The following is a 139,725-nucleotide window of genomic DNA, read 5'->3' as shown; positions in this document are numbered from 1 at the left end:
TAAGCTGTTTGATATTGACCTATAAATTCACTTTTTTATGTGGGCTTTAACTGAAGGCTGTTAAAGTTTCTTCCCTTTGCTTCTGAGTCGATTTAACTGTTGTTCTTTTGTCAGGTAATGGAACAATGTGTTGCCAGATTAGATGTGGCAATGTTCAATGCCATTCTTCGTGAATCAGCTTTTGAGATACCAACAGATCCAGTCTCTGATCCAATTGTCGATTCCAGGGTACTGCCTATACCAGCAGGACACTTGAGTTTCGGATCTGGAGCTCAGCTTAAAAATTCAGTAAGTATTTTAGCCACTTTATTTGGCAAGGACTTCTCACCCATGCATGAAATGATTCCAGATTGCATCATCATCAACGCCAACGTAAAGAGCATGCTTATACTTATGTCCAAGCATGATCTTCCCTTTTCTGTAATATCATAATTACTCAATTTCGGACAGCTGAATATGATTACAGCTTTTGAAATTGTTTATGCTTAAAACAATCTGATGATTTTTTTCCCTATGAGATTTGAGGAACATCATCAAATTGTGATGGATGTCTTTTTGGTACAATCTTTTGGCTTTGTTCTTTGTCATGGTGACACCGTATAGTTCTTGTGTCTTCTAAAATGCCATTGCATGGAATCAAAGGCTTTAGATGCCAATTCTGAACACAAGGTCCTGCAGGTTGGCAATTGGTCTAGATGGCTAAGTGACATGTTTGGCATGGATAATGACAACCCTGCTGAAGAGGATCAGCACAATAACAAGGAGGAATTTCAGCAGGGTGGTGATAGTGAACTTAAGTCCTTCCTTCTTCTTAATGAGCTGAGTGAACTTCTAATGCTCCCAAAAGACTTGATTTTAGATCGATCAATCAGAAAGGAGGTAAGAACTTTTGATATGGCACTTTCAGATTTGATGAATCCTGTCTGTGCATATCTTAACTTCCTAATTTTGCCAGGTGTGTCCGACGATTAGTCTAGCTCTGGTCAAACGGGTGCTCTGCAACTTTACTCCAGATGAGTTTTGTCCAGATTCTGTTCCAGGAGCTGTATTGGAGGCACTGAATGCCGAAGTATGTTTTACTTTCATTTTGAACTGCTCTAGTTACGTCTCTAGCATAAGCTGCACTTAATTGCTACCTGTAAGATCTCTTCGCATAAAAATATTCTATGAGAGGAGAACTATCCATTTGTTATGGTAGGTTTCCAATGACCAATCACATGCTTTTCCCTTTCCTCATTGTCCCTCTGAAATGTAAAAGGATGCCAGGCACATGGGACCAATTGCTGTATTATTTATGAAAAATGTTAAAGGTAGTAAAAAAATTACTCAGTGACGTGGCAAGTTTTAATTGAATTTTGAAACAGGTGAGACCAAACTATTAAGACGTTGGTTTGTATGAGAACCCAATACTAACTTTCCATATTACTTAGTAAACCAGTACCGGTAAATTTCTCTGTACCTAGCAATTAGCATTGCTAATAAATTATCACCACGTATATGCCGATTTATATATTCTGCATTGCAAGTCTGATTTATTTATAAAATTCCTGCATAAGAAGCCTAGGTCCAAGTTACTGACAATTCTTTAATTAGTTACCTTTATTTTGACAATTTTGCCAAACAGTTGAGTTTTTTTTGTAACAATGGCAAGATTCCTGCTGCTGACATTGTTCTTTATGGGTCTATACTTGTACAGAGTATTGTGGAGCGGCGAATTTCTGGAGAAACTGTGAGAAACTTTCCTTATACAGCTGCTCCTGTTACGTACTGCCCGCCTTCCTCTCTTGATGTGGCAGAGAAAGTTGCAGAGGCAGGAGTCCGTTTTCAGTTGTCAAGGAACGTGTCTGCAGTGCAGAGAAAAGGGTACACAAGCGACGAAGAACTTGAAGACCTGGAATCTCCTCTCGTGTCTATAATGGATAATATGTATTCATCTCCGACTACCGTTAGTAATGGAAATGGAAATGGGAAACTAGTGGAGCGTCCTGGTTACTCTTTGATGAACGCAAGATATGAACTCCTTCGAGAGGTCTGGTCCGAGTGACCTAGGGTTCATGTATATTCCGATTCCCTGTCAAATGTAAAGGTGCATAAGATAAAGTTTTATATCCATGAAAACGTAGAGAGTGGAGGAGATGAAAAGTGAAAGCTTTTCATGAGCTATCTGATACAACAGATTTCTTGTATATTTGCCGCAACTTGTGAGTTTTACACAGTTCAAGATTTCTTTCATTTTGTTTGTCTGTTTCCATTTGCTATCCAAGGTATCCTTGCTTCAAAAAGAAGTTGTACAGCTGAAATAAAGTCAACCGGCATAAATTGCATGAGATTGCTATTCGCTATTCTACAGTTTATTCTTGTGAAGAAATCTCTTCCTGAATGGTTATATTTTGAGTGAAACATGATATGAGACATCTAATTCTGCTTATTTCTATCGATCGTGACTTGTAATAATGTTCGATGCATATGGATGACAAGCCCTATAATCTCCGTTGAAAAAAACACAGCTGTGAAAATTGAGAAGGCTGCTTCGCAAGAGTCGGACTTGCTGTGATCGAGGAGAACTTTATATCTGTGCAAAATAGATTGATTCCAAGGATGAACTACTGAAGAAGTAACTGCGGCCTTTACAACAATTAGATCAAGTGTGATAGATACTGATCATTAATCAGATGATTAGTTCAAGCCTTGTAGAACTATCCCTCCATCTTGCAAACGCTTCATGTTACCACAATCGCGACGTCAACATTTGCTCCACAGCGAATTTCAGTTTCCTCCGCATCCTCACGAGATGGAAGACGTTTGTTCGCTCTACACTTGTTAATCATGTCAAGTATCCACGTGTTTGCATTCACGAAAATGAAGATGCCATTCTTCATCTGAGAGAAAGTTCTCAGGCGTTCTTTTCCAGACCATCAAAAATAAAAAAGAGAGACATGCAGAAAAAAGTCGAATTTACATGCAGTGACTTTGGCTTTAACGTTCACACTGACATTGGGTTCTCTGAGGCAGAGAACTCCAAACTCGGAGAGCTACCCTTAGAACCGTGTAACTGAAGATTTCTGATGACTTCAGTCATTGATGGTCGTTTCTCCGGTGCCACAGATGTGCAGCGCAGAGCGATCTCCAGTGCTCCCAGCATTTCCTTTTGGGAGGAGCTTGATATCTTGGGGTCAAGAACCTGTAGAGCCCCGTTTGTGAGGTTGATTTTCCGTCGAACCCACTTCACGATATCAACAGACTCGGCCAGCTCCTTTTGCTCTGCTTGTCGGCCAGTCACTAGCTCCAACAACACAACACCAAAGCTGTAAACGTCCATTTGCTCAGTAGCTTTCTTGCTGTATCCACATTCTGCATTCCAAGAACGAAATGAGTTGAGCGATTTGAGATCTTCTGGAACCATATAAATAGGCATATATGTTCTGTTAAATGAAGATATATGGATGCAACAACAAACGCGATGAGATTTTAATCATGAAGACCACGGAGATATCAATCAGTTCTGGAATCCAAAAAAGGCATGCCTAACTCAGGACTGCTACTTGTTTGGCTTGAGCTAATGAAGCATACAATTGTTTAAAAGAATGAGGTGAACATATAAACGGAAGTCTTGTTACCTGGTGCATTATAACAAGAGGAAGCTAATTCTGAAACGAGTGTTGTCTGAAATGCTGCTTCACCAACAACTCGGTCAAGAGCAAAATCAGTGAGCTTGGGGTTAAATTCAGCGTCCAGAAGAATATTACTCGACTTGACATTCCTGTGAAGTAAATGAGGAACGTAATCCTTGTGCAGGTATGCCAGTCCTTGCGCAACTCCAATGGCAATCCGGAATCTAAAGCTCCACTGAAGCTGAAAGTCTGACCTGAAAAGTAAGTCCCCCAAGCTACCACCAGGCACAAATTCATAGATTACAAATATCGACTCATCAGAGTGGAAGAAACCCAGAATTTTAGCAATGCTTTTGTGCCTAGTTTTAGCTAATATCTTGATCTCAGACTTCAGCGCTTTAGAAGAGTGGATTCCAAAATTAACCAACCTTTTCACTGCAATTAGTTCGCCACTAGGTAGACTTAGTACATACACTCTTCCGAAAGCTCCACCAGCTCCGGCAGCAGTTTTCTCATCCATTCCCATGATCAAATCCTGCTCGGTGACTCTCAGAGGATAAAAGAAAACCGAACGCCAAATGCCCGTTTGCTGTTTTTGCTTTGATGACTTGTGATACACGAAGAAACCAGCAGCTACAATTAACACCCCAACCCCCAAAGCCACAGAAATCAGGGCATATGTCAATGTCGTAATCCTCGTCTTGCGGCGGCTCGGTTGGTCATCCAAACATGGTGTCGATAATCCCGGCCCACAAAGCCCAGGATTTCCTTGGAGAAACGAAGCAGGAAGACCTGAAATTAGAGCATATGGAACCCTCCCAGAGAGCTGGTTGAAGGACACATTCAGGAGAGCAAGCTTCAAGTTTTGAAACTGTTGTGGAATTGGTCCAGTGAGATTGTTAGCCGAAAGGTCGAGGTAAGTTAATACCGATAGATCTGCGAGCGATGTGGGGATTTCCCCGGTCAGACTGTTGTCTGCCAATGCCAATGAAACGAGCCTCCTGCATTTCGTCAGCTCTGGGATTTTACCAGAAAGAGCGTTGTGCGAAAGATTTAAATGCTCATAACAGGCGAATCGCAAAAATTTGGAGGGATTTCGCCATGGAATTTATTTAAAGACCCGGAGAATCTGTATAAGCTCTTGACCAGACCAAGACCCTGAGGAATTTTACCAGTGAAGCTGTTGTTATCAATCTGAACTTGTTCCAACTGTGTAGCCTTTGACACCGAATCTGGTATATCTCCAGAAAACCTATTGTTTTCAGCCCTTACCACTTTAATCTTAGGCAGTGACCATAACCCACTAGGAAAATCACCAGAAAAATCATTGTTCTGAATTTGGAACTTCTCTAGATTGAAGCACTCGTGGATAGACTCAAGCACCGACCCATTAAGCAAATTTGTATGGAGACTGAGTTCTGTAAGACCTTTCGCGCCGCAGATACCATCAGGAAATGGCCCCGTAAGCCTATTCTGTGAGACATCAAAAGAAACCAAGTTCTTGAGTGAAGCCACAACTGTCTGAGAAATCCCACCAGTGAGATTATTCTGAGAAAGGTCCAAAACAGACAAACTCTGTAACCCCGCAAAGGAATCTGGTATCCCACCATAAAAGCCAGACCTTTGAAGCAAAAGTTGCTCCAGCCTCACGAGCTTCCCGAAATCGTCATGAATCTCACTCACCAAATACGCATTCTCAGACAAATCAAGATCAACAAGCTTCGTGAAGTTCCCAAGAACAGGAGGCACGTTACCTGAGAGCAAGTTGTTCCCCAAGTTGAGAACCTGAAGGTCCTTGAGAGCACCAATGGTTTCTGGGATTTTTCCCTCGATGTGGTTCCTGCTCAAATCAAGAACCTTCAAGTTACTGAACCCAGCAATCTGGTCAGGGATGGGGCCCCAGATGAGGTTGTTGCTGAGGTTCAGAGTGTCCAGGGAAGTGCACTGAGAGAGCTCCAGAGGAATGGCCTGGTTGAAGACGTTGTCAGCAAGGTTGAGGTAGGACAGATAGCGAAGCTCGCATACCGAAGCCGAGATTTCACCGGACAGGTTCATGGCTTGAAGGTTGAGCGCGGTGACGTGGAATGGCGGGTTAGCGGAGCAAGAAACGCCGGTCCAGTTACAGTAGTGAGCGGGGGAGGAAGAGGAAGAGGACTTGGAAGACCAGGTGGACAGAGAGTGGTTCGGGTCTTCGATGGAGGACTTGAAGGAGAGGAGAGTGTCGGCTTCCGAGGAGGCCGTGCAGAGCATGAAGACGTGCAGAGCCACGGAGAGGAAGAGCGGGAGTGTGCAGGCTGCGGCCATTGGAGGCAGCTCTGAGAGAGTCAAAAGTTTGGTGCTTGATTCTCTTACTTAGAAATATATGATCAGCTGAACCGACCCTTCTTAATTTCGCTTCCAAAGTGACGATCTTTGTCGTGTCCGATGAAGAAGAAGAAGAAGAAGAGGCAAGAAGAGGAGGAGAGAAGGGATGTGTGGGGAGGTGAGTGGGAGAGAGTGTGACTCGGAGGAGGACGAAATGATGCAGAAAGATCGCAGCTTGTGTCGCAAGCTGCGATCTTTTTCAAGAACGTCTGCATGTCAAAAGTTGCAATCGAGTACCTTCTCTCGAAGAAACGCAAAAAGAAAAGCAAGAAAGAGAAAAATTTACGAAAGAGAAAGTTGTGCATAAAGTCATACAGCCTTTTGACATATAAGTATTCCGTGGACTTAATAGCCATATTTATAAACTAAGTTTAATTTCAACCATGACGGGATTGAAGTGAGATTACCATCATCAATGATTAGTTCGGATTCAATTTAACAACTATATATTACAATAATTTGAAAAATTTCCGGGATTACTATTTCAGGAAGAAGAAGGCCAAGTGCTTATTGTTAGCCATTTTTATTTGTTGTATGAGCATTCATAGTTAAATTTACTTGCATCTCTATTCTTCTCCTATTCACGTGATGAGGTATCAAAGAAAATAGGCGTTTTCAAATTTCTATGAAAAGTAGGGAGAATCACTTTGACAGAGAGTAAGCTATGATTAGAGAAAAAAAGAGAGCAGAATTCGTGTCATTTTGTATGGATATGATTCGAGTATGGTACTATCTTCACCGCTTTTCAATTTTCTAAATTCAAATTCTTCTTTGTTAATTATTCTTTTGTTTCGGCAATTAGGTATTGGACTAATGAACTCGACATCAAATCACAAACCACCTCGGTACATCTTCCCAGGCTTTCATTCGAACATGTGCTGGCCTCGCCTAGAGAGAGAGAGAGAGAGAGAATCGATCCCCATCCAATGTAATTAGTTTTTGTACCATAGCCTACGACGAGCTTTTTTGATGGACACTTTTATTGATTGTGCCAGCCGTCTCCGATAGTGTGGTTGTTAGAAACAGGATGAAATTCGGTCGTATTTCCTCCTCCCTTTTTATTTTTTTCTCGCATTCAAATCATTGTCCTCCCCCACTCATCATGCATCGGGACAGTCCCCCTTTTGGTTTTTTCTTAGCACTAGCAATGGCATGCCCAAATCATGCTTTGTTCCTCCTTGCATGGCCGCTTTTATGAGGTCAATTCCGCTCTAGACAAGAAACGAATCCAAAGCCCAGATAGTCAATGCCACCTTACAGATTTTGGAAACCCCTCTTTTGTAGCAGGAGCGGGAGATTAGCCGCCGTCCACCGTGCTCGGGCAAGGTCGGGCCGCGGCCATGTAGGAGATTCGAACTCACATCGGCTATGTGGTCGAAGCCCCCCTGAGACAATGACCTGTGGGGATAGCATGAAAAAGATACTTTGCCGTTGATTTGGAATTGTGTTTGACATGAGCTACCGATGAGATGACGATCAATCTTATACTAAAACTTTTTGGAAAATTCCTGCATTTTGTTATTTTTTTTGTTAATATTATGAAAAAAAAAACCCTACAAATCAGTATATTCATGATAAATTTGTCCTTAATTTGTTTCTATTAAATTTTACAATCAAATTGCTAAATTGGATAACATATGATAATTAATAGGTATACTAATTTATGATTTTAACCCTCCATGTATTTCTTAATCCACAAAAACTTATGGATGGTAAATTTATCACAAATGCACGTCCGTTTTGGATTTTTGGTGATAAAAAAAATTAAATTATGATAAATTTATGATGAATATATCGATTTAGGATTTTTTATTATGAAGAAATTATTGCTGGATAAATTTATATATATTAATTTAAAATTTTACATAATATTAAACTCTCTCTGTTCTTGGATTTCTCAGTCTGAAGATTATAAAAAAAGCTGTCAATTCCATCCATAACCTAGGGTGCAGGCCGCGGCCATAAAAGTTAAAAACGCGAGTGAGCTAAGCTACATGTGCTGGGAAAGAGACAAGCCCGAGCCAAAGGGAAAATTGCAGAGATTAGCAGGAGGCAAGAGAAAGCAGGCGTTTCAGAAAGGGAATAAATTCTTTATCAAAACCCGATGAAAAATGGCGTAAATAAATATGTAAAAAAGTATAAAGAAATAGGATTGAGATTAGATATGGGAAGAGGAATCTAAAGACGTCCCGTGAGCGCCAGAGAGGACAAAAAAGGGAAAGAGGGAGGGAGGGATGGGGGGGGACTACTGCTGACTGCTGAGTTGAACTGTGGACACGTCGCACGTGCCAAAGTCAGCCCCTTTCCAAGGCATTCGCTGAGCTAGGACTTTCTGTATAAAATACGATATAGTGCGACTAAAGTACACAAATAAAAATTTATTATTTAGGAAAAACCTGCAAATTTAAAAAAAAATCAAAAATATTTTTATATTAAATAGAAAATTTAGTCAATGAAAAAAATTTCATTAAAATAATTTTAATCAAATATTCTTAAATGAAAAATTATTCAATTCTTTGTTAAATATAAAATTTAAACCAATATATTTAAGATAAATTTACGCAAAACTAATATAAATTTCCATGTAGATTTGTCATTCAATTAAGTTAATATCATGTATCATTAGAATCGGTAATTTAAAAAAAAAATTATCAAAGTTAACGGAAGGTAAATATGTCGTTAGTACACAAATTTGAGATTTTTTTGTGACCCAAAAGTTGGTTTAAGGTAGAGTGATTTTTATTGTGTTAACTCTTTATTTTTACAAGCATTATAAATGATTATTTTTGAAAAATATTTTCTAAATCTTAAATTTTATACGAAATAAATGCCCCTGAAAAATCATCTCTTTATGATTTGATTTTCATATATCTCGCGGCGTACGTTTACTTTCTCCGAATGGACGCGTTGGGAACCGATTTTACGAAAAATTGGTCTTGCCTTTTTCTTTTCCTCTGGAGGAATTGATTTCCATTTATTAGTGTCCAAAAGCACCGTTGGAAAAGGACACGGGCATTTATCATGAGGGGGAAATTTCGTGCTGAAATCGTGTAGGGAAATTGGCGTGAAGGATGGGTTAAACAGGGAATGCAATAATTGACTCGGCCGGACCTACAAAGATACGGAATTTTTTTTCGTTCGGACTTGGGTCGAGCGGATCCCGGCGAGTTGCGGCTGTTGATTTCGCGAATTCGGTAAACTACAATCGTCGATTAGGCGAGCCTCGCGTGTGTTTCAAAAATTAGGCAGGCGGTACGTTAATTTGTACAGTCCCGAAAGGCACTCGATGTGTTTATCTTCTTGAAAGTTGACTTTTCTTTCTAAAGAGTCGTGAAAAAGAAAAAGGCGCGACATTCCGGTGAAAAAGACCTATCAAATGGCACTCTCTCTCTCTCCCTCTCTCTCCCGATGCCAAAAGTGAACAACAAAAACTTTGCAACGCCGCTCCCATGTCGAAACTTCCTAAACCGATTTAAGAAATCTCACGAATTAATTAGCGAAGGCTTATAGATTTTCATGGGCATCCTAAAACATACGATTGCCGTTCTTGATGAGTGGAGTCAAAGCAAAGTTCTCTCGCCATTTGTCTCTCTCGGTCGCACGTCGGACGAAAGAAACGACATTTTGCGTCTCTGGGTCCGTGACTCGTGCGACTCGAGGAACGTCGAAAAGCATGTGTGGTCAACGCATTGACAATGTATAGGTAGGCTCCCAAAAGCCCTGCTCCCTGTACTGACCATCTCTTCCGTAAAAGTCATTCCACTTTTGGTTTTTGTATCTTGCGGAATGCGATTTCCCTCGCTCGTGAGTCAACTTCTTTTCGGGTAGCAGCGGCAACAGAGAGAATCCGAGGGGGGAACAAAAGGAGGAGTGGAATGGCACCCTAGGATTTCTCATTATCGAGATTAATATTATAAAAAATTCCAAACTATACTTACTCTCACCAACACTCTCTAAACTTACTCATTATGAAACAAATACAAAAATTTTATCATGAAAAATCCTAAATTCATATCAATGCGGCTTTAGATTGAATTGAGATGGATCGTATATATTACCCATGCATAAATTTGAGTTTTTTCACTACATAAAAAAGGTTGATATAGTGGCCAAGTTTAGAATTTTTGATGACGCAAAAAAAAAAGAAAAAAAGTATTGTAGTGAGTAAAATTTAGAGTTTTTAATATTATTTGCCCATTATATAATAACAAGGATTTTAAGAAATACGACGGAAATTCTTCATTTTCAACACACTGTCTCTCTTGGAACATTTACACAAATTCGATTTTTTTTTTTTAATCTATAATGGGTTTTTGCAGCTGACGATCAATTAAAAAGGCATCCATGTGACACTGGGAACAAGTCATGGGTATTTGTGCGAGTTTGTTTGGGGGGGAATTCCCCAAGTCCCGAAAGGTAATCACCATCGTGATTACAGTGCCCGCTTTTTGTCTGTGCTGGAACGAACCGGACATGGGCTGGTGCCGGGTGGTGGGGCATGGAGAATTAGGAGAGTTTTACCACCGTCGAAAATTATACATTTTGCAGCACTTATTGCATTGAAGAAAGCCATGAGAGAATTTCATTATTGCTTGCACACACTCTCATCAATTGCCCCCTACCTATTTTTGCTTTTTACGGTGGAGTGTGGGGACGCACACTACTACTACTCGTCCAAAGCTTTTGCCTCCCATGCTTTTAACTATAATTCTTTTTTTTTAATTATCTTGACTCACGTAAAATGGATTGAATCGTTACAGATGATTGGAGCAGGACCTTCTCTAACAAATACTTGGTTCATGGGTAGATTGGACCCATCTCTATTTGGCGAAGGTGGATAGTGAACATTGAGATGAGGAATTAGATAAGTTTCGAAAAATGCCATGTATCTAGGATGGTGGTAGGGGGCAAAAAATGGATCGGAGTACACATCAAGTAGGGGATATTTTTGGGTGATATGGTTCAACGCTCAAAAGAACAAGTTCTTTATTTGGCGTAGCCTCTGCCATTTTTTTTAGTCTTATACCGATTGAAAGAGACTCTATTGAATGCTTGCCGTCAAATGATTGCCATTTTGTGCGATTATTGGGAGTATTTCTCTTGGGAGCTTGACCCATTGCAATGGGCCCGATTGTTATGCTTCCTTTTTCATCATCCGGGCAGGTAAAAATCATTGATATTCATCAAGCGAGTGAACTAAAAAAAAAAAAAAAAAGAGAAGAAATTAAGGATCCGCAATGGAACGTCCAGAGTCAAGAGGTTCGTGTTATATTTTCAAATGACCTTACCGGCTCTTTTGACTATAGCATGTAAGGAAGGCATACTCGAGAGGTCAAATAAATTGCATCACTAAAGGGGAAGCAAAGATTGAATTAGGCAGTGCTTGAACACCGATGCCAAGAATGGAATCTTTGGGCGAATAGAGAGGTTCTTAGTTTAATAGATAACTTGCTAACTTTACCCACACATTACCGAGTAAATAAACATACATATATATATATATATATATATATATGTATTAAAACTCCTAAGCCTGTCACCCATTTAATAATAAGCCCAAAGATCTCTCTCTCTTCTCTCTCTGATATCTTGAAAAGGGTGACATGCTTTGGCGCACCTCTAAATATATGAAATTCGCAGCTACTAAGATCCAAAAGGATGGCTTTTGTCTTGGCCCGTCATCCATTAATACGGTCGAAAGAACAACAGTATTCCATTGCTATATTATGCAAGCATCGCATCGGGCCAGCAAGGTTGCAGCTTTTCATTCAACCACAAGAGGAATAGTAAATGGTCAAACCATTTCCACCCAAATAAAAATAAAAAATAGTCAAACCATTGGGTATCCTCCTTTTCTCCCCTTGTCTTACATCGATATGTCTACTCGGCGACTTTCTTCTCAGTAGATGCCAACTCGCCCTTTAAAAGCCAGTCTTCAAAGAAGAAAAAAAGAAAAAAAGGAAAAATAAATAAGAAAATAAGAAAGAAAATAGAAAAATAAAATAAAAATATTAAAAATTAAAAGATTTTGTTTAAATAATTTTTTTGTTTTGCCAAACCATTTCCACCAAAAAAAACAAAAATAAAATAAAATAGTCAAACCACGGGTAACCATCTACTCGGCGACTTTCTTCTCAGTAGATGCCAACTCGCCCTTTAAAAGCCAGTCTTCAAGATTTTGTTTGTTTTGCTAAAAAAACGAACCATCGAAAAATACATTTCTAAAAATAATCATTATATTACTCGAAATAACTCATCAATATAAAATGTTGTCACATACCTAAATATTTTTTATTTGTGCATTTGTGATACAATAAAAAAAAAAAAGTTTTCACATTATTAATTTTTCGCAAAATAAATTAAACTCAACATCCTTTTAATGCTTTTTGCTAATGAAGGGGCATCGTTATGGCACCAAAAAAGCTTGAAACTCCGCTGCGATCATAAACTGACTTCTTCATTTTCACGGGCTGAGCTATGTCTATGTCTAATTAGGTAAAAACCCAATCCAAGAAAATGACTTAATTGGAAACAGTTCGAATTAGGGAAAGTGCACTTGTTTCGTGGACAACTTTACATTGAAAGAAATGATCTTGTCCGAAATCCATTTTCAAGGAAATCGATCATTTTTTCTGTGTTTGGCTGTGAGCATGAAAATGAGAGGAAGTGGTTTTTGAACATTTGAATTTTATGTACGGAAGTAGGCAGAATTATGTAAAGGAAACAATAAGCTATAAATGCCTGCACAACTGGGTGAAGATTTCGTGGATAGTTGAAGAGCCAGTAGAGCGTTGGGTGGGATTTGGATGCAAGGAAACACGAGAGTGACTTGAGTTTGCTGTAATCATAATGCATCACTTGATTTGTAGTAAAAAAATTTACTGCACCATTCGTAAAATAGATCATGTCGTCCAAACTATGTAAACTTATTGAGCAATTTATTTCCTTATTACATTTATTTATATTCGATCACTTGTTTTTGCAACATGTACTATACTCAAAAACAAACAAGTTGGATCGTCCAAAAGTGATGTTGTGATATGCTTTTTACATGAGAAAATGTCCTCAAATCATGCTTCAAAACGTGAGCTAACAGCTAGCGTGACGATATTCACAGAAAAGTAATACCAGCATCAGACTAGAACCTGACCCTTCAATCCGACTCCTTAATTCTATATCTTACCGAGTTTTTCTGCCTTGACAATAGGGTTTCTTTTGGTTAGAGCAGCCCGGTTAGCGGTCCAATAATCAATGGAGCAGTCATGCTCATCAGCGTGGCGATGCGCCGCGCAGAAAAGGTTGCCGCACCTGCAGTTGAACCCGGTCAGACCCACGCGTTTGCGGCATGCAGTGCACCTATTAGGCCCTTCCTTCACATTCATTCTGAGATTTCTGAATAACAATGCAGCTGAATTCCCAGTTGAAGTCGATTCTGGTAAACTAGTGATTGATGAGGCTTCAACATCCACTGCACCACTGTGCACGTCCCTTGCACCAGCAACTGCATGCTCCTTCCCGCTCTCACCAGAGCTTGCTGCACCAATGCTGGTGGTGGAGGAAGAAGCTGCAAGCTCAGCTTGTTCTCGCTTCTGCAGCATGTCCTTGTGGCACTTGGAACACATGTTTCCCATGGCTGCACTTCCGAAGAAGCCGCAATTGATGCAAAGGATACAGCCTTTTGTACTCTGCCATCCCATCCCGTTGGGAAACTCCATAGCTTCCAACTCCTGCAAACGGGGGTAAATCATTTGTTGATGAAACATGAATTCCCACTTCTTTTATTGACATTAAACAGAACATTCCAAAATGAATTCTGATAAGGAATTAAAACGACGGAAAGCTCCCAGGCATTTTCAGGTTAGCTTTAATGTGAATTGGCAGGAGTCATCAGAAGAACCCAAATAAGTTTTAGGGACAGACCAGATCCTTCATCTCTCTCTCAGACCCAAAAACAAATACAAGAAGGGACAGAACGAACATGTGCTTCTGCCTTCTGGAACCAGCACAATACACTCTGGATATTAATTAAATCATCGATTGCCTTAACTAGATCATATGACAGTTTCCTTTATACTATCATGCCAAGGGCTGCATAGAGACGGTAAATTCTGTTTATTAATCATCAACAAAGCCCCCCTCCCTTTCACATAGACCAGGGCGAGAGACGAGTAGAAGCCCACAAGGAGCTGAGTGCTGAGAGCACAACAGCTTTGAGATGATAATTGCATTGTTTACAAGCAAGCATCACGCTATGCATTACTATCCCCTAGATGTAATATTCAGTGTAAAGCATGCAAGCCGATAAACAGAAAACCATGGATCCCGAGAAGTAAATTGACACAAAAGCAAACAAATATTTGATTAAAGCCCCATTTCTTTTTTAACATGCTTTGCTACGGCACGGGCAAACTCTTCTGATGGTTTCATGAGGCAATTTCGCCTTTTCAGTTTGCATCTTCCAAGCCGAGAAAGACTTAACTCCTCGATTAGCATCATTCCCCAAGACGCTTTTTCATTCTTAAGAAACATCAATGCCATCTCTAGAAATATCTTTCCCTTGTGGGAACAGCATCGGACTTGACTCCAAGCATATTATTTCATCCTAATTGTCGCAAACAGATGTATCTTAGGCAGATTACATGATCAAAACTTTCATCTTTTTGAGTCCTTCGTTTAGGGGAGAAACAGATATAACAACGAAAACGACAAGAATTCTATGTCAATCATCACCATTGATATGTACTGTTACGTAAATGGCCCTTAGCTCAAGATGAAGGCAAAGAAAACACGCCCAGGATCGAAAACACGACACCCCTGCACTTCAATACATGTAACAAGACGCAGTCTTTTCTATTCCTACCAACCCGGCAGAACACGATATAAACATAATTCATGCCAACGAATCCGAACCCAATGACATTTTGGGATTGCAATTGCAGCCTCTTCACATGGACATGGTACTGCCTTTCGTACCGTATACTGACATCCTGATTAACCACGAAATCACGCCAATCGCCATCAACCAAGTCACGCGCACACAAGATTGTTAGCAACGTAGGCAAGACCAGTCTGCGGGGGGGAAAATATAAATACTCAGAAAGAGAGAGAGACCAATTTCGTCGTCTTCGTTTCGGCCAATCTTGAGCGACAAATCCAACCAGATCACCTGCAACCAAGATGAAAACTACATTCGATGTGGAATTCGGGATTTAAAGCAAAGGCAATCCCAGTACAAGCCAGACAGCGAAAAGACACTAGAATTTTACAGCGAGCGAGAAGAATCCGCAGGCGAAGCAAAGAAGATGATCAAGCGACGATCGAACTATCGAGCGATGGCTTCTCTCTCTCCTTTTCTCTCTCTCTCTTTCAAACTCACTTGGCGGGTTTTGTGAAAACTGAACGACCTAAGCAAATCGTCAGTTATATCTCTCTCTTTTCTTCTTTTTTTTTATAGTCTTTTATCTTGTTTTCCCCACCTTAAATCCTTCAATTTTTCAGAATCGCAGAAACAAATTAAATCCTTTCAGCCGAGTGTACATTTTAGCTTTCGTTGTTTATTTTTTTTCTAAGAAAAAACCTGATTTTAAGATTAAATGGCATCTATCAACCCTCAGAGATATTTTCTTTTCAAATCTTGATCATGATATGATTTTATTTTCATGACATGTTATGTGAAAGTCAAAATGTCGATTGATTATCATCTTTAAGCTCCTCATAATATGGCCTCTTTCCTTTCTTGAATAATTCTTGCTTGAATTGGGAAAATATGCAGCAATGTTAATATGTTTTCAGAATCAATAATAAAAAAAAAAACCTAATGTATAATTTTTCTCGCGTGAACTTATTTTTTGAATGAAGCAATGCATAAATCACATGTATACAGTGCGAAGTAAGTGGACATCTGCGCAAAACTTAGTAAAATTTCAGCACTTATTTTTCAATTATGACGGAACTTCTTGAGCACGTAATTTTTTTTATTAAGGATTAGTCTCTTATGATTATGCTTAGAGATAATTACCTATAAATGCAAAATACTATAATATTTAGGGCAGAAGATAAGAGTGCATTTGGTTTAGCTTTTCTAAAAAACTTTTGGTCTTGAAAATCTCTTTGGAAAATGTTATTGACAACTCAACAAGCCTTTGGCCAATTACTGATATTGGAAAAGTTAAAAGTCTAAAACTAGTAGGAGGTTTTTAGTATTTCACCAAATACTGAAATTAGTTTTTTTTTTAATAACCATCCTCACTAATTCATTAGTTTTTTAGTTTTGCCTCTTCATGTAATTGTTCATCTTCTTTGTGTGATAGCGATCGATAGAGGACAAATTAGTGGTCGATGATTTCCTGTGTCATGCGTCGCTTAGGTCGCACGACCATCTTTGAAGATAGCTGGAGAGGTTGGGTGACCTCAACCGACCAAGCACTGGCAATGGTAACCAGTAAATGATTAAGTATTTTTTTAATAAAAAAGATATAAAAATTATAGTCAAAGCCCGTTATAAAAGGTTTTTTTGGCCAAACATTCCTTAAATCCAAAGTTTATTCTTGCATTCCCTAAAAGGATTTTGATCTTCAGCGTTTGTATTACAACCCAAGCATATTTGAAAAGCTCAACTAAATGCACTCGAAAGCCAAAGGATTTTGATCTTCAGCGTTTGTATTACAACCCAAGCATATTTGAAAAGCTCAACTAAATGCACTCGAAAGCCATTATCAATTCCCAAATCCCATTCACGCCATTCCGGCGGGAAAGAGGGTAGGGCGGGCGAAGGAAAACCCGCGAAATGGCGGGAACAATTCCGGCGCCGAAATATTAAAACCCGACGAAACCGGAGCCCTCCGGCCTCGCCCTCTCCCTTTCAAATCCCTCTTCCAAGTTCCCTTTCTTTCTTTCTTTCACGGCAAGCAACCGACCGACCGAGCGATCGTCCCTCCCATCTCGACCTCCGGTTCGGCTTCCCAGGCCACGCAGGCATGGGGCGGAAGAAGAAGGAACCTAGGGCTCCCCACGACGACGACGACGGCGACGAGACACGCGGCGGGGATCGCGCGGAGTCTTCCGCGGCCGAGACGAGCTTGTACGAGGTGAGCTTGGGAAAACTCTTGCGTCCCCCCTCCCTGTCTTTTGCCTAGGTCGTGGTTTTGGGATGGATTGATGGGGATATGATGTTTGGTACTCGTGATGCTCGATCGGATCGGATTGGATTGGCGTTTTCCATGGTCGAGTCCAATTTCGGAGCTCCGATTTCTCCTGTTCTCGAGTTCATTACTCTTGCTTGGCGGGGATGGATAATTAAGGGGCTGGTGCAATCTCTAGTAGGGATTTTGACCTAGGATTTTTGCTAATTAGGTTTAGGTTTCAGCGCTAATCACTGCTCACATGGTGAAAGCGGAGGTTTACTTTAGCTGGGAGTGCAGATGTGCATGATGAGTAATTGCTTTAAGCTGAATGACTCAACTGTGCAGTTCAAGAGAAGATGCAGTATTTGTTTTTTCATTTCAGTTGCTGAGAGGATGCTGTAAGCTTCATTCGAGAATTTCAATGTTGGAGAGCCGCTTAGAAAAGGAACTGATAACGAAACTGAGAGCTGCTTTGCCGGTTCATTTTCCTAGTTTTCTTTTTCATGTTCTTAGATGGTTAGTAGAAGTAACTTTTGAGCTTCTGGAACTTCTCTTGATTGGCATGCTGTCATTTCTGATGCTTCGTTTCCACGGAAGCTGATTACTCTGTCCACGAGGCAACCGTCAGGATCAGTTCTTTATCTTCAGTTTTCCTTAGGAAGTTTATGATCTGAAGCACTCATTAGCCTTAGTCTGGTACTTCCGGGCAAGTAAGCTTCCTCTTTCTAGGATCACGTTGGCTGCATAAGGATCAGAAAAAAGGATATGTTCATGTATCGGGAATAAGAGTGTAATGCATTTGCCATGTTTTGTAGCTGCATTTGCTTAAGGGTGAATGGGAGGTTATTCAATGAAGATGTTATGCATTGCAGATTCTTGGTGTTGAAAGGACAGCAACTCAGCAGGAAATTAAGAAGGCATACTATAAGTTGGCCCTGCGACTCCATCCTGATAAGAATCCTGGTGATGAGGTCAAGTTAATTACAATGCTCCTATGTCTTAGAGAATTGAAATAGTTTCTGTCGGACTAGCTCATGCAATCTCTAACTCCACTTTGTTGTAATTTGTCTTGTTCTTGTTTCATCAGGAAGCCAAAGAAAAATTTCAGCAATTACAAAAGGTGATCTCGATCCTAGGTGATGAAGAGAAACGGGCATTATATGATCAGACTGGCTGTGTTGATGATGCTGTGAGTTCCACCTGAATCTCTGCAGAAGCATAATCACAAAAAACAGGAGAGAATTAAGTCTCGATCTCTATCTGATAGATAAATAGCTGCTGCAAGCAAAGAGAGAAATTATGTTACTTAGTTGAATATATGTAAGATAGCATGGTCCATAGACTCTGTGCTTTGAAATGGCCTAGCTAAAATGTGACGAAAGATGATCAAATTGTGATATACTTTAAGCCCAAGTATAATAGTTTATATTATTGGGCAGTTAGAGTTTTCTTTCATTATTGCGAGTGTTTTTTCTCACATCTGTCTTCCTGGTACTTAGGACCTTGCAGGGGAAGTCGCTCAGAATCTGCACGGGTATTTTAGAGCTGTATTCAAGGTTGATCATGTTCTACCTGGAATGACATCTTTCTGATGTGAATGACATTCTCTTGCGTGAATATCTCGTTATCTGACATGGCTTCATCCAGGTGGTTACTGAAGCAGACATTGAAGAGTTTGAGGCAAACTATAGAGGTTCTGATTCTGAAAAGAATGATCTTATTGATCTATATGAGAAATGTAAGGGTAACATGAACAGGTGGGGTTGATATGTCCTTTTTCCTCTCTTTTTTCCTTTCTTATAGATGCCTATCTTACATAAAAGTATTTGAAATCTTTTGTATCTTTTCCTTCACAGGCTTTTCTGTTCGATGCTCTGCTCAGATCCCAAGCTTGATTCCCACCGCTTTAAGGATATCATCGATGATGCAATAGCAGCAGGTTGGTTTTTTGACAATTTGATCTCTTATTGACTGTTAGATTTACTCTTAAACCTCAGTCAGAATTTGAGACTTCAAGCAGGGCTGGGCTTCATCGTGTTTTATGGAGTTTAATAACAGTGAGTTCAATATGTAAAAAAAAATTTCTTTCACAATGATAAAATTTAGCACAGGTTGCTCATTTACTTTTATGGAGAGCATCCTTTTTTCTGTCTTTTTATGTTTCTAAATAATGCTGGTCTGAGGATACTGGTGTTTAGTAGCCTAGATCTTATGCGTGCTTGATAATGTAGCGTACACTATCCTGTTATAGTGCTTATTGCATGCTTTGTTTCTCTGTGTCCTACAGGAACGTTGAAGACAACCAAGGCATACGAGAAGTGGGCAAAGCAAATTTCCAAAACTAAACCACCTACGGATCCTCTTAGAAAGAAGGGGAAGTGAGTGACACAGCTGCACTGGGCTTTCTATTCTACATGGTTTTTGTTTCGATTTCTTGACTGTACTGTTAGTAGTATGTTCTTTTGAATTGGAATGCTAACCTTTCTTTCCCATTTCTTGATAGAGCGAAGAAGTCAGATGATCTTCTTGCAATTATATCTCAGCGCCGTAGCGAGCGAAAGGAGCATTTTGATTCCATGTTTTCATCTCTGGTGAATAAATATGGTGGTGGAATGCAGAGTTCGGAACCCAGTGAAGAAGAGTTTGAGGCTGCAAGAAAGAAAATTGAGAGCCGAAAGTCTGCCAAAAAGTCCAGGCAGAAATAACAGGAACATGTGATGTAGCTTTTGATTGGATTAACTGTGTATAGCTTTGGTTGCTTTGAGCACTCTCTTATGCTCCTAATTTCTGTAGCCAAAATTGGTGTGTTTGATTTCCCCTTTGTTTGGATGATATTTTGGGATGACAGATGCTCAATGCACTCTTGGTTTGTTTCCTTATCTTCTGGCAGCGCAAGAACTAGATTTTTCTACCAAATGGCTGATCATTCTCCAGGGGTTCATTTGAACATTAAAAAGACTGCCAATGAATGTTCAGCAGCTTCTAGATGAAGAAAAACTAGAGAAGCTCAAGTTTTGGATTATGAATATGGTTTTATTCATTCTGCTTTCTTGATTTCATCAATGCCACCTGTTTAATTTCGGTCTATCGCATAAGGTGATGGCATGAACGAATTGTAGTAAATATTATTTTAACATGAACTCAAGACATCGTTGATTATCCTTGAGAGATCAGTTTGAGTTGATTCCATATTTATGCTATCCTTGAATAGAGGGGGGATGTACATATGATCTTTTGAGCAGAAGACTTGCTCAATATACTTCATCTCGATTGTCATAAAACAGTGGAGCCAGATTTTAAGTATATAAGACTGACTTGTTCTCAAATCTCTTTGTTAGCTCGGCAAAACAAAACTTGTTAATGCTTCCCGCAAAACAAGTAGGCATCAAGCAATTTTAGGTTGCACTAAACTCTCAATTTTGAGACGAATAAGGTCAAAGCTTAGCGATTCAGTCAAAATTCTTGATTGCAACTTCAGAGAAATGTCTTTGTCTAATCAGATTAGAACCAATCAAGATTTTAGTATAATGCCATGGCCGCATCTTGGGGTTAGGAGCAATGTGTCCTACTTGACTTAGCTGGAAACAGCTAAAAGGAGAACTAGATTTTAACTGGGTGTCCAGCGCAAGGACGATCAGCAAGTTGGGAATTGGATATCCAATTTGTGCAGATTTTGTTTGCAGAGCCTAGGCCAGTTTACATGCTAAAATGCACAAGAGACGTTCTGCATGCTTACGATTTGCCAAATCTTAACTAGTAATACTTCAAATCACATATTTTACAACCAAAATGACAACATCCATCCGAGATTCCGAGTGGCACGTCGTTAGAGACACAAATTCCGTACCCAGCAACAAATAAATTGTGCTATCATGAGCTGTGTTGCAAATGCTGTTTACATGAGAAAATGTCCTCAATGCTAAAGCTTCAAGACATGAGCTAGCTGGCATGCTGCGCTCACAGGAAGTCAAACTAGCATCAGACTAGAGTCTGAGACCCTTCAATGTAGCTCCCGCATTCTAAGATATTATCAAATTCTTATTGCCTTGATGACGGATGAGGTTTCCTTTAGCAATAGCATCCTGGGCAGCGGTCCAGTGATCAGAGGGGCAGCCATGCATATCAGAATAGTGATGCTGATGCACCATCTCGAAGAGCAACCGGAGGTCATCCGTCTAATCTCATCTATTTAGTGCAAACTGCTCTGGATTAGGGCCACCTGCATAGGCCAAAGGTCTAGATTTAATCAGTTCATGAGATTTGCCTTTATTGCATGGTCTCTAAGGTAGCTGGATCTTCTCACCTGTGCTGAATTATAGGAAGTTGCTGCACCTGCAGTTGAACCCGATCAAATCCACCTGCTTTCATCATGCAGTGTACCCAGTAGGTCCAAAACTTTTGAATTACCAGTTGCATTGGATTTTGGTGAACTCCGATTGAGGAGACTTTGATACCCAGCGCAACCCTTGCACAGCCCTTACACCAGCAACTGTGTGCTTCCCACTCTTGCCGGAGCTTCCCGTGACAATGCTGCTACCAGGACAAGCTGCAAGCTTAGCTTGTTCTTGCCTCGGCAGCATGTCCATGTGGCACTTGGAAGTTGGGAAATATATTGGCTGTGGTGGCACTTCCAAAAAAGCCTCAGTTATTGATGGAAAGGATGGGACCTTTTGGAGTCTGGCATCTTCACTTGCCATAAAGATTCCTATAGAGTGAGAGAGAGATAGTAAACAGGGGCTTCTGCATTCTTAAACCTGGATAATTCACTCTGAACACAAAAAAATCATTGATCACTTAATTCCCCTTGACTAGATTATATGACAGTTTCTTTTATATGTACGATTTCGAGTGCTCCATCTCAAACATAGTGAATTCTTTCATTGGTCTAATGATTAACAAAGGCCCCACCCTTTCACACAGATCATTGATTGGAAGAAGACAAGAAGTAAAATGAGTTTTTAACTGCTCCCAAGCACGAGATCCAACATAATAAGTTAATAGCAAAGGCAAACAAATATTTCACGATGCCTTACTTCTTAATCATTCTTGCAAATATGATTTGTAACAGCACAGAAAATACTCTCCCAACACTTGTATAAGACAGTTGCCTTCTCAGTTTGAATTTTATGAGCTCAGAAAAAAAAAATCCTTGCTTATTGTCATTCCGTAGACTTTCTTTCATTCTAAAAACATCAATATAATTCTTAGGAGTATCTTTTTGTTGTGGGTGCAACTTCAGACAGTCTTGAGAATATTTTTCCTAATAGTTTGTTTAACCAGAAACAGCCCCTTTTTTTCCCTTTTCATATTCCGTGATTGAAACTGTCATTTTATTGAGTCCCAAATTTTAACTCTACCAGAAAAGGAACAACAGATACGGCAACAACTCACTGTACATTATCTGCATGGCCTGCCCATAAATGGCCCTAAACTCTAGAAAGCACATCTATTGTTGAAAACACGAGGTAAGCAACTTCAATTCGTGTTACCCTAAACTTTATGTAGCAAGAGCCACTCCAGTCTCTTCCTCCCTACAGGCCTCCTCGACACAGTATCACACAATTTATTCCAAAGAGTCCAATGCCCTACATCTTGGGATGGCAATTGCAACCCGTTTGCGTGGTGTCTCCTTTCCTCCCACTTGAAAGCAGACGTTCTATAGCCAACACCCCAAAAAGCAATTAATCATGCTACTCATCATCAAACAAGTCAGGCACACGACATCTTCGACAAAATAGGTCAGTCTAGTCAGTATTTAGGGAATATATTAAAAATTAGAGAGGGACAACTGGGATCTTGTGTTTAGAAACATATTCTAAGAGATTTGAAGACCCAAAATTCCTGCATGAATTATGATGACAGTGAATCACCTCCATTTTAGGAACAAAAGAGTACAGTAGAGGTCTACAACCATCATCCATGAAACCGCAGGTTCTTGCAATGCTAAGGCCATGGCTTGAAGCTCTCGGAATGCAGCTGTATTTTTGTATGCATCCACAAACGCTGTGTCATCAAACAATAAGCATTGAAGCCATAGGCATAATTATGGCTTCCATTCGGCATCATATATATTCCTCTAGTTCTTACGAAACCATCACCTGCTTCTACCTGGACAGGTAAACAAGCTTAGTGTATGAAAATGGGTAATAGAAAAGGCAATGGGAAATGCTGCATTTTCAAAACTCCTCTTGAAGACCTGCAGATACTAAATCCTGTCAAATTCTAAAGCAGAGCAGGCAGAAGAGTGGGGGTTATTTAAAAGGACCAAATAGACTTGAGCTTCATAATAATTTAAGATTTGAATGGAACTATCTTTACTTTATGAGATGAAAGTGAGATCTGTCTTTTTATGTCTACTGCCAGAAGCAGAAAGAAAATGTATGCCAATTTGAGATCATGTTCATTGAGCCAATAAGGGGACACGTGTAAAGTGCCTAGCTCGAGTAAAGGGATTAGTCGAGCTGTGATTTTAATTGGAACTGTGTGGTCCAAGAAATGTCATTTATTGTATATCATGCATTTTCCATGACCAAGACAGACATGCACGATGCACCTTCTTCTCATATCTAATTTGATTGGAATTCTTCTACTGGTATGTGGATGTGGGCTGATGGCCTGATTATTATAAAGGAAGATGCTACCACTTCGAGCCTGTTGTTGCAGAAGAATATCAATAAATGTGTTATGTAGCTTACCCTGTAGACCTTTTCGAAGAACATTCTGTTACTAATATATATGTATGACTTAAGCAACATCAGTCATTGCAAATCAAGCTCTAGGAACAAGGCAATTGTGAAGAATGCACCCTTCTCATACCTGTTGGTTGGGAGCATTTTTGGGCAACCTCAACTTTTTCCATTAATCCTTTTCTGCAGCCAACTCTGCTAATTAACGAGAATAATGAAGACAATGCTCCTTTTCAGTCCTCAACATCATACATGAGGGAAACCGCATCCTGAACACAAGTTTCTCCTGAGCAAAGTAAATTCAGAACATCGTATAGTTCTTCACTATGTAAATGAGACTGGTCACCTGCTACAAATGTGGACACACAGTCCTTAACCATAATCCAAGACCATCCAGGCTCTTTAGTCACTCCTTTTGACTTCATCATTTTCCTTATTCCAGCTGCGTCAGTCCATCGCTCATTGGCAGAATAGACACTAGCCAGGGCAATGTGAGTTCCCGCACAATTTGGGTCTAACTCGAGAATCTGCTCGGCAATTCGCCTTCCACGGTCCACATCACCATTGATTTTACATGCTCTCAACAAAGTTGACCAGACAACATCATTGCATTCATATGGCATGCTTTTGATCATGTGTTCTGCCTCATCCAACCTTCCAGCTCGGCAGAGAAGATCAATCATGCAGCCATAGTGTTCTCTTGAGGGACTAATTTGTTGTTCCTTGGTCATTGATTTAAAATAGTTAAAACCGAGATCGATTATTCCAGCATGACTACATGCAGTAAGAATGCCAATATATGTCACAGGATCTGGTCTCAACCCGACACTAGCCAGCTTCTCAAACAAATCAATTGCTTCATGGCTATAACCATGTTCTGCATATCCATTGATCATTGTTGTCCACACCACAATATCATAATTTGTTGCCGCATCAAAGATTTTAGATGCTTCTTTTATACTCCCACACTTGGCATACATATTAATTAAAGCACTTTGTATTGTAGGTGCCTGTTCTAAACCCAAAGACAGGACAATAGCATGAAGTTGCATCCCTTGCTTGAGAATAGCCATATTACCACACACAGTAAGAAAAACCGCAAGAGTTGACACAGTGGGCCTGAGTCCTTCCATCCTCATGCATGACAGAAGCTCAAAAGCTTCCTCGCCATAACCTTCTTGAGAATACCCGGTCATTATAGTATTCCATGAAACAATGTCTCTCTTGGTGATTTCATGAAAAATAGCTAGTGCTGAAGATAATTGGCCGAGTTGTGAATACATGCTGATTATGGAGTTTGCCACTGGCAAGGAATTTAAAAGACCTTTGCACAGAACTTGAGCATGTAATTGTTCGCCACATCTAGTTCTTGCAAGACTAGCACATGCAGAGATAACTGCTCCATATGTGTATTCATCAGGACTGGCATCAGATCTTTTCATCCTTAAAAATGTTACAAATGCAGATTCTTCCATACCCATCTGAATGTATGTTGTGATTATTGTCGTCCACGACACTACATCCTGTGTGGGCATCCTTTCAAGTAACTGCACGGCTGTGTCAAACTTCCAACACTTGTTATACATTGTGGCAAGTGAATTAGCCACAAATGAGCTCGCATCAAAGCCTTTCTTAATTATGTGCGTATGTATCTCCCTCCCACAGCTCAAAGCACCAAGATCAGCGCACGCCTTCAAAATAATAGCAAATGTGTGCCCGTTACATTGCACTTCTGACTTGCACATTTCTGCAAAGCAGGACACCGCCTCCCTATAGTGGCCACAGCTAACAAGCCCATTTATCAGGGCAGTCCAAGAAATAACATTCTTCAGTGGCATCTCATCAAATATTCTATAACCCAGCTCGATTCTGTCGGCTTTTGTGTACATGTCAAGAAGGGCACTGCCCACATATATCGAGTTTGCATTTCCCGTCTTGACGGCATATCCGTGCACCAACTCGCCAAGATTCGGGTTCATATTAAGCGCGCAAGCCTTGAGCAAAAGACTGAGCACGAAATGGTCCACGTGGAGTGCTGGCTGGACCCGCATATCGGAGAACAAAGCAAAAGCTTCCGTTATATCCGTGGCGCCCACATACCCAGATATCAGGGTGGTCCACGAAATCTCGTCTCTATAAGGCATACTGTCGAACAGCGAGCGGGCATCACCCAAAGAACCCGTTTTGACCAGCTCCCTCAACCGGGTGTTGTATTGAATCATAGTCACGCGACTCGAGGTCGCGGAAGAGAGCCTCCTGACGTGAGCCATGGCCCACGAAATCATCTTCGCGCTAAGGGACGAAGACTGGGTAGCGACGCAATCATGTTCGCTTCGAGCACCCTGTTGCGCTGCTCACCGATGGAGCTTAAGTTGGTGCGCGGTTGATTTTCCCGCCTGTGTTCCGATGGCATTTCCTCAACGCACCCTTGTTTCGTCCGCTTATATGGTGGGCAATTCCAAGCTACTGGATTGGCAGTTCATGGGTTAATGTTGGGATTTGACCATGTACAGAGTCTATAGGTGCGTGATGCCACCGTTTGCTGACGGTGGAGACGTGTGATCCACTCTTCTGCCAAGCATCCACTGCGTTACGTCTTTACGTCGAGAATGTCACGCCACGACTTCCTCGCACGATTAGCGCGCAAATGATAAAGCATTTTAGGAAAAATTTCTGACCATTGTTTTGTCTCTGAGCAGAACACAAAATTTTCACGGACCAAAAGTCCGTTTCCTTAAACTTCTTATGGCCTGCAGGCTAACATTTCTGTTCTTTTAAATTTCTGTTATTTTATTCCTCGGAACAAAAAAAGAACAGAAATTCATTTGATAACGCTAATTTGTTTTTCTATTCCCAGAATAGAAAAATAGTCCGAGAATAGATTTAGAACAGAAACAATAAATAAATAAATAAAGTAGATTCTTACCCACCCCTGCGGTGGACGAGATGGTTCGCGTCTCACCCCTTAATCGACAGGGAAGAGATTCGAAACTTCTCACCCCCATTGCGTGACTCACCTGCGGCCCGTGAGAGGTGGGTCCCTTTGAGTCGCCCCGGGTTTATGCCACCAGCTATCGGAGGCATGGCGGTTCACGAGTCACAAAAAAAAAAAAAAAAAAATAGCTTCTTATTCTTAGAAACAATTTCTAGAAATAAGTTAATTTTCTTTTTTATTTTTCTTTTGTTCCTCTCTCTTGCCGTGGCCACCTCCAATTGCTTGAGCCACCGCCGCCATCGCCACAAGCAAGACTTACTATATCTATGTAAATTATGTCCCCTATCTCTATGAAGGAATTATTTCATTATATTATTGTTCACTAATAATAGTGGAATCACTGGCATAGAGTCAAAAAGGGATTTTGACCCAACACCATTGATTAAAGGCTCTAATAAATCTGCTTATAACAAATTCTTCAAATTCTTATAGAATAACTTGGCCTAAGAGATTGGCATTGGCCTGTGGGTATGCTGCGGTAGAAGGCCTTTGTTGGCCTGTTGATCCACCTTGATTCACTTACGCTATTTCTTACTAGCAACCTACCTAATTTTATTGTAGAAATTTTCGGGATCAATGATTGGACCATGCAAACTAAAAACACATTTTCTTGGATAAAGAAAGAGATTATTTGATCTATTTCTGTATTGCTGATGATAAATATCATAGCTTGGACATCCATTTCAAATGCATATCTCATTTTTGCACAACAGGGTTATGAAAATCCACGAGAAGCGATCAAACGTATTGTATGTGCCAATTGGCATCTCAGGTCGATGGATCGTCTTCTCATGGATCGAACGTATTGTATGTGCCAATTGGCATCTCAGGTTGATGGATCGTCTCGATTGGAAGATCCCCTATATGGATAATACACATTCCAATTGACCGAGCCTAGGTCTGCTTTTTGCCGAGATTAACCTAAATTAAATGGAGTCTCTATCGGCCCTACTTAAAGAACCAAATATGAAACTTCATACAGATTTGATAAATACTGATAACTCTCGGATAGAGTATTAGAATGGAAAAATTCATTAGATAATGAACTATTGGTTCTAAGCCATCTCTGGCGATGAATCAACAATTCAAAAGTGCTTTTCTTGTGTATTCTTGATAAACCAGCGTTTATATATAAATGTAGGGGAATCTGTTTGGGAAGTAAGAAGCCCCTTTGACATCTCTTCATCTGCAAAGAATTCTCGATGTGAAACCACAGAGATAAATGGTTGATCTTTGAATAGGAAAAAGAGTGGATCTGCATGGTCCCAAATGAATTGGCTTATTCAAAAAAAGCCTTATTCTTTGGAAGATTTATCTCGTGTCTTGTACGCTCATCACAAAATATTTCAAAATCCCAATATACCCAATGCCAGATAGTTGCCAAGAAGCACAAGCTAGAAAACACAATACGACTTTGCGGAGACCTGTGTTTTTGGTAAATAGTCGCCCGGGCTTGGTCATCGCGACCTCCTTTTGAGGAGGCACCCCTTCTCCCGAAGTTACGGGGCTATTTTGTTGAGTTCCTTAGAGAGAGTTGTCTCGTGCCCTTAGGTATTCTTTACCTACCCGTCACTCGACCTTGGTCACTGTGACCCCCTTTGTGAGAGGAGGCACCCCTTCTCCCGAAGTTACGGGGCTATTTTGCTAAGTTCCTTGGAGAAAGTTGTCTCGCGCCCTTAGGTATTCTCTACCTACCCATTGCCGCCAGCCGCCGTCGCACGACCGCCGGCCGCCAACCATCGTGCAGCGGCAGCAGAGGGCGGCGATGGGGGGCAGTTGGCGGTCGGCGTTCCGTGAGTAAGAATAAAAAAAGAATAAATACAAAAAAAAAAAAATGTTTCATACCAAACACATTTCTATTTTTTTTTTCTATTTCAAGAGTAGAAATTTTGTGTAATTACCAAATACCTTATTTTACTCAGAAATTGTTCCCCAGAGTAAAAATAGAAAAGAATTATTTTGAAAAGAAACTGTTCCCTAACCAAGAAGTGTTACCATGCGCACCCTATATGTCCCCATCCAATATTCTTTTCCTTTCACCGGTTCACTCTTTTGTGAGATAAAACACCCTTGATCGATTGAATTGAGTGTGGACATATGCGGAAATCATACATTGATTGTTGGGGCCGGTGGTTGGTTGGGGTCAAGTGATAAAAAGAGTATTTAACGAAAAATAGAGAATTTCTACTTCTCATCTTTGTTTTAAACCTAAATCTGAGTTAAAAATTTATTCGAAATTAGAAAAATGAAATTGCATTACTAAAAAGATTTCTATTCTAAATTTGTTTCAGAAAATAGAATACTTTACAAAAAAAGATAAACATAATGGTTATCATGAGCATCTTTATGAACTGTGACGATGCTTATAAAAGTTGGCAGTGAATCGTCACATTTGACCATCTTATTCTTTACGAATGGTTCTTCTCGGTGGGCTCAAGAAAGAGGACGTGCAAAGCCAATAAGAGTCGAAAGGCTTGGTCCATCCGCTGATTCAACTCGCCGATGGCATCTTACACACTTTTATTCCAACTCACTTTTATACTTGTAAACACCGAGCGACCAACTGGCCTCATAGATTCCAGGTTCTCGGATAAATTCGGCCCGTTCAAGTTAGAGAACCAGGAATCGAACCAGTTGAGGTATTTGGGGTCAAACCGGTCCGGTAGCTCGCCCCTGCTGCAAATCCGATTAAACTACTGCATACTACAGGACATTAACATATTCCTTGCACGTACGCCGACACTAGTGTGCTCATCATGCTGCCGACATCTCGTCTTCTTTTGCCAATTAAAGAAGAGAAGATAAAAGAGTGGTCATCTCATTTGCTTTTGCTTTATGTGCTAATCAAGCATCACTGGCCCATCATCTCTACAGCACCTTCCCCCCCTACTTTCTTGAGTTTATAAATCCTCTCCTCCTCCCCTTTCTCATTTGGTAACATGATTGTCGAAATCTTTGCTCTAGATTTCGTGAATGGATGTGAAGGAAATTGGCACGTCTGTCTCCTAATTCACTTTTTTTTTTAAAAATTGGGTACGAAAAGACTTATGGTTCAAATCATTGCAACAATAAAGAGATGCGATGGGAATGTCGCCTCGAATGTTTTCGACAATAGAGAGAAAATAGGGTGCGATGCGGCCATGATGAGCAATGATTTGTAAAGAATGGGCCAAAGCCAAATCAAAAGGCAGTGATGCTATGCACAGCTTTTAACACATCTCCCGGCAAAAATATTTCATTTTCAAAATAAAATTCGAGACTACATTGATTCATCGTGAGAAATCAATTAAGTTGATAAAGCGATTGTGACTTCATATCTTGAAACATAAGATTTTCAATTCATTCTCAATTCCACCTCATCCGTACACAGAAGCCCTTTCATTAGGTGAGCAAGCAACTTGCTCAAGCTACTCGTCCCTTTTCGAAAAGAAAAAAGAAAAATCATTTTTGATTGTTTTGCAATGAGTCGCTTTGGAGCTGTCCTAACAAGGTCTTCTCCAGCACAAGTCGTCTCAAGATTCTTTTCGCAACCCCTACCTAATTGGTTGAGCCAAATTGTCACTGAAAAAAAGACAACAAAAAGGATTAATTTTCGGACACTCACCTGCTAAATTATCAAGCCTACCAACCAAAAAAACTCGATATGGCAGGTAGCAGCCATCAACCAACGACAAGAAGAAAAAATAAAAAAAAGAAGATAATGATTCTTCTTCACCAAATTTACGATCCCCAAAAAAACTATCTAATCATCATCGCACCCGAAGATGCCGTTTGAACGCAATAGTTTTTCTCCTTCCTTTTTAGGTGGGTCAGTGATCGAGCGACCACAAGAACATCACTTAATTTTAACTTTAATAATAATGGTGGGGTTGACTATAATAAATCGCTCGTACAAATAATTGTTTATAAATGTGCAAAGGAATCCCTCAATTAAAGATTAGAAATCGCCCACTTAAATACTGAAAAATCCAAACTTTAATTGGGGGTGCATGCTTATATTTCCAAATTATCCACGGGAGAAAAAAGAAAATTCACTCAAAGTTGGCGAATGATTTAACCAATATTTCTAAAAAAGTTAATCACTCAAGCATGTTGGATTATCATCAACAATTTGTGCCAGAACTCTTTCGAGAAAATAAAGATAAAAGTTAATTTATTTTCTGCGCGAGAAAGTATGAAAAGACTTCACTAAAATTATCAAGTTAAAATCCCATCATCATCCGCTCTGATCTTACTTAGAGGCCCAAAAACGAGGAGCAGAGAAACTTTCTGGAAACATCTTTCAACCGCAAAATTCTGGCGGAAGTGTGAATACAGGTAAGGCGCTCACCATGATGGCGACCTCGCACCTTCGTGCTCCCAAGACATTCCTTCCTTCCGCGTGCTCTGCTTGAAGAGAGAGAAAGAGAAGAGAGTAGAGAGAGAAAGACTGTCAGAGAGTCCGTCCATGTCCGTGAACCTGCAAATGCAAGCAAAGCTCTCTCTCTCTCTCTCTTCGCTATAAGAGAGCTCTCGCCTCCCGGCGCTCCCGATTGCTTTCGGTAAGCTCGGCTCGACCGGAGCCCCGATTCCTTCGCCGGAAGTAGCAGATCTGCGGCCGGAGCTCCGGGGAAACCCTCGTCGGGGGGCTGGGAATCGTTCCCCCATGGAGGCGGAGAACGGCGACGCCGGCGCCAGGATGGAGGCGTACGAGGTGATCGAGCAGATTGGGCGGGGAGCCTTCGGATCGGCCTTCCTCGTGCTCCATAAATTGGAGAAGAAGAAGTAAGTCGTCCCCTGCCCTCCTCTTTTGTTCGGTTCACCGTTCGAGAGTGTGTGGGGAAAATTTCGTCGGGAAAGAGCGTGGTGATTTGAAGAGGTCGGGTTTGCTGATTGTGTGTGCGATTTTCAGTTAGTGTCGTTTTGTCGGTGGTGATGGTATTGACAATTGGAAGAAATCCTCAGTCCCCTGTTTAGTGTGTGTGTGTGGTGGGATCTTGGCTTCAAACCCGAGCAAAAGGCTCTAACTTTGAGCTTCGGCCCGTCGATTTTTCGCTTTTTGTCTCTCTGCAGGTACGTGCTGAAGAAAATTCGCTTGGCAAAGCAGACGGAGAAGTTCAAACGCACGGCTCACCAGGAGGTCGCTTTCTTTTCCGATACATATTTATGGGTTTTTCAGTGTAGAAGTGGAGTCAGCCGCACTTGTTTCTGCATCACATTGTCTCGGACTGTTTTACTAATTAGTGTAGAGTGTTCTGATATGAAATTCATTACTTGTCCTCTGTTCGATGCTGTACTGTCTAAAATCCGTACATGCCTGGAACTCATTTCCTTATATAGACCCTATGTCTCGGTTCAAAGGACTTCTAAAGGCTTAAACTGAACATGACATGGGACGGAGCTTCTTTATTGCAATTTTCGTCTTACAAGATGTTTTAAGTACCCAAAGCTCTTTGTCCACATTGTTTTTTTGGCATTGAAGTCTTTATGCACATTCGAGCGAATTGGCTTTCTGATCTCCTCAACCGATGAAATTTCTTACTGTTTATGTTTCCAATGCTAATTTGTGAGAAATTTGATTCTTTGTCAACATGCAGATGGAGTTGATTGCAAAACTACACAATCCATACATTGTGGAGTACAAAGATGCATGGGTGGATAAGGTGAACATCACATTTATACATGTCACATTTCTATTTTAGAATCGAATCATGACATGTTGAATCTCACTATGTTTTGCTTGTAACCAGGGAAACTGTATATGCATCATCACTGGTTACTGTGAAGGAGGGGACATGTAAGTACATGTCAAAATCGCATTGATGACAAGTTAGAATGCTGGATGAATAGAGTTCTGTTAGTGTGACATCATCACGTTATAGATGGAGTGGAACATACTTAAGCAATTGTAATGATGCATGTCACTGCAAAATATACGTATAAGATGTGATGGAGACATATTGAGTAGGAGATGATCTAAAAGCTTCTTCTCGATTTATTGAACATATCAAATAACATTGATATCTCCTGCTATAGCTAATATTCATTTTTCAATGGGTAAGCATTAAATTTTTCAATATTTTCTTCTAAATGCTCGCCACAAGTAACTGATCTAGGGGAGATCCCTTTTTTCCTTGCAATTCAGGGCTGGGATTATAAAGAAGGCGAGGGGGATATTTTTTTCTGAGGAGGTAATTAGTTGGATCTTAAGTGGTTTCTTCTCGTGATAACCCATAGTCTGTACTCACTCCTTGCATTTGATCTTTTTATGTGCAGAAACTCTGCAAATGGTTAACCCAGTTGTTGCTAGCTGTGGACTACCTGCACTCAAACCGTGTACTACACAGAGATCTTAAAGTAAGGTTACGTATTTCTGATACTTTAAAATTAGAAACAGCTGTTTTTTTTGTGAACATGACCTAAGCCCTCTGATTTCAGTGTTCCAACATATTCCTTACTAAGGACAATGACATCCGGCTAGGTATGAAGACCTAAACTCCATCTTATGATTGATTGATCATCCCTGCTTCAAATATCATTTTTACTTAAAGCAGTGTAAGTCAATGTGCAGGTGATTTCGGACTTGCGAAGCTACTTGGCACAGAAGACCTCGCTTCATCGGTACGAAACTGTTTATATCTACTAGATCTTTAATCTCAATGATTAGTCCCGTGGGCAGTGCTTCTACAGATTATGTGTCTGTATATGTCTGGTTAAAGTTATCATTGCTTCAAAGTACTTTGTGAGTTGACTTCATGTGAACTTATCTTCGTCTCGGCAATATACAGGTTGTTGGCACTCCCAACTACATGTGTCCTGAGCTCCTGGCAGATATTCCTTACGGTTACAAGTCTGACATATGGTCTCTTGGTAAGCCAGCAACTTAAATACAGCATTGCTCATAAGAAGGATTATTTGAACTTCTTTTATTATAGATATTCATAATTTGACAACGGAGAGAAATTTGGTGCTTTTCCAGGTTGCTGTATGTTCGAAATAGCTGCTCACCATCCTGCATTTAGAGCCTCTGTGAGTTCAACTCAACTTCAAATACATTTCATGCATGCCCTGTTGCTATCATTATATCTGGACTAGTATCTCCGTGGCACTGCCCCTTAGAATGTGAACTTTTCTTAATAGGATATGGCTGGACTTATCAACAAAATAAACAGATCTTCCATTTCACCCCTTCCTATTGTGTATTCATCCTCACTGTAAGTAGCTTCTCCAAGACCACCACATTTCCAGCAATTCTCTGACAGTTTTTTGTTTTTTTTATGAGTAGCACTTACGGTACCTTTTGCAGGAAGCAAATAATCAAGAGCATGCTGAGAAAGAATCCAGAGCATAGACCAACGGTAATCCAACTTATCTATGCTTTTGTAGAATTAATGAAATTTTCTTAACCTACTCTAATGCCCCTGACCTTGAATTTTCAGGCTGCAGAGCTGCTAAGGCATCCACATTTGCAGTCATACCTTCTTCGGTGCAATAATACTGCCCCCGTCTTTCTTCCCATAAAGCCCATAAACAGCTCAAAGGATAAAAGTGGGAGAAGATTATCTTCTGGGAAGCCAAAGGCAGGGAAAGACCACACAGAGAAGGAGATAGGAGTAGAAGCCTTAAGCCACTCTGAGCATATGGAAGCTAATGGAAACATGGGACAAATTGCTGTGGTAACTCCTGGCAAAGCGACATCCACTGCTAGCACAGAAGATTATCTTGAAACCAAGATGGTTGATCCTACCAGCTATACGGTTGAAGTATCGACCTCTTTGGATGGTTCAAAAGATAGTTCTGCTGATTCTGAAGTGACTCTTTCGAATGGAGATGGAGGAACTGATTCTAAGCTTGTAAAGGAACATGCTTCAACTGAAGTCACCTCTGAGGACACATCGCCTTCTCTGGATGGAGGAGAAGAAGCTATGAAGTATGTTCAAGAATACAAGAAAGTCGATGTCAATGATGGTGTCATGCAGGCTCAGGAAATAGCACAGGCTCAAGAGATGGTTTGCAATCAGAAAGATGAGGAAGACTGTGAATCAAATGGTAAGGCAGAAAAGAGCAGCGAGGTGCAAATACCAAATGAAGTCCACGATAAAAATGATGCAGTTCATGAGAATGGTATTCTGTCATCAAGGATCCACAATACTAGTGACGGAAATGATAGAGATCCTGCATGCAGCTCTGACAAATTAGAAAACTCCACTGCCGTGGGAGTTGCTAATGTGGACTATTTACTATCTGGTAATAAGATGACCCTGTGTAATGGAGTAAAGGCAAAACAAGATGATGTCACCTGTTCCATGCATAGTGAGGCTGATGATGCCCTGGTTGTGAACAACACATCACTTGATACCTCTTCCTTGAGCACGCCTCCTGCTAATGGTGGGGACGAAACCAAGATCAACTGGGAAATTCCAACTCAACATAGAGCTGATGCTCTGGAATCTCTGCTTGAGCTATGTGCACAGCTACTTAAACAGGATAAGATTGATGAGCTTGCCGGCGTTCTGAGACCATTCGGAGGAGAAGCCGTGTCATCGAAAGAGACGGCTATTTGGTTGACGAAGAGCCTCATGTCTACACATAAATTTACTGGAGGGAACTTACCTCAGCAAGATGATTGTCAATAATCTCTCCGCTGAACTTTCTTGTACATGCATGTACTTTTTGAGGGTGCTCTTTCGCTAAAATCCATGAGGACTTTTAGCATTAATTTATCCATCATGTGTACATTCGAGTGTAAGTATGAGAAGCGTCTTTCTTGAAGTAGTGTTCTTCTGAATAACGGTGGAGCTGAAGAAGACGCATTCTTTGTTGATTTTACGGATTCAGTTGCCCTCTGTTTGCAAGAGGAAGTTGTCTTTTAAAATGATAGTCGAAGTCATAAGTTATGTGCAAGAATTATGATTGTCTGACTGATGAGCCCTTTCAAGAGTTAAGTAAAATTTCTTCATGTACTGCATTTTTTCGCAGGGCCGCTATCAACTGCTTGTACTATCTTCTTCTTGATGTTGTTGTATGGATTATCAGGGTTAGATCCCTCTCTAGATCGACAATGGCCAGGTGATAGCTTATATTCCCATGCCTCTTCCTGGTGAATCTCTATATTATAATGTCTTTATGCACAGTATTTCGGAGTGCCATGGCCAATGCGTCCTAATTCTCTCTTTTCTGCTGAGTAATACATTGACTATGCATCATTTGACCTTTAATAAAAAAAAATTTTAAGACCCTATCCTCAAAGATAAGTTCCTCTCTCATTTGTTCGTGATACAAGTGACGTGCATAAATGCTTGGATATACATGCGATTATGTTAGATCGCGCTAAATCCATGCGCAGTAACCGTGCGCAGTAACCGGTTACACTGAACGTAGAGAGGTCGACACCAGAATTGGTATCGTGCAACGACCAGCCACTCCACTTGAGAAGGCTTGATAAAATCCTTTATTAATGCGCAACACCCATGTATGAAATTAACAAATAAAGATAAGAGCACATGGATCAAAGAAGGGAGATATTCTGAAAGGTCTGCCCATTCAAGGACTTGAATAGGAATACTCTAACAGCCCTTGGTCTGGTCAGAAGACTCTTCCAGGACAATCCCTTCCCTCCTTTCCTCTCGTTCTTTCTCTCCTATCTTGCCATTTTGGCTCTAAAGCTCTCAATGCAAATAATAGGCAAAGAAAGACACGACGGAGGCGCCGACCAGAGAGCCGAAGACGGGCAAGGCTGCGGAGGCTCCGCTCGATGGGCCTGGGGCTGGAGCCGGGGAGTCATCAGAGGCCAGGACGGCGCTCATTGAGACGGCAGCAACGAGGACGGCACAGGAGATCTTCTTCATGTCCATTTTCTTGAGAATGCAAGATCCTTTTTTTTTCCTTTTCGGGAGACGAAGAACAGAAAGGTCTTATCTTCCTCTCCTTAGTCTTTTTGTCTTTTTTGGCTGTCCTGAGGATGGCGTGCAGAGGTTAAGTTGAATTTATAGGGGAGTGTTGGGGCCATTTTTAGGCTAAAAGCAGTTGAGAATTTGCAATGAAAATCGTGGTACGTGGTCGGTTTTGCATGGCATGAGGGGGAAGTTGGCGGAATTTGGTAATTGTCGATGGTGGTGAAGGAGCCGGCCATGCACAAATGTCTCTCCAACGTTAGAATGGCTCTTTCTTGGAGAGAAACAGCAGGTGAACTACGTACATAAATATAGATAATGTATTTAACAATATTTACTATGATCGATTTTTGTATTCCACAAATTGTAAAGTATAAATCTTGAAACAATGATGGGTTTGTTAAATTAGATCTAGTCAACCATTAAAATGAAATGGCATTTACATTATATTAGAGGGGACAAAAAGCATACAGGCATAAAGTTTGTTCCAAAAGGTGCAATCTTTCGAACAACTTCATCGTAAAAGGCATGGTACGACGAAGAGGTTCTAATCGTGAACCATTGGGATGATACAACATTGTGCATTAGAATTTGGAAGAGTTGCAGCTCCTCAAAACTAACAGGCTCGTTCACTTCGCTCGTCCAACCGGGGGAAGCTCCCTTCTAGATTAGGTTAGATTGGGTGGAAGTTGATTGCCATTGGAGGCCTTGGCCACCAGCCCTACAACTAGAGTTGTATACAGCTGCGTTCTTTATTTTAACGTGTTGATATCCGCACAGTCCAATCGTCCTATTGAGAACTATCGATACTCAATTTCATTTTAATATCTTGTGATCAGCGTAACAGTTTAGGGACTCACTAATGTGCTAATAGAAGAAAAGCCAAAACAAAATCGTGACAGATCCATATCGGCTGTCGAGCAAGAGTGTGCCCACGAAGCATGATTTTTCCCTCGCAATCAAGCAAAAATCACCAGCCGAGCCAAAAGCGAGCGTCCATCCGCAGCTGCAGAGGACGAGACATGACTGTGCACCCTCTTCCCCTGTCGGACAGCTGGGCCTTCGCTTTTCTCCATCTCTCGATCTTTTAGGTCGCTTCGGGAAGTGGCAAACCATCAAAAGTTTCTATTGTCCTGAAGCCACCTCGGTTGGAGCGGGGCCGTGGTCCCTGCAGTTCTCATTCTTGGCTCAAAAGGCATGAGCAATCAAGCAAAAGGGTCGCATTCGATTCCGATACGCTAACCGCTCGAACGCATGCAGTTCCGATGTCTTCCGGAACTGATCACACCGCTTCAGAGCCTATATAAGTGCACTTCTTACATCTGTTCCCAGAGAAACCCAACTTGCAGTCGCAGCATACCGATAAGATCGATGGCAGGCTCCGGGAACCGCCGCATGGGAAGCGAAATTGTGATGCTCGTGGTGGTGATGATGGCAGTGTGGTTGTGCGGAGCGGCTCGGGCGCAGGAGCTGGCGGCGGCTCCATTGCCTCAGCTGGATACGGGGGCGGCCGGGCTGCCTCATTCGCCACTTCAGGATGCTTTTGCCTGCCTCTTGCTCTCCGCTGCTCCTCTCATAGTTTTGCTGATCTGAGCTACATCCTACACTCTCTGTTTTCATGATACAGGCGATATGATGTGATATTTTTGTTATATGGTTGTGATCTATAGTTTCGGCGATGATTTGATACTGTAATAGAAAAGAAATCAGGTCGAGTAGTATCGTCCTGATATATATAAATTTCTTTTATACATTGTTCGTCTAATGTCTTACTTCGATATTATTCCGATTCATTAGATTTCCGCTTAAACTAGAGTTTTTAAACTCTCACATGCTATTTTTGGCAGCTTTAGAATTTGTTCTCCATTACAGCTACTGCTGGTGCTAACAAGAAAACTGGAAACCGGCCGATCAATTGGTTAAAAAAAAAACAAAAAAAAAAATGAAAAATTAAGAGCGAAGCAGGGGCCGTCTCGAGCCCACTGGGCTCAACTTCGGAGGCCCAATGGGCCTGCCGACAGTTCCCCAAAACAGACGAAATCCCTCCGCACACGTGTCGCAATCGCAGCAGCCGCCGCGTGCCGAAAGAAATCGAGAGCCCGCACGCAATCATCGCCCCCGACTGCCAGCCCAACGGCCATGTAAAATGGCTTTTTCGCGTGAATCTAGCTGTTATGTGAACGTTGGACGTTGGCGAGTTGTTTGTCCCCACCCTCGTCTGCTCCGGTGACGACCACGCGCCCCCTCTCCCGCCTATAAATAGCAATCTCCCTTCCTCTCCTTCTTCATCCCATCCCAAAGCCTCCATCACTCTCGCGACTCTTCTACACCTCTGCAACTCCCATCTCCCGGCGGTTCGAAAGCCCTCGCTCGCTCGCGATCCGCTCGCCTGTTCCTACTCGTTTCAGCAATGGCGGCAGCAGGATTGAGGAGCTTCGGGTCCTTCGCGGTCGCCTTCGTGGCGGCGGTCCTCCTCATGGCCGCGGCGGCCTCTGCTCAGGCGTCCGAGCCGGCGCCGGCGCCGGCACCGATGGAGTCCGGAGCTGCGTTCGCCCCGGCCTCGCTCGCGGTCATCGGATCTTCGGTGGCGCTGTCTCTTCTCGCTCTGCTCAAGTACTGAGGGGCTCGTTTTGGCGATTTTTTGGAGTGTCCGCGCTATGCCGGTGTGGGATATATGTAATACAGGGGGGAGCGATTGAGGAATGATTTTGTTTTGCGGGGGTTTTGATTGGATTGATTCTTTGTGATCATCGGTGATTTTATATGTATTCGATATATATATATTCATTCATATATTTCATATATACGACCCATCTGCAATTCTTTTACGAAAAGCGAAATCAAGATTCAACCCCAACGCGAAACTTATACTGCAATCGTACCCAGTTTTCATTCATTCCTAGGATCTTTTAATAAAATAAGTCAGATTGAAGAAGCAAATTTTGTGAACTCGACATATTACTGATTTGCCGGTGTGAATTCTTAAAATGGATGTCAAATCTCAACTTGCTCCATTCTTCAATCTTGTTTCAATCAGCCTAGGAAGAAATGCGTTTAAATCTATCGATTGAAGAAGCAAATTTATCGATTGAAGAAGCAAATTTTGCGAACTCTTACTAATTCTTAAAATGAATGTCGAATCTCAACATGCTTACTCATTCTTCAATCTTGTTTCAATCAGCTTAGGAAGATGCGTTTAAATCTATCATCGAAACCTTTTGCATAAAGTTGCAAGTAGTGAGAAAAATTTAAAATGAAATCATCTGTCAAGCAAGCATACATAATGTGTATCAACAGAAGTCAAATTTTTTTACGAGAGAGACCCATTTGATCAAGTCTGCGTGTTTTCACTGAGCTCCCAATGGTGAAATTTTGACATTTTTTTTTAGCCATATATTCAAAATTCAAATCTTTGAAGTAAGGGCATTAACGTTAAGTACAATTTTCATCAAGTGGGTTTCTTAGGCCCTGCATGGTAATGTTCCTGAAAAGTGTTATTTTTGTTTTTCGTTCTTTAACAAAAAAAAAAAAAAAACGCGTGTTTGATTGCGTTTTTTTTTTTTTTTTTTTTTTTAAGGAACAAAATGGAGCAAAAAAAAAACACAAAAAGTTCTTTATTGTTAGAAACAATTTTGAAGAAACGTTTCTTCTCTCTCTTATCTTTTCTTCTTCTTTTCTTCTTCTTTTTTTCTTCTTTTTTCTTTGGCCGTAGTCGGCCTCATGGCCATGACGATCGGCCGTCGAGGGCCGCCATCGAGGGCGGTGACCTCGTCGTCGGTCGGCGAGCCTCGCCATGGCTAGGCGAGCTCGAGCATCGTCGGCCGAGCCCGCCAACCAGGCTAGGCTCGGCCCGCCCAGGGGTCCACGAGCCTCGCCATGGCTCGGCCTCGTCGGCCGGTGGATCGCCGGAGGCCGTGATCGGCCAAAAAAAAAAAAATAAAAAGAAAGGAAAAATGAAAAATAAAATAAAAATGTTAAAAAAAAAAAAAAAGAATAAAATTTACCAAACGTGTTTCTATTCATTTTTTATTAGGAACAAACGTTACCAAACGCGTTCTTTTGTTCAAAATTGTTTAGAACATAAACTTTTTTTTTTTTTTTGCACAGGAGCACCCATCGCACTGCGCTCGCGGCGGAGAGTAAACCCCTGGAGCTCGGGGCCCCACCACTAGTCCCTTTTGCGGTTAAGACGCCCGTTTGTGCATGACACAGCTGCGTTCACGAAAAACTCTTCCTCTTGCGAAAAGGGTACCAAGCTCAAACGTTGGTGGTAGAAACATTTTTTTATTTCTCGTTTGGAACAAAAAGAACAGAAACGTTATCATTCGCACCCTTATTTTCATATACATGATGTGAGGTTTCTTGCCTCTCGGAGCTAAGGTTGCGGTGGTCCCCTCCATAGTGAGAATACAGATATAATTCTGCCTCCGCCGTACATTTTCCGTGTCGGCGGCGGGTCGTCATGTTGCGTCCATGTGCGGAGTTGCTTTCTTTGAAAGCAGCTGAGAATGAGGTGATGCACGCGGAGCGGACAAATACAAAAGGACACGATCACGGTTGGCATGGCAAGACGAGCCTGTCAAAAAGATGGGTCAACCAAAATCTTCAATCCAGCATCCCGCCCACGTTCTAAGTCGGTCACCTACGCGGCGCCGCCGTCTACCTACGTGCATCTACACCGCGTCCCTCCAAACTCTACGTGAGCTGTTTCCTCTAGAGAAGGCATTCAAAGGACACGTATAACATGTATATCCCCTGTAGGACTAAAAATTCATTATATGAATTTACGTTTTCCGAACAATGGACTCGCATGAATTTAGAAGAGTAAACGCTGTACGCTATACCGTTGAAAATACAGTATTTTGTAGAGTGCGGAAGTCTTTATACACACGCATCCAACTCAGTCCCAATAGTGGCTTGTGAAGAATCCTTTTTTTTTTTTTTTTTAATTTTTTTTACAATTCTGATCCGTATGGTCTTTGCTTGGCTCGGAATGAATTTTTGAATCTTAGTGTGCCTTTATTTGGTCCTAAATGTCGTAAAACCGAGACGTGGTCAGTTATCACTTATCTGATCACCCGTAGTTGGTCTAGTACCCCCACGAAAGTACGCATCGACTTGCCCTCTCCGTGCCGAACAGCCTAATCCAAGATGAATGTTCTGTTGAAAATGGTGGCGCGTATCAATTTTGAACTGCAAAAGCCAAGTAACTGCAGAACTCAGGCTCTCGTGATTGTATAAATTTTACGTTCTTCTCTCAACGTTTCCGTAATTTATTGGATGCAGCATATATACATTCGGCTGTGCAAAGTCCTCAGCAAACCCGTTTATACTATCATTTCATTTCTCTAGAATTGAAACTTGAGGATGAATTCATTTGCTTTTCTGGAGCAATTCAATTTCGTATATGCTGGGGCGGCTACACTCAGTCCAACCCTTCAAGATCTATAGACACTTGTTCATCATGAGCGATCTGTACAGACGGTCTACACTATGAGATCAAATGGATCCGACATTTCCATCCTTCAGGAAGCTGTACCTTTCGACTCCTGAATGTCCGACTCATGTTCGGCGCGACGGCGACCATGATGCAGGAATCAGCTTCCAATGTCGAGACAGAGCTCGTCTTTAAACAAGGACACTCCTTGGGCACATTAATCATGTCAGCCGTGCACTGGACATCAGGAGTTATCCCAACTTGGTCTATGTCGTGGAGAGAAGGAGATAGATACTTTGCTACTGTGACGAATAGAGCCGATCCATCATGGAGTTCCGTTACAGTCTGTTTAGATTAAGCAAATGGCAATGACAAAGGCATCAGTGATTAGCCACCCGAGCATTCTACAGTATAGGAAGGAAGCCTGTATCAGCATCAACCGATATAAACAAAATGAGATGGTTCAATGTGTCTTAGACTACAAGCAAATGGATATTCCAAGTACCTGAATTTTGCCCTTGCCAAAAGTTTTGTGCCCCACGAGAATAGCACGGCCATTATCATGTAAAGCTCCTGCCAATATCTCGCTTGCGCTTGCACTTCCCTCATCGACCTATTTCAGGTAATGTAAGAGTAGGTGAAATGATCTGAGTCAAAGTTTAAAGGTTCTGAGATTCTGAAGAACTCACAGAAGAGTGGTAGACTACTTCTTCAAATCCAGATAACACAATTGCATAGAAGCTTGTCAGAAAATTGGACAAGCATCACCGAATGAATGCATTTTAAATGAGTTAACAACTCTATTGACTAAATATTTCATTATCAGGCCCAAGGAATGAAGACAAATTTCCCAGAATCCATAATTGTGAAGTAAACTCGATTTGACAAATTGTCTAAACAAGCTCCATCTAGAGAGAATACAGCTTTGATGTAATAACGCTGCAGCTACTCAAACGGTGGACAAATTGAATTTAATGTGAGAAAAGATTTAATCCAGAGCACAAAACAACTTGATTGAGACCACATTGCTTAAGGCATGATAAACTGCTCAGGCATCTATCTCCAATCATTTTTTATTTCGTGGACTATGTTGCACCTACAGGGCAATTCTGCCGCTTCTATCAGCAAAGAGATAAAGCAGGAACAACTGCTCTTGGTCTACATTTCTAGTCCGTATTGATCTTTCTATTTGCAGTAATGCAACTAAGAAATTTCTTGCACATCAGCAAGATGGAAGATGTTGGAAGAACTTCCTGATTGGCTGCTCTAAAATGATTCATGAAGGATCAGATTCTTACAAGCACAACAAGCGGATCATGTGTTATTGCATGCCCATCAATCATGTTGATAGGTTGCAAATTCCCATCACAATCAATAGTGTTCACAAGGGTCTCATCCCCATCAAGCCACATCCGTGCGACATCAAGCCCAGCCTTTACCAGGCCTCCCTGAAAGGATGGTGCAAGGACATTCTGTCACTTATATAGATCGGAAACTAAAAGAAAATAGTGACTAGCAAATTTCCCCCCTACATCACTCTAATATTAACCCAGCTACTACCGGATTGTTCCGCAGATCCAATATGTATGAGCGAACATCCTGGCGTTCCATTTCCTGAATAGCATTTTCCACATCAGCGGCAGCATTCTGGGGATTTGACCAAAGAGCCGTTAGTATATATGCCAAAAATGGAAGCACATAATTCTTGACTTAAGGAGTTGACAAATTTCCACCAAACCCCACCTAAGAGGAAAAAAACAAGCATCTTTACCTGGGAGAAGGCTGACAATTTAACATAACCAGTCTTTGTGATACTACCATCAGGCATTCTATGAGAAATGATGGCACTGGATACAGGAGAAAGTTTGATGTACTCACGGGGTAGTTTGACCTTCAAGCAGTTGAGGTTCCCAGGTCACATCATCAGTGATTAGCTAAAAGACTAGAAGCTTCTAATGAGGCATGCATTTTCACGGAAAACATAGATAATGGCGTTTCAAACTCCATATGCACGGTATCATATGTATGGGGAGTTTAAAATTCTTTAAACAAAGCAATTCCAGCAATCAATTAGCACCATGCAACGTAAGAACAAAAAGTACCTCTCTAACAGTAGAAGCACTTCCCCCACCAGTACCCTGGAAAAATGAACATATTCAGCATTTTTTGACATTAGATAGAGACGGCCCTTAAAAATCTCAAGATACACAGAAGAACTTTCTTCTCGATACACAAAAATTCAGGTTATCTTAGATGCATGGGTCATTGATGACCAGATAATTGATAGTAGAAATATTCATATCTTATAAACTTGGAAAAGTTAGCTCAAGTCTGTGCAGTCTACTTTCGTTTCAACTTTGCTAAACATGGCCACATGGACTTCAGGTTCACTTATCAGTTGTTCAAATGATGAACAAACTCTGTATGCCTATGAATAGTTAAAGCCCTGGTTCAAATCTATGATGCCTACTCTCATTATAAGCTTAAGAAGGAGTCGAATTGCGGGCATGTATGGTTTAGTAGCACCCAAGTGAAAATAATCACAGAGTATCCTGCAATAATCAGTTAGCACAGGCATCTCTTGTTTTGCTGACATTCATGCATGCATGTCATCAACTACCAAAGTGAATGTCCATTTGCCAGAACAAAACCTAAATATGTGAAAATTTATATTGAAAGAAGCAAAAGGAAAGTAATTACACTGTGCACATTTACTATAACAGTGGTGCCGGCACGACCTCTGAGTTTCTGTGCTGCAACTTCACTGCTAACACCTTCAAGTATCTCCCCTGAATACAAATGAGAGAGATCTCAGAAAACTAGAAATATATTTTTTGACGTCATGGAGCTGGACATTTGCAAAAAGAATCTTTAAAGGGATAATAAACATCTAGGATATTCTCTTATGAGCAGAAACCAATTATTATCACACAATACAAGCACTGGTAAAAAGTTTAGAATGGAGAGTATCTGCACATAGCAAACGGATACCAACTAGGAAGGGCGGTGTGCAATGACAGCCGTTAGCAGACTGTCTGGAAAAAATAAACAAAGAAACAACATAAGGAAATCATGATGGCCCAACTAATTTTTCAAGGAACTAAGTTGAATGAAGAGGTCATATATTACTAGAACAAGGAGCGGATGGTCCAAAATGCAGGTGCCCACTAGCTAAAATAGAGGATCCAAGTCCTAAGGGAGACACATGGGAACACAATCATGCTGTCGTCAGCCTTGGTCATCAATCATAATGAAACAGCTCCGTTCAGTTCTTTCATCTCTGAAGGAGCATACAGCAGATTATTAGATCCTTGTCAGACAGAGAGCATAGAGTATACAATTTATGTCCTCAGCAAGAAATATCCCAGTCTAACCCGCCTAGTGCAGTATAATATGCTGGGGCTCTTATTGGACTGGTTTTTGATATTGAGTGTTCTCCAAGGGTGGAATTGTTAGCAACTTTCATGCCAAGTCAATAAAAAATGCCAAATTTGATATTATACTGAGCTTGAGTTAGCTGGCTTAGTCTCACCATTTTTACCCAGAAAGGATCACTTAACTAAAGCCTATGCCATTATATAAATTATGTCCAAGTTTGGAAGTGTGTGCAACTGCACTTTAAGATATGCAGAAGTCACAGTTGGGTTTGAGTAGAAATTTAACATATACAGTTTGGATTTAGATTCATTTACATACCGTCAATCTCAATCAACTCATCCCCTTCATGTATACCGGCACGAGCAGCAGGGCTACCGTCCACACAATACAACACTACCTGTAGTGGCAATTGGCAAAACGTATTTTTGCGACAGCAACGAGACGAGTACTTGTGGTCAAGATCCGGGAGATTTCACATCTCAGTTATCTTTTCATTCTCACTTTTTCCTGGTAGGTTATTTAAATACATGTAAAGAGTTGATAGATATCAAGATGTAAGTGATCCACATTGAATAAAAAATTATTAAAGACGTACATAGATTAGGAGAGAAACTTCACACTCTGCTATACTTCCAGAACTCTTTCATCTTTTAATGAAAAGGAAAAAATGCAATTTGATTTTATACAGCTGCTTCTGCAAAGCCCATCAGTCAGTTAATCTAGCTGTTAAAGTCTCTCTCAAAAAAAAAAAAAAAAAAGGAAAAAAAAAATCTAGCTGTTAAGTGAACGTTGGCGAGCTGTTTGTCCCCACCCTTGTCTGCTCCGGTGAGGACCACGCGCCCCTTCTCCCGCCTATAAATAGCGATCTCCCTTCCTCTCCTTTCTTCATCGCATTCCAAAGCCTCCATCTCTCCCGTGACTCTTCTACTCCTCTGCAACTCCCATCTCCCGGCGGTTCGAAAGCCCTCGCTCGCTCGCTCGCTCGCGATCCGCTCGTCTGTTCCTACTCGTTTCCGCAATGGCGGCAGCAGGATTGAGGAGCTTCGGGTCCTTCGCGGTCGCCTTCGTGGCGGCGGTCCTCCTCATGGCCGCGGCGGCCTCTGCTCAGGCGTCCGAGCCGGCGCCCGCGCCGGCGCCGATGGAGTCCGGAGCTGCGTTCGCGCCGGCCTCGCTCGCGGTCATCGGATCTTCGGTCGCGCTGTCTCTTCTCGCTCTGCTCAAGTACTGAGGGCTCGTTTCGGCGATTTTTTGGAGTGTGCGCGCCATGCCGTCGTGTGGATATATGTAATACAAGGGGGGAGCGATTGAGAGTGAATTGTTTCGGCGGGGGTTTTGATTAGATTGGATTGATTCTTTGTGACCATCGGTGATTCTTTATGGTATTTGCTATATATATTCATTCATATATTTGATATATATAGATATATTCATTCATATATTTCGTACGTCCCATCTGCAATTCTTCTACAAAAAGCAGAATCATATGCTACAATCATACCCAGTTTTCATTCCTCCCTTAGATTGTTTAACAAAATAAGTTGATCAAAGAAGCAAATTTTGCAAACTCAATGTGTTACTGATATCTGCCGGCGTCAACTTTTAAAATGGACAACGAATATCAACTTGCCCCACACCCTTCAATCCTATTTCAGTCGACTCAGGAAGAATGTGTTTAAATTTATCATTGAATTCGTTTGGCATGAAGTCGCAAGTACTATAGAGTGCATTTGTAGACAAAAATTAAAGATGAAATTATCCGTCAAACTTACATGTGCACCAATAAAAATCAAATTTTGTCTTGAGAAAGTCCTATTTAATTAGATCCGTGTGTTTTCACTAAATCCCCAACGGTGAAATTTCGACATGTGTTTTTAGCTATATATTTCAAGATTCAAAATTCAAATCTTTGAAGTAAGGACGCTAAGTGTAATTTTCATCAAATCGGTTTTTTATTTTCATATACATGATGTGAGGTATCCTGCCTCTCGGGGCCAAGGTTGCAGAGGTCCCCTCGATAATGAGAATACAGCTATAATTCTGCCTCCGCCGTACATTTTTCGGTGTCGGCGCCGGGTCGTCATGTTGCGACCATGTGCTTAGGGAGCAGCAGAGAATGAGGCGATCCACGCGGAGCGGACAAATACAAAGAACACAATCATGGTTGGCATGGCAAGACGAGCCTGTCAAAAAGATGGGTCAACCAAAATCTTCAATCCAGCATCCGCCCACGTTCTAAGTCGGTCACCCACGCGGCGCCGCCCTCTACCTACGTGCATCTACACCGCGTCCCTCCAAATTCTACGTGAGCTGTTCCCATTAGAGAAGGCATTCAAAGAACATGTATAACAAGTACGTCCCCTACAGGACTAAAAGTTCGATAGGAATTTACGTTTTCCGAACAATGGACTCGCATGAATTTAGAAGGGTAAATGTGTATGCTATACCTTTGAAAAATCCAACTTTTTACATATCTGATCCGTGTTGTCTTCGCTTGGAATGAAATTTTGAATCTTAATGCGCCTTTATTTGGTCCTAAATGTCGCAAAACCGAGACGTGGTCAGCAATCACTGATCTGATTACCCGTAGTTGGTCTAGTACCCCCACGGAAGTACACATCGACTGTCTGTGCCGAACAGTCTAATCCAAGATGAATGTTCTGTTGAAAATGGTGCCGCGTATCGATTTTGAACTGCAAAATCCAAGTAACTGCAGAACTCAGGCTCTCATGATTGTGTAATTTTTACGTTCTTCTCTTAACGTTTCCTTAACTTACTGGATGCAGCATATATATATATATATATATATATATATATATACAGCAAACCCGTTTATACTATCGTTTCCTTTCTCTAGAATCAAAACTTGAGGATGAATTCATTTGCTATTCTGGAGCAATTTAATTTTGTATATGCTGGGGCGGCTACACTCAGTCCAGCCCTTCAAGATCTATATAGACACTTGTTCATCATGAGCGATCTGTACAGACAGTCTACACTATGAGATCGAATGGATCCGACATTTCCATCCTTCAGGAAGCTGTACCTTTCGACTCCTGAATGTCCAACTCATGTTCGGCGACCATGATGCAGGAATCGGCTTCCAAGGTTGAGACGGAGCTTTTTTCTTTAAACAATGACTCCTTGGGCACATTAATCATGTCAGCCGTGCACTGGACATCAGGAGTTATACCAACTTGGTCTATGTCGTGGAGAGAAGGAGATAGATACTTTGCTACTGTGACGAATAGAGCCGATCCATCATGGAGTTCCATTACACTCTGTTTAGATTAAGCAAATGGCAATGACAAACAAAGGCATCAGTGATTAGCCACCCGAGCATTCTAAAGTATAGGAAGGAAGCACGTAACAGCATTAACTGAAATAAACAAAATGACATGGTTCAATGTGTCTTAGACTACAAGCAAATGGATATTCCAAGCACCTGAATTTTGCCCTTGCCAAAAGTTTTGTTCCCCACAAGAATAGCACGGCCATTATCATGCAAAGCTCCTGCCAATATCTCACTTGCGCTGGCACTTCCCTCATTGACCTATTTCAGGTAAAGTAAGAGTAGGTGAACATGATCTGAGTCAAAGTTTAAAGGTTCTGAGATTTTGAAGAACTCACAGAAGAATGGTAGACTACTTCTTCAAATCCAGTGAACATAATTGCATAGAAGCTTGTCAGAAAATCGGACAAGCATCACCAAATGAATGCATTTTAAATGAGTTAACAACTCTATTGACTAAATATTTCATTATCAGGCCCAAGGAATTAAGACAAATTTCCCAGAATCCATATTTGTGAAGTAAACTTGATTTGACAAATTGCCTAAACAAGCTCCATCTAGAGAGAATACAGAGTTGATGTAGTAACGCTGCAGCTACTCAAACGGTAGACAAATTGAATTTAATGTGAGAAAAGATTTAATCCAGAGCACAAAACAAGTTGATCAAGACCACAGTGCTTAAGGCATGGTAAACTGCTCAGGCATCTAGCTCCACTCATTTTTTAATTCATGGACTTGTCTTGCACCTACAGGGATATTCTACCACTTCTATCAGCAAGGAGATAAAGCAAGAACAACTGCTCTTGGTCTACATTTCTAGTCCATATTGATCTTTCTATTTGCAGTAATTCAACTAAGAAATTTCTTGCACATCAGCAAGATGGAAGGTGTTTAAAGAACTTCCTGATTGGCTGCTCTAAAATGATTCATGAAGGATCAGATTCTTACAAGCACAACAAGCGGATCATGTGTTATTGCATGCCCATCGATCATGTTGATAGGTTGCAAATTCCCATCACGATCAATAGTGTTCACAAGGGTCTCATCCCCATCAAGCCACATCTGTGCAACATCAAGCCCAGCCTTTACCAGGCCTCCCTGAAAGGATAGTGCAAGGACATCGTGTCACTTATATAGATCGGAAACTAAAAGAAAATAGTGACTAGCAAATTTCCCCCTACATCACTCTAATATTAACCCAGCTACTACCGGATTGTCCCGTAGATCCAATATGTATGAGCGAACATCCTGGCGTTCCATTTCCTGAATAGCACTTTCCACATCAGCGGCAGCATTCTGGGGATTTGGCCAAAGAGCCATTAGTACATATGCCAAAAATGGAAGCACATAACTCATGACTTAAGGAGTTGACAAATTTCCACCAAACCCCACCTAAGAGGAAAAAAACAAGCATCTTTACCTGGGAGAAGGCTGACAATTTAACATAACCAGTCTTTGTGATACTACCATCAGGCATTCTATGAGGAATAACGGCAGTGGATACAGGAGAAAGTTTGATGTACTCGCGGGGTAGTTTGACCTTCAAGCAGTTGAGGTTCCCAGGTCACATCATCAGTGATTAGCTAAAAGACTAGAAGCTTCTAATGAGGCATGCATTTTCACGGAAAACATAGATAATGGCATTTCAATCTCCATATGCATGGTATCATATGTATGGGGGAGTTTAAAATTCTTTAAACAAAGCAATTCCAGCAATCAATTAGCGCCATGCAACATAAGGACAAAAAGTACCTCTCTAACAGTAGAAGCACTTCCCCCATCAGTACCCTGGAAAAAATTAACATATTCAGCATTTTTTGACATTAGATAGAGACGGCCATTAAAAATCTCAAGATACACAGAAGAACTTTCTTCTTGATACACAAAAATTCAGGTCATCTTAGATGCATGGGTCATTGATGACCAGATAATTGATAGTGAAATATTCATATCTTATAAACTTGGAAAAGTTAGCTCAAGTCTGTGCAGTCTACTTTCATTTCAACTTTGCTAAACATGGCCACATGGACTTCAGGTTCACTTATAAGTTGTTCAAATGATGAACAAACTCTGTATGCCTTTGAATAGTTAAAGCCCTGGTTCAAATCTATGATGCCTACTCTCATTATAAGCTTAAGAAGGAGTCAAATACCACCCAAGTGAAAATAATCACAGAGTATCCTGCAATAATCAGTTAGCACAGGCATCTCTTGTTGTGCTGACATTCATGCATGTATGTCATCAACTACCAAAGTGAATGTCTATTTGCCAGAAAATTTATATTGAAAGAAGCAAAAGGATTGCAATTACACTGTGCACTTTTACTGTAACAGTGGTGCCCGCACGACCTCTGAGTTTCTGTGCTGCAACTTCACTGCCGACACCTTCAAGTATCTCCCCTGAATACATATGAGAGAGATCTCAGAAAACTAGAAATATACTTTTTTGATGTCGTGGAGCTAGACATTTGCAAAAAGAATCTTTAAAGGGATAATAAACATCTAGAATATTCACTTATGAGCAGAGACCAATTATTATCACACAATACAAGCACTGGTAATAAGTTTAGGATGAAGACTATCTGCACGTAGCAAAAAGATACCGACAAGGAAGTGCAGTGTGCAATGACAGCCATTAGCAGACTATGTCTGGAAAAAATAAACAAACAAACAACATAAGGAAATCGTGATGGCCCAACTAATTTTTCAAGGAACTAAGTTGAATTAAGAGGTCATATATTACTAGAAGAAGGAGAGGATGGTCCAAAATGTAGGTTCCCACTAAGTTAAAATAGAGGATACAAGTCTTAAAGGAGACGCATGGGAGCACAATCATGTTGTCGTCAGCCTTGGTCATCAATCATAATGAAACAACTCCATTCAGTTCTTTCATCTCTGAAGGAGCATATGGCAGAATATTAGATCCTTGTCAGACAGAGAGCCCAGAGTATACAATTTATGTCCTCAGCAAGAAATATCACAATCTAACCCGCCTAGTGTAGTATAATATGCTGGGGCCCTTACTGGACTGGTTTTTGATATTGAGTGTTCTCCAAGGGTGGAATTGTTAGAAACCTTCATTCCAAGTCAATAAAAAATGCCAAATTTGATACTATACTGAGCTTGAGTAAGCTGGCTTAGTCTCAACATTTTTACCCAGAAAGAATCACTTAAACTAAAGTCTATGCCTCACGACCAAAAGAAAAAAAACTAAAGTCTATGCCATTATATAAATTATGTCCAAGTTTGGAAGCATATGCAACTGCACCTTAAGATATGCAAAAATCATAGTTGAGTTTGAGTAGAAATTTAACATATAAAGTTTGGATTTGAGATTCATTTACATACCGTCAATCTCAATCAACTCATCCCCTTCATGTATACCAGCACGAGCAGCAGGGCTATCGTCCACACAATATAACACTACCTGTAGTGGCAAAACGTATTTTTGTAACAGCAACGAGAGGAGTACTTGTGATCAAGATCTGGGAGATTTCACATCTCAGTTATCTTTTCATTCTCACTTTGCTGATAGGTTATTTAAATACATGTGAAGAGTTGATAGATATCAAGATGTACGTGATCCGCATTGAATAAAAAATTATCAAAAACGCATATAGGTTAGGAGAGAAACTTCACACTCTGTTATACTTCCAGAACCCTTTCATCTTTTAATGACAAAATTTCAGCAAGATCCATTAAAGAAAAGGAAAAAAATGCCATTTGATTTATACATCTGCTTCTGCAAAGCCCATCAGTAAGTTTTGTATGCCCCCAGCCAGCAAATTCAGGTGGCAAAATATTGGTTCACTAGATGCAAGTGGAACTGATGCTACTCCTAATAAATATATTCATACATATGGAACTTCTAAGGTGGTCTGGAGGCATATTTGAAGAGGCAATAGGGGATTTTGACCAAAAAAGAAAGAAGGCAACGTTGGACACAGTTTTGTGAACCATACATAACGATATCAAATTAAGAAGGTAAGATCCTGCACAAGTGTGAGGTCACATTATCTTAAGATTCTATAGATCATGTTGGTAAATCTGACCATCAAGTTTGCAGTTACTGGGTGGAGGGAAATTACAAGGTCACTATAAACCCGATATACAATCAATGTGTAGACCTTAGCTCATCAAAGAAACATAAAAAACAAGGGATGATAGCTTTGCAAAGTTCTGTTGCACTCTGAAATGGTAGAGTCTGCTCAAATATAAATTGCCAATAGAACTTAATATTTGAAGTATGATAACAAGGAAAGTGCGGGAGTCGAACAAAAACAACTGCAATGCCACTAACCAAATGCCCTGTTTTTGGTTCAGCATTTATGAAGAGGCCAACTCCTTGCAAATTTCCATCACTTCCAATCCTGAAACTTTGATATTCCTGTAAGTATGCATTTGTTAGCAGGACAACCAATGAAAGAGACTATCCTTTTGTGAAATAAAAAAAGGGGCAATTGGAGCCAGGTATCTGATTTATCCATCAGAGCTAACCTACAACCCATGTTAAAGAAAAAGTTAGCTGTTTCAGCATATTTGAAGAGCATAGATAACTTGCAAAGACCTTTGGGCTAATAATCCGTGTGAAGGGATCTCCTAGAGTAGAAAGCATGGCACCGATCTTATTATATGCTGCATCAGCCGACCTCAGAGGGAACATTTCCACCATCGTTTGCTGCAGTTTCGAATCCCAATCTGCCAAAGGAAGTTTCCCATTAATTAAACCAATTTTCTACCAGACTCGACTTTGTACTTTAATCCATAATCAGAGTAAGAAGCATGCTGCCGCTAAGCAAGTGCCTTTTTTTTTTATAAAGAAACATCATCCGAGTACCTTGATGGTTGAATGTCGGATCAACGAACGTCTCCCTGATCAAACCCCAAGCCTCGACCAGCGTTCTCTGAACTGTATTTACCTAGCATGGAAACACTCTTCTATCTCACTCATACTGCCAAGACATATTTGCAGTATATAGTACAGAGTAAGCAACAATGGAGCAACAATGTTAACTCAGACAACCGCGGTCGCTAAACAGCAAGAGATTTTAGAGTACTTAACAAGAAAAGAAGCAAACTGTACATGCGAAGCGCAATTCTTATCAAAGCGTACATAGGCGATATGGTTTCTCGTTTTTAATTGGACCACTGTTTTTAACACGGAACAAACAGTAAGAACAACCGGATTAACGAGTAGCCACGCGAGCCGAACTCCTCACCTCTCGAACGTGAGAAGCCGGAAACGCGACGGTCAGGGACTCCGCGACGGCCGGGGAGCCGCCGCCGCACACGGAAGCGAAGGCGGCGGCGGCGGCGGCGAAACCGAAGAGGCCCTTCCCGATCGACGCGAGCGAAGGACGATCGTGGGGCGCGGGCTCCGCGGGCGGACGAGAAGCGGAGCAGGCCCTCCATCGCCGCCGCGTCGCGCGGCGCAACCCGAGCGAAGCGGAAGAAGAAGAAGAAGAAGAAGAGGACGGCAACGGCAACGGCAACGGCAACGGCAATGGCAATGGCGACGGCGATGGCGACGGGGAAGAAGAGAATCGGGTGAGGATGGCGTGAGACGGCGAGAGGTGATGCTGCGACCCGAGGTCGAACTTGTAGCAGAGCCGCTCCATTGTCAATGGAGAGAAGCGCTGGCGTTTGGCGACTCCGAAGAGTTATGGTTGCAGCTAGAGAGGGAATCTGGAAGAGAGAGAGAGAGAGAGAGAGGAAGAGGGGGGGTCCCACATGAATCTTGTGGGAGTTGTGGTGGTGAGGGATCTTGCGTGGACTGCACGTGTCTTCACCTCAGCTGGCTGGCGTCGCACGTTTCTTCAATGGACTTTCGGAGGGAAACGACCAAAGAACCGAATCGAGCCCGGACGCAACTCTTGCTCGATTCTGTGTGGCTCTAATCTTCGAAAAATTGGAGGACTGGACTGGAGGACTGGAGGACTGGAGGACTGAATAGAAATTAGGACGCAACTTTTGATGGAGACTCAAGTGTTAGATTCAATCTCGAACTCAACCTCAAGTTCCTAAATTAAAATGCATCATTTTTTTTTATTTACGGCTTGGTTGTATGCCATAGGTCAATGTGTGATTTAAATGGATAAAAAGTTTCAAAATTTATCTTAATTGATTTTTTTTTTATTTTCCTTTTAACTTAATTTAGATCTTATAACTTAGGCATTTTGACTTTTTTTTTTCTCTTTTTTAAATTCAAAGTTCTTGAATGTTTTAAACACACAAGCCCAAAATCACTAAATAATATTTATATTTGAGAGTTTTTTGAGTTCGCATTTCAAGCTCAACTCAAACTATTAGATGAAATGAGCATCGCCCCTAAACTCGAGACCATCAAATCGAGTTCTAATAATCTACCGGTTAAGCTCAAGTAATTTGTGAATGGCTTTAACTTAATTAGAAATATGAAACTCTAGAAGCAATTAAAAGTCAAAATTCCTACCAAAATTGAAGATAAGACAACAGCGGGTTTTTAATTAGAAATTAGAGCCATTTGAAGTTGTTTATTATTTTTGACCAAAAAAAGTTGTTTATTATTAGCTTGATTAGTTGGATAAGCAATTGGTTAATACACCACATCAACTCACAGTTCCAACATTGAAAGGTAATATATTCTTTCCCAATGAACTTTCAACAGTTGCATCTTCGAGCTACGAAAGTCTAGAAGTAATTAAAAGTCAAGATTGCTACAAAAGTTGAATATAAGACAACAGCGGGTTTTTAATTAGAAGTTACAGCCATTTGAAGTTGTTTATTATTAGCTTGATTAGTTAGATAAGCGATTGATTAATACACCACGTCAACTCACGATTCCAAAATTGAAAGGTAACATTGTCTTTCACAATGAACTTTCACCAATTGCATCTTCCAGCTTGCGAATTTCTAAGCTACCTACTAAAATAGAGCTTCGTTATATACTAGTCAAGAGTTCAAGATTCCCATTTCAAATTGTAACTCAGTTTCTTAAGAGGAACATGTTTATGAATTGATATGAAAACGCAAAAGAAATTCCTGAGACACTCGCAATCCGAATTAGGAGGGTTTGAAATGATCAAAAAGCCCATGAGATGCGTCATTGTGGCCGCGAATCGTTTAGATAAGCTCAGGCCAGGGGTACTGATACTCTATACGGGTCTTGCGCTGCGTTCTGGAGCTAACCAGGTTTTCCATAGGTAATTCGAATTCACATGAGCATGAGGATATTGACATTTTGGCAACATGGGTGTTAGAGGTTTATATTTTGATCACCCCATACTCTCTTTCCATTGATCAAGTCCATATCTTTCGCTTACCCACGACGAAATATGGGACTCCGGCGCATCTCGCCTATGTCATATAAAGAAAGTTAGGTTTAATTTCTTCCATCTATATGAAGATTAAAGAAAGAATAATGCTCGTACAAAAACTCAGTTGCGACTTGTAAGAATACCCACCCCATACTCCCTTAGCACATAAATCTGTAAATTGAAATTCTCCACTGTGAATTGGCCCAATGGGTTAGGTTTACTATACCCCAGAAGATTTGGCCCACTTTGATATTGTATGCAGCTCCATTTCTGAACTGGGCTCATAAATTGGGCCACATGAAAGGCCACCAAAGAAGTTAAATCAGCGTCTGTTGCGACTTGCTAGCAGGACGGCGAAACATGGGTTCTATGAATCTGTGACTGTACATACATACATACATACATACATACATACATACATATATACACACACACAAACACGCACACACACACTTGGAAGGATTGAATGTATCAATGAAGCAGTTCGTTTTGATTCCAAAAAATGCGATATGCATAAACATCTATTTTATCATTATCTCAGGTAGCCTTTATTAGAGCTCTTGAAACACTAACTAGTCTGACGTTGGTGGTTCGGGGTTCCATGATCTCATTGCAAGCTAATCGATTAGTAGACCCATCAAACAGATGGGTGGGTTTGGGTCAGTCCCAAATAGTCCAACCCAAATAAACCTACTAAACCCATTTTGACTTCTTTTCACACATTGCAAATCTAGTTCCTATTGATAAAACACTTCCATTTTTACACAATTTACGATGGTCGAACTAAGGTGAGAGTATGGAGTGAGTGATCATGAGATTGAGTGAAGGCGAGCAAAATTGAAGATAGAGTCGTAGAAATGAGTTAATTTAAATAAGTTGTAAACCCATTTATAATTCATCTATAATCCATTTAACGTGTATATTGTGTTTAAACCCATTTACTCAATATAACTAACCAATCTATAACCCATTTGACAGTTATGCGGGTAATAAATAGGTTTAAAACCCACTTTGATGAGCCTAGTGACTAGTCAAGACTCAAGACATTTAAAAAAAAAAAAAATTGAAATGATCTCAGGTGAGAGTTAGTACCTAGAGGCAACTCTTCTACCGGTTTGCCTAACATGCACGTTCAAGTAGTCTCTAAACACTTTCTCGAACGCCTAAATGGTATTGATACCTATCTTTTTCAACCTTGCAATCATGCACACGACATTGTTCATACGATCAAAATGACAGGTCATATTATCCCCAATCGTACATGTTCTCCCACATTCCATGTGCCAAATCTGTTCGAAGCAAACGATGATACAAAAAACAAGGAGAATTCGATTCAATAGGTCACAATAATGGAAAGAGAAGAAGAAGAAATTATTGCACGATTAAGAAAATTGCTCAATACCCCACTGACTGCCCTTAAAAGGCAAAACATCTATCATTTTCCGAACCCAGCATTTATGGAGAGAGTGTCGCCCCCATCGAAATTAAAGTTTTTCCCCCAAGACAACAATCGGAATTCCAGTTATGTTAGATTAAGATCAGATTATGTTAGATGGGTTTTATTTATTTATTTATTTATTTTGGGAGGAAAGAATGTGAGTTGCATCTGCTAAAGAAAACATGAACCCAACCGAACTTGTCAGGTCCAATGCGAGACACAAATTCATGAAAAGTGGTTTTTTATTGGGACCAAAGCTGTCTGCTAGATCATCTTTTCCCCTTCATATTGCACAAAGAAAAGGGGAGGCTTTGATTGGGCTCCCCAAAGTTAAAAATTTAAGGGGAAAAAGGCATTGGAAAGAGGGGAGTGAAGAGGCCTACCCTTAAAGCAGAAAGGCGGGAAAAAAAGAAAAGAAGGGTATTTAATATTTGCCGGGATTGGGAAAAAGCATAGAAAATTAAAAATAGCAAATTAGGTATTATGTACTAGGCGTACTTTAAATTTATGAGGAAATCACTTCTACCCTTTCAAATCATTCAAAATAGCCCATTTGCATCCATATATGGATAGGTTTTCATGGGTGCAATTGAGGGAGTGAGGGGCTAGATATGTGTTCTTGACCTAATCAATCAAAGGATGATTTCTATGTTAGCCAAACAGTTTGGTGGAGAAATGTAGGAATCACCATGCTGAGACCATAGGCTCATTCTTTACCATCATAAGCCTACAACTCCCACAAATTACTTAAAATTTTATGTCTTGATTTGTGTCGAACGTAGTAATATTATGCATTTTCCTACTTCATAAGCGTCATAACACCTTGCGGTTCTATGCCAATTTGTCCCTATGACTATTATGAGGAGCAAGGTTCCCTGTGGTCATTTTGACTGGAAACTTGATCTTAGAACTCAAATATGTATGAGATCTGATTATTTGGAAAAAAAAAATGTTAGGAGCAATGACAATGATCTGCCACATGCAATGCATCCTTATTTTTCCTCATAAAATTCTAGCAACGTTAGACATAGTTTGATGTCGAAGGGTGAGAGATGAATTAGCTGGTCATCAACCAATGTCTATAACATTATCAACTATTCAATTATCAATCAACCAAGTTTCTGATCAATCATGCATCTCTGTTCTCCACGTGGTTGGAACCTAGAGCTCAACTCAGATCTTTAAGACTTCCTCAATCATGAGCTAAAATCAGGCAGGGCTTAGCACTACAAATCATTACATCCATCCTGGATTTGCCAGCTAACAAATTGAACACACCGTCCATCTTGGACCTCCAAATGAAGCAAGTGGAGATCAATAATAGGGTTTGAGGGAGTCGGCAAAAAACACCGATGGAAGGACGAAAGTGACATATTCATAGGCAGATTTATGGGATTCATGTACCAGACTTTGCCCATGATCTCTCTCTCTCTCTCTCTCTCTCTCTCTCTCTCTCTCTCTCTCTCTCTCTCTCCCCCAATTAATTCACCTCTCCATGATGATCATGTGAAGGGTCCACTTCTCATGCTCACTCCAGGACAAGTCGAAGCGGAATTCCAACCATAAGGGCCAAAATTAGAAAGAAACTTAAATGGGTCTTGTGCACTGTGAAATTGGAAAAAGAATATTCAAAAACCCTAAAGAAAAGGGGAAAATTAGGATCGATGACCAGTCAAAGGGAAGATTAATTACTAAGCCATCGTAAAAGAGACTTATTAGGTGTAAAAGGCGAAGGTTGAAAAGTTAAAAAGTGAGTGGCTGATTCAGGAGCCTCAGGATCTTGTATTCACTTTGAGAACCTGATCTAACGGGATCAATGGGGGTGCATTTTTATGGGTCCTTTCAAGAAATATATTGAGAAAATTAGGTGAAATGCTTTAAATTATTTGGAAAGAGTCTAACATATATCATACATGTAAAAGAAGTCGGACAATATTTTACCTGCACAAACTTTTATGGTAAAATGACAGCTATCGCTACTCTTTATTATGATATCATCCACGCCTCTTTCAATTCTATCATTAATGTACCATATATCTTGGACTGATGCACCTATAAGTTTCACGTTTGGCGTGTCTATCTATTTTGGCGCTCCGTTTATTTCGCAAAAAATTAGTAATTTGAAAAATATTTTAATTACTGACAATAATTTGTGTTTAAATATTTAGATAAATGATGAAAATATGTTTTGTTAATTCATTTTCACAAATGATATATGCGATCATTTTTAAAAAAAAAATATTTCAAATCACTCATATGCCACAAAACAAATGGAGCCTAAAAATCAGTTTCAGTCCACGTTCATGAAGAGATGCTATTTTGATTACATCGAATTATCATAAACCTCATCTGGTTTCCATTTTGCCTAGTGATCGATTCCTTTCCATAACGAAATTATCTACCACAAGAAATCTAGGTTTCGATACATACTACCAAACCCTAAAGCAAACCCTTCACATTTTTGTCAAGAGCGGGCAAGAGGTCCAAGTAAATAATTGAGAGAGAGAGAGATGGACTCCATCTCCCAATTCAAATCCAAGAAAGCCAAGCAGTGCATGAGCACTGAGTTTTCTATAAGAGAGAAAAACGACAATCTCTGTGAGGAGCGCGAAATAGGAAGGTGAGGAAATTATTTCCCCAGGGTCCACACGAGAGTTGCCGGGGACTTGCAAATGTACTCTCTCTCTCTCTCTCTCTCTCAATGGAAAAAACTGACAAATCAACGATGTTGAAAACGAGTGAACCCAGTTAATCTTCCCTCGTCTCTTGGTTCGCCTCAACCTACCTGCACATCATGACTCGTATTGATTGTCAAAGGTCCTATGAATCTTAGGGTCCTGTCTAGAAATTTTCTGCAATTTTGTAACATGGGTCACTCACCTTTTCTCTTGCGACAGTTTGGGCCTCTGGCGTGTTTATTCCTTTTGTGTGGAGATGGCTCCAAAGTAAAGTGCTCTCATCCCCTCATTTCAAGGGATGGATAAAGCACTTTGAAGCATCTAAAAGGAGAAATTCAATAATTGATTTGTTTTTATCAGTATAAACAGTTATAGTAATGTACAATCAGTGCATGAGCAAAATCAACACTCTTGAAACCAGCAGATGATTCTCTTCCTCGGAAAGTATTAGTGAGTGTGCTAATTTTTTTAATTTTCAGTGCCCCAAAAAAAATTTGCAGGGAATTTGTTGTAGAGTTTAGATTTGGAGATGATTTTGGGTTTTTGAGTAGGCCTTGAGAAAATATTACTGTCAGTATGTAAATAAGTACAGTGATATACAAGACTTTACTATTGTGGGTTGCAAGATAACAGGACTCCTATAATTAGTTCGACAAGGACCAATAATTACCATATGTACAGTGCAGTAATAATTCGCTCATAGATCTAACCGAGCTGTAAAGATGATGACTACACTATGTATGCTTCTTTCTTTTTCGATCCGCATGATGTACAAAATGCACAAGGAGATAAGAAGAATATTGCATAACAAATTTGTTGAAGACCAATGACTTTGAAGTATCAAGATCGAGTGTTCTAAAAAATTACTAGAGAGGTGCAGATGATTTTTGTTAGGATTTCGAAGAATTTTCTCTACATATTTAGTCGTTATATTAGATTTATCGAGACCATCGTGGTTGTTGACCATTGAAAATTAATTGGCGCTGCTACTATGTGTGTCTGCAAATTTTCATGTTATAGACTATATTTCTTTACCACATAATCTATTAACAGAACTTACATATCGAAAAATCTAAGGAGAGTGTTGAATAATCCGAGCTCTCACTTTACAGAGTCATGTAACTTTATTGAAGAATATTGATAAGGAGGAAACAAGTTTGAGACTCATTAAATCGTCTTTATCTATATGATGTTTCTTTTATGTTCGAAAGCGAAATTCTAATCTTCTTTACCAAATGTTTTCATTTTTCAACCGGACCTATTTGTATGCATACTTCTGTGTCAACATTTCGATTTTGTGAAAGTTTTAAAAACGTTGGATAAAAAAAAAAAGTCAAATATGATGAGCCTAGAAACTTTTCAGTTAACAAAAAGTAAAGAGTCAATTTGAACGTATAATCATATACTATGTTTTGTTCTAAATCTTTCAAGCTACCTTGTACAATATTTATGCATGAAAGGGACTAATAATACTTGGGCTAGACATCTATGGGAAATTGGTGAAAGCACTCTTTTGTGAAAGTAAAAGTCCAATGTGTTTGTCGCTTGTTTTACCATTTCTTTTTGCGAAAGGTATAGTGATCCTGGCCTATAATTATCATTTTTTGAGCGTCATCTGTGATGCATGTACTAATATATGTCCCACGAAAATTTAACTTAAGCCGTCCAACTAGCCGTTCAGCACCCGATTTTAGTGATGCTGTGTGCAACCGAAACCCTAATTGGCATAACTAATCTGCGAATGATTATCAATCTCACGAGCATACTCATCCAAAAGAGTCGATAAATTTGTACAAAGTTGTAACAATTTTCCGCACACCAAATTATTGCTATGTTGATGTTAACCATGAAAGACTGCAGGACCAATTGCATCGTCTCTATCTTATATTATGTTCTAAAAGCTACTGTGTTTAGTCTACGTGCGAAATGCGTATGGACGATGCGTGTAAGTGTTTTCGCAGCATACTTAACAGGCGGCGAGATGAGTTTAATTGATGAGAATAATAGAATAATGGTGTCACCGGAATAAGGCATTTGAACCATCATCACTGGAGAGTTAGAGTTCATGATATGTTTGTTTTCAAAACTTTGAATGGAATATCTTGTGTTCGATTTGAGGTACTTATAATGTAGGGTATTGTTCCTGTTGGGTTTTGATATATTCTTCCTAATCCGTGTCCTTTGATACTCGCATTTTTCCCCCTTTATGTAGATACATCGTTATCTAATAGGATCTTCTGCAAGTAGACTTGATTATGTGCCCAAATTGGATCTTCAGAGAAATTAACTAGATATACCTATGTTTGATTGATAGGCATGAACGTCAAACCAGAGCTTTTGTCCAACCTTTAGCAGAGAGAAAAGCCTGGATCTATATCATCTCTCTCTCTCTCTCTCTCTCTCTCTCTCGCCCTGGGTTGTGATTAAAGGAGGCCCTTTTCTTCTCTATGAAGCTTTTCTTGATATTCCCCATAGAAAGATACCCCAACACACCCACAATTTGGAGAATCTCCAAGCATCAAAGCAAATTAGTAGTTAACTTTAGGTGAAGAAAAATGAGAGGAGAGAGAGAGAGAGAGAGACTAGGGATTTTTTTTGGGCTACCCGTTGCAATTTTTTTTTTCCTTTTCAAAGGTGATAATTATGGGTCAAGAGATTATTTGGTTTTCTTTGCCTTTCCCCTTTTTCTTTTTGCTCAAATGGGACCTCCCAAAAACAAAAAGTTGTCTCATTCACCCATCGGAGGATCACCACCATACTTCAAATTCTCCTACACTCTTCTCCATCACTCGATAACCTTCGAGAATAATTTCACTAGCTACCTGAATATATGTGTGGTTGGTCCCCTACCTTGTCTTGTTAGTGCCTAAAGAGAATCGAGGGATCGAGAATTTAAAGTCGATATTAATTATTACTACAATTTTTCCCTTGAGGATCAGAGCTTTATGTGTAAATATAAATGTCCATATGCTCAACTTTCTCTGTCCTCGTATCTTTTTCGTGAAGACCCTTGCAAAAAAATCTGAATTATGCATAATCAGTGATATAACAAGGTTTAAAAGATGAGATACATACGATATACATTGATCTTTAAAAAAAAATTAACATTTTTTCCAGCATATGTATATGTTTTGATCTTGGGGTTAATAGTCTCTAATGGAAAGAGTAACGAGACCGGCACAGGTAATAATTGACATATTGGGATTTCTACATCAAACCTCTAGTTGATATTAAACTCCATCACTCGCTAATCAAAAGCTGAAAGGGAATTGACATAGCGGGGCTATCAAAACCCTAGCACCAAATTTTTCTATTTTCAGATGGAAATGCCGCGTAATTAAAAAGTGGCCCTAAATTCAAAATGATGTCCCAAAGAACTTGAAAGCTAAGTGGTGTGATTCAAGCTAGAGGAGACAGAGTGTCCCCACGTGTGTCAGAGCGAGGATTAAAGGATGAAGAACACACATTTATCCCCGAATGCCTGATCGGTCTTCTCGTTAAATTGCGATACCAAATAATATATCTTGTGCGTAGAATAAATTGAACTAAGAGACTATTTCTCAAACTCACACAATTGCATGCAATTCCACTATTTTATTGAGAAAAATCGAGGAGAAAAAAGCTTATGGGGATTTTAAGCTCTCTGGGAAGCTGCCCTAGCTAAACTTTGAGTTTGTTAGGGTTAAACATAAATTTGCTCTTACTTTCACTTTGCAACCCTACCTACACTCAGTATAGAGAAAAAAAATTAAACATGCATCGGATATAATTCTAGAAAGTATAATTTATATACTTAGACGTCTATCCGCGATTTAAAGCGTGTCCTTTAATATACGGTTTCAGTAAAATAATCTTTAGCTGGCACCCTCTTGATTCACTGGGTACTTTTTTGCCCAACAGTAGACACAGAAATCAGTAAAAAAAACTCTGCCAACGGGCCATCATCCCAATCCCACTGACACTTTTGTCAGTTAAACATCTTGAAGATGACGATGAAGACGGTGGCGATACATTTGAAGAACAAAACGGACGTGACTTTGAAGAATTTCGAGGGAAAAAAGGAAAAAGCTTTGCTAGGTTTTTCTCTTTTCTTGCACAGTAGTTCCGCAGCGTCCTGATATCATTCAATACCATACCGGAAACGCTTTTCTGCACTACATGTTACAAACATGCAGAAACAGCAGCGGTTTCAGAGAGGAACAGAGACTCTCAGACGGTCAAAGATTTATTGAAACGTCTCTTCAATCTACAGTTCACCCGTCAGAGCGAGGTTAGAGAGAGGGCTTTGTGTGCAGCACTGTCGTGAAGCAAGAAACTAGCCCTACAAACCAGAACTTTGTTTTGCCTCCCACCAAAACTCTCTCTCTCTCTCTCCTCTCTCTCTCTCTCTCGGGCACACGCAAAAGCACAAAAAATAAAGCTGCGAACGAAGATTCATTCGTGCCATTTTGAAGGGTGTCCATATTCGTGTGGCTCAACTGATGACCCGCATTTTTTTGTCCCAGTCTACGCCCTTAATAATTGATTGCATTTTCACCCTTCTCCCTCTTTTGCTTTTCCCCCTCTCTCTCTCTCTCTCTCTCTTTCTCTCTCTCAATGGAAGTACATCACCCTCATCTTTCGCAAAAACGAGTTACCTGTATCTATTTCTCAATAGTTGAACCAATCAGCATTTAGGAAATGAAATATTTAAATAACCTTCCACAGAAAATATTTATATATATAGAGTAGTGGAGCCTGTACTTAACAGTATCTTCTTCCTTTTTTCTTTCCTGCCGATTCATCCACCGATGTCTAGATGAGCTTCCTCGACATACAAGATAATATTTTTTGTGCAGTGTACGGTTTGCTGGTGAAAAGTTTCATCTTCACAAGTGGTCTCAAGATCATGGCATTAACTCAATGCACATATGTCGGGGTCTGGAGATCGCTCGTGAAAAGAAACTTTTTCAAGGGCGACGCGCCTTTATGAAGTTCGTATAAAAGGAGCAATCTCTTCTTTCCTTACATTGAGCTATATATAGTTTTTTTTTTTTTTTTTTTCTGAACAGGAGCTATATATAGGTTAAAGCGCAAAAGAATTGCACCCACGAAAGTCCATGGCTGATTAGTTCAATGGATGTCCATTTTTTGAGTAAACTTGAGATGTTGAGTTGGATAATATTTCCGATAAGATTTTCTCAAACCGTGGCATAAAAAATTGCGGTAACTCAATAGATTTTCGCACGTTATACTAAAAGCTCCAAACATATCTAATTTCATATGTAATATCACCATACCAAAGTTTTATTCCACAACAATCATGTATCCAAAATGACAAAGCAATTGATTGTGTCGTTGTCACTTCTACGCTTCCCTAAGTATTTTCCCCCTCCTTCTAGCCAAAATATCTAATAATTTTTCTTTGAATTTCCCCAAGCAACGGTGAATCTCAAAAGGGTATATGTTCCATCGATCTACTAACCCGTCCATCTCTCCACTAACCAAAGCGCAGGAGCATCATATGCACCCCCAAAAAGCTGGTGCATTTTTGCAGGACATGAAAAGCCTCTATACCTAATTTTCATATTCATCTCCTCTTTCGCTACTCAGAGAGCCACCATGATTTGGTGAAGAATCGCAGAAGAGAGGATCTTCAAAAGGGTAGTTGGTTATTATAGCCAAGAGCAGCCCCCCAAATATGCGGAATATTTATTAACATCCTCGACACTTCATGACATGTCTTTGATTAATTAGTGCCCTCTCGTCATGATCGCCTCCTAAAGGAGCTTCTTTGTCGTTTGACTGGCATCCGCTGGTATGCCTTTATTCGTTCGGAACGGATGATTGTTGCCAATGTGTAGGTCACTCGAAAAGGTATAATTCACACGCCGAGAAGATACCATATATTATTTCTATGTAAGAAATCTCGAATACTTTCCTTTAAAACATAGGATAAGGCATCGAGGTGGTCGGCTAGCTTGAAATAGGAGAGCTGGTCAAAACGAAGTAGTTTCTCCTAATTGCCAGAGAGACGAATACCTAGTTATTCCATGAATGCATAAGCTAGTTAAGCATGCATACGTGTTATGCAATGTTCGTTCTCGCCATATAATACCTACCCGCAAGATACGACTCAAAAACTTCAACTACATCATGGCACCACCACGTGGTGCGACATTCCATTCCAGTAAATACCAAGATAACACCGTATGAATAACATGTCACAAAGTACTTCCTCGCATATAGGGGAATAAGCTTAACATTTCCTACCTTTTCCTAGAGAATACTTCTCATTAGTCAGCTTGTGGCTTATTTAAGTTTTTTGAGCCACAAACTGAAAGCTCTATTGAGCATCAAGTAAAGAAACTAGATATATACCTCTCATATAAATTAAGATCGCCGCAACCATCAGATGTTTCAGAATCTACATTTCAAGGTAAAGTACTACGTGATAAATATATAATGTTTAAGAAGGGTCGCACACTAATACATTTCATGAATTTCTTCTTAATCATTGGCCTTGGCTATACAATTGGAGAACAAGCTCACAAACTCTCTAAAAGAAATTCTCAAAAGGCCACTACACTTATCAAACTTGATCATCCTATTTTAGTTACTTGCCATACCCTAATTCGCCTACTCTCTTTTTTTTCCCTATTTCTCACTGCGTGGACTCGTTGTCTTGCTCTACCTCAGACGCTGGCTCATCGTCTTCTTCGAACCTGTCAATGCCATATGCGGCGTGGCCGCTTCCAAAGGCCTTGATGTGGTCCTTGAGCGACCTCTTGTGCTTGAAGTCGGACCCGCAAATGCAGTACCAGAGCTTCCCGCAGTTCTTCTCATGAGTCCTCCAGTCGCCCCGGACCGCGAACGCCTTGCCACACTTGCGGCACATGAACGGCTTGATACCATGCTTGCGCTTGTAGTGCGTCTGCAGTGTCCGGAAGTCCTTGAGAGGCTTTGCCCTTGGGTGGTCAATGTTGTTCCGGCAACCAGGCGCGCAGCAGTAGCAGGGAAGCCGGAGCATGCCTGTTGGTTGTGTGCCTCTCAGAGACTCGGGGCCTTTCCGGTACTGAGATCCATGCCCCCACATATGCATCTGCAAGCAAAAAATATATAAAAAAATAAAATAAAATTCCTAGAGTTATATATGCTCATATACATCGGCAAAATTAGACAAGATAGATCATTTGGAAGTAGAATCAGTCTCTCAATTGCCATGCTTATGTCGAAGGACAAATTATTGCTCGGAAAAAGGTGATTACAGTTTTTGACTGGCGTTGAGGGTTCTGTCTACTTCTTTATGTGTCTCATGTTAATTGAATTACTAAGCTGAAAAGAAGGACGGCCTCTCTCTCTCTCTCTCTCTCTCTCTCTCTCTCTCTCGGCAGCATCAAGAGATAGTTGCATAGTGTATATATATGACACTTTTCCTCAGACAATGCGACGCAAGAACGTGCCTTTACTAAAGTTTCTATCCACTTGACCTAAGAATGAACATTGACAATTAATGACTTTTAGTCATACGCAGAAAGCATATATTTGTCAATGGAATCTCTAATGTTCTTTTTGGTGAACCTGATTCAAGAAGAAGACGCTCTCATCAGAAGGCTTCTGGTTCTAACCTATTCATTTGCTATACGATAGAAGATCAAGGTACGATATATTATCCTTTATGTTAATGGTACAAATTGAACGAAGGAACTAAGGGTGGTGGTTCTTGTTCTGCCCCAAGTTTTGCATTTTCTTACCGAGGTTCTTCAGCACAGAATCTAATGAAAGAAAGAAAACGAGAGAGAGAGAGAGAGAGAGAGAGAGAGAGGGAGGGAGGGAGGGAGGGAGGGAGGGAGGGATTTAATGAAAGAAGCTAATATCTTTTCACTCTTAAATCACGGTTCAGTTATACGCAGACTGCCGAATGTTCATACATAGAAAACGCAAGTTCCTGATCAAACCGAAGCCAATCAGTGTCTTCTGGTTAAAAATCTGCAAAGTTTTCAGTTGTACAAGCACTTGCCATAATAGAGCTCGAAGAAGCACAGACTTCAAGAAACTAATCAAGAAGGGAAGGGTGCATAAGGAACATTGGTCTGTGCTGTTCAATCACATAAAGGCAAATCTCTAGCTAATACTGACCTCTCTCTCTTTGTCTCTCTCGGTTTGGGTCTCAGAAAAAAAGATATTTAAACTCAAAAACCCCCACAAAAAAGCATGCAAATCAGACACTGACCATATCCATGAGTCCATGACCACAAAATTAAAATACTACCTCATCTTACCCATGTTAGAAAAACTCGAAACTCCATGCTTTTTAGAGAGAGAGAGAGAGAGAGGGGGGGGAGGGAGCTATCAGTACACATATCTGAATCAAGGCGACATCCAAGATCGTCGCGAATAAAACCCAAATTAAGCCCGTTTGTCTTTCTTCTTTCTTTCTTTGTTCTTTCTTTTCCATTTCATATTCTCACTTACTAAAAAGGGAAACTGTGTGTGTGTGTGTGTGTGTGTGTGAGAGAGAGAGAGAGAGAGAGAGAGAGGCACAAACCATGGATCAGTTAGATCAAATTGTGAAATAAAAACCTAAGCTAGTGGCGTAGTTTAGGTTTACCTGCATGTTGTTGTAACGGTTGAAGGTCTTGAAACAAACAGGGCAAGAGAACTGGGTCGGGCCAATGAGGATCTGGGATGGGGTTGGGATCCAGTACTGCCCCTTGTTTATCCGGCTCATCAAGTACCCACAATCCTCCCCAACACCATGTTCTTGATCTGGCTTGTTGTGATGATCATGAGCTGTGATGATCTCTGACGAAGAACATGAAGAGGAAGAAGAAGCGAGCATCATCACCGACGCCAGCTCAGCAGCGGTCGGGCTTGGTAACCCTATGTGGAGTGCCACAGTCACTCCAGTCTCATCATCATCATCGTCATCTTGGTCACCATCATCATCCTCATCTTGAGCTCCAGCCGACTGTTTGGGCCTGTCCACTTCCATGAGAAAGTTCTCTTCTTGATTTTGCCCTTGCCCTTGCCCTTGCTCATGTTCTTGTTCTTGTTCTTGATCTTGTTCTTGCTGTCTTGTGGGGCTCAACAGGCTGAGGAGAGGAAGAGCTTCTCTGATAGGAGGATGAGGAGGTGGGGTCTGTTCACGGTGATGGTCGACGAAGGTGAAGTTGTGATAAGCTGAGGAAGAGTAGTAATAAGGCGGCTGTGGATTTGAAGGTGGAGAGAAGTAATGGTGGTGGTGGTGGTGGAGAGGGTTGAATTTGAAGAAAGGGTCGGTCATGGTGAAGTCTCTGATCAATCTTGATGAGAGAGAGAGAGAGAGAGAGAGGGAGGGAGAGAGGAATAGTATGGCTTGGTGGTATTAGCTTTTATAGAGAGAGAGAGAGAGAGAGTGGAGAGAGCTAGAGCATGTTGTTGACAGGAGTAAAAGGGCGACGAAGATAAAACCACCCAGCGCAGAAGACCCTCCTCCTTTTTCCTTTTTCTTTTTTTTTGGCTCTTTATTTTTCTTTCTTCTTCCTCTTCTTTTTTGGGCGCATACCTCAGGAAAGTTAATGTTTGAATTATTGTTGTTGAAAATATTCACTTTAATGGGGACCTAGGCAAAAGAAGGTCAAAAAATAGGGACGTAGGCATAGGATAACCCGTTATATGATGATAATGAAATAAGACGAGAAGAACTTTCTATTGGATGGAGCGAAAAAAAAAAATAATAGAGCCCATGCCGGGTCTCGAAAATAAAGAAATATAAAAGCATACTTTTGGCCTCCGAATTTTAGCATTTTTTGGCCCTCAAGTTCTTGATTATTAGTTCGTCTAATATGACCTTTCAACTTGCATATTTTTTCTAATCAAATACCTCCAACACCAAAGCCCGATAATTATAACTAACTCATCTATTTAAAAGTTAGCAAGAGTTTAAAATTAAAAATTGAAATGCAATATTCATGTTGAGAATTCTTCTTATTGATGTTCGTGTTGTATTTATCTTTGGAAAGGTGTTTTTAGTACCATGCATTAACGTAGTCCATGGTTACAAAAGGTTTTCCACATCACTCATAATTGGTGTCTCCTTGAAGGATTTGATTTGAAAATTAACGCAAGTTCGGAGATTTAATTAGACATGCTAAAGTTAAAAGAATTTGACTGGGAAAAAAGTACAAGTTAGGAAACCAAAAGATCGACTTTTACCCAAAAAAGGGAATACATTTTCATATTTCTGCATTTTGATTCGTGCTGTTCTTCATAGAATGAGTCTATCGAGGGTTAAGATGGAAATTGATATAGATCTTGCACAGGTTTTCCATCCCAACATTAAGACCCTTCTCTTGGTCAGTCAAACGAGACTACCTGCTAGTCTCCAAACACCATTGATTCCCATCGGGCCTCGGAAACTTTTTGATTCACGGAGTTTGCACAGGACAGCAAGTGAAGATCATTCTTACTGAACTAGCTCATTGTATCGAATCAATGCTTTAATTCTAGCCTTCTAATCACTTCAATGCTGGCCTAACAAAAGTGTCACCTTTGAACTATGTGCAATTTGCACACATACAAAAATTCTAGTTATTGTACCAAAAGAAGAAAGAAGTTTTTGTTATTATTTTGAGGCATTAGTAAGAAAAATTGCCCAAGCTGGTCAATGACTAAATGATGTATTCGAGCAATGTGATTTAATTTTATTCTAGCTCCATGTAACATTTCAGGAATATGGTCACAATGGAAGTGAATCCTTACAATTCCTTTAGGATGTGTTTGTTTCGCGGAAATAAATGAATTGAAAAATATTTTCCTATAAATAATTGCATGTATCCTTGAAATAACTAATTAATAAAAGATAATTTTTTTTATTGACAACGATTTTATGACGAAACATATTTGCGGATGATGAATTTGTTTTTCATTTATTTATTTTGTAAGCGATACATGTGATTATTTTTAGGAAAGTATTTTTAAAATAATCTCTTTTCCGTAAAACAAATGGAAGTGTGGATCATGGAGGTATTCATATGAAGAATTGAACTTAATCTAGCACACTTGGCTATACATAAATAACAGGTCCAATGATACCGATTGTGGAATTAATTTCTGTTTTTATATGTCCAATAAGAATTATAAGTCCTAACCCCAGCTAAAAATGCTTGATTTATGTTGAAAATCGCTCATACTGACTAAGATGCCCTCACATGAACTGAAAACCGCATGCTTGTAACTGATAAAAAGCTTAGGGCACTGAAGAAGAGGATAAGAAATAGTGCACATCGAACTTATGCACGTACGCATAACAGGTCGGCTGCTAATTTGGACAAGAACATGAAACAACTTCCAAAATTTTCTCAGATATCAAATAATGCTGTCGGAGGTCCTCAGGATTTTCCAAATGCTTGTAGTTAGTAAGCAGCTATATCTTCAGAGGGTTCTTGATAATCGCATGAAAATGAACAAAGGACTGAAACGAGAGATTTACTGCTTTGAATAGAGGCTTGTTGTACTATGTATGATTACTGTTTCGATGATGTTAGTGAGAGTCTCCTCTTATCAAACTTGCAAACGAAAACCGAAGTAGAAGTGCTCTCGCTAAATTTTCTGTTTCTCATCGCAGAGTATCAAAAGATGCAAATGAATTTCCATGAGGGATTGTAGTGATCAAGGAATTGCTGCAACAAGTTCATGTCATTCTCAAGTGGGGCATACTCGCCTCATCACACTGGTGAAAGGATTCTTGACATTTTCAGTGAAATAAAACCAAGTAAGCGTGGTTGAGTTCAGTCTTTTTTTTGCCCCATCCAAAGCAAACTGAACCGCCAATTGCCCTGAAATTTAAAGAGTTAAAGTCCGCCTAGCTGTCCAATGCGTGAGAGAGAGCCGCGTGATGACAGTCTACTGCAAGATGGGGTGCAGGCACTGATGATTCAGTGTGGAGATAAACATCAAGGGTTCGCAGAAGAGGTAGAAGCATTACAAAGTAGCAAGTTTAAGGGTCATGTAAAGTGCTTTTAAGTGATGCAAGGAAGAGCGTATGAAAAAGAACATTTCCTAAATCGAAATACAAAGTTAGTAGGCAGGATGCCATGCCGAATGTTGCCCAGGAGGGCACCAATTATGTGGAGATCACCTTGCAGGTGACTACTAAATCATTAGGAGATGAAATAGAGTATTGAACGTTTCACAAGAACTAGTTTACTATTTACTAATCTACAAAAATGGTGGTTAGACGCAGCCTACAAGACTGCCAAGATAAAGACACTAACAATTCGAATGTACGATTAGGTAGAGCACATATTGACAGACGTGAGACATATGTTCTAGAACTCAATAAGAGTCTTATTACTCTAGGTATACTCAATGATATTCGGCATAAGCATACCGATAAAGGCGAAGTACTGAAGATATTTTGTGGTGCCATGACAACCATGAATACGAAGAAGGTAGATTCTCTCGATCATCTATCGGGAGAGAATGATGCTCTAGGATTCTTTACTTTGGAGATGCGATTCAAAATTGAAATCTACTAGAGATAACCCGAGCATGAGATTAACTGGTTCTCAACGTTGTGTGAAATGAGAGCGTGAACAAAATTGGCGATAAGGTAAGCGGAAAAAAAAGTATGGTTCCAAAAAGCAATTGCTTAAGTGATGATAGTGATTGCCTCTCTTGTTAAAAGCTAATTTTCACTAATTGTCTTATTTGTTTTTATCTCTTAAAATCATGTATGAACTTTCGTTATTGCTCGACGCGTAAAATGATGAAACCATCAAACTCAATTGTCAATAAGGACTGGTCAGATGTTCAAAGAGTTTGAGTATGTAATTATTATTATAAAAAAAAAAGAAAAAAGGAAAAGGTGCAGTTCCATCGGGAGAAGAGAACTTCTCGGGGCATGCATCAACTCCAACTCTTTGCAGATTCAACAGCCAAAAAGTCATCCATTTGTGAACTCAATCCATCGAGGCCTAGGGAACACGTAGTACACATCCATCTCTTTTTATCTAAAGTCGCAAGTGTTAAATCTCACGTAGTTTTCAATGGTAAATTGATGGAGATTGTTATGATTACGTGTGGACTATGTTCTCTTTTTTTTTGGTTCTTTTCTTTCTTTCTTTTTTCCTCCATCACACGTCAAGATTCAATATCTCCAGAACTAAAGGCAATGGGATCTAATGGGTTTTTCCCTTGTCTCTAGGACTTACAGAGTCCGCATATTGTTGGGAAATTGATTGGTCTAAGTTAAAAAGATCAAAAGCAAATCAATTACAAACCTTTACCTTTTGCTTAAAGCCAAATAGAAAAAGCCACTATAGACAGTGCCCCTTCTGATCCTTCCACCCCCCCTTCTTCGGTTAGATGTCCCATTGCCTGATGCAGAACATGGCAGTTTCATATGCAGATAATTTTTTATGTACATCAACAAAATCTATAAAAAAAAAAAAAAAAAAAAAAAAAAAAAAAAAAAAAAAGGTACGCTTGTGGCACATGTCATTTTGAAGGTCACTTTTCAAAATGAAAATGTCGTATGATGGAAGACTCATCTTTTCATCGCTTGACAATAGAATGATTTGTCCATGAACATGCAAAATCCAGGACCACATTTGCGCAATCTCTCTCCCTCTGTCTCTCTATCTCGGGTGCGCACAAGATATTTTTCAAATTAATAAAAGAATGTCTTTGGGATTTGCAAATGGAGCAGCAACTTCTTAGGAAGTCCAACATGAAATATTATTTTTTTGGGTTCATCGGTAACATGAAGGGGGAAGCACTATGAGGATGCATTTGGGTACGTGATTCGTGTAAAAATGGCACATGAGATATTATAATAAGGTCTAGGAGACTCGGACAACGTGAATTATCTTTTCCAAGAATCAATAACATAAGCTAAGAGGTCGATACGGACAAAATCGAGCATTTAGCACAAGGAGCATTTTGCTGACCTTGTTTATTCGATGAAACATGTCGAGTTTCCAAGACGGCACGAGTGTGCTGGACGTTTTGCAAAGATAAAACCCCGCTTTTGTGTCTCCCTGTCCGGTGTCTCGTGCCGGCATACCCAAAACATCTATTCTCTCGCATTGCAAATCCCCATGAACCCTAAGCCAAAACTGTCAAACGGTCATGAATCTAGGCTCTAGATTCAGAAAATGTGTTCTTTTTTTCCGAGTGTCCGACGCATGTTGCCTGCCCCCCAAAAACGAAATGAAAGAAGGGAAAGAAGGAAGCCTGTACAAAGCACGAGGCCAAGAGGAGGCAAGAGAGAGAAGGGAGCAATTAATGTGGTTTGACGATGAGCAGCAGATCATAACTCCAAGCTAATCAAGATCCTCTGTCTCGTTCGATATTACATGATTACCCATGTCGTCAATTTTCTAATAATTCAAATCATAAATAACGAGGTGTCGAGATGAAACGCGTTAAGACATGTTTAGCGACGGAAGAACCCCTTTCCTAATCCACATAACACCAAATGCACGGGGAAAATTAAAATCAAGACCCGGCACATTCGTCTACCCTGCATTTGAAGCTAGCAACATACTCAACGAAGTTTTATGCAGAGAGGTTAAGAGGATGTAGCCTGATTGGCCTCGCCTCTCCCGGATGTCAGCATGCTATACTTAAGAAAAATGCTTTAATCAAAGGGAAGTTGTGGAAAAAAGAAGAAAAGGAGCAACGCGGCCCTCAATTTGTAGATATTTCCCAAGCAAAAGAGGCCAAGTCCTAAAGCCAATTAATAAAATAGAGGATTCCAGGCACCAAGTACAGAATGGAGACAATGAGCCTCTCGTGCGCAATCTGGATGTAGCCACAGTTTACAGAGAGGAGGACAAGGACAGACATTGAAGAAAGAGACCATGAATACAATGATTGACTGACACTGTTCATGGAAATGGATGACATCACCAGGTAGTCAATACAGTCTTCAAGTCCCTTTCTCTCTTCTGTTCCCAGATTGATTAGCGATGAGGGCCTCCCCTACCCCTATTGGCCCCGTATAACCATCGCATGAGCTATATAATTCGGGCCTACACGCTGCAACCTGCCATAAAAGACCGTCTGCTTCTGATATGAACTGTTCTATTCATCAGAGACAAGGATTGCTTCAATATGATGCATACAAGATGGGAGCTTCAAAATAAAATTTGTGGCTGAAAACACGCTAGTTCATTTTTAAATCCCTCCGAATTATCCATATTGAATCACCGACGGGAGCAGATGAGATGGGACAAAATCCTACGGCTGTAGACAAAGGCTTAAAGCACAATAAAGAGTATGAAAGCTCTTGTATCAACGATCCCGGAAGCACAAGCTACCCATATCACATCATGGACTCAAAATTACCTCTGCATTTAAAGCGTGGTAGTGACCTGGATGAATAATCCACATCCCAAGAGAGCCATGAGGCAAGAAGGTGACTGCTGATATCATACTCAAAATCTAGGCTACATATTCCCCCATCCGCGGATCAACCACATGTTAGTGCCGGGGCCACCGCCTTGGCAGCTTTCACGAATACTGTGAGAAGGGTCCAGCATTTGTCTCACATCAACTTCAACAAAAAGATATGCAATTTAGGTAGATGAAGGTTGCACAACTAGCATAGTTTTAGTGCAGAGTCGCGTTGGACCACTGTTTTCACCCACAAATATATAGCAATCAGGAAGGGGGAGAAGATATGGGGAATTGGAATTTCTTCCTTCATTCAATGAAGTCCTACATCCATACAGTTATCAGAGTATTTGCACCATTTCAGTGCTCTTTCTCTCGTTAAACTCATCCATAGCCTTTAAGATTGGGCTAATCATTTGAGTAGAGGCCTTGAGAGATCTAAGCCGTCAGGGTGGAGGTGCTAAACCTCAAAAGAATGACCACCTACAGGTTTTCCAGTCACTGAGCCAAGCCATGTGAAAGGCACCTATCACTCTCATGATAAAGATACAGGTATGCTGGCACATGATAGTGAACAAGCATAGATCATGAACCAGACAGCTATTTGGATCCTCTTCTGAACTATGACAGTTGACACAGTAAGAGCAAGAAATGTGAGAACAAATGTAGCACCGGAGAATCCAATGTTACGCACACTAAGTCATAAGCGCCCCTAAGACAATCCAATAATCTCCAAGGTACCCTTTTTAAAACAATTCCCAGTCCTATTCCCTGAGGCAATAATATCTCCAGAAAAGCATCTTGTCCAGCTTGAAGCAGCTCTACCATCCAGAAAGGCATTGCCAATCTGACAAGCGATGCTCCATTGGTGGAAACCACCATGTTGATGAAACAAATTCTAGCCTCACAACATAGTAGCCATGAAAAACTTTCAACAGTCCCCAATCCAACTAAGAGCCAACTTACGAATTTTCAACGATGTAATGTAAGATGGAATGTGACAACCTCTGCCGACATCCCCCACGATACATCAATGTCCTTGTCAGATGTATTATAAATGCATCGCCCGTGAGCATGCATTCGAAGTCACAGACGTCACCATCAGTAATGCTCTCAACGTCATCACGATGGAAGGTAAATAATGTTGGGTGGCAACAATTTCTTAGAGCTCATAGAACAAATAAGCATTATATGATTGACAAATTGTTATACCTTGTGCTGCACACTTCCTCTCTCTGGAAATTAGTCACACTGCTCGAAGAACATACATGTCAAAAACTGACCAATATAAACCAGTTTCACAAATGAATTCCATCCCTGGTTCAAGAACTGATTGACCTATTGCTCTATGTTTCTTGATGCGCGATTTTCTGCTTGGATTCTCTTTCTTGCACTTACTTGCATGCCATGTTCTACTTATCTAATCCAAGATGCTTGAGACAGGACAAGATTTTCTAACTACCCTCTCTAACCGCACATTGATCAACCTTCAGCTCAACACAAGTTGTGAAACAGAAAGTCACATCACATGATCCATGAATAATTCGAACAGGGCCAATTCTAGTTTCCTGACCAAAGGTTTAACATAGTGTAGAATATAGCCACAAAAGGATCAAAGAACAAAGGAAAAGACTGAAACAATTCGAAGTATAATTCAGAAAAAATCCTCCTTCAAAATGGCAACCCGGAAGCAACATCACCAGTCAAAAGTGCAACCAGTAAGCAAAATGCTACAAGAAAGAAACCTCAAAAATAGATGAGCGTCCACATTTCCGACAGATTCAAAAGGACAAATCCTTACACATGGCCGTCTTAACCAGAAATAACGAAGAACAAGAATGTTCGTTTTGTAAATTAATTTGATAAAATTCCTGCTTCCTATATAGTTAGTAGGTGACTCCTTGGTCATACTTGAGGCTTCTTATCTAATGCATGAGTAAGAATTCTCAGGCTGAACCTCCTTTAGTTTTACACCAAGATCAATGATCCTCGGAAAGTCATGACTGATGACTCAACTGATAATGCCTAAGGGGTTTATGCCACCTAAGGAATTGGCAGTTTTGAGATGACTACCTCTCCCCCCTGGAATTGCCCCTCTACCAAAATGACCATATATTCCTAATGCCATTCAACTCTCGGATATGAACCATTCCATGGCAATACAATGAACGACTGGACTATTGCGCGTGTCACCAAAACTATTACATTTCAGCCAACAAAGTCTTCAGTTCCAATGAGCGTAAAGAATGTCTCATCTTCCCCACCATATAAAACGGAAGCAAAATTCAAAGATCAAGTGAAAGAAGAGTCACATGATATCTACACATGGATAATATTTTCTGTAGATCTACACCAACATAAGCACACGCTAAAGGAAGGCCGGCGGGCCCCTCACTCACCCCTAGACGGTTGGTGCTCGGCGCATATTTAGATGAAGGCATGGAATTAATCTGGTCTTTTGCCTAGTACCGAGCGTGGATATATATAATTGGGGATGCAAATGGGGTCTAGAAGGATATGAACTCGGGAGCTCCTGCTCTGATATCACATTAGATTTTGTAGGATCGGTACCAGCTGTTCTAAAAACTTAAACCGTTTCACGAAGGCCTGGTTTTGACATTTAAATATTCTATCACGGTCAAACATATTAAGAGCCTGCCAAGTTAAACCACAATCCTGATATCCCCCTCCTCCGAGCCTGCGAAATTTGTTTAGCCTCGCACCCCCTAATGTCAAGTTCCTGCAACCTTCGCTGGTCAAGCCCCTCGACTTCTACAACTAATTTTCGCACAATCCAAACTCCACAGAGCAACAAAAAGTAACTTCTTTGAGCTCGACCCAGAAAGCCCACTCCCCTAAATCACATTCCCGAGGTGGCTAGAGCGAAACGCGGCATCACCCAACAATCCGGCGACGCACGCCGAGCAAGCAGAGAAACGGCGAGCGAGACGTCTCGCCAGGAACGCCAATCAATCGAGACCCCACACTACAGAAGCAAAGTAAGGAAGAACGAGGGAAAGAAGGAGACTCGAACATTGGGAGCCGCGGCTTCCTGAATCGTGAAGCGGATTTCCACGATTCCTCCCGACCCAGCTCGTCGGCGCGGCCTCTTGAGGCGAGAATGATCCAACGAAGGTGATGACCGGTGCGTCCGGACGGCGGTGGGTGAAGCGAAAAATGCTAAGTGCAGAGGCAGAGGCATGCGCTTGCCTTTGGGCGTGGAGTTGAATCTTTTTCTAAAAATTATTTTAGGTGAATTTTATTTGCAATAAAGATCTGAAATTACCATTTAATCTCAAATAAAAGATGGAGCAAACAAACCGCCCGCCACAGTGGCTCAACTGGATAGGCGCTAGATTTCCATCGGGCGTTCAGTGTTCGAAATTCCCGCAACGCAAGTTGTAGAAGACTTTGGTTTTGAGTCTTTTGGCGACTTATCCGTGGCGCGTGTGTGATGGGCTAAAGACGTGTCGCCTTATCCCAAGACGCGTGTGTGATTTACCTTGTCGCGCCATGGTTTATCTCCGGCTGTCGGCCGAGCAGGATTCCCCCGAATCACCAAAAAAATTCAAAAAATTAAGCAAACATGTGCCTCTCACATTCTTACGCCACTTTCTAATGACATGATGGGACATTTTAGAATTTTCTTTTTTCTTCTTTTATTCATTCTTATTTTCCCTTTCGTCTTCATCATTGCACATGAACAAACTTTCGACAATTGATCCCACTTGATATCACGAAATCACCGCTAAGCTTTTATAATCGACGACTGCTCCTCTTTCCATCATTGGATCGAAGCTATGGCTGTTCTCTCTCTTCTCACTTGCAGTAATGGACATCATGTCTCCGAGCTCTCGAGCATGGCCATGGCCGATCTCAAGCTCAGTAAGTTCAAGGGCGACTTCATGATGTCGACAAAACGAGGCAATTAGAAAAGTTAACTGCAATCAATCGGACTAAGTTATGTTACAAAATGTCTAACGTTTTCGGAAATCATCATTCCTTGTCATCGAAATCAAGCCCTAGAAAACAGTTCAAGTTATATCATGCCTAATTATTCCCCGTTATTCTAACCTTAATTAGAAGATTTGCTTTGCATAATTCTTATAAGGGGTTGACTACTCTAACCCATATTATTAGCATCACTAAATAGAGAAGGATTATGAACACACTCATTGGACAATCCTGGGCTTGATAGAGGATAGCCACCTTTGTCGTTGAGTTATCCACAAACTATTTATTGGCAAACTAAAGATCTTCTTGAGCTATCAAGCCCCATAGCTATTCACCAATTCAAACTCATGAACTAGATCAAATCAAGTAATTCAATGTATTTATCTTGAGAATCAATTGAATTCCCAATTCAAAAATTTTGGAACTAGAAATTACTAGTCCAATGTCTAATTCTTGAGAAGGAATCATATCGATTGAACTGACAAGTGTTTTTGATTCCACAAACTGAGGACCGATCCTATTTCATCCGGTTCTCTATTCTATGATGGGAACTGACCACTTCAGAATCAATTACTCTATTTGACTTGATATTCATAAAGTAAGGAATTTGGGATATTAAGGGAAATGGAAAAAAAGATCGAGATCTTTTAAAAGTATAAAATCCTCTTAACTTAATGTAATAGTAAAAATATTTCGTACTTGATGATTTCAAAACATTACTCTCGATAATTAGATTTTTGGAAAGAATTAGTATTGTTTGGAGTGATTTTCAATTTTTATCGAATATTACAATTCTCAAAATCTAACTCTTATTTTTACATGAAACAACTTGAAATCTTCCATTCAATGATATACTATTTGATATGTATGATCATATATGATCACCTATTTTGTTAAATATTAAAAAAAAAAATCTATTCATTCTTTAAATTTTGGGACGGAAAGCGAAAGAGGAGGAAACAATGTTCTTTGCTCATAAAAATAAAATAAAATTAAAGAGCCCCAAAGCAAACTTCCATATTAAATAAAAAAAACCGACTTTGCAAAATCAATACTATAGCCTTAAAACCACTCAAAACCCCTAAATCGGAAATCTCTCTTCGACGGGATCGCAGGAAAGTCAAGCTGTCGTTCATCATGGTCATTTGTCCGATCACGATCGCCCGTTCCGGCGATCGAGACGGCGACTTCAGCTGCTGATTAGCCACGTTCGATTCCGTCTGATTTGGTCGGAAAAAAAAGGGGTTTGAAAATGAGTCAGCAGCCGTCGGTGATCCTCGCGACCGCCAGCTACGATCACACCATCCGATTCTGGGAGGCCAAGAGCGGGCGATGCTACAGAACGATTCAGTACCCGGATTCGGTCCGTCTGCTAATTCTCGATATTTAGCATTGATTTGTCTATTTCGGCGATCTTTGAACGTAGTATTTAGCTGGGTTTTTGCCAAGTTCTTCGTTTGAGTTCGGGAAGTTGTGTAATTGTAAGTTTGTGAGGTAAGAAGATATCTTTGTATGAGTGCGAGACATGGTTGGGGATTTTTTATGCAGTTTACCTGTTTCATGGATAGAAGTTTTAGTTGGGTGTAATTTTATGAGTCAGTGTATGTGTCCGCAATGTCGACTTTATGTTTCGATTCGTGGGTGCGGAATGCATTTTCTTTCCCTGCTAAATTCATGGGGTTTGTTGCTTCTTAATGCTGAATTTGTTCCGCAAAGCAAGTGAAAGCGGTTTGTCGGTACGAAGATGAATTCTTTTACTTGCTGCGTGTATAAATCCTTGACATGGAAAAATGAAACTGTGAGTGAATTCAACTTGTGCACTGCGTGCAGCAAGTCAACCGGTTGGAGATAACTCCACATAAGCGGTACCTGGCTGTGGCGGGAAATCCCAGCATAAGATTGTTTGATGTCAACTCAAACACCCCTCAACCGGTATGTCTCTTAACACTTCTCGATACATGTTATGTGATTTCAACTCATACTGATTTACGATGTTCTGTTCAATTGACAAGAACTTCATGAAATCCATCTCAGGTGATGAGTTTCGACTCCCATACCAATAATGTCATGGCTGTGGGGTTTCAGTATGATGGAAATTGGATGTACTCAGGCTCTGAAGATGGAACTGTTAGAATATGGGACCTGAGGTAGAAAAAATGCACTAAAATTGTTGATGATACTCAAGTTTATTTGGTGGCATATGATATACATTACAGCGAGAACCTTGTTTCTTGTCCTTTCTTGATGCAAATGCAGAGCTCGTGGTTGCCAAAGAGAATATGAAAGCCGTGGAGCTGTAAATACAGTTGTTCTGCACCCAAATCAGGTCAGATGTTTACTGCCCTGGGTTTCTGGACATCTACGAGAAAAATGCCGTATAGTTTCCTTCCCTTAGTGGGACCATCAGACCCTTTTCTTTCATCAAAATAAAAAAAGAAAAGGCATATATTGAACAATGTTTGAGTTGGATTAATGTCAAAGTTACTTTTTCCAAAACTCTTTTCATGCTACTAATCCTTAGTATACTGTATCTTGTATTTTAAGAATGGTTGAACTCTCCTGCAGTTCTTCCTTACTTTTTGGTGAAGTTTGCTAAAGTCCAGTTTCCTACATCCCTCATATAAATGGTTTCTAATAGCAATCTTCCTTCACTTATAGTTTAAGCCCTTTGGTTGGTAATTCTAACAAAGGTAAACAATAGGATTAAAATCACCAACTTTGTCTTTCTTTCATCATAAGGCAGGGAAATCTCTTGTGCAAAACTAGCAAAAGTGTAATTAATAAATAATTTCTCATTTGGCTTAAAGGGAATCCTGTATGATGTGATGCGTAACTGAATCTTTCCAGATTTAAGATAAGCACACCTGAATTACTAAAATTATATGTGAAAGTGTAATCGGATCCTAAAACTTTCAAAAGTGCAATCCAATCCTAAATCTTGTCAAATTGATGCAATCAAGTCTCTCCGTCAATTCTGTTCAATTTGACTAATGGAAAATGCTAATGTGGCATTTTTAAATGTTTCCAAGAGAGACGTGCATTGGCAAAAAGCTTAAAAATAATAAAAAAAGAAAAGGATAACAAAATAAAAGGAAAATGTCTTAAAAGGAAAGAAAAAGAAAAAGAAAGCAGTCTTGGGTTGGTCTAGGGGCAACAACCCTGGCCCTCACAGGTGTAGTAGTGGGCAGTGGCCAACCCACCCCTCTTCCTTCCCCCACTCAAAAAAAAAAAAAAAAAACAAAAAAATGCACACACACCAGTCTCTATTGAGTCTTCTTTTTTTCTTTTTACCTTTTTAGCTTGCTCTTTTACTTCTTGATCTAATTTGTTAAGAATTGGCCAAAAAGATAAAATAATAAAAATTAAGGTTTGCGGAAAACATCATCAGTTTGATCATTGCACATGTTAGTTAACATTAACAGCCGCATAGGAGAGAAAATGATAGAAAAGGCCTAATTAACATTTTCTATTAATTAAATTGTATAGATGTAAAGGAGAGACTTGATTGCATCAATTTGATAAATTTAAGACTTGATTGCATTTTTTGAAAATATTAGAACTCACTTGTACTTTCCCCACAAGTTTTAGGACTTCTAGTGCTCTTATCCTACCAATATTCATTATTACCTTCTAGTTATATACTTTGTTTTTTCTACGAGTAATTGAACTAGGTGATTATCAGTCTTTTTGAGTACATAGGAGACTTGTCGGATGGATTTAAATTTTCGTGTCTGCAAAGTCGATCTTTGGTCATATATTGTGAATTGACTAGGGATCATGGTTTGATTATCCAGACTGAACTAATATCAGGAGACCAAAATGGAAATATCCGTGTATGGGATTTGACAGCGAATTCATGCAGCTGTGAGTTGGTATGTATAATGTATCGATGTGATGTTTGTCAAGAGAAATACTCTCCATTGATACACTGCTAAGATTGAGATACTTTTCGAGTAGCTGCAGAGTACTTACTAACTGCTCCAGAGTGAATTAGGTACCAGAGGTGGATACAGCGGTCAGATCCTTAACAGTAATGTGGGATGGGAGTCTGGTGGTTGCTGCAAATAATAATGGAACATGTTATGTTTGGCGCTTGTTGCGTGGGAGTCAGGTGATTAATCTGTGCCATGAAACACCATGGTTTCTGGCTTTTCCTCTTTTACTCATTCCTCACATGTGGCGTGTCTTTGTTTACCTCCACAGACAATGACCAACTTTGAGCCACTTCATAAACTACAGGCACATAATGGATATATTCTTAAATGTCTTCTTTCACCTGAGTTTTGTGAACCCCACAGGCTAGTTTCTCATCCTTTCTGGGAGCCCTTTTTCCAATTCTGGCCTATATATCAATATTAGTAGCATGATGGGATCTGAATTATGTTTCAGATATTTGGCTACTGCTTCTTCTGACCATACCGTCAAGATTTGGAATGTTGAAGGTTTCACTCTAGAAAAGACTTTGATAGGTACGTTTGGAACTCACTCTGCCTCCGTTGTGTTCCATTTGCTTTTAAAATCACAGTCAAACAAAATTAATGCCATGCACCAATTGCCTAACTGATTCCTTGTTTCACTTGTTTTTCAGGACATCAACGCTGGGTGTGGGACTGCGTTTTCTCAGTAGATGGTGCTTATCTTATAACAGGTATGTGGCTCCTGTCTTGAGCTGTCCTGATGGATATTTCTGGAGTGCAAGTAAATCTTGCTCCTGAGTCCTGAATGCCTAGGAAGAGGTTAATAGTTGATCACTGTCCAGTTGGTTGGCTAGTGCTGTGCTTAAGCATTAGAATTTGACTAGTGGCATGGGACTAGTCTTCTTGCATTACTGTATGGATTTTTCTCCAAATTCTGGGTTCATGTGTCAGAAGAAGGGCTTCAAGTGATGGTGGGATGGCGGGTTATCCAATTTTATTAGTTATTTGAGCTGAGATGTTGCCACCTTTTCAGTCCTCTATGTTTCTATTCACAGCCTGGGATGTACATCAGGAGAGGTGAAGGGGAGGGAGCCAAATTATGCAAAGAACTAAAACTCTATCTAGAAAATGGAAATCATGAACAGTGCTTACCATATCGCATTATCATTGATTTGTGAATGCTAGATCAGGATGCGCATCTAGGTCATTAAAGAGACTCATTCTGGCAAGTGACAATACTTGAATCATATCTCAAACATCTTTAAATCCCTTTGCTAAGAATACTATCTTCATCTCATCCTACTCAATATCATGGGCCCAGTGACCGGTCTCTGAACATATAGGATAATGCAGTATCACACCATGGAAAGGTGTTCCCGTAATTTGTTCTCTCTTTTCCTTCCTGAGTTTATCTGAACTCCTCCTTTTCTGCGTGTAGCTTCCTCGGACACAACAGCAAGACTCTGGTCCATGTCGACTGGTCAAGATATCAGGGTGTATCAAGGACATCATAAAGCAACTACTTGCTGTGCCCTCCACGATGGTGCGGAAGGGTCTCCAGGCTGATATTGGAAAAACGCTAGGGCTTAAACCGCATCAGTTCGCAATTCCCCTAACGGAGGCCGACTGTTTTCCTTTGAGTAAAAAAGTTCGTTGTTGTCCGAACAATCACATTCTTCGCAGATTAAAGTGCACATAAGTTGCTAGCGTTGGACTATCCAAGTTGTCGTCTTTTGAATATCGAAATGATGAATTTCCGAGGGAAACAGGGCAAGAGATGAAAGCTTGAAGCTTTTTAGCACGGCCAGCTCATGACTCGTGGATCTCAGATGTCCCAAGTTTTCCGGTCTTTCTACTTGATTGCAGCCAGTGGTGGGTTCACTGAATTGCTTGTAAATATACTCAATAATCAATGTAGTTGTTCGTCGATAATGTCTACATAATTTGCAGAAACAATAGACTAAACTAAACGACAGTATGCAGGTTTCCACTTTTGGCCAGACACAGCAGAGTAAACAATAAATCGGCATCCATACAAGCAAGCATTTTACAAAATGTAAGGACTATAGAGATGGGGTAAAAGGTTGAATAACACACCCCAAAGAAACAAAATTACACGTATCGGCAATAAACAAAGGCTATTGACAGAGCCCCCGACCTAATGAAAGTAGAGGAGAATCTGTCCATCATTTCTCTTTCTTTTCTACTCTGTTGGAGGACTCTCCATCGATCTTTGGCTTCGATGGTGCAACCTTTGCAGGTGTGGACCGCTCCGACTGCGAGAATTTGACTAGTATGTGCATGAGAACAGTAATAATTGCCAGACTGATCAAGGAAAATGCGATTCCCTTCCATGATGACAAGAATGAGGTCCGGCGAAGGAACTGCCAAGCCCCAACACCAACCAAACATGTCCAAGAGATGACCACCTATGCCAAAAACGGAAACTGAGGGTTTAACCCAAAAAGAACAGAACATCCAGTTCGTACTTTGGTCATCAAAAAGAATGTTGTACGCTGTTAAACAAAAAACTGACCAGAAGTGACTTTATTGGCCGGCCTGTATCCTGCAACTCACGGTCACTAAATGTGTCCTCAGCTATATGTTTGTCCAATAATGCGTCCTACACTCAAAAAGGCAAAAGTTAATTAGGACAAGCAAACTGATAAAGCACAGTTGCATCCTTAGTCCAAGTCTACAAAGTCGGATTACACATCAGGCGAACACTATTTGACTGATATACAAAGTTACTGTCACCTTAGCCACAAATCTATCTCTGCACCACTGTGCAACTGCATCGTCTGTTTCAGGCAATTCCTTCATCGAATGCCTCTCGAGATGCACATGGATCTGCAGGAAGGTAGTGGCCGTTTTCATTAAGAAATATGTATTCATCACTGAAAGTCATCATATCCCATAGACAAATATCCAACTAACTGCAGTTGTTTCACTGTAAAGGAAGTTTTCACAGCCAGAGAATAATCAGGAAATTTCACAAAAAGTTAGGCTACTTGCATTCAGGTACCATCAGCAATATCGTGTTCATTAATAGATGTAGATGTACCATGTGCAAATTACAACTAACATTCATTAATTACCGACTCTACAGCTGGACTACCATAAGCTGACGCAACAAGAAAAGAGTTACCTGTACCAGGCTGATTTATGTGAAACCAAAATAGAAATAAGTGATTACAGCCACTTCCAAAAAGCCATTAGCATCACAATTAGATACTTTTTAACAACATCCATCACTTCTGACTCCAAGTCCAAACTGATCCAAGTATTAAGATGGTACTATATACAACACGTAATGATGAAATCTATTGGTTGGTCTTAGACAAGATGACATCGACAGACCAAGCAAACATGCAGTGCATGATTGTCAGAACTATCAAATGCAACATTGGCAAATGAACACCACAAAAAAATTACTGTAACAACTTTTAGAGCTTTTGAAGGAATGCCAATTCAGCATCCTTCATTTAAGCAGTGAGTGCCAAAACTCCAACTTCAAATGAAATAAATAACTTACCACCGACGGCTGCCCCCTGAAAAGTCTTAGTATTGTAGGTGCAGAGGAAGATTTAGGAATGGACACTGTGACATCATAAATGGCTGGAACAAATGAACGCATGTGACTGACTGCTGAAACAAAACCCTGAAAGAAAGAAATAGTTAAGAAGATATTCTATTCGAGTATAATTGATAATATCAGTGATCAAAAGATCATAGCACACTAATATAGCAGTGATCCTAATGAAACTCAGACAGAAAGACCAGAAGAGTTTACCAACCACAAATTGACAAACTTCAATGAGGCACATTTGCTTGTTGACGTATTTTATGATTACAATGTAACTTGATGATTCAACGGATATACGAGAACTTGGTAGATCAAACCTACTTATCATCCAGTAGTTAGCATTGAGATTACATTCTAACTCAAGTAGAGATCTCAAATAAAGCCTCCACAAAATCCTCTCCCCTTTTTTCTCTCCTCCTGTTTTGGATATATCTACACCAATCATATTATTTTGCTCGTGGCAGTTATATCAAATGCTACAGATCTACTACCCTGTATACACAAATTCAGCAATAAGATTTCTTGCAAACACACTAAAAGTGCATGAAACATTAATCAACAACCTTTAGCAGACCAGAATTGCAAATGAGAATGCTAAGAAGACACTAGCACATACTGAACATCTCTTAAAAACAATGGGCCATATTGTGGGGAAGATCGACAGCAGTTTAGAAAGTACGAACAGAGTCTTTGGAGGTATTTCCACTCTAAACCTAGCATAGTTTAAATAGGTGAAATAAGCAAGACACCCAATCGGCTTTCTTCAGCTGTCCAAAAATACAAATACTAGAGAACAAAACTTTTTCAGCCAAAGGAAACACTATCTACCGACCTTAAGTATACATGAAGACAATCTTGCCATCACAAATCCCATCAATACCCCAAAAAGTGTACAACATAGGCTACTGAAACTATGAAATGTGGCATTTCCACAAAAAAAAAATTCCTTAGCCATGTACTACACAATATAGATCTAAGAAAAAGGGCTTGCTAGATGGATCTTTCAGGCTAATGCATAAATAGTAACGGAACGTTGGATATGAAATCTAAAGCTTCTTAAAGGTCATTGTCTTATTGTGATGGTTCCCCCTGTCATCAGCTTTCTGGTTCGCAAAACCAATGTTTGGTGTACTGGCGATCACTGACTGTAACTAGTTTTCAACATACAGAATGAAACAGCATAAAAGTCAATCAACTTTTATTTACATTTCTATGCTTCAAGTGATAATTGTTGCATCACAGGTCACTCTAAGCCGAAACCTTCCTGCCACTGCCTATTGAAGAGACTTCTGCTTTTAGGCCATGGAAGATGTTAACTAAGTATTAAATAAAAATAAAAGCCACCCCAAGCCCATCCAAAAGCAGAAAAAGATAGAAGGATACGAGAAAAGAAAAAAATTTCTTTAATTTTCTCTCCCCAAAAGAGATAGGAGGGGCTGAAAGTAACCTTGGTACGGGGAATCAATGTGTTTCGAGGTACAGGAAGTCCTGTTGAATTTGCATACTCCTGAGCTGCCAAAAGCTTTGCCTGAGTAAAGCGAGTTCCTTCAACAAAAAGAGCCAACCAGAAGGGCAGAGGGTAATCCTTTAGCCTTAGCAGACCTGACTGCAGCAAAAAACCACAAGAACCAACAATCAATTAAAGCACTCCACAAGTACAAATGCATAGATGGTCATCAGCAAAGCATTTTTATTTAACCAGACAGTTAACAGATAACAGAGTGCAAATAATATAAGGTTCCCTTTAGTACCTTTAAGGTGCTTTCATCCTTTGCCCAGCTCCTCTCCAGGAAAAGATACTCGGAAAACCACATTGACCAACCTAGTACCTGCAAGCATGGAAAATCCAAATCCTGCTTTAGAGAAAGCTTATATGCCCATCGCTCTTTCAAAAGGAAGTAAGTCTTTCCAACAAGAAAGTCAAAGTCACACCCCTATTCATATGATGCAGCGAAGCCAAACTCATTCAAGTCAAAGGAGGCCTACTTTTCCTGATGCAGAGTCATCCTATTCAATTAGCTATGCTAATGCAACTGGGCTGCCTTTACTTTATAAAGCTATAGACTGTGGTTAGCAAGTTGCATAACCGCTTACTAACTCCTTATGAAGGAGAAATAAGGAGACTTCCTTCCCTACTTGATTTGATTCGTCCTCATTTGGGCAAGACGGATAATAGGGAGGAATCAAGCAACTGACATAAAATGTATGTTTATGTTACAGTCAGGTGATGTGGATCTCTGAGAAAGATAAATGACAAGCTGGTAAATTTTATGTTTATTCAGTCCTTTCCATCTTTCACTGCAATAGATCAAATTGTCCAATGATATCAAACACCTAAAATCAATGATGAAGGTGTGGTCTGATGACAATAACTGCGTGCATAAAAGAGGTTAAAAGAAAAAATCGCATGCATAAAAGAGTAACAACAACAGAAACAATCAGTTTGCAAGACACACCCTATTTCTCAGAAAACTAAAGCCAATTCATCTCTTTCCTTAAGATTACAAACCATTTTGCTCCAATAAAATACCAGATTTCATTAACTAATTATATGCATGTGAGCAAGTTCCAGCTGTGAACATGTCGGGTCTGCTGCTAGAAGTGACGATTAAATTGTTAACCTACGGCAGTTAGCAAAATATGCTAGCTCTGGAGCAAGTAATACTGGAAACATACCGGAAGAAACTTCGATGATTTCTTCATCACAGCTAATGTGCTGCCAAGGCAACCTGATCGCTGTATACAGATAATTTTTTATAAATCAATATGGAAAAAAGGCAGATCATCATGTCAGCTGACTTTAAATGGAACATAAAAATAAAAAAGTCACAGAAGTAATAAACCAGAAAAAGGGAAAATAATGAAAAGAAGATATATATGTGAGAGACCTAATTCACTATGGGCCAATGATATGTACCCAATTTCAATGACGATCTGACAAGTACGCACAGTGCAGATGCATGAATTCCTATGTAAACAAAGAGTAGATATGTCCAATAATTTTCATGACGGATAATCACCTGAGCCAAGACCCAGCCAACCAGCCAATCAATATCACTTCTGTGATTTGATATGACAAGCGCATGTTCTTTGCCTGCAATATCCAAAGATAAACAATTAGCTATTTATAGCTTTCGGAGCAATGAAACTATACAGTTTCTTCCAGATAAAAATTAATGTAGAATTTGCAATCCATTGATCTCGATCATACCCATTAAGTGAAAGGTTTCCCGATCAGTGAATACCTGGATCTGCATAAAAAAAATAAAAAAAGATTCACGTAATCAGCATTATGGTACATGTGAAACAAAACAGAGTAATGCATACTCCCACAAAATAGCATAATCATTTTAACCAGACAATCTATGTCAAAGTCCTCAAATAGGCAGCAGCAGCAAACATGCAGAAGCATCTCGGAGAAAGAGAAAAATGAAAAAAGAATTATGAGATAAAAGGAGGACTGATATTGAATTGCCACACAATCTTTACTATGCTTGGCACCTCCTGAAGAAACCTTTACTCATCAAAGCTAAAAGAAGTACTCATAAAAAATATATGCTGGAGCATTTGGATTTCATAAACGCAGCACACAGAAAACTGTGGCCATGCCTAAAGATGAGGATATGAACGGGGAGAGCTAATTCTTGAACAATTTCGTAGTAGGTGAAGAGTGAGAAAAGTTTAGAAACTTTTTTCTCAATATACTGCCATCCAAGACCGCCCAATCGCATAAAGGCACAAACTCCAAGAAGCAAACATTACTTAAAACAAACACAGTTGAGAATGACCAGATCCAGCAGTAGAAATGAACAAATGATTCCAGGAGGGAAAGGAGAAGTATATCTAGAGTATTCAGGGTCATGTTCATAAAATAAGCCCATTTTATTGCATAATCTATACTAAATATGCCTTCTGTAGTCACATAGCAGGCTGAAAGTCGAGTTCCCTTAGTCGTCCTCAGTCATTACAGACGGTCCAAAGCTAGCAACACTGTACGCCATAGTGTAGGATAAAATGGAAAAATTTCGAAGAGAAATGCAAGAACTCTTCCGCATCCTTGCGCGTCTTCACTCTTGACTGATGAGGTAATTCAATGATATCCCAAATTAAACTCAAAGAGGGTAGAACAATAAACTCTAGCGGCTGCTTTCTACCGATTTGCATTACCGGTCTCGGCAATTTTTTATGTATCTTCCACGGCATCCTACTGATCAATAGGTAAAGATTCACCGAACGAGTTAACCGAGATTGATGAATGTACCAATACCTTAACTCCCGCCCACCAGTCCGACTAGCCATATGAGCTCGAGCCACAACAGCTCGGCCACCACTCTGTTTATTCTTCTGTACGTATTCTTGGACAGCGGCCTAACAAGGACAAAGCACACTGCCTGAAACCAAAAAAAAAAAAAAGAACGACACGGTCAGTTACAAACACTGCGAATAACTTCAAAGGAAAGGAAAGAGGGGAATGTTCTCCCGGCCAAACAAGCGGAACGACGAATGCACAATAGCCAGCCATTCCGCCAGCTATTTCACGGCAATCAAACCGAACGGCGATCAAGATAAAGAAGGCGGCAACACTGAAACGACACAAAAGAAGTAGCTCCTTTCCAATCGATCTCCTTCGACGCATTAGGAGGAGCGACTTTTCCGGTCCGAGCGGAAAAGAGGAGGCCTCGGACAAAGCGCGGACGGATTCCAGCGAAACTCGGAGAGGCCGCGCGAGGCGAGCCAAGGCAGGCAATCGAGCAAAGCTCCGAATCTGGCGCGCGAGAGGACGGCCGAGGCGGGGAGTGAGGCTTTTACCTGGACGAGATTGACGACGAGGCCGGAGATGAAGAAGAGGATGCTGAGGGGGACGACGACGACTGCCGCTGGGACCGCCATGGCACGCGACCGACCGACCACCACCTCCCCGCGCCGCACCACCGCAGACGGCGGATTCAACGAGAGAGAGAGAGAGGATAAGAAAAGAGACGGCGGATTTCGGCGAGAGAGAGAGAGAGAGAGAGGGGGAGCGATCTGCTGCGGAGGAGATACACGATTTTAGTGAGGAGTGGGGAAGAAGGTGCGATCCATCGGATCAGCGCGACGGACGATAGAATCGAAGAGGGCGAAGAGGCTAAGACAAGACCCCCCTTCTTTAAACGCAACGGCGTTTCTGTTCTGTTCTGCTGCCAAGGTGCAGTGGTAACGACGACGGCGAGCGCGATTTCTCGGATTTAATATTATCCGATTATGATCGTCATTTTTTTTCCTTTTTCTTCTTTTTTCTTTTTTATATTCTTTTTTGTCTATTTGCCAGGTGAAATCCATTTTCCGTTTTTGCTGACCCACAGAAATGGGTTACCCATTTCGAAAGAGACGATGAAATTCGATGTCGAATATTTTTTTATTTCTTTCAATGCACCGCCACGTTGAGGTCAGAAAAAGTAAATTACAAAGAGCTTGTTGGCATCTACACGATGGATCGAATTCGCACGACTGGCAGCGAAACTAAAAAAAAATCAGGCTTTTCAATCGTTGGAATTATTTGTCGTTATAGGGGACAGAACCATATAATTATCTTTGCTAAGATTGAACATGAATCTTCTGGAGCCGTGATTGAAGCGAGATCCTTTTTTGAGCACTAGTCGGCTGCCCTAGTTAAATGTGAGGAACGCCATTCCTTGGTGGCTTTAGCCCCAAATCTCTTGTGGGGACGACTTCATGGGTCCGCCGAATTAGCAGCAAAAACGAGACCCAACTATGACTTGTGTAAAAGTTTTGTTTTTTTAATTTTTTAATCTCGAGACTATCAAAGAACTCGTGATTTAATGTCCTATTTTCTCTTTATCGCCATCGACGTGGCTATCCCATTTGTTAAAAATAACGAGCCATCTCGTACAAAGATTTAAATGTTTACGTAATATTGAGTTCACATGAATCGGACAAATACAATACCGACGCATACATCACACCAATAAAAACGAGACAGGTTTCACGACATACCTAAAGATATGATTACTGGGAAGTTGACATTTTAGGCTGTGGACTGACTCGAAAAATTCGTGAGGCGACGCTTGATGATCGCAATTTCTTTATCTACATTGTTCTTCTATTTCTCAAACCACACAAAGGGATTAGGTAAAGCATTCTAGATGGAAGAGAGGAGGGGATTCTTCTAGGCTCGAGGGGAGGTCGGCCACGGCGCGTGCGATGCTCCTTTTTAATTAAATGCCGGCCGGTCAGGGGACCCGCAAGCGCGCAAATCACTGGCTGCGTGTCTCCGTCGCGAGCGACACCGGTGCAAATTCACTTCAATGCCTCGCTGCTGGCATTTGAAGCTCGCGGTCCTCTGCGATGCAACTCCCCCGCTCGCCCAATCCTTGAAAGTTTGTTCCCCCCCGGTGCCTAAAAGAAAAATGGAAATTCGCAAATTCCATAATTTTTTTTTTTGTGTCACCAGCCCCATTTATACCGCCGGCTCCACCAATTTTAAAGGGCGGTTTCGAGAATTTAATCGCCGCGATAAGTCCGACTTCTGGCTCGCTTCGTACACGACATAACTGGCCAGGTCAAATCGTGGCCGGAGAATTGTCCCCAAAAGTGTTGCATTTTTGCCAGTAACATTCTAATTTTTTTATTTTAAAATTATTAATTGACATTTATTCTATACATTTTATCGCATTTCCTCCGCACCATGGCGGAGCCCGGAGGGAAGTCGGCGTCCGGGCGAGGAGGCCTCGCTAATTAAGTCAATCAGCGAGGGCAACGGCGACGGCGGGACGGCACTCGCCAAATCTAATATGAACAATTTATAATGATATTTTAATATTTTTTTTAAATGAAAAGACCAAAATTTTTATTCTCCCATCTTCTTCTCCTTTCAAAAAAAATAGGGATAAATTCCTTTTTTTATTTTCACGCGTCACAAAAAAGTTTGGGATAAATGTGAGGCTTTGGGCAAAAGGTTTTTTTTCCTTTTTTCATTATCAAATGAATTCTTTACCTTGTTAATTGACTCAATCCAATCGAACAAGGGTCGTTGAAACTTGCCGAAACTGCGGGGAGGGTTAAGGTGACATTGCTTGCGGCCACAGTTGCAATGGCCTCTCCCAAGTCTATATGAGGCTGGCAAGGTCTCATTAGCCACAACTAAAAAAAAAAAAAAAAAAAAAGAAAGGAAAAAGGAATAAGAAGAAAAATTAAAAAAAATGAAAAATATTAATACATTATTAAAAATTATCCACGGTTGATATTTACATGGGCAAATTACAGCTAAAATTAGCCGAATGGATTTAATTAACAAAATATGAAAAATTTATAATTTAATTGGAAAAATTGAAAAATTTATTACTAAATTGACAAAAATACAGTAAATTTAAAAAAAAAATGGATAATTTTTCCAATCACGAACAAATGGCTCCACACAAACTTTCAAACTTGGCATAAATGATTTGCTTTTGATCGGATCAAGGGAGGGCAAACTTAATTCGGTGCGAGAATGGTATGGGCTCTGCGCACTTGCTACCGTAAGTGGTCTCGTACCGACCTCAAAATTGTATGATTCTTCGCACCATAACCGGCGTTCGTGGCGCCCTGTTTCGATAGAGGTCCTTATATAGTCAACGATTTTGCCGAAGGCAAGGGCCGTCGATGCTCCGTCGCTCGCGAGTATACCACCGAAGAGACGTTAGACATCTTCGCCGCTACATCTTTTTTTTTTTATCGAAACAAGACTTTTGACATAATCACCCGATCCACATCATGGATTCGTTGAATATTCTGAGATTAGACATCATCCGACGCGAGATGATGTGGTTGGTTCTTGTTTCACACGAAAGAAATACAAGTTACATCAGTATTTGCTCATCAGAGTAAAAGTAGGGATCACTTTTCTGTTGACGTGTCGTGTTTTAAAAACCATGGATTGATTTAATAATTGATATGATTTATATCTAAAAAATTGCATAAAAAGTAGTAAACTTGAGCTTTTGATAAATCTCTTAATCATGTCAATCTAATCATAAATATTTTCATGCTTTATCAATTGAGTTCATCCATTTTTATTAAAAATTGCTAACAATATCGACTATTTTACGTGATATGGTCGGTGTTGGCGTTGATAAATTTTAACAATTATATAATAATTCCAATTTTTTTATAATTTTTATTTTTTTGCTTTTTCCTCTAGCTAGTCGTCAATAGCTAGAGGAAGAAGGAAGGCAAAAAAATAAAAATAAGATAAAGAATCAGATATAAAAATATATATCATTAAAAATTATTCGTGTTAAGACTAAAGAACGCCACGTAAGATACACGATAGCCACATTAAAGATTTTCAACTAAAATGAATCAGGTGGACTCAATTGTTATAATTAAAAAATTTAGGAGTAAAATGACAAAAATAATTTATGATTTTTTAGATAATTTTTCAATTTCTTTCTTTGGTTTCTTCCGGCAACAATGCAAGATAACCACTGTCAAAGATACCTACGTCGACATCGTATCTCATGTCGATGCGTCATGTCTGTCCTGCAAAGTTGTATCTTTCATAAGAATTCTCAATAGATCCACTCTCGAGATTAGATTACAGGAAAGCTATTCGCTTATTCATCTAATCGCGCATCGCAATGACCCGAAAACCAACTTTTTTGGGCTCTTCCTAATGAGCTTTCTTATCGCCTTCATCACAAGCGTGAGACAACCTCTTTCCTTGGCACGAAATCTGTCCAAAGTCGACGTCGTGGATTCCTGTCGTTAGGCACACGCGTGCGGTGGCGTTGGGAATTGGTTAGGCGGTGCAACCATAAATTTGACATAATTACATCCTCAGCCTCGCGTCACGCCCCATCACTTCCTCGTGCTCGGTTTGGCCAACCAATCGTCCTCTCTTCCCTAGTTTTTTGTCCTAATTGAAATCGAAAGGAGCTCAATGGCCATCGACAGGACCGAGGAGAACCTCAACTACCCCAACGGCCCGCATTGAATGGTTACTATAGTCGTGGAGAAAACTCAAATGGGATTTCCAGTTTTTGTGGATTCGGCGTCAAATGGTTACTCCAATCCAAATCGTGGCGTGGAAGTGTGCTGAATTAAGATGTGCCGTCTTAATCTTGGACGGCCTCGGTCACCTGGGTAAAATTGTTGAGTAGGATGGAGTATGATTAGATTAGATAAAAAAAAATTTGGGTAGCTTCTAATCTGTCCTTCGTTAGGTTAGAAACTACTGATGTCATTGATGACCCTAGGTCAAAAGTGGATAGTAGATGCAGAAGTGCAACTAAATTGCTTGAATAAAGTGAAAAGGCCGTACATCTGGAGTCCTTTAAACCACTGTGACTGTCTTTACAACTGGTGGTCACCTTTGTCGAGGCGTGGTATCCGCCTTGGCAATACAAAGATTGAAACATGTGGATGGGGGTACAGTCGCACGTGGAGAGAGAAAAAGAGAGAGATTCAAGCAATCACTGACAATGGTAACTCGAGAGCTCTCGTCGGCTCCATGGTCGATTGGTGCGTTTGGCAATACTTTTGAAATTTTTTTTAAAAAAAATATGAAGATCTTTGAGTTAAATGAGTTTTTCAAAATGCAAATTGTGTTTGGTAAACCGTATTTCTGAACCGACCAAAAAAAAATCATATTTCTGAAACTTTATTATGAAGTATCTTTAAACAAAATAATATTTTGGTAAATTAAATTTACAAAAAACTTTTATTATTAAAAAAATGAGAATTGCCCGGCTAAGGGATTCGCCGATTACCGTCGACCAAAGGTTTCGCCGGTTACCGCCGGCCTAGAGCTAACAGTTGCCAGCGAAGGATAGGCGGTCCAGCAAGGGGGAGGCGGTGCGGCAAAGGGCAACATTCAACTAGGGTCACCGTGTGGAGGACATGGCGCAGCGAGGGTCGCGACGACTCAAATCTCACGATCTGGGTCGCCGTGCCGTCGTGCGACCCACCGCGCCACGAAGATTGCCGGCACCCGCGATCTAGTCGCTGCAACCTAGATCCATGTGACCAAATTTGCACACAATTTGGGTTGTCGACGTCCTCCACACAACAACCCTCATTGAAGGGTCATGGGACCCTAGCCGAACCACCTGTCCTTCGCCGCATTGCTTGCCCTTCATCGAACCATCTACACTTTGCCGGCGACCACGCATAGATGATGGTCGTATTCAATAGAGAGAAGAGAAGAAGATGAACATGATGAACAATCATCGGGGTAAAGTTGGAAAGATAAAAAATTAACAAGGACAATTTCGGAATTTTTTTTTATTTACCCCCAAGGCAGCATGCCAAAAAAGCCCAAGTCAACCCCTAACCTGCCTTGGGCTTTCAGCATTGGGAAGACTTGCCTTTGGTAAAGGCAAGTAAAAAAAAAAAAAATTGTCAAACACTAAATATTTGGCTTAAAGGCCTTTAGCCCTCCAAAGATCATTGGGAAAGTAGTTATCAAATGCAGTTGACGTACATGTATAAGTGAAATTCACCAAAACATATGCAATGATCTACATGTGAAATTTTCATTGAAATACAAACAACATAACATTGTAAACACTTAATTTTAGAGAGAATGACACTAAAAGTACTATAAGTTGTATGCGGTGCTCACTTTAGTACCAAAAGTTTTTGGCTAGTTCACTTAAATGTCAAAATCATAAAAACAATTACTTAAGTGCCTCAAGTAAGAAATTCCGATTAAACAAATTATATTGCGTTTATAATTAAAAAATTTATTTGAAATGGCATTTTTTTGTACTGAAGTGACCACTTTTTTTTTATTATTAAAATTAGCATTGAAGTAGTCACTTTTCAATAACAATTAGCACATAAGTGATCATTTTTTTTACAACAATCGGCATTGAAATGATCATTTTTTAACCAACTATATGACGTTGTTTAGAGGTTATATGCTAATTAGGTACGCTAGTGAGTCACGTAAAATTAAAAAATTAATAAAATATCATTACATCGAATTTCCAGTAATTTAGAATGGAGTTAATACTTAAGTGATCACTTTTTTTTTTAAAAGTGGCACTTAAGTGATCTGAAAAAAAAAATTGTCAGTAGATAGAGTGTCATACACAACTTATAGCACTTTTAGTGCTTTTCTCCCCTTAATTTTGACTTTGTAATTTCTTTTCCTTTTATTTTTTTATAACACGGATGTTGGAAAGCCTTAGATTTACATACACATTTCAAAATTACATATGTATATACACGCACCAAAGAAATATTTTAAAATTTTTATTGTCAAAATACGTGCAATCATAAAATAAAACTTTTATCGTGCAATATGACTTTCTCATCTACATTGTTGCAAATATAGAATTAAAATAAAATATACATACACATATATGCACAAGACTTAGAGATTTGCTAAAATGCCCATTAAAAGCAAATTGCTAGGTGAAACTTAGAATATGTATATATAGATCCAGAAAATCATCAAAAAGCAAATCGTTGGGTAAAGTTTGCACACGCATGTTGCAGTGACTCAACTCGACATGAGCTTTTTTTTTTTTTTTTTTGGTCGATAATTAGCTGCTTTCATTCATTGAAAACGATGATCTTTACATGGAAAAGATAAGCTGGAGTCAAAACATAATATAGTCCAAAGGGGGTGGGGGGTTCACACTGCCACTTGGAAGGAAGAAAATCAAGGCGTTTTGCCTTTGCTACCCAATCAACGGCATGGTTAGCCTCTCTCGGACAAAATGCGAGATTTGATTTGGTCAGTTGGGCCAAAAGTTATTTGCATACCTGTACTTGTTCCTTCACGGCCCATGGCGCTTCTTCACGGCCCAGCACGGAGTCAACCAACGTGCGACAATCACTTTCACAAAGTACACTCCAGTTCAGTTCGTGTGTTGTGTTCGCGTGAAGTTCTTCTCTCTGTTTCAGCAGGAGCAGCCTGTGAAGCAGGGCTAGGGTTTCCGCCTGTAAGGACGAAGACGTGTGAGTTTTTTTGGCGAATCCATCTACAATAATGCCTCTGGAGTGTCAAAGGATGCCCGCAATCGAGCTTTGCTCATCTCCTTCCACCCACGAGCTGTCCACGTTCAATTTCAGATCTGGGTCGTCTGGCGCTTTCCATTTCACAAGTGATGTCGCCATATCTCTCATTTCTTTGTGTTTGCGCGGATTCCAACGCTGATAATTCTGATTTTGTGCTAGGGCACTTTCAATTAGAGCCTCCGGTTGCGCCTTCCTGTTCCGAAAAACAACGTTGTTCCTGTTTTTCCAGATCTGCCAAAGCATCTCCGCGACTATTTCTTCATCAAGTGAGTGTATTTTTGCCTCTAAAAATTCCGCCAACCGTTTGTCCATTCTGGTAGCCGTGCTTGTACTGTGGCTGAGATTAAGTCGATGATTTGACCATATTTTGTGTGCTGTTTTGCAGTGAAAAAAGAAGTGCTCGACTATCTCAGGATGTTTAGAATATAAGGGGTATAGCGGGTCAGGTAAAATCTTCCTCTGGTAGAGTTTTTCTTTTGTTGGTATTGCATCCTAGCATAGGCTCCATAGAAATATTTTCAGTTCGGGGGATTGATAATTTCCATAGCCTAGTCCATAGGGCACGGGGAGGCTTAGTACGAGGATAATGCTCTGTTGTTGTCCTGTTGTAGGGACTTGTTGTGCATGCTGTTATAACCACTTTTAACGATATAAGTCCCATTTTTGTTGCTTGTCCAAATCAACTTGTCTTCCTTTGGCTGCATAGTGATAGGGATAGATAGGATTTCATTTACGATTTTTCTTTCAAACATCCGGTTTAACATTGTTTCTTTCCATTCCTTCCTTTTCTCATCAATTAATTCAGCCATTGTTGTAGGATCTTCTCTGTTTTCTGGGCCTCCTATTACTCCTTGTGATAGCCAATGATCTTGACGAATATTAATGGATTTCCCGTCTCCCACAATCCATCTTAGGTCTGGTGCAATGACTTCACGTCCCATTAGGATACTCTGCCATCCCCAAGATGGTCTTTGACCTCTGTTTGCTCTCCATAAATCTCCATTAGGAAAGTATATGCCTTTCAGGATTTGGCTCCATAAAGCAAAAGGTGATTGGGATAACCGCTACGCCTGTTTTCCCAACAAAGCTTTATTAAAAGTGATTAAATCTTTAAAACCTAAACCTCCCCTATCTTTCCTAGACTTTAGAACCTCCCATTTCCTCCAGTGCGTGCTGTTCTTGGCTTCATTTTGCCTCCACCAGAATGCTGCAATTCTTTTTTCAATTGCTCGACAAACCGATACAGGTATCTTGAATATTGCCATTGCATATTGTGGCAATGCTTGCACAACAGTTTTGATCAAAATTTCTTTCCCAACTTTAGATAGATATTTTTCTTTCCATCCCGCTAGCTTCATGTCTACTCTTACCAAGATCCATGCAAACATGTCTTTTTTTGTTTGTCCCCAATCTGACGGTATGCCAAGGTATTTTCCTACTTTGTCAACGTTTGGAACTCTCATTTCTTGGGTCATATTCATTTTCAACTCCTGTGGACAGCTATTACTGAAAAACATACCTGATTTATTCCGATTAATTGCTTGCCTCATCGCATAGCAATATTGATTTAGGACAGCCACCAAACTTTGACATTCTCTAACAGTCTCATCCATAAAAAAGATAGCATCATCTACAAAAAGGAGGTGAGATAGTGTAGGACAATACCTGTTTAGTTTGATTCTTTTAATACATCCGTCTTCCAAGGCTTTGTGTAGCATCCATGAGAGTACATTGGCTGTCAATATGAATAAGTAGGGGGATAGGGGGTCGCCTTGTCTAATTCCATGTGTAGGAATAAAATATTCTGTTGGCTCTCCATTAACTTTCACATTGAAAGAAAATGTTGACATGCATTGCATAATCAAATGAACCCACTGGTTAGAAAAACCCATCTTTAGCATGCTGGACTGAAGAAAGTCCCATTCCACTCTGCCGTATGCTTTTTGCATGTCCAGCTTCAATATCGCCCGAAATTTCTTTTTCCTCTTCTTGATTCTCATTTGATGCAACACTTCTTGAACAATTAGGATATTATCCTGAATTTGTCTACCTTGAACAAAAGCACTTTGTTCATGTGAAATGATTTGTGGAAGCCATCGTTTCAATCTATTTGTCATTCCTTTCGATATGATTTTATAGCTGAAGTTGCATAAGCTGATGGGTCTGAACTGGTTTATATTCTCTGGATTTTTAACCTTTGGTATTAGAGCAATGTATGTCTTGTTGAGAATGGAATCAAGATTACCTGACTGAAAAAATTCTTGGACTATAAGCACGACATCCATTTTAATATCCTCCCAGAAGTGCTGGTAGAATTGCCCATTTAGATCGTCTAGTCTTGGAGCCTTTAGGGAACTTAGCTGGAAAACAGCCTCTTTAACCTCCTCATCAGATATATCAGCCATCAAATCTTCATTCATCTCCGTTGTGACGACTGTTGGGCATTGATTTAATATAGGCTGGAGATTCCTTGATCCCACCGAATCATATAGAGTCCGATAGTAGTCCTTAATGTGTTGTTTAAGCACAGTAGAGTCCTGACTCCAGTTCTGTTCATCAACCTTCAGCATTGTAATTTTGTTTCGTTGCCTCCTCTGAATTGTTGTGGCATGGAAGTATTTCGTATTTTTATCTCCCCATTGAAGCCAGTTGATTCGGGACCTTAATCCCCAGTACATCTCTTCCTGCCTCCATAGTTGATCAATGTTTACCTTTAACATCTGGATTTCCGCTTTGCTGGTTTCTCTGGGGTTGCTGTTTGTTACTTCCATTAGGTGCTTCTTGAGTGCTTTAATTTGACATAATGCGTTGGAAAATTTCTGTTTGTTCCATTTAGCTAGTCCCTCTGTTACTTGCTAGATTTTCTGTGTCAAACTTTTTTGATCTTGGAATGTTCCAGCCCAAGTATCCATAACAACATCTCGACATTCTTTTTCATCTAACCAGTAAGCTTTAAATCTGAATTCTCTTTTCCTTTTGCCATGAACAAGATACAAGGAGAGAAGAAGGGGGCTGTGATCCGACCCCACCGCTAGTAATGCCAAAACTTCAGCATTTGGATAGGTAACCCGCCATTCCATATTACATACTGCTCTGTCTAACCGCTTTTTGACCAACTCCTCCCCTTCTCTATTGTTAGTTCACGTAAACTTACAGCCTTTACTATCAATATCCATCAGTGAACATTCATTTAACATATCCCGAAAGGCTGCAATTCGATAATAGTCCATCTCCCTTTTACCTTCCTTCTCCCAATTATATAGAGTATCATTAAAATCTCCCATACAAAGCCACAGTAGACTGTTTGATATGTGAAAACCCCGTAATTGTTGCCATAACTGAGTTCTTGCCTGGTAGTTTGTTGGTGTGTGGAGGAAGGTAATTCTCATTTGTTTGCCATTGATTGGGTCTTCACATTCTGTATCTATTACATAGTTTGAGCTACACTTCACTTTCAATTGAATCTCTTCATTCCACATGAGTGCTAATCCCTCGGCTATTCCTGTAGAATGTATAAAAAAAGACTGCTGATAGTTAAGTCTCCTCCTTATCCTTTCCACCATGATATCCTTGTTCTTGGTTTCCATTAAGAAAACCACATTGGGCTTTTCAAGAGCCACTAAGGCTCGAAGCTCTTGGAACGTCAAGGGGTTGCCCAACCCCTGATAGTTCCAGCTCACAATCCTCATGATGTCGCCGGTGGCTTATTAGGGTTAGCCACTAGAGCCCAATCATTCCCCTCTTTCACTAGCTGGATAGGTGTCTCTAGTAATTCCATATCTTCTATCAATAACAGACTTGAATCCTCACTCTTCTTCTGTTTTTTTTGCTCTTATTAGCTTTGGCCCCTTTCTGTGAATGCCTCTTGTTTCTGTCTGCCCTGCATCAGACAAGTCTAATGAGTACAATGGTTGTTTCCCTGCTGCTTTTCTAACTGCTGTTTCCCTCACATCTCCTGCTCTGTTTTCATTGGATGATAGATTTCTTGCTCTTTTTTTGCTTCGATTAGATCCTGGATCTAGTCCATTACAACCCACAATCTCAAGGTTAGACTGGATGGGAGTTTCAGGTACATAGTCCTCTTCCTCTAAAGTAGTTATGATTGTTCCATAGAAGGCCTCCCAGTGAGGGCTCCTGTCCTTACCTCTGACTTAAGCCACAGCCCATATTTCCCTAGTCTATTTGCTGCCCATTCCGTTTTTTCATAGGGTATTTCTTCGCAATTAGAGGCGTAGTGCCCTAGTTTTTCACAGTAATGGGAAAGGCGTTCATAATTAAACTCCACCCATAACTTTTTCTCACCAATTTTCACAAGAGCCCCTGTTTTAAGAGGAGCTGAAAGTTCAAGTTCAACTCTTGCTTTCCTTGTTTTATAATTCTAATTTCTTCTTTTTTCTAACTGAATTTCCTTCACTTTCCCCACTTTTCTAGCTACCTCAGTATATACCTCTTCTAGAACCCAACCAGGAGGCATGCCGGCAATGTGGACCCAAAAATCATATCGAGAAAAGTCATAGCAGTGTTCGGGAATATCAGGTAAACATTGCTTCAAAACCAGTAGATTGCTTGCGAATGACTAGAGACCAGATTTTAGAACCCGATCTTTGTCAATTTTTTATTCAAAGACAATGGAGAAAAACCCGGTTCTTTTTGGAAGATTTCAACTGCTTCTACTTTCCAGGCCTTCTTCATCGTATTACAAAATGCTTGAAAGTTTACATTTGGCTTCGATAGTAACTTACCGAATAGAGCATGTTGGCATTCGATAATTTTATCTGTTGGGGCTTCCTCCCTTACAGCTACCACATCGTTTTCTAACCAGAGATGCCCCAGACTCCTACACAAAGCTGCTACACGAATATGGTTTTCCTCATCACTCTCCATTTTCAACCTTTCTTTTACAGACTCAGCTCATAAGGACGTCGTACTTGATTTGGATATGTTCCGGTGTGCGATTGAAGAGAGCTCTAGCTGGGGGATGAGTGGGGGCTCAGTTCCTTTGAAGAAGCAAACCACTCCATTCTTCCTTTCAAAGCCACAGTTGCGATTTTAGTAAGAGGAAGAGAGAAAACGTCAATGGCTATCGATTGGAAGGGTTTCTATGTTTTAGGGTTTGTTTTGAGGGTTTTCGGATTTTATGGGTTATGGGTAGTTATGTTCTGGGGGTTTGTTGGGGGTGGATTCGCCATTATGGAACGAATGGATTCTGGGTTTCTTGGGTTTAGGGTTTGGAAATTCTACTACCCAAAGGGTGTAGAGAGGAATTCCATGGGAGAGGCAGCTCTACCAGCGTAGAGAGAATTGGGTAAGCAGGTCGGTATTAACCTGCTTATATAAATGGATGCAACTCAGTGGCCTCACCCTAATATTTAATCGGGCATGATGGATGATATATTTGTTATGTTTAGACCCATTAAACGGGTGGATCGGGTCGGGTTTGGGTCGAGTCATAAATGGTGCGACCCAAATCAACCCATTTAATCCGTTTATTGCAATGCAAAAATTTTGACCCATACCCGACCCGATCCATACCCAACCCATACTCGACCCATTTAACTAAACTTAATTTATTATATATATAGATATTAGATATATATATATATATATATATTTAAAAAAATGGTATTACTAAAATAATTTTATACAATACAAATTTAATGGACAATTTTTATAATTTTTAAAAACTTATTTATTTTAAAAATCGAATTTTAATTATTTTTATTTTTAAAATATAACTTTTCTTTTCTTTTTCTTTTTCTTTTTCTTCTTCTTCTTTGGCCGGCCGCCGGGCCACGACAACGGCTAGCAATTGGCCACAAGCGAGCCTCGAGCTCTAGAGGGATATATATATATATTTTCTGCAATATGATCGAGCAAATTATGTAAGTATTCTCACAAGGGTTCCAACGTAAAAAGTGAAACCAATCTATCCTCCTCTAGTATCATTTTTCCAATTGGCCAAGTAACTGATTTTTCTAAAGAAATTTTTTTTTTATAGATGGAATGTGTCTCCATGGATGTAAGAATTTAAGGAATATTAGTGCAGTACTTTGATAGTTGAGCAAGTGTCTATAGATCTTCATGAGCCCCTTTTGACGAGAGCATTGAACAAATAACTTTGATGCAACATTCTCTACAGGTGCCACCTTTATGCCTAGACTGATTTTAAGAGGTCACAAGTATTGAAATTTGCCACTGACCCACACTCCGTCAAGCGGAAAGGAATCCCAGAAGGATCTCATAATTGAACAACTCCTATTCATTGCCAATCTCTCATCACTGATACAATATCTGCACACAAAGAAGCAAAATATACATCAAACAAAACGAACTCATGGTAGTCTCAAGACTAAAAGATTTCAATATGACTTAAAATAGGGGTACATCATATGCTGATTATCTATGAAAACTCATATGTACTCAGAACTCCATGAAGCCTCTGCTGCATCATCTTCATCAAGCTGGCTGTGAAATCGAGTTCCCCCTATCTTCCTAGAATGGACTTGATCCACCAAACGCCTTTGGTGTCCTTGGGTCCTTCTTCTTCCGGTGGACTGTCGCTATGTGGAGTCTTGTGGAGCTTGCTCACGTCATACCCTTCTTCTTCAGCCTTCCAAACCAGCTGATTGTAAATTTCTTCATCCATACGGCTCTGTTTGCTCAGTATCTACAAAACAGAAAAGCCCACCAATCAGCCAACGAAAATGCAAAAAGAAAGAAACATGGCTGTCAATGGTAGGAGCAGCACATAGGTAACGCTACATCTTACTAGCAACAACTGATTTGCCTCAATACACGAGGTGTCTTAACATGGTGGACTCACAACCAATGTAACTTACAAGTCAGCATCAGAAAACCAAATGTTCAAACCTAACTCTCAAATAAAAAGGTCCAGGACAAATCATCCACATGGAACAGGATTGACAATAACAAACTATAAATGGGCATTAGCAACACCATGAGACCAACGAAACCATTAACACGAAAAGACAATCTGCTCTAACAATGCAATTCAAGCACCCTTCCAAATTCACAGCAGAAAAAACACACATCAACCCAGCACAGAACAAACCACTTCCACCGTCGAATCGACTCGAGCAAATTCACCACTTCTGCAAATGAATTGACAACACTAAGCAACCAGTGATCGATCAAACATGTCGTCGCTTATTTTGACATAATAAGCCTCAAGCCACAACTAAAAAAGGCAACTCAACACAGACAGCAACGAGGAGAAAGGGGTAAGTAAAGTCAAGAATCCTCAAACCAAGCGAAATTAAAGAAAACAAAACTCATCCCCTTGGAAGCTCAAGAAAGGGTACTGATCCCACTTCTCATCTTCAAGAAGTCCTCACAACCCACATCACAGAGCAGAGACAGAAACCTAGGAAGCATTACAATTGCGGACCTGCATGACTCAGCAACAAAAACCCAATTATGCTTTGGGTTTTCCTTTATAGTCGATCTCGAATGAAGATGTCGATTGACGTGCTTCGCGAAATCGAGAGGAACGCCCTAGTCCAGCTGATCCGCGAGACTGATCGTGGCGCTAAAATTCCCGATTGATTGAATGGACAAATTCCATACGGCTGTTGCTGGAAGTAGTCCCTCGACTCCCTCCCTCCTTCTTGGAACACCCGCTGCTGACTAGCACAAGCGACCCTCCTCCATCCTCGCCGACCCGAACCCTACCGCTGGTGGTGACACTGCGACGATTGAGTTGTCGGAAAACCTCGGCCACTAGAGATGGGCGGCGACAAGGCGACGATGGGCGGCGGCAAGCGGCGACGAGGCAATGGAGGTGGTGGCGAATCGAAGCGAAGAGGGGGTCGTAGAATCGTCAATCGTGGGCGTGGCCTTCATGGGTTATTGGGTTTATTTTGATGGGTTGATAAATGAGTCTTAAATGGGTATACAGTAGACCCATTTAAGACCCAGTCCTTTTATTTTTAAAACCCACGTGGGTGTCTTGGGAAAAAAAGGCTGACCCATTAACGACCCATTTAAGCATAAATGGGTCGATAAATGGGTTTTCTACCCATTTAACACCTCTAGTTATGTTAGACATGTCTAGACTCGCTTCATTTAAACACAAGAGGGTGCAAAGTGCAGAATTTAAGATTCGGGATGCAGAGTATGATTAAATGGATGATAAAAAAGATAATTATAGTTAGGGAGAAAGCTTAAACATGTTTACCTCGTAAAGTTTACCTTTAAAAAAAAAAAAAAAAGTGGCAACATCATAATCCGCGAGATTCGGCCCAACCGGACTCGAACCGAAAGGCCTAGCTCGTTGGGTTGGGTCATGTCTCTGTTTCCCAAGGGAAATGAAACGTTCGTGTTACCGATCCTGGCTTGAACATTTGAGATGGAAAATGGTAATTCGCTGAGGCCATGTCGAGCCCAGTGGCCTTTCGGATTTGTTGAGTCCGCCGGTTCCGAGTCCAATCTTTCTAGCTTGGACATGTTATAAGCCCAAAGACTTTGGCAAACGATCTAAAAACTAGACGTGATTTGACTCCTAAGTATCCGGATTAGGGCTTAGTATATCCATGCAAATTATGTCTATTATCCCCGCGAATAGACTATAATACTACTTTTTCACCAATAATAGTGAAATAGACATTTTAATGAAGGGATGGCAGGGAACGACTAGGACTCTCGTCTTTTCCTGACTACTTGGTATTTGATGTAATTTTTAAAAGAACACATGTCGTCGTCTATCGAATTCTTATAAGGTATATACTTCACAATACCTAGCAAGGTTCATGATTGTCTTTAGAGGTTATTGAGTAAAATCATTTGACTTAGAGTAACACATAATTTATACTACATATAAAAAGCGTCGATATTCTTCCCTTGCAATAGTATTACTGTTCAAACTTTCGAAAGCACGTTGAAAGCATTGTTTCTTATGAAATGACATTCGAGAGGAAATCCAGATGGTACCACCAATGTTTTCGCTCGAGTGGCAAGAAAAGTTCCATTCACTACTAAAGAAATACTTATATTGAAAACTGTTGCTAATATACTCTTACTATACAATAAAGGAAAATGGACAGGGCAGATGGACCGCACCTTCGGAAGAAATTTCTCCAAAAGTTTCCTTTTCGACCTAATCCACAATTCACAAAGAATTAGGTCACTCGATCGAAATTTTCCAATTCATCATAGATTTCGCGCAAAAGGACCCGCTTTTGATAATTAAATAAAAAATCAAAGTTCCTTTGAATAATCCTTGCATCGCTGTCATAGGTTAGGTCGATGTGCCCGAATCTATGATCCCTCATGGCGGCTGGCTTTCGTTTTAATGGACCCACGCTCGAATCTGGTGTCTTAAAGGATCGAGGAGCTTCTATTTTGATAAAATAATACATTCGCACTACTTTCTCATCGTCTTTTATTTTTATTTTTATTTCCCAAAATGAATATATAAAACGCATGCCGTGGCATTTCTGCGTGTTATGAGGGAGAAAAATCAGGCCTAGTCAACTCTCTATTTTCGAAGGTTTCAGTTCTACAATAAAAGCCCAAGTCAAGATCTGCTCGATCGACGAATTAGTCAAACATGACGGCGTCGCTTAAAAGCGATTGATCTTAATTCTAGATAGTTAATTAAACCACCGACAGAAAAATAAATGAATGGAATCAAACCTTTCAAACTTCAGATGCATTGAGTTATTATAATTGGCTAGATCCATTGGATTGGAGCGGGAGATGCTAGAGCAACTTCTAGTGATTTAAAACTCAGAGATGAATCCTAAGTTGCGTAATTATCTTTGGGAAAATCACTAAAAAATGATAATTTTATTATAATTATGTAAATTCAGTCTTAAATTTTTAAATTTAATCAATTTAGTTATAAATCTTTTTTGCAATTTACCAATTGAGCCATTTTGGCCTTTTTTTTTTATCGAAAATCACTAACATAAATATACCAATCGTTTTATGTGGTATGATCGATATTGATGTGGATAATTTTAATATTTTTTTTATGAAGAATGATTTTTTGCTATTTTATTGAATTTTTTTATTCTTTATTTCTCATTCCACGGGCAAGGACGCGAAGGCCCTTGCTAGATCTAGACAAGGGTCACAGAGGCCGTCACACACGGCCTCGATGGCCTCACCTAGGACATTCGCAACCTCATCAGCCGAAGGCTGACTAGTGACAACTAGTTTGGGAATGAGGAATGTCATATTGAAAATTCAAATTTAGAAGGATAAGGGACAAGTTTTTCATTAAAGTGTGTGTTTTTGTAATGTGGAATACTAAAGGCCTTAGGTACGAGGTTTAGGTGCACAAAGGTTGGAGATGAGAAGGTTGGAAGAAAGAGAAGGTTTCAGGAAGATGGAAGGGATCTCAAGAGAGAAGCGATTGTAGAGAGATGAGATAAGCCAACGAGCGGTGTTTCTTTGAATAGGAAGAGACAATTATTTATAAGTAATTGTAACATGTGCTACGGCAAAAGTACTACAATAAAAATACTGAAGTGTTTGTAGCCTCCGGTCTCATGGCACGAGACACTTCAGACTTTCGGTTGTCTCTTGACATGTGATCTGATTGGGTTAAATAGATGTCAATTTTTCCAAAATGCTTCCCAAAATGCTTCCCAATTTTCGAAGTGAGGGGCGGGAGCCACCGGCAATCTCCCCTAGGTTGCCGGTGACAATGACCCTTTTTTTTTTGCCAACAACCATTGCCAATCAGTTCAAAACATGTTTTCCTTTAGTGGTCCTTTCTCGTGACTTCTAGCTTAACTTTTTCGACATTTTACAAATTTTTAATGGATGTTTGGTTGTATTTGTCGGCTTGTTGTTGTGGATGTTACCCCCTGACATTTAGTTAACCAATTATTCTTCAAAATTTAAAAATATTACTAGCCCAAGAAGCAAAATTACCTTTGATCGGATTATACCTTTGACATGTAAAATCCCACGTGAATATTTCATAACTTCTGGAAGCTTAAATAAGATTTTTTTTCTTTTAATTTTTCAAATTTCAGAGATAAAGCAAAAAGGCATGAATTAAAATAAGCCGACAGATACAAACGAACATCCCTGAGCAGTTGTCTTTTTTCCTTATTCAACTACTCATTAATGCAATGGAATTAATGGAGTGGAGATAAATAAATGACCTCAACGCCAAGAATGCTGAATTCTTATTTGGCCCAATCCCCTTTTGGTAAGAATATCCCTGGCCAATTGACACAAACAACTAATCTTGATCGATTTGAACCGCGTACTTAATTAAATGCAAACGGATGAATCGATACACCCTATAATTAAACATGCTATGAAAACGTTCGAGATCATTTGACAAGGCCGATTTTCGAACTCACGCAGTAAAGACTCGTCAAGTCGCCAACGCAAGAAGCAAAGCTAAAGCTAAAGCTAATTTACCAAAACTCTCACCTAAATTGCATCCAAGCCTTTTCATTAAAGCAAAGCTTAATATTCCCACTTTTATCAATCCGATGGTCAACCTCGCACGGCCGATGGTAAAACGGGCTCCGGCCCAAAAAAAAGCCCAAAAGAGAAGCCGTCCTCTCCGGGTTGACGGTTCTGCCCTCGTCAGTTGCCGCCAGACTCAACGGCTCCCCCTCCCTCGCACGAAAGTCTTCGGAAGGCGCGGGGGGCATTGGCGGTAATTTCGCTGCCCCCTCGGGCACGCCCGGGAAAAAAAGGGAAAACTTCTCTCGTTTCTCTCTCTTTCTGTCCGTCCGGCATCCAGGGACCCGTTGCGGCGTTGACGTCCAATTTCCACGGCGATCATTGGCGCCGATTATTTAATGGTTTTTCCGGGAACATTCCGGTGGAATATGCAAATTGCGCGAGAGTAGACCAATGGCGACCTCCTCTCTCTTTCTCATGTGATTATTTTACAGCCTGGTCACGTTGATTCAGCATGTTCTTCTTCTTCTTCCTCCTCTTCGGTGCTCTGGATGCTGTGAGCTGAGCTCGTTCCGTGGCGCCACTTCATTTTGGATCTGGAAGAACCGGTCAGTCGATTCTCTTTTAATCACTTGGGAGTCTTTGCTCAGCTTCAATTGCTCTGTGTCCTCCCCCATTGCACTTATCACTCCCTCTTGCATCAGCTTCGTTCGCGTCGGCCTTTACCTGTTCGTTGGAATTCGGTTTTTGTTTTCCCTTGCTTCATGATTGATTCCGCGTGGGGAATTCGACCCGAGCGTCGCGAGAAATCGTGGGTATCGCTCGGATCATTGTTCCGTATCTGGGGTTGGAAAAAGTTGTCACCTTTTTCTTTGCTCTGTTCCTTATAGCTTGCTGTTTTCGATGTGACTGACACGCCGGGTTATCGGGACGTTTCACGCCATATACACCGGCAAATCGCTTTGTAATGAACTAGTTGGTGAATGAAGTGTCTAGTCTCCGTAATTATGTGAAGTTGTAAGCATTCTTTAGTAGATTCATAGTTTGGTAACTATTGTATTGGTCTCATGGGTGCCGATTTTCGGTTGGACAGGTGCACAGAGAAGCACTGGCAATTCTGAGTTCAGATATTGTGCTGGCGATTCTGAGTTCCATTATCTGCTGCAAATTTGTTCCTGAGTTGCTATTGAAGGATGTTTCATATTGAGAAAGTGAAATTCTCGTGGTCTTTGGCCGGAGGGATTGCTTCTACTGTGGCGTTGATTTCATTGGTTCATCTATTCGTGTATCCCGTTGTACCTTCTTTGGATTACTTAAATGCTCAAAAAGTTCAAAACCCGTGCCTGCCTTTAAATGGATCCAGTGAAGGAGGCAAAAGTAATGGTCAGGCAATAAGATCACGTGTTGATCTGGATAATCAATTCCCAGCCGACTCTCACAATGCGGTGGTGTACCGTGGTGCACCTTGGAAGGCCAGGATAGGTAGGTGGCTCTCTGGCTGTGATTCCGTAACGGAGGAAGTCAATGTTGTTGAGGTAATCAGGACAAAGATTTTGTTCTTTTCCTTGTCAATGGTTGATTTTTCTTGAAGCATTTTCAGGTTAAGGGGTGAATTCTTGCTTATATTTAGCAATTAGAACTAACAAAGAAAAGTAGCTTGGGCGGCATCAGCATCTTTAGATACTTAAGTATCAGAAACTGCAAAGACATTCCTTTCCTATTTAGATGCTGGATAGAAGTTGATGTTGGCATGCGATATCGTACTCTTGTCTATAACTTATTCTTGTTTTGGCAGGTTATAGGTGGCCTGAGCTGCAAAGATGATTGTAGTGGTCAAGGCATTTGTAACCACGAGTTAGGGCAATGCCGTTGCTTTCATGGTTTCAGTGGTTAGTATTATCCCGAGGATTCCGTAATCTCATCAATAACACCAGTTTGAGTTAATAAAACAATGATCGGTGTTGTATCCTTTACTTTTAGTTCTCTCGTTGTCTAGATCTAACCAAGAGTCCAATAAGTGTACATCATCTGTGCTGCAGTCACAGATTATATGGAAGACTAATCTTCCCTGCAGGCCTATGTGCCTAACCGGTCAATTTAACTGAGAAAGGGAATATATCACATGGGGGACAATGTTAGACATATGGAGTGAATAAGATGTAAAGCATTTTAAGGATTTTTTTAAAGTCCTGTTTCTTCTTTCATGTTCCTGTCCTGTTATCCATTGAACTCAAATTGCCAAGAAGTAGTGCTGCCCATAGTCTTAGGCACAGGGATAACATCTGGATCTGGCATTAGCTAATTCCTGGAGTTGGTGCATTTAGAATATATAGCAACTATGACATTTGCTAGTTCGAACATTGGGTGAACAAGGTACGGCTTCACGGATGGTGATCTACCTTACAGTGGAAATGGCAGAATTTATAGCTTCAATGTATAGCCTTTATGTCTATTACAATCTGCTTTGGGACAATATGGAATACTTCTGTGTGTCACACTACCAAATTTTTTAAGATTTGTTTATTGGGATTGTTTCACAGGATTTGCTTACCTCATCCAAACTTACGGAATGTCCACGACTTCACAGATTTAGGATGTTAGAGTTAATCATGCTTTCCATTTTGTTATAATGTTCTTATTCATGCGTTAAGATATGTTTTTGTTCCTAAATTCACTATAGTCTTTGCTTAAATATGCTCTATCTATTTGGAGGTTATTTTCTGCTGCTATGTTATATTGTGGATAATTTCCTGATCTTTTCTGAATAATTTATTCTCAAATTATTTTGTGTAAGTAAATCTAAGAGGGCACTCATAGAAAATGCCCTCCTTTCCATGACTCTTTTAGTTGCCTCGTTATCCAATAAAGTAATCATCATCTGGGACAGGGGAAGGATGCTCTGAGAAACTGCATCTGGACTGCAATTACCCAGCATCATCAGAGCTACCATATGGACGGTGGGTTGTCTCAATTTGCTCCGCTCACTGTGATACAACTAGAGCCATGTGCTTTTGTGGAGAAGGAACCAAGTATCCAAACCGTCCAGTGGCTGAGGCATGTGGGTTTCAAGTGAAGTAAGTATATGAAATGACTATATGGGCATTGATTCACATGTTCTATTAGACTAAATTAGTAGCAACTGATGGAAATATCTTCTAGGCTGCCTTCTGAAGATGGAGGTCCCAAGGTAACTGACTGGGCAAAAGCTGACCTGGAGAATATATTCACAATGAATGGTAGCATGCCAGGATGGTGTAACGTGGATCCAGCTGATGCTTATTCTTCCAAGGTACATTTCAAGGAGGAGTGTGACTGTAAATATGATGGCCTATTGGGTAGCTTTTGTGAAGTGCCAGTGCAGTGCACTTGTATCAATCAGTGCTCTGGACATGGATACTGCCGTGGTGGATTCTGTCAGGTATAAGTTTTACACTCTCAAGTGCAGGACGATTCAACTTCATTTCGAATTCAAGTAGGACAAGTTGATTGATGATCCTTTCTAATTTCGAAGTGACAAAGCACATATGCTAGTGCAAATGTTTTTTGATCAGAGATTGTTTTGCCACTCCACAAACGATTGATATTTCACAAACTCTTCTGCATCTTGTGCTAATAGTTCCACTAGATTTTCTAGAGCAATTATTTGACAGATTTTTGTTTATTGTTCTTGATTATGGAAAAGTTATTTGACTGGGGAAGGAAATGCGTGGACAAAAAGTCAGCATGCACTTATTTCGGCCTTTTGATTTCGAGAATTCTGTAAATGTTTCAGAACAAAAGCTACAGCTGATGGATCTGGCTACTGAATTTTTAGTTTGCATGCCACTTTTCTGTAATAAGATAAGAATACTTTAAACAACTGAGTTTTATATAATTTGTTTCCTAGTTGATTGCTCCATTCGTTGTGGTCTAAGGACACTTATTAATGTAAAAGTGCCCTACCTCTTGGGAATTTTTTTGTTCTTGTCCATGGTGGTGGTGGTGGTGGTGGTGCTGTGTATACATCACTCAATTTTGGGTCTACATGCATTTTCTATTAGTTAATCTTAATGACACCAATAAGGTCAAATTAATCATACCACATCTTGTTGCAATTTATTCTTGTTGTGTTGATGGTCCGTAATTATAACTGAGCATGTTCTAATTGTCAGTGCAAGAATGGTTGGTATGGGGCTGATTGTAGTATTCCATCAGTTTTGTCATCTGTGGGAGAGTGGCCTCGATGGCTACGCCCAGCTCAAATTGAAGTTCCTACTAACAAGAATCTCACGGGGCCTCTTGTCAGTCTCAACACTTCTCTAAAAAGGAAGAGGCCACTTATATACGTGTATGATCTGCCCCCAGAATTTAACAGTCTGCTTCTTGAGGTCAGAGAGAGAGTTGCCTTTTCTTTTTTTGAGATATTTGGATGATGTAGATATGATTCTTACAATTTGATGGAATCTACAGGGACGACACTTCAAGCTTGAATGTGTCAACAGAATCTATGATGACAGGAATGCAACTCTGTGGACAGAACAGTTGTATGGCTCCCAGGTAAAACGTTATAATACATTTCAAATCAACACTGTAGATAAGTCGAGATTTCTTTCTTTTTAGTAGTTATATTACCAGTCATTAGAAGCTAAATCCTTCCACAGTAGTAACAGTCATTTATCTCTATTCTGGTGATTGCAGATGGCACTCTATGAAAGTATATTAGCTAGTCCACACAGGACACTGAATGGTGAAGAAGCAGATTTTTTCTTTGTGCCTGTTCTTGATTCATGCATAATTACTCGTGCTGACGATGCACCTCATTTGAGTATGCAGGTACAGTTTCTTAGCAGTTGCTTTAACCTACCTGGTACAGGATATAATCATATTATTTATGTGCATACACATGCATAATGCATCATTTTATTTTCCTTCATTTGTTCAGGTTAGCCTGTGGCTGTTACAGGAACTTATCACCCGATGTTTGTTCTTTTACCACGAGTTTTTGTGTGCTTTAAGAGCTTCTGTGTTTAAATTATTGAGTATAGATTGTCTTAATTTTTCTAAATATGTGGTGATGCAATTGTTTGTCTCATTATCAGGACCACATGGGTTTGAGGAGCTCTCTCACCTTGGATTTTTACAAGAAGGCACACAATCACATAGTTTCCCAATATCCTTTTTGGAACCGTTCATCTGGAAGGGACCATTTATGGGTATGAAATGAGGGACTTTTTCCTTTCCTTACACAAAGACAGAGTGGAAGGAACTGAATATTATAACACAGCCACTCTTGGTGCATATACTTATCATGTGACTCTTGCACTTGCAGTTTTTTTCCTGGGATGAAGGTGCTTGCTATGCCCCCAAGGAGATATGGAACAGCATGATGTTGGTTCACTGGGGTAATACAAATTCAAAGCATAACCACTCGACCACAGCCTACTGGGCTGATGACTGGGATAAAATTTCTTTGGATAGAAGGGGGGACCATCCATGTTTTGACCCTGATAAAGATCTCGTCCTTCCTGCATGGAAGATCCCTGATGCAAATGCTGTAAAATTGAATCTTTGGGCTAGGTTTGGGTTCTGTTTCATCAGATTTCTCGTTCATTGTACTTTTGTCCAAGTGAAGAATTGTGGAGCATTTTACTAAGCAATGTGAATCATTTCTAGGCCCTATGAGAAAAGAAAAAAAGTTGTTCTATTTCAATGGAAATCTGGGACCAGCTTATGCAAATGGAAGGCCGGAAGTCACGTAAGTAATCCCAGGACCTTTTAGATGCTTCCATTATTTTATTATGGCGTTATTCATTTTGGAACATAGTTCTCGAGAAGTGCCTTAGATGGCCCAACCTTACTGAGCTTACAATTTCCTACACCTATGGAGAAGGTCTCGATAGCATCATCAATACCAACAACCTCCTCAACTAAAAGGGGGGAAAGTGTCCACTGACATTGCTGGAGAGGGAGCAGAGATGAATATACCTTAGTGAATCTAGCTGAGTTCTTTCCCAGAGTGAATTCCATAGCATAGTTTCTTATCTCATTTTTCCTGCATTTTTCCCCTTGTCTGCAGCTATAGCATGGGTATCCGACAGAAGTTGGCAGAAGAATTTGGATCTAGCCCTAACAAGAAAGGGAAGCTCGGGAGACAGCATGCTAAAGATGTGATAGTGACCCCACTGCGTTCTGAAAACTATCATGAGGATTTAGCTAGTTCTATTTTTTGTGGGGTACTACCTGGAGATGGTTGGAGTGGTCGAATGGAAGATAGTATTTTGCAGGGATGCATTCCTGTGGTCATTCAGGTATTTGTTTTTATTTCTGTTCTCCTGATGATGCTCTCTTCTGGACAATAAAAAATGTTTCACATGGGTTTAAGGAAATTATCTATTTTCACCATGCAAAAAATGGGGTAACATTGGCTGTTGGGTGTATTCCTTCTTTGGATATGGATATGGTTGGCTGGCAAGACCAGAAATGCTTAATACGCATCTTCTGATCTTGAATATGATTTGAAACAGTACTAATGTGGGTTTTTTTGATTTGACGTAGCAAAGAAAATATTGCTGGCCAGCAAAAAACAGAAAAAAAGAAAAAAAAGGAGTTTGCAGAGAATATTATCTTGTCAAACAACTTGTAGGTTTTGAAAGGCAAGGACTACTATTTTGTCAAAGAGCTTTAACCTTTTGGAGAGTTTTTACTTTAACTGGGACATTTTCCTAGAGCATTTGCAAAAGACCGAAGATATAGTGACCAATTTTCTTAAAATTAGTTGGTGCTTTTCTCATGAAACTGATGTAGTTCTGCATGAGGATCCTGGGTGACTGCAGTAGGGTGAATAGAACATGTCCTATTAGTGTCGTTTGTGAGTTCCTCTGAAAGATCTGATTTCCTTCATCTGATGTTAGTGTTACTACATGAATATGAAGTGATTGTCTAGTCAGATTCAACTGTTTGCAATGTGGCGTTGCCTTAAGAGCATATTTTACTGAATCATATCCTTTCCATCACTTGACAATGAACCAGAGAAGATGATACAGTACAAAATTGGATTATCATTTCAGAGCAAGTTGAATTTTGTCCTATTTTCGGCTTAGCCTACTTATTTCGTTCGTCTGCTTTTAACAATTCTTGAACTATGAGTCTGTAATCCTAAATCTTGTGCGAAAAAGGTTGAAATTTGTTCTATTCTTATTTTTGTTTGAAATTTTTCATGTTCAGGATGGGATATACTTGCCATATGAGAATGTGCTCAACTATGATAGCTTTGCAGTTCGTTTACGTGAAGATGAAATTCCTGACCTGGTAAAGATTCTGCGGGTAAGAGTCTTAATTTATGCTAACGAATTGAAATGGGACACATAGGACAAATGACACTAATTTTATGTCTTTTCCTGCGACATACTTTTATTACGGCTGATGACATGTGGCACTCCATTTACATTACAAGGGATTCAACGAGACAGAAGTGAAGTTCAAGCAGGCAAATGTTCAGAAAATCTGGCAGAGGTTCTTGTACCGAGATTCGATTCTGCTAGAGGCTGAGAGGCAGAGAAATGCTCTGGGTAGAGTGGACAACTGGGCAAGTGCATTTTTGCAGTTCAGTGAAGATGATGTCTTTGCCACATTTATGCAGGTACGTCTTAAATATTAACCATAAAACAATTGCATGTTATATTTTGTTGCCCTGTGGATTAAAGGCTTATCATGGATGAGCAACAGCAGCCGCAGTGTAGAAGACTGTAACAGGCAAAAGAGCATGATGTATCTTCAGTACCCACATGGCAGGAAATAAATGTGGATAAGATTAATTTGCTTAGTTCTTGATGTAATCAATTTCTTCCCTTAACATTCTTTCAGCTTTAGCGAGCTTAGCTAAATGTAGTGTTAGCAAAAGACTCCTGTTCTTATAAAGCTTAAAAATCAGCATAAGATAGCTCATCTCTGAAATGTAATCACTGATATGATCCTATTCCTCACATAAAAACCGTGAGGTTTGGATGTAAAACAGCGTAAATAAGCAGGAAAAACCAAGTTATAAATCCTTTTGCCCATTTTGTCTGTTAAAAGTGGGTCATGCTTCTATTTATCTTTGTAACTCTGTCTGCACATTGTTGACAACTTGCCCTCTTCTTCTGCGACAACTGCCATGAAACTCAGAAGAGAAAATTTTCGGGTTTTCTCCTTCTCTGCATCAAATTATTTGTTTTGTCACAACCCATTCATCATTGAAATTCACAAATTTGAGAATCATGCATTAGCATTTATGCCAATATTTGTGGAAGCAAAGTGGGTCGATGTATGTTGATGCTGCCAAATAATTGGGATAGCCACTTTCATGCTGCTTGCTAGTAGACTACAATGATCTTAATCTTGAACAGTCTCCAGTTCCATATCATGAGGAGCATGGAAATGTTTATTGTACTGTCTATATTGCATGCTATTGCCATGCAAGTTTTTGCACGTGTATGAGGATGAACATTGACTCATCTATTTTTGTCCTTACAAGGTCTTGCACTATAAGTTACACAATGATCCATGGAGGCAACAAGTCGGTCCTCAGAATAAGGAGTCTGGGCTGCCGCAAGAGTGCCTCATGAAAGCCACCTGAAAAACCAATTCAACCCCTGAAGGAGTTCTCAGGTATTGCGGAGGCTGAGTGTATATGAATTGAAGAGAAACTGCAGATAGTAGCAACAACTCTTCTTCGAATGAGCTGCAGATGCCGGCGACTTTCTGGATTGCAGAAAGTGCATGCAGTGGCCCACCGTACCAAGTTCCACAGTTTTGCAAGGATGGTGCCTAACTCTGGCATATTTTCTAACCAAAGGCAAACGCCAGTACAGTTGTTTTTTCCCCTCTTACATGTAAAATCTACAGATTCTCTTTCATGATCATAGAGGAAAGGATCTCAAATTCTCTTATAAACGCCAATATTTATTCGTTCTTAGACGGTCAGTAGTCATCATAACTCGAAAGCTAGTTCCCGTCCTTGCTTGATATCATTATACGGGAGCCAAAGCCGGAGGGTACTTCCAAAATTTCAGGAACATTTGGTTACAGAAGTTTGGAGTCCCAAGCACTTTTCTCTCTATGCAATTATATCATTGAGCAATGACTGAAGGGGTTTGGTTGAGCTAAAACACTACAGCTTCTCTTTCCTGATACATGAAGATCCGCTTATCCACTGTCCTTAAGCAACCATGCTAGTGTCCATGATGATTCCTCAGGCGAAAGGCCGAAGGAAACCATTTGCGGATGATATCGTCTATTGCCAGATCTTTCGAAGGAGAGATTCATGTGGGCCTAAAGCTGCAACAAAAACTTGGTGATCACAGATTTTAGAGTATGCTGGACCACCTTGCCAAGAAAATGAAATCCAGGTTATGAAAAGTGAAGAAAAAATTAATGAACCATTCACAGTAGCAAACAACAAAAACCAGAAAAGAAAACAGAATAATGGCTTATCTGACTCGACTGCTGAATATATACCGAAGAATGGTCCCACTCAGATTTCCTTTTGATCTGTAAGATTATCCGACTCCTGTAGCCCTTTCAAAGTTCAGGCCCTACAAAACGATTCATCGAATCAGCGTGCCCCCAACGCCATCTCCCTAACGCATCCCGGAATTCCCTTGAAAATCCAAGTTGATGTACCAAATGCAATCACAGCCGCGGATGGTGCGAGTCTCGTGCGCGATCCAAAACTCCTCTGGTTGTAGGAATTTAGCCGGTCGGTAAGGGGTCGGATCTGTGTAAGTCAAACGTCCGGTCATTAGAACAGACAATGATCCAATTTGAATAATCCAAGTTGATGTACCCCTATCAATGTTGTGTCCATTTTCAATAATCCTGCCTTTATTATAGCAAGAAGCTATCACAAGGGGAAACTACAAAAACCATCTTCAACCTTCTTTAGTATATATAAAAGTGAATTTAAACAGTCAAATTTTATGAGATTCACATTAAATTTATATGGATCTTTCATTTTAATATTGGGATTTGATTTGAGACCTGTCTTAGATAGTTGGGAGGTGCTATTCCTACACCCTTTTTTATTACTACAACACAGTTTTATGTTAATTGACTAAATTACTCTTCTATCACGGCCTCTCTTTCTCTCTCTAAAATTTGTCTCATAATTTGTGCTAAGTTTCTAAAAAGAAATTAGTAGACGTATTATTGTGGAATTAAGCGATTGAACAATAAAACAGACGGAACAAAAAAATAAATTGTACACCAGATTTAAATGATTTGGTCTATGTAATTTATGTTCACTGGAAGAGCAGCAAATAACTTAATTATGAATAAAAGAATATAACGGATATTAAAACCATAGTTAAGTTACACAAAGCAAACACTCTTGGTATTTTGCAACTCCTAATCACCTCCAATAAGGCACATAATATTTAACTCATAATTCCTCACAGATAATCTCTCAACCAAAGGAATTAACAAATCTTAACACGAAATTTAATAGTCTTGAACACATAAAACTTTGGTCAAATCCCACGATCAAAGCCCACAGAGATCTTCTGGAATATATCCTTTATCCGCCGCCCATAGAATTCCTATGTTGGTCCATCAAAGCGGTCCATGCCCATTGGGATTAGGAAACAAAATCCAACCTTGCTTTCCTTTCTTCTGTTTTTATTTTATTTCTTCTTCCCACCCGGCAACAAATTGCTAAATAAGCCTTTCCTTTTCTATGTCCTCTCTTTACAGTTAAAGGTCCAACGACGCTGCAACGTGGAAATATCGAATCACCTTTTTATGTTCTTTTAAATTATTAAAAATACAATATGTCTTTCAAAGTCGAAAATTCATTTTTTTAGTCTTCACAAGATTTGTCCATTTGTTCTTTTGTCTAAAATTTAAGTGATTCTGGCGGAGTCAAGATCTAACTAGTTAAGGCATTCTCGTATCTAGACTTTTATTTATTCATATAAAAAATTTTATTGACATGACTCACAAGCAATATTAATAACTTTCTTCCCAATTGAATAACAAGAAAAAAAAAGTTTAGTCTTCATCTTCCCTTCTTCTTTTCTTCTTTTTATCTCCTTTGTCAAACTTCATGCTTTCAAGAAGAAAAAATCTTTAGTATGTGTTATTTAAGTAGAAAAATTAAGCTGGGTCTCAATAATCAGTAGACGCAAGAAATAATGAAATAAATAAATTTTTTTGGAAGTAAAATGAAGTCGAACCTATTTTCTTTCTGAGAGAATGTGTTATTAAATATCCACTAATGCTTTAACAAAATTAAATTTTAATACGACCGGTTACCATAAATAGATGGATTTTATTTAACATTTATGTAATGATTTCTCCTTCTTAAGACACCTTCCTTTTCTGGCGCTTCTGCAGGTGACTCCAGCTCCAAAGACAGTAAAATAAAAATCACATTTTTCCCTCCCTCCCTCCCTCTCTCTCAGTCGACATTCCGACCATGAACATCTCCACCCTCAGGCTCGACTCCAGCCCCGCCTCCACCCCTTTTCACGGGGCCTTCGCCCCTCTCTCCGCTCGCCGCCCCTGCCCCGCCGTCGTCTGCTCCGCGAAGCCGCCGCGGGCCGCCGCCGCCGCCTCCGTCAGCGCCGCCCCGAGTCGCCGGCGAGCCGCGTCGGGGGGCTGAGCCAGGTGTCCGGCGTGTTGGGTTGCCAGTGGGGGGACGAGGGCAAGGGCAAGCTCGTCGACATCCTGGCCCGCCATTTCGACGTCGTCGCCCGGTGCCAGGTGAGCATCCGCATCCGTTGTATTCGTTCGAATCTCTGCGAGTACATGGCGTTTCGCCTTTTTGTCTTCTGTGCGAATATATTCGAGAAAGGAACGTGAGTGGTATTCTTTTTTTTTTTTTTTTTTTTTTTTTTGGGACTAGATAGTGATCAGGCCGTTGGATTTGACATGTTGAGCATGCAGTGTCTGGAATGATTTGAGTGATTATAAGGGAGCTTGGGAACCTCTGGAAATGAGCAAATGAATGATTAAAGAATGTAGTTCAAAAGTAAATTTCGAGGTAGTCGGGGATGAACTTGGAAGGGAGTCGGAAGGCATGCATCAGATTTGTGGTGTAAGAACATCAGGGCGTTTAGGTGTATATTCATTGAGATGGGGGGAGGTGGCACCTTGAGGTCTAGATGACCTCGATCGTGGTCTAAAGCTCCGTCTTTGGATTGGGAACAGTGAGTTGAAATTCTTTTGCTAAGGTTAGCTGGGTTGGGAAAATTGCTTGCGTTGAGGAAGTTGGATTTATGACAATTATTTAAGATTTAACTAGAAACAATCTCCGGTGTTCTGAGATTGGTGGCTTAATCGATGTGGCGGCGGCTGCGATTTGGAAGAAATTAGCGGTATGGCGAAACCAATCGGCTGGTTTCATCGGCAACATCATGTTGGTCCACCGATAAGGTATCTGGAGATGCCTAGATGGTGCTGTTGTTATGATTGGTTGTTGGCACAGCGATGATGGAATGCTTGAGTCAGTTGGCATTAAGAGTCTAGGGGAGTACATAATGTCTACTGAATGAACTTGATTGATTGACTGATTTGACTCAATCAGACCTTCGAAAGAACACTGTTGTCAAGGAGTTAATGACACTAAGGTTGTATCTCTCGACTGATGCTAATGGCTCTAATGTTTTATTTGTTGCAACTTCAAGGGTAAATTTTTGTATCTTTTACAATGACGGTCTTTCTACTTTCTCCTGACCAGTGAATATGGATATTTTTACCCTTCATTTATTTTAGGGAAGGTTGTAAATATCTTTACCTAGAACTGATAACCAAAAGGTTTTCATGGTCCATTTTTTCTAGTGATGGTCTTCTTCTTTCTCCTGACCCCTGAATATGGATAACTTCTCCTTTTTTAGGGAAGTGCGTACCTATCTTTACATACAATAGATAACTGGAAGGTTGTCATTTCCACACTCTGATTTGGTATAATTATGGTAGCTTATCTGTTTTGTAGTACTAGTGACCATCCATCTCGTCACATCATAACATCTGCCTTTTCTTATTGTGGATGTAAGATGGAGACCTTCATCTACCATTAAGATGATAATTTATTGAAATGAGGCCATGCTTAGGATGCTATTATGCTATGCATTTGTCATCTCTAATGTTGCTTGCTCAGAATTTGAAGATTAGAATGTTAATGTGTTCATCCATTTCCCCTTCAATCATTTAGGAAGAAGATGACGAACAACGACGGGTCTTCCATTTTACATTTTATATTTTGTAGCAGTAAACAACAAAAGTATATGTCAACTAACAGATAGTTGTGCGTTAGAGAAACTTCTTCATAAGGGTGAGGTACTGCTACTAATCGATATTGACCAAGAGAAAAAAGTCAGTTTGCACAGTAAGTTGAGTCTAGATACTGTGTAGCACTTTATCAGATTTCTTTGTAATATGGCATGGTTGATGTAATGAGAAATATAGCTGATCATTGGATTCTAGAGGAATAAATTTACTTCTCTTCTGCAAGTGATCTTGTGTGTTTATAGCCCATATTCCTCCATTGAGCGTGGATATTATCTATTTTGTAAAGAGCTATCTTATTCTTATTTTGAACCTTGAAGATTTTTTGACACCAGGGTGGAGCTAACGCTGGGCATACAATTTACAATTCAGAGGGGAAGAAGTTCGCTCTTCACCTTGTTCCATCAGGTATTCTTAATGATGACACTCTATGTGTCATTGGAAATGGAGTTGTAGTGCATCTGCCTGGATTATTTAAAGAAATTGATGGATTAGAGGCCAATGGAGTCTCCTGCGACGGAAGGATTTTGGTGTCTGATCGTGCCCATCTGCTATTTGATTTCCATCAAGTAGTGGATGGTCTTAGAGAAGCAGAGCTTGCTAAATCTTTTATTGGAACGACCAAAAGAGGAATTGGTCCTTGTTACTCCAGCAAAGTGATTCGAAATGGGATCAGAGTGAGCGATCTCAGGCACATGGATACTTTTCCTCAAAAGCTCAATCAGTTATTATCAGATGCAGCTTCAAGATTTAAAGGCTTTGACTATGGTCCTGACATGCTCCGAGAAGAAGTAGAAAGATACAAGAGATATGCAGAAAGGTTGGAGCCTTTCATAGCAGATACTGTGCATTTCATGAATGATTCGATACTACAAAAGAAAAAGATATTAGTTGAAGGCGGTCAAGCTACCATGTTAGATATTGACTTTGGAACATATCCCTTTGTAACCTCCTCAAGCCCCTCAGCTGGTGGAATCTGTACCGGTCTTGGCATTGCACCCAGAGTCCTTGGCGATCTAATTGGAGTGGTGAGTATCTACTTATCTTATTAAATGTTTTTTTAAACGAAGTTGGTGCTCGTGTCGGTAATTTGCAAGTGAAGTTTGAATTACTTACCTCAAAATTTCTTTGCAGGTTAAAGCATATACGACAAGGGTTGGTTCCGGTCCTTTCCCAACAGAAATATTGGGACAAGGGGGCGACCTGCTCAGATTTGCTGGGCAGGAGTTTGGCACAACTACTGGTCGTCCTCGTCGTTGCGGATGGCTTGACATAGTTGCACTGAAGTACTGCTGTCAGATTAATGGCTTTTCATCTCTAAATTTAACCAAACTGGATGTTCTATCTGATCTTCCGGAAATCCAGTTAGGGGTTGCTTATAACCAAATTGATGGCACACCGATTGAATCATTTCCAGCAGATCTGCGTCTCCTTGAGCAATTGAAGGCAAGCATTCTCATCATCCACTTGACTTCATGATGTGTCCTGTATCTTGTGTGATAAAAAAAAAAAAAAAATTATATTTGCTAGTTGCCGATAACAAGTCTGCCTGAGAAAGGTGGTAAAGTTAATTGCTTGACACCTGGGTGTCCCCTTCTCGATAACATGGATTAGGCAACCTATCATCTTACTTGATATCGAATTAGAGTCCATTAAAGCATGAAATAGAGATGTGCCCTTCGTACATCTTTGTAGCCTGTAAATAAAGTAATTTAACTTTTGCAGCACATATACGAGTCTTGCGGAGTTGAGATGATAACTCAAATGTCTGTTTGGTATGTTCCTTTCATGTGTTCAGGTGGAGTACGAGGTTTTACCTGGTTGGAAGTGTGACATTTCTTCTGTCAGAAGCTACTCCGACCTTCCAAAGGCTGCACGGCAGTACGTGGAAAGGATCGAAGAGCTCGTGGGCATCCCGATCCATTACATTGGCATTGGACCTGGACGGGACGCCCTTATTTACAAATGATAAGGAATCCGTTCCCCCGAACATGCTGGATTAGCATATTGTCAAAGACAGGAAAATGTATTTTCACTTGAAAGCAAAAATTTTGCACTATTCTTCTGTATTTTCTTGGCTAAAAGATTATCTACGTGGGGCTTCACGTAGGAATCATGTATGCTCAATTGTTGGTGGTGGCTGCTTTCTCATGGTTATGTCCAGCTTAGTTACTGAAATCAGCTAACTCCTTTTGTATTGCGCTGAGCAGGGACATGGCTACAATGATTTCAGGTTTCCTTCTCGCTTTTGAGAAGGGCGACTTCCCTTGATTTTCCGACTGAGAAGCGAAGTCCAATGGGGAGAGATGCAACTTGCTCCAATAATTAGCCACTTGATCAACCATCTGACAGCAGATTAGTGGTGGTAATATAGCTCAGCAGCCACTAATAAGTGGCTAATTATTGGAGTTAAAGGATAGTAACCAACTCGATCGACCTATCTTAGTGGTGGTACCAAAGCTGACGTAAATAATGCCACGTCGGACACAAACTATTGTACCCAAAATCCTAAACCGGTGCATCTTAAAATTTAGGGTTAATATCTTGAAAAACCCCAAACTGGTACACCTGTGACTAATTTACCCCAAACTATTTTTTTGACCACCAAAAACCCCAAACTGGTATATCTTTGACAAATTTACCCTAAACTGATACACTTTTGACAAATTTACCCTATGTTAGTTTTAGTTAAATTTTCTTGTTAAATTATAAAGTTAAATAACACGTGACAATTGACCGGTATATCAATTTGGGATTTTACACTCTGTTTGTCATAGTTTATAATTTTTGTGATTTTTTTGTGGTATTAATCTAATTTTTTCGGAGGGTATATTAGTCACAAATTTACCAATTTGGGGTTTTTTGTGGTCGAATAAATTAATTTGGGGTAAATTTGTCATAAATGTATCGGTTTAGGGTTTTTATAGTTAGTCGGGGTAAATTTGTCACAGGTGTACCAGTTTTGGGTTTTTCATAGTCAAAAAAATAGTTTTTGGTAAATTTGTCACAAGTATATCAGTTTGGGGTTTTTTAAGGTATTAACCCTAAAATTTATAAAAAGTACAAGGGTTAATACTTTGAAAAAACTTTAAATTAGTGCATTTATGATAAATTTATCCTAAACTATTTTTTTACCATGAAAAATCTTAAATCGGTACACCTATGACAAATTTATTCGATTAATTATAAAAAAAAAACCCTAAATTTGTACGTTTATGATAAAATTATCCCAAACTAATTTATTTCACCATAAAAAACCAAAGTTTATGATAAATATATCCTCCGTTAAATTGAATTAATATAAAAAATCAAAAAAAATTATAAATTGTGATAAATTGAGCGTAAAATCCCAAATTAGTATACCAGTTAATTGCCATGTATCATTTAACTTAATAATTTGACAATAAAATTTAATGAAAACTAACATATGGTAAATTTATCACAAGTGTATCAATTTAGGGTAAATTTGTCAAAAGTATACTAATTTTGGGTTTTTCCATAATTTTAGGTAAATTTATCACGAGGGTACCAATTTGAGGTTTTTCAGGATATTAACTCAAAGTATAATCAAATCATAAAACTTATTAAATTACTACAATCAAATTCTTTCATTAATCTTGTTTGACTTGATTATTGGAAAAATTATCGATTGACTATTGGAAAAATTATGGGGGTTCCGATTGTGCTTCGCTCCGCCCAATCATCCTCCCTTATTCATGTTCTTTTTTTTTTCCAATTTTTAAAAGGATTTTCTCACATAATTGCTCACATTCATGATGAGATCTTTAGGAAAGTTCAAATAAGAGCCTGAAATGTCCATGTTCTCCAATAAGGCATGGAGTGGACATTATTTTAAATAAAGGTCCGAAATACCCTCATTTTTCTTAAATAAAGATATGAAGTGGACATTATGTCAAATAAGAACTCGAAATAATTATATTAATATCAAATAAGGGCTTAAACTCATCGGTTATGAAAGGTAATTTCGTCTTTTCAAATTTTGTCTTTTTTTTTCTCCTTTTTTTCTATTTTTCCTTAATAAATAAATAACACAAAACTTTAAAAATAAAAATAAATAAAAGGGGAAAACACAAGCGGGAGGGTGGCCACCGTCATATTGTCGGAGGGATGATAGCGAGGGTTAGTGACACTCTCCGGATCGGGGAGGGTCGTAGACCCTCGCCCAAATGGGGGCGAGGTCATTGGCCCTTGCATTGGTCTAGCGATCTCGACTAGGGCCCCTAGACCTTGCCGCCTAGGTACGGAGGCATTAGGCGAGGTGAGGGTTGCTAGCCCTCGCCCAAATTCGGGAGAGGGTCACCACCCTCTCCCGTCCCTAACGAGGGCCAATAGGCCCTTGCCTTTGGTCGGGGGGTCACTAGCTCTTACCCAGGCGTTTGCAACCCCGTTGACCATCACTGCTACCCTAACGATGATGAGGTGGTGGCCACAACCCTCTTGCCTGTGTGTTCCCCTTTTTTTTTTTTTATTTAAATTTTCTTTTATAAATTTTAATATAAATTATATTTGAACAAAAATATCTTTGACAAAAAAATATTCTTGATTGTTCGGAATTTTTGTCGACCGATAAACTAGCGAGACTATGTCCTTATTTGAAATATCCATAATCAATTTAGGCCTTTTTTTCAAGATTGATATAGTCACTTCAAACTTTTATTTTTTAAAATAATATCCACTTTGAGTCTTATTTAAAAAAAAAAAGGATACTTCAACCTCTTATTTGAAATTTTCGAAAGATCTCTTGAATGCCGGTGCAATTATTTTCCCTTCCTTTACGTGGGTCAATATGAATGGTTCCTTGAGTCACGGGGGCATTGTCTAAATTGGAAAACCCACGCCGGCGCGTTCGGCAACGTTCAATTCGGACCGGACTTTTTCGGAGGGTTTATGCTCTGGTCTTTTTCTCGGAGAGGGTTCCTTTGGCACGCTGAAACCAGAAGCCGCAGCGCCGAGCAGCGAGTTTCGCTGCAACCGCAGGTGGCGTTGCAGAGAGAGATCGGAGATCGGAGATCGGGATGGGAACGAGAGAGGTGTACGAACAGAAGCTGAGGAACGGGAACCTGCACCACGATCCCACCATCAACCCCGGCCTCGGATCGCCGCGCTGCCCTCGCTGCCTCTCCCTCCTGAACCCGCAAGCCGTAACGTAACACCATCCTCTGCGTCTGTTGTGTTGCGTCTTGTCCGTGTACTGAATCGCGCCTTTTTCCCTCCTTTTTTTTTTTCTTTCGTTTTTGGGTGTTTTTCAGGGGAATGGCGAGTGGACCATCACTCCCGTCCTGCACGACACCACCGCCGTGGTGAGTTCTCACTTCTTTCTCGTCAATTTGGAGTTGTTTTGTGCTGTTTGTGCGTGCTGTTTCCGGTTCCTGGCGAGAAATCCGTAGTGGTCTTTGAAAAGGTGGAAGAAAGTTTAGTCTTGCTCGATGTTGGCATGGAATAGTTTCGAATTTCTCTGTTTGTTTGCAAAAACATTACCGTTCTGTGTCGTGATTCTCATGGGGAATGTGGTGGGGGGGGCGCGCTGCGTTTTCCACCGTTTGTATCGCGGGGTGGTTTTCGCCCAATTGATAGCGGAAGCCTGCTCTGTAAAGCCAAGCGCGATGATGCTTTTACTCCATTTGCTTGGAAGGCCAAATTAAGATGTTGACTATGGATGGATAGTGTTGCCGTTAAATCTAAATAAAGTAGATCTCGTTCCTCAATAATTAGTCAAAAATAGGCTTTTACCGTTACATTCCTCAATGTTTTCAATTAAAGAACTATGCTCTCAAGTGGCTTGGCACGCTTAAGCAGTATCATACTGTTCTTTGAGGAGATTGGTGCTTTGGATGGTCTGTCGCTAGCCACTTTGGGTCTCACTAATCTCTGCTGTTTCAACAGGCTGGTTCTGGACTAGGTGCACTGCTTAGTGCTGTTTATAGTTTTAATACAGGTAATGTGAGATTCTTTAAACTCATTTCTTACATCTCAGTTCTGAATTTTATCCTCCATTTAACGTCCTTCTGAAACAGGAATCCCATTCATACAGAATCGTGTTAGAGGACCCAAATGGCTTCCTTTTGTTGTTGGGGTATTTCCTATACTTCAATGTCTGCTTTTGTAATTTCTAAAGTCGAATTGTTCTGGCTCCCTTGCCATTGCTGCATAAGTGTTCGTGAATAACGAATGCATTGTCTTCTTTGTTTGCAGCTTCCCCCGCTGTTGCTCTTTTCTGGGGCCAGTGCTGCATTTGGAGGTATGGACAGATTCTTCCGGGCTTTCTCTAATTGGCTGGTCTTGGTTTGCATTCATTTTGCTGACCCACGCTCATTTTACACCATATAGCAATTAGAATGGTCGCTTTACTCATTACATACATAAAAGACACTGGCATTAGCCGGATGATGCTACTGCCGATAAAATTCATTTCACCATATGGAAATGCATAGACAGATTATTTCCTTGTTAGATCTCTCTTTTTTTTTTTCCTTTTTTTTGGTGTGTGTCGGAGACTTCTGTTTTTAGAACACTATTAACCCAGATTTGCAAATGTTTGGTTTCTCTCATTTAAATAAGCTTACTTTCCTTATAGAGTTATAGGAGCCCAGATTTATATACCCTGTTATGAACATGAGTTAATGAAGTCCATGATGTCCTGTTGATCTGATTCTCTTGGTCCGTCAGAAAATTATCGTCTTCAGTGTTTTGAAGGCGTCTTTGAAGAGTTTTACTTATTAGGGGCACCCCACAAAGACCCCACACATCTATTCTCGTTGTTGCATATTTGTCTGAGTACTCACACAAGATGAGCACCCCCACAAAGACCCCACACATCTATTCTCGTCGTTGCATATTTGTCTGAGTACTCATGGCAAGATGAGCACCCCCACAAAGACCCCACACATCTATTCTCGTCATTGCATAATTGTCTGAGTGCTCAGGGCAAGATGATTCTATAGATTTTATGATGAAATGTTGTTGAAAAGGTTGATCAGAAAAGGTTTTGGCTTTCAAGATAACAATTTTTATCCAGCACCTATTCTTTCATCTCTTCTGTCAGAAAAACTACATAATGTTTAAATCATTGGCATTCTTCAAGCTGTTGATTCTCCTTAGTACACCCTGTGATTTGGTTGCCACATATAGAGCTGAAGTTAAGAGGTTGACATGTGCAACATATGGCTTTCTCTGCAGGTTGCGTGGGCAGCATTGTTATTTGTTTATTTACTTTTGGATATAGTTAGTGTTGCTAAATAGCATATGAAGGATTGCTATGCATGGGGGAAGTTCTGGAGTTTGACATAAAAATTTTAAGCTCACCTTGTAATCAATGGAAAGAAGCCCTTTCACCTTTTAATACTAATATTATAAGCAGCAAAGCCCGTCAGCCTCAGTTTGGTCCAGACTGTCCATTCGAGGCTATCGACAATGGATATTTATTAGGTCTGACGGAGTCCCAGAGCTATCTGTGCCCTTATCTGGGTTTTGTAGTGCAGTGTTTTATAGGTATTTAACTCTTGCTTTTAAGGTGAGAGGGATGGAGATGTTCTGTTGTGAAAAGCATAGAATAACCTAGGAAGATCCTGGCTTTTATTATTTTTTTCTAAGGAAGTTTAGAGTAAAGCCGCAGACTACACATCCATTTTCTATTGAGAGTGCAAGAGGGTTATAATTATTGAACTTTAGATGGAGCAAGTGGCTAATTACTTCTTAATATTGTAATTATTCCCAACAATTGCATCAAACTGTCCTTTTAAAAATGTACTTTTCATGCTTATTAGAATTGTAAATAACGTTACTCTTTTGATCTTGTAGCTTATGCCCTCCCCAAGTTTACTCAACTCACTGTGACCTCATACTACGCTTCCTCAAGTGCATCTCACTATTGGATTTCACTTCTCACTCGGAAAGTTGAGGAAGGTCACACTTCTGAAATTCAGAGAGGAAAGGTCAAATGATTTTGTGCAGGTGCATACATATAATTTTTTTGTTTTATCATTCTCCAATATTGTAATTATGGAGCTTAATTCTATAGATGTTTAGAGTTGCTTCATCTCTTTGTCATTTATTTGAATAGAAAAGGTTGTGCTTGACAGCAACCTATGTTATATAAGGAATAGCCCAAAGCTGATGATTCTACACAAGGTTTTTTACATTTTGATGTCCTAGTGTTGCTCATTGCATGTACTGCTGATTGTGGTTTCACCTTAAAATTTTGTTTGATCACGCGAGGTTTTGTGTACTCATTTTATCCATCTACCATCTCATCATGCAATCTTCCTGCGAGATCCACAAGTGTGTTGGGGTGTAGTTTACACAGAACAGAATACCTAACACATAATTTGCTCAGTTGTTAGTTAGAGATAAGACAACATCTATGGTAGGAGCATGTGACCTTGACTTGCAAAGTTCCTAGACAATTGCAAAAACAACATTTGCAATAACTTATATGAAAAGAATGATGTTTTTGCTTTTGGGATGTTGGTGAATGCTTTCAGCAAGATTTCAGACAAGAACCTTTTTTTGAACAAACTGCCAACGTGAGTCATATTGGGAAAAGTTATTGGTTCAACTTATTTAGAGATTGATGTGGTGAATAGAGCTGATGATAGTGCTAGAACTATTCAGGACTGTTCTTTCGGTGGCAAGGGTGAATCTAACTCATTCTTGACATTTGATTGGTGTGGCCTCATGGAAAGAAATTTCGATAATTGCCTATTTGATATCCATCGGAGGCCACTTCTTAGAATTCCTTTGTATGATTCTCATTTTCTTCCAAATTTCCTTCTTGAAGTTCCGATTGTCTGCATCCTGTCTAGTTAACATACTTGTTGAACCAAATCGCATGTTTTGGTCCAAGAGATTATCTCAAGCTACCAGAGAACTAGATCTCAAGCTCAGGTGAACTTCAAACTTAAGATCTCCTGGGTGAAATGGGTGGACTATATGCGAAATAGAAAGCAAGAACAAGTTAAGAAACAGTTTTCAATGACTGGCAGACCAAGATTAGGTTATCTTTTTCTTATTCAGTGATAATGCCTAACTTCTACATTAAAAATGAAAGCCTAACCGCGAAGTGCTCACTGTAAATGCAGATAGGTATGATATCCATTCTTTGACGGGAGAGTCATCTTAACATTTGCTTGATCTGCAGTTTGGATATATCCCCTATGAATTGCTAGCAGTAAGTACCTGAACCAACTCTATTGATTTTCCGGTCCCAGAAGACAAAAAGTGAGAGATGAGGGAAAAAAAGAATCTGACTCTGTTTATTACTGCACTGAATGGGCAGGAAAACTAACGCGTGCAATTGCCAATTCAGCAAGATTCTGTGTCCCAACATCTCCTCATTCACCTACAAAGATGCCAAATAATGACAAACAAGCTTCTCTCCTCATAGTTGATGCACCTTTTGAAAGCCTTATGGTTTCTGTATTAGATATTTTGTGGAAAGAAAGAGGCACAAGGAACCTGATAAACATTCTTACCCATTCTTGCTCGACAGTTTTGTGTCTCTCTGTCAATTGGTCAACTTATCAGCTTCAAAGTCCTGCTTGCTTGTCATGAATTATAGCCCAAATACTGTGACATGGATCCGAGGTTCGACTCTCTGCAACTGCAATGGTGTTAGACTCCTTGACAAGATAAAAAAAACTAACACATTCGTAGAGCACCATCATCTCGATTAGTATCTGTTGTCTGTGACATAGTCGAAGGTCTATATAGGGATGACCTACTTGGATGTTTGGTTTTCGGTTTTCTGCCATAAATTTGCTTATGTCGCCCTGGTTACCTCCCTCACCTGGACCCAGAAGATCGCTATCGAGGGGCTGCGATAGTTTGAAAAACCTACTAGAATTTCTGTGTTTCCTGTGATTTACTCCGAAATATATTTTTCAAGCGTGACATTGCATTACAAAAATCCAGCGGACGATCCTACCGTTGTTGCCGTCTTTGGATAAAAAGAGTAGTTATTCATTTGTCCGAGAAGATATGCTGATTGAGCATTCTATAGAAAGATGCAATCGGGGGACAATATGCCTAGATCATGTAAAACCAGGGAAACTCCGTAACAATTTGCTCTATTTCGAGGGTGACAATGATTGGTATTATATAAACAACATAAGCCAACCAAATGGTGTAAACAAATTGCGATTCACCAGGCCCATCTTCGATTTTAAATCATGAGATCATAACTTCCCGAACTGTATCCACCTTTCATCTCGACCAAGTCTCCGAAAGGCGCTCTCTACTCTCATGATAGCATCTTCATCTGGTCTCCCATCCAACTCATCCATGTCCGCAAGGAACTCAGGCATTCCACAAAAAGAATCTAAGTATCAACGCACAAATTACGATGGAGCTACGTGAAATCTTTCAGTGAAAGAAAGAAATCAGAGAAGCCAAGAACCTGTGAAATGTAATCACATAAAGCTGTTTCATGCAACTTAAGGAACGAAAGCCAATTCCGCAAGTAGGAAAGCCTACTACACACCTCCCATCATTTTATCTTGCATTTCACCGTGATGTTACAAAGAGATCATCCTGGAGATGATTTTACTACAGTTTTCTCAGGAGGTTTCATTTTCTGATTCAATAATTCTTAGGAAAGTAAAGAGAATATATCTAAAAGATGGCAGGGGGCCATGAGGTTAGTTAAGAATATCATGGACAGAGTTTATCTATCTAAGACGAGTTTCCTCAGAAAAAAGATCAAAATAATAATAAATATTGTGGATGTGTCTTTAGTATTTTCAATTAAACTAGGGGTAAGGTACTTTCATTTAATTACTTAGCAGTTAGCACCAATATCGCACTCGAGTTTTCCCCGCCAAAACTCTTGGGTACATTTGGTCTAACTAGGATAGGACTGGATAGGATAGGATATGAAATTCTTAAATTTTTCTATATCTTATCTATCTACTGTTTAATAAATTACAATATTAAAGTCGGATATATTTACATCATATCATTTATATATTTTTAATATAAATAGCATATGAACCTAAAATACACGGCATATTTTTTAATATGAAGCTAAAAGTTCATAAACGGATATGGTGAAAATCTCTAATGATATCATTCCTTAATTTATTTTTATTTTATAAACGGCATATTTTATCCTCTTTTTTTAAATCATTTTCTTTATTATTTCTTTTTAACCCTTTCATCATTCTTTAATAAAATTTTATCAAATAGTAAAGCGTACTAACATACCTAAAATACAAAAATACCTAAAATATATAATGTATAAATATATAATTTATAGATTTAATGTTTATTGTAAGATAGAATTAAAGTTGAATATATAAATTAAAAAATATTAAATTAAAAAAATAAAACTTAATATTTAAATATTTAATTTCTTAAATTAGAATTCAAATATTATTTATATTAAAATATAATTTTAATTTTGTTAATTTAATAAGTCTGTTATTCGAAAAAATAACTTTCCTATTATGGATATTAGAAACCTATCCACATTTATCCCACATCTCTCATGGGTTAATTTTGTTCTGTTTGTATCATTCTTATATCCGACTTTATCCTATCATGAGCAAGTACCAAACGTAGGATAGGATAAATCATATCTTATCCATAATTTTATCCTGATTACCTAATGCGGCCTTGTATGTTTCAAGGGACCCTTCGGCCTCAACAAATCGAATTAGGACTGGAGGGACTCGATTAGAAAAGTTTTGTGAGTTGAAGAACATAGACAAATAAATAAAAAGTCCAAGGACTTAAGTGGGAAAAAGCGCTAGTTCGGGGACCAAAGGTGAGATTTTCAAAACATAGAAGAAACAAAGCGTCATCGGACGAGCGCAGTCGAGCACAAGACGAAGAAGAAGAACAGCCCTGCGAGAAGCAATCGGCGAAACGAGGAAGAAGCGCAAATGGAGGGAGGGAAGACGAGGAAGAAAGCAGCTCCCGCGTCCGTTTCGCTCGAGCAGTTCGTCTCCACCATGTCCCCCTTGATCGATTTGGAGAAGGTCGCTTCCCTCTCTGGCGACGCTCGGTTCGCTGCTGCTTTTTTTTTTTTTTTTTGCGAAAATGAAATCTTTACTCGCGCTCGCGTTCGTTCCCGAGTCCGACGAGCGATCGCTCGAGCTCACGGTTACTGTGATCCTGATCGCAGGAAGCGGAGATATCGGCCTCGATCAGTTCGGGAGCCGCCAGGAGCTTGGACGCTGCTCAGAGGAAAGGCTCCGTGATGCTCAACTTGAAGTGCGTCGATGCTCAGGTCCTCTTGCTTCTTTTTCCCCTTTTCGATGTTCGTATTTTGATTTGATCGGAATCGATGGAAATTATCCGCATTTGATCGCCTGTAGTATCCTAGAGTCTGTTCGGTATGGCCGTCGCTATGCGGTAACCGAGCCGTGTCGTAGCTGCATTGTCGTGCGTTGCTTGTAGCAACGTGCGTTTTAAAGCTGCGGCGAGGTGCGGGCGCGGTAAAGTGTTTAGACTAGCACCTCCTTGTTAGTTTTCTATACTTTCAGGAATTGTTCTGGTCGAATGCATACTAAGTGAATAGTGTAGCGATTACGTTTTTCTGGAGTACGGGCACGGCGTGATTCGATTCATTTCTTCAATAGACAGGTTTGATGGGGAAAACGCTCCTTGAATTACAATCCACGAAGGGGGATGTCCTTCCTGCTCACAAGGTGAGCCTTCTGGGATATAACTTATTTTTTGTTTATCTTCATTTACCTGTGTATTCATATGCATATTTCTTTGGCTATTCCATATCAAAGAGCATCATCCTCTTCAATCTGAGCTAATTCTATATGAATAGTTCATGTTCATGCAGAACGACATTACTCCTCTCGGGTTTCTTTTCATCTGTGGATAAGAGATTCCTTTTCATTGCACATTCTAGATTACTCCATGAACTCATCATTGACAGCAGTACAAATGCTTTTGGATGGAAGTTTCAGATGTTGGGACAATTCTTATTTATGCACATATAAATTTCTGTTTGGCATGAATCCGCTTGTCTTCATTGTCCTTGTTTTCGATTTTTTTTTCCCTTAACTTGCTATTTACTTTTCACTTGTTGCAGTTTGGCACTCATGATGTGGTCATTCTAAAACCTAACAAGGCCGATTTAGGATCTCCTTCTCTTGGGCAAGGTGTAGTTTACCGCCTGAAGGTAATTTTAGCCTGGACCAGATTGCCATGTTAGTAAATGTTTTGTCTTAGAAGGTCCACAAGAGTCTGACCTTACTTTAGTTCTGTGAACTGCCGGGTACATATTTCAGGATTCATCAATTACTGTGGCCTTTGATGATGTACCGGAAGAGGGTTTGAATAGCCCCTGCGGCTGGAGAAGGTTGCAAATGAGGTATGGTGAAAGTGCTGATTTTTCTATTAGAGATCATTTCTAGTAGTCTTACTTTTAATTGTTGCATTCAAGATTTCCTTTTCTGACTTATTTACCTTCTAGACGTGTAAATTGCTTAGGATGATTAGTTCCTTAACTTGTAGTCTTCGAGGACAATTCATGATTGATGTGCTGCTAAATTAATTTGTAGGAGAGCAAACACAGTAGACTAGGAGTTTGATCCTGTTATCAGCATTCTGATTCAACATATCATTTCTTTAGTATCAGATCAATACCCACTATCAATTGATGCTATTTACGACTTCCACACAGGTGACTTACCGAAGGTTGAAGGATGTTTTGATACAACTAAGTAAAGGTGTACAGAAGGGGCCAGCTGCTGATTTAGTTCCTGTTCTCTTTGGAGAAAGACCCCTGCATTTTCAAAGAAAGATACCACAGTCCGCCCTTTAACACCGACCTCGATCATTCTCAGGTATGTTCCATTAGCACCCAAGGAAAATTAGTTGTATTTGCTTCAGCATCAATTTTCATTGGATTGGTTGATTAGCTGTGTATTAAAGTCAATTTACTTGACTTACCACCAGGAAGACACATCAAGATACTGTTATCCTCAATATGATTGCTGTGTCGTCTCATGTCCACTTTTGAGCATCCTCCATTGAGTTTGTTGTAGTTTTGTGCACCTGAGGTTGCATTTTTCTAAAGAGCTATAATTTAATTCCAAAGAGGAACAACATATGAGAGCTTATATAAATCTCTCATGGCATGATTTTTTAACTTGAAACAATGTTATATTCTACTTGTCTGATCTGACTAAAGAAGTTCCAATGGGCACATGAATTCTTTTTTGGGTGGTCTTAGAGGGCAGTTGAAAACATTGCTTTGCTTTTATAACCTTTACTGCATAATTTTTTTAAAGTTCATTTTGGGGCAATTTTCTTCTGTGTGGGAAGCTATATTGTTGATGTTATGCATTTATTGTCAATCTTCATTATGCTTCATGTTTCTAGACTAAAAATTGTCACCATTTTTTCTCCCAAGAAAGATGCCGTATCCAAGGCTTTGTCAGCAAAGAATGTATTCTTGCTGCATGGTCCTCCTGGAACTGGGAAGACCACAACAGTGGTAGAAATTATCTTACAGGAAGTAAAGCGTGGATCAAAAATCCTTGCATGTGCAGCTTCAAATATTGCCGTGGATAACATCGTTGAGCGACTAGCTTCTCACAGGTATTTGAATTCTTGATCTTAACTATCTCTCTCTCTCGTGTAAAGTCTGAGATTTGGTTTTAAAGATCCATTAAGCAAGCATTTTCTGTTTTAACTAGATGGCAGACTTTGGTAGACACAACGTAGGGATACTTTGATTTTTCTTTCTGCTCTATCTAGAGGTTCGATTTTATTCTTCAGCTTCTCTAATATTTGGGCATCCTAAGAATTCAAGCCATCATAGATCAGCCCTGTTGGCTAATATTTGTGATGAGTGTTTATGTTTTCTGTATGTTCTAGAAGTGATAAATTTGTCAGTCAATTGATGGAAGATCATCTATTGTGTTTTCTTAATTTTTTATACTTTAGACCCTTTGAGTGACAGGAATTTGAGTTCTTCACTTCTGAGACTTCTATTACCCAAGCTAAAGTTTTTCCTTCCATTTATTTCTGAAAATTTTGCTTTTGTAACACCAGAGTGAAGCTGGTGAGGTTGGGACATCCTGCACGGTTGCTGCCTCAAGTATTGGATAGTGCACTTGATGCACAGGTGTGTAAGTTGTTTTCCACTACTGGCTTCACTGGACATGACAGGCAGTTCATTTGTATGCCAATAGAGAATCTTAAGATGATCTGGAGCTTCAACTACAGGCTAAACTATACTCTATCCTTGGAAATTAATTTAGTTCTTGTTCTTGAGGCTGATAGCAATCTCCTAACATTTGTAGTGTTCTACACACTCAAATCATACTATGTCCTTGGTTGTAGATCCTTTATTCTTCATTTGCCTCCATTTAATTTTTCTTTAGTGAACTACAGCTGGTGCAGCAGAATTAATACATTACACCAGCTCAGTCTCATTTTGTTATGGCTACTTGCTTGGTGTTAGGTCCTTCGAGCAGATAATAGCTCGCTTGCAAACGACATTCGGAAGGAAATGAAGGTATGAACAAATTCAGATGGAAGTTCCATTTGTGCTGTTGCTTGAAGATTATGCACTTACTATTAGCTTCATGTAAATGGTGTTATGAGAGAGTGAGCATTTGGGAATCTGAAAAACGAATGGGCAACTGGAGGGTCAGTGGGAGGAAAATCTTTTATGATTCATTTTAGCTTTTGAGTTGTTTAGGTTTGAGGCCTTAACCAATTGGAAAATTGGACCTGACTGAATTGATGCTAAAATTCTTTGTCCTGGTTCAGTCTGGATTTTTTGTTCTTCTTACTTTCCTACCTCGCAGTCAAACTTGTGTGTTTATGTACTTTTTTTGGGGCATTCATTTAGGCATTGAATGGGAAGCTGCTGAAAACCAAAGAGAAGGGCACCAGGAGGGACATTCAGAGGGAGCTTAGGGCTCTTTCAAAAGAAGAACGCAAGAGGCAGCAGCTTGCTGTGACAGATGTTATTAAGAATGCAGATGTGGTATTGTCGACATTGACTGGTGCATTTTCTCGAAAGTTGGAAAGTACATCATTTGATTTAGTGATCATTGATGAAGCAGCTCAAGCGCTTGAGATAGCATGCTGGATGGCTATACT

The 139,725-nt window shown here is 40.0% G+C and overlaps 14 protein-coding genes, 2 long non-coding RNA genes and 1 pseudogene across 23 annotated transcripts in view; 9 read left to right on the top strand and 8 right to left on the bottom strand.

Moving 5' to 3' along the window:
- LOC104445437 overlaps positions 1-2,342 on the top strand; it is a 6,301-nt gene extending 3,959 nt beyond the window's left edge. The window contains exons 6-9 of the mRNA XM_010059354.3: positions 115-288; positions 679-879; positions 956-1,069; positions 1,697-2,342. Of these exons, the coding sequence (XP_010057656.2) occupies positions 115-288; positions 679-879; positions 956-1,069; positions 1,697-2,044 (837 nt within the window). The 3' untranslated portion in view covers positions 2,045-2,342. The remainder of the gene's footprint in view (positions 1-114; positions 289-678; positions 880-955; positions 1,070-1,696) is intronic.
- Positions 2,343-2,599: 257 nt separating this feature from the next.
- On the bottom strand, positions 2,600-6,191 carry LOC104445429 (probably inactive leucine-rich repeat receptor-like protein kinase At5g06940). Its single transcript, XM_010059343.3, is given in 3 exon segments — positions 2,600-3,351; positions 3,618-4,667; positions 4,670-6,191. Coding segments are annotated over 3 exon segments (2,664 nt in total). The 5' UTR covers positions 5,916-6,191; the 3' UTR covers positions 2,600-2,983.
- Positions 6,192-12,990: 6,799 nt separating this feature from the next.
- On the bottom strand, positions 12,991-15,365 carry LOC104445398 (zinc finger A20 and AN1 domain-containing stress-associated protein 4-like). 4 transcript variants are annotated; one of them, XM_039310378.1, is made up of 3 exons: positions 15,242-15,365; positions 15,069-15,159; positions 12,991-13,702 (listed from the first exon to the last, which is right to left on the bottom strand). In XM_039310378.1, exon 3 carries the CDS (start codon positions 13,688-13,690, stop codon positions 13,148-13,150), a length of 543 nt encoding a protein of 180 aa, XP_039166312.1. In that variant the 5' UTR covers positions 13,691-13,702; positions 15,069-15,159; positions 15,242-15,365; the 3' UTR covers positions 12,991-13,147. The 4 variants fall into 4 exon arrangements, with proteins under 4 accessions (XP_039166312.1, XP_039166306.1, XP_039166320.1 ...); XM_039310372.1 differs by having other exon boundaries at positions 15,087-15,159; XM_039310386.1 differs by having other exon boundaries at positions 15,069-15,141.
- A 1,325-nt stretch (positions 15,366-16,690) lies between these two features.
- On the top strand, positions 16,691-19,977 carry LOC104445406 (chaperone protein dnaJ 6). The gene is made up of 8 exons (XM_010059298.3): positions 16,691-17,062; positions 17,971-18,069; positions 18,186-18,287; positions 18,598-18,654; positions 18,746-18,855; positions 18,955-19,037; positions 19,386-19,476; positions 19,602-19,977. The coding sequence occupies exons 1-8, from the start codon at positions 16,952-16,954 to the stop codon at positions 19,801-19,803; spliced, it is 855 nt and encodes a 284-aa protein (XP_010057600.1). The 5' UTR covers positions 16,691-16,951; the 3' UTR covers positions 19,804-19,977.
- An 866-nt stretch (positions 19,978-20,843) lies between these two features.
- On the bottom strand, positions 20,844-26,483 carry LOC104445414 (putative pentatricopeptide repeat-containing protein At3g47840). 2 transcript variants are annotated; one of them, XM_039304009.1, is made up of 5 exons: positions 23,915-26,483; positions 22,969-23,206; positions 22,588-22,754; positions 21,402-21,803; positions 20,844-21,317 (listed from the first exon to the last, which is right to left on the bottom strand). In XM_039304009.1, exon 1 carries the CDS (start codon positions 26,067-26,069, stop codon positions 24,018-24,020), a length of 2,052 nt encoding a protein of 683 aa, XP_039159943.1. In that variant the 5' UTR covers positions 26,070-26,483; the 3' UTR covers positions 20,844-21,317; positions 21,402-21,803; positions 22,588-22,754; positions 22,969-23,206; positions 23,915-24,017. The 2 variants fall into 2 exon arrangements, with proteins under 2 accessions (XP_039159943.1, XP_039159917.1); XM_039303983.1 differs by lacking the exon at positions 22,588-22,754.
- A 4,550-nt stretch (positions 26,484-31,033) lies between these two features.
- LOC104445423 (serine/threonine-protein kinase Nek6) lies at positions 31,034-35,745 on the top strand. Its single transcript, XM_010059332.3, has 13 exons — positions 31,034-31,543; positions 31,832-31,898; positions 32,356-32,421; positions 32,509-32,555; positions 32,904-32,949; positions 33,035-33,115; positions 33,197-33,239; positions 33,330-33,379; positions 33,547-33,628; positions 33,738-33,787; positions 33,899-33,972; positions 34,065-34,116; positions 34,198-35,745. Exons 1-13 carry the CDS (start codon positions 31,425-31,427, stop codon positions 35,392-35,394), a joined length of 1,974 nt encoding a protein of 657 aa, XP_010057634.2. The 5' UTR covers positions 31,034-31,424; the 3' UTR covers positions 35,395-35,745.
- A 6,255-nt stretch (positions 35,746-42,000) lies between these two features.
- Positions 42,001-46,374, bottom strand: LOC104431523 (annotated as a pseudogene).
- A 1,943-nt stretch (positions 46,375-48,317) lies between these two features.
- On the bottom strand, positions 48,318-54,431 carry LOC104445389 (carboxyl-terminal-processing peptidase 3, chloroplastic). 2 transcript variants are annotated; one of them, XM_039315432.1, is made up of 12 exons: positions 53,974-54,430; positions 53,592-53,673; positions 53,322-53,452; positions 53,055-53,141; positions 52,103-52,181; positions 51,066-51,154; positions 50,508-50,543; positions 50,176-50,295; positions 49,965-50,051; positions 49,704-49,853; positions 48,909-49,016; positions 48,318-48,744 (listed from the first exon to the last, which is right to left on the bottom strand). In XM_039315432.1, the coding sequence occupies exons 1-12, from the start codon at positions 54,370-54,372 to the stop codon at positions 48,496-48,498; spliced, it is 1,617 nt and encodes a 538-aa protein (XP_039171366.1). In that variant the 5' UTR covers positions 54,373-54,430; the 3' UTR covers positions 48,318-48,495. The 2 variants fall into 2 exon arrangements, with proteins under 2 accessions (XP_039171366.1, XP_039171367.1); XM_039315433.1 differs by lacking the exon at positions 50,176-50,295 and having other exon boundaries at positions 53,974-54,431.
- Positions 54,432-66,560: 12,129 nt separating this feature from the next.
- LOC104445385 (zinc finger protein WIP2) lies at positions 66,561-69,538 on the bottom strand. Its single transcript, XM_010059277.3, has 2 exons — positions 68,756-69,538; positions 66,561-67,246 (listed from the first exon to the last, which is right to left on the bottom strand). The coding sequence occupies exons 1-2, from the start codon at positions 69,428-69,430 to the stop codon at positions 66,809-66,811; spliced, it is 1,113 nt and encodes a 370-aa protein (XP_010057579.2). The 5' UTR covers positions 69,431-69,538; the 3' UTR covers positions 66,561-66,808.
- Positions 69,539-74,860: 5,322 nt separating this feature from the next.
- Positions 74,861-78,759, bottom strand: LOC108961003. 2 transcript variants are annotated; one of them, XR_001988981.2, is made up of 2 exons: positions 78,563-78,759; positions 74,861-75,688 (listed from the first exon to the last, which is right to left on the bottom strand). It is a non-coding gene; the product is annotated as an uncharacterized LOC108961003 (long non-coding RNA). The 2 variants fall into 2 exon arrangements; XR_005551290.1 differs by having other exon boundaries at positions 74,861-75,654.
- Positions 78,760-80,533: 1,774 nt separating this feature from the next.
- Positions 80,534-85,206, top strand: LOC104445378 (target of rapamycin complex subunit LST8). The gene is made up of 10 exons (XM_010059270.3): positions 80,534-80,845; positions 81,313-81,414; positions 81,517-81,629; positions 81,739-81,808; positions 83,277-83,354; positions 83,477-83,593; positions 83,686-83,780; positions 83,872-83,951; positions 84,071-84,130; positions 84,838-85,206. Exons 1-10 carry the CDS (start codon positions 80,735-80,737, stop codon positions 84,963-84,965), a joined length of 954 nt encoding a protein of 317 aa, XP_010057572.1. The 5' UTR covers positions 80,534-80,734; the 3' UTR covers positions 84,966-85,206.
- Positions 85,207-85,365: 159 nt separating this feature from the next.
- Positions 85,366-92,186, bottom strand: LOC104445367 (1-acyl-sn-glycerol-3-phosphate acyltransferase 2). The gene is given in 12 exon segments (XM_010059259.3): positions 85,366-85,828; positions 85,936-86,022; positions 86,157-86,249; positions 86,935-87,060; positions 88,433-88,591; positions 88,737-88,814; positions 89,662-89,721; positions 90,006-90,079; positions 90,197-90,236; positions 91,253-91,273; positions 91,275-91,376; positions 91,795-92,186. Coding segments are annotated over 12 exon segments (1,164 nt in total). The 5' UTR covers positions 91,876-92,186; the 3' UTR covers positions 85,366-85,585.
- Positions 92,187-98,627: 6,441 nt separating this feature from the next.
- LOC104457134 lies at positions 98,628-102,048 on the top strand. Its single transcript, XR_005548456.1, has 3 exons — positions 98,628-99,260; positions 99,380-99,440; positions 101,985-102,048. It is a non-coding gene; the product is annotated as an uncharacterized LOC104457134 (long non-coding RNA).
- Positions 102,049-110,700: 8,652 nt separating this feature from the next.
- Positions 110,701-119,462, top strand: LOC104445352. Its single transcript, XM_039315462.1, has 15 exons — positions 110,701-110,996; positions 111,482-111,923; positions 112,184-112,277; positions 113,276-113,462; positions 113,548-113,806; positions 114,540-114,755; positions 114,838-114,924; positions 115,066-115,200; positions 115,467-115,580; positions 115,697-115,955; positions 116,041-116,122; positions 116,444-116,675; positions 117,592-117,690; positions 117,821-118,006; positions 118,880-119,462. Exons 2-15 carry the CDS (start codon positions 111,582-111,584, stop codon positions 118,979-118,981), a joined length of 2,394 nt encoding a protein of 797 aa, XP_039171396.1. The 5' UTR covers positions 110,701-110,996; positions 111,482-111,581; the 3' UTR covers positions 118,982-119,462.
- Positions 119,463-121,746: 2,284 nt separating this feature from the next.
- On the top strand, positions 121,747-125,830 carry LOC104445343 (adenylosuccinate synthetase 2, chloroplastic). Its single transcript, XM_010059231.3, is given in 5 exon segments — positions 121,747-121,972; positions 121,975-122,106; positions 123,966-124,658; positions 124,765-125,076; positions 125,429-125,830. Coding segments are annotated over 5 exon segments (1,461 nt in total). The 5' UTR covers positions 121,747-121,819; the 3' UTR covers positions 125,600-125,830.
- Positions 125,831-128,468: 2,638 nt separating this feature from the next.
- On the top strand, positions 128,469-133,137 carry LOC104445336. Of its 2 annotated transcripts, XR_725908.3 has the most exons (8): positions 128,469-128,792; positions 128,901-128,951; positions 129,535-129,586; positions 129,666-129,724; positions 129,844-129,889; positions 131,449-131,601; positions 132,729-132,817; positions 132,926-133,137. XR_725908.3 is itself a non-coding variant. In XM_010059203.3 (6 exons), exons 1-6 carry the CDS (start codon positions 128,667-128,669, stop codon positions 131,589-131,591), a joined length of 477 nt encoding a protein of 158 aa, XP_010057505.2. In that variant the 5' UTR covers positions 128,470-128,666; the 3' UTR covers positions 131,592-131,859. The 2 variants fall into 2 exon arrangements, 1 of the variants encoding a protein (XP_010057505.2); XM_010059203.3 differs by lacking the exons at positions 132,729-132,817; positions 132,926-133,137 and having other exon boundaries at positions 128,470-128,792; positions 131,449-131,859.
- A 2,318-nt stretch (positions 133,138-135,455) lies between these two features.
- LOC104445330 (DNA-binding protein SMUBP-2) overlaps positions 135,456-139,725 on the top strand; it is a 6,665-nt gene continuing 2,395 nt past the window's right edge. Inside the window, 12 exon segments of the mRNA XM_010059188.3 lie at positions 135,456-135,626; positions 135,773-135,877; positions 136,230-136,298; positions 136,697-136,786; positions 136,896-136,947; positions 136,950-136,978; positions 137,291-137,388; positions 137,390-137,453; positions 138,023-138,210; positions 138,667-138,739; positions 139,079-139,132; positions 139,472-139,725. The exon segment at positions 139,472-139,725 is cut by the window's right edge and continues 4 nt beyond it. Coding sequence (XP_010057490.2) covers positions 135,531-135,626; positions 135,773-135,877; positions 136,230-136,298; positions 136,697-136,786; positions 136,896-136,947; positions 136,950-136,978; positions 137,291-137,388; positions 137,390-137,453; positions 138,023-138,210; positions 138,667-138,739; positions 139,079-139,132; positions 139,472-139,725 — 1,172 coding nt within the window. The 5' untranslated portion in view covers positions 135,456-135,530.

This window comes from Eucalyptus grandis, chromosome 1 (assembly GCF_016545825.1).
Source record: "Eucalyptus grandis isolate ANBG69807.140 chromosome 1, ASM1654582v1, whole genome shotgun sequence".
NCBI classification, from domain to species: domain Eukaryota; kingdom Viridiplantae; phylum Streptophyta; class Magnoliopsida; order Myrtales; family Myrtaceae; genus Eucalyptus; species Eucalyptus grandis.
This window is presented reverse-complemented; position numbering and strand designations above follow the sequence as displayed.

Coding starts and splice junctions, on each gene's coding strand:
- LOC104445352 (XM_039315462.1), top strand. CDS start 111,582: ATGTTTCATATTGAGAAAGTGAAATTCTCGTGGTCTTTGGCCGGAGGG. Junction 113,807..114,539: donor GCCGTGGTGGATTCTGTCAG/GTATAAGTTTTA, acceptor TCTAATTGTCAG/TGCAAGAATGGTTGGTATGG. Junction 117,691..117,820: donor ACCTGGTAAAGATTCTGCGG/GTAAGAGTCTTA, acceptor TTACATTACAAG/GGATTCAACGAGACAGAAGT.
- LOC104445406 (XM_010059298.3), top strand. CDS start 16,952: ATGGGGCGGAAGAAGAAGGAACCTAGGGCTCCCCACGACGACGACGAC. Junction 18,288..18,597: donor CTGGCTGTGTTGATGATGCT/GTGAGTTCCACC, acceptor CCTGGTACTTAG/GACCTTGCAGGGGAAGTCGC. Junction 19,477..19,601: donor CCTCTTAGAAAGAAGGGGAA/GTGAGTGACACA, acceptor ATTTCTTGATAG/AGCGAAGAAGTCAGATGATC.
- LOC104445398 (XM_039310378.1), bottom strand. CDS start 13,690: ATGGAGTTTCCCAACGGGATGGGATGGCAGAGTACAAAAGGCTGTATC.
- LOC104445378 (XM_010059270.3), top strand. CDS start 80,735: ATGAGTCAGCAGCCGTCGGTGATCCTCGCGACCGCCAGCTACGATCAC. Junction 81,415..81,516: donor ACTCAAACACCCCTCAACCG/GTATGTCTCTTA, acceptor AATCCATCTCAG/GTGATGAGTTTCGACTCCCA. Junction 84,131..84,837: donor TGGTGCTTATCTTATAACAG/GTATGTGGCTCC, acceptor TTCTGCGTGTAG/CTTCCTCGGACACAACAGCA.
- LOC104445423 (XM_010059332.3), top strand. CDS start 31,425: ATGGAGGCGGAGAACGGCGACGCCGGCGCCAGGATGGAGGCGTACGAG. Junction 32,950..33,034: donor GGATATTTTTTTCTGAGGAG/GTAATTAGTTGG, acceptor TTTTATGTGCAG/AAACTCTGCAAATGGTTAAC. Junction 34,117..34,197: donor ATCCAGAGCATAGACCAACG/GTAATCCAACTT, acceptor TTGAATTTTCAG/GCTGCAGAGCTGCTAAGGCA.
- LOC104445389 (XM_039315432.1), bottom strand. CDS start 54,372: ATGGAGCGGCTCTGCTACAAGTTCGACCTCGGGTCGCAGCATCACCTC. Junction 51,155..52,102: donor TGAGTTGATTGAGATTGACG/GTATGTAAATGA, acceptor ATATGTATTCAG/GGGAGATACTTGAAGGTGTC. Junction 49,854..49,964: donor TGGATCTACGGGACAATCCG/GTAGTAGCTGGG, acceptor CTATCCTTTCAG/GGAGGCCTGGTAAAGGCTGG.
- LOC104445385 (XM_010059277.3), bottom strand. CDS start 69,430: ATGACCGACCCTTTCTTCAAATTCAACCCTCTCCACCACCACCACCAC. Junction 67,247..68,755: donor ACCGTTACAACAACATGCAG/GTAAACCTAAAC, acceptor TTTTGCTTGCAG/ATGCATATGTGGGGGCATGG.
- LOC104445414 (XM_039304009.1), bottom strand. CDS start 26,069: ATGATTTCGTGGGCCATGGCTCACGTCAGGAGGCTCTCTTCCGCGACC.
- LOC104445336 (XM_010059203.3), top strand. CDS start 128,667: ATGGGAACGAGAGAGGTGTACGAACAGAAGCTGAGGAACGGGAACCTG. Junction 128,793..128,900: donor CCCTCCTGAACCCGCAAGCC/GTAACGTAACAC, acceptor GGTGTTTTTCAG/GGGAATGGCGAGTGGACCAT. Junction 129,587..129,665: donor TGTTTATAGTTTTAATACAG/GTAATGTGAGAT, acceptor CTTCTGAAACAG/GAATCCCATTCATACAGAAT.